Here is a 144,179-nt window from a genome sequence, read left to right as displayed (position 1 = left end):
GTTTCTCAAGCTTTAGCACTCCTTGGTAGCAGTTCTTCCTCTACCCACTGTTCATTCTGTTAACTGTGCCAACATCTCCCAGGATGCTCCTCAGTGAAGTTACTCTGCTGCCTCGACTAGATTGGCAAATAGTAGGAAACACATCCAAACACAAACACACTCACGTAAGAACACTCAAAACTTCTGAAACTCCCCCTGAAACTATGCACACTCATAATTCCCACTCGCACACAGGCACACTGACACAGACAATACAGACACACAAATTCACTCGCTCACACGCAACACTTTGGTAGAGTCAATATGTATCTACACAATCTTTCTCAAACACAGATAGTGACAGTACAGTCACACACAATCTCCCTGATAAACACACACTGACAAAGGCAATACACACAGAATCTCACAAACACACATCTTACAGACAATATAAACACATTCTCAATCTCTCTCTCTCACACACACACATTGATAGAGACAATACACACACAATCTCACAAACACACATTTTACAGACAATATAAATACATTCTCAATCTCTCTCACATTGATAGAGACAATACACACACAATCTCACAAACACACATCTTACAGACAATATAAATACATTCTCAATCTCTCTCTCTCACACACACACATTGATAGAGACAATACACACACAATCTTACAAACACACATCTTACAGACAATATAAATACACTCTCAATCTCTCTCTCTCACATTGATAGAGACAAGGTAGGCTCTCACAGATTGACAGAAACAATTTAGACACAAACATAATCTCTCCCGTAGACACACACATGGTTTGATGAAACAGACGATATATTTGTTTTTTTTTTGCTTAAGGATGACATCAAGACTGTATTAAGAAATGACAATGGCACTAAGGAGCATGGGATTAAACAATGTGAGTGGAAATAGAAACAAAAAGAAAATCCAAGGTCGGACTTATTTGCAGACGCCAGAGCAATGCCTCCAAAGTTGAATAGAGTTTCAGTAAATAAATAATGAGGGTTTTAGAGCACAGCAAAGGTAGTCATGGGTGATTTTAAATGCATATTGACTGGATTAATGAAATGGGAAATGTTGTGTCGAGGGAGATTTCATACAGCGTATGAGGGATTATTTCTTAAAGTAATATGTGATGGAACATATGGGGGAGCGGGTTATGTTACATTTAGTGTTATTTACTGTGGAAGGGTTGATAAACAGTCTGGTCATGAAAGACCCTCTCGGCAGGAGTGATCACCACATGCGGGATTTCTGATTCAGATCGACCGAGAGAAATCAGAGCGGCAGAATAGTGTTTTAGAGCTATACAGGCCTGAGGAAAGAGTGAGTGCAGGAGAGTTACCAATCAATGGAGGGTGTCCAGCGAGATAATGAATATCTTTAAATGAAAGGATAGTCCTGAGAGAAACAGGAATTATAAAAGGAAGGAAAACGATTAATGGTTAAACAAGAGGGTCATAGAGGACACAAAAGCAAATAAGGTGATACCAAACGGCAAAAACTGCTGGTAAGATGGAGGATTGGGAGAACTTTATGATTCTGCAAAAGGCTATGAAAAAGAAATCAAAAGAACTAGATAAACGATGAATGGAAAGGAGCAGAACGCATAAATACTGCTACCAAGAGCTTATATCAGTGCTTAAAGAGGAAGGGAATAGCTAAAATAAACTTTAGCACTTTAGATAAAAATACTGGTGAGGTGATAATGGGGAACATGGAGATGGCGGAAGCATTAAACAAATATTTTCTCTCTGTCTTCAAGGTAGAGAATAACGGATAATTTCCAAAAACTATAATTAATATTCTTAAACTTGGAACAATAAGCAATCTCGGGACAAGGTATTGAATAATGTTATGGGATTAAAGATAGATAACTTACAAAGAGGGTGGTGGGTGTCTGCAGCCTGTTGCTCGGGTAGGCAGTGGAAACAGATATGATAGTGACTTTTAAGGGACGTCATGACAAATACATGCAGAGGAGTGGAATAGAGAGATATGGACCCCAGAAGAGCAGGGGGGGATTTAGTTTAGTCGGGTAGCTTGGTCGGTGCAGGCTTGGAGGACAGAAGGACCTTCTTGTTTACTGTAATCTTCTTTGTTTTTTTAATTCTAAATCTCCAGGATCTGATGGCCTGCAGTGAGCGGGTATTAATGGAATTGGCAGCAGAGATAATAGATTGTGTTAATGTCCCCCTGGATTGGAAATAAGCCCCGATTCAAACAGGGAGGGGGACAAAATGTAAGAAATGATAGGCTGGTTAGCTCGATTTCTGTGGTAGGGAACCGCTGGAATCAATCTTTTAGGAGGAGACAACTGAGCATTTGGAGGGACGATATTGTCAGCGTGGATTTAAGAAGGTGAAGTCATGCTTGACAAATTTGCTGGAGTTCTTTGAGGACATAAGAAGCGAGGTGTATCGTGGGGAACCTAAGGCCGTTCTATAGCTGGAACTCCAAAGGGCGTTGGACAAGTTGCTGCATGAAAGACTGATCCAGAAGGTGAGATCGCAGGGCATTGGGGTAGAGGGTTGGATTGGATTGCAGGTTCGCTGACTGACAGAAAGCAGAGAGTCGGGATAAATAAGTCCGTCCCTGGCAGGTCAAATGCATTTATTGGAGTGCTGCATTGGTGAGTCCACAGATCTCAACTGTTTACAATGTATATCAATGATCTTCACACAGCGAAGTGTGTAACGTAGCAAAAACTCTGGATGAAATAGTTTGAAGATCAGGCACTGAAGAGAAAATGAAGGCTTTGCAGCTGATAATAGATATCCCAGGAGACTGGACTAAAATCTACCAGATGGAGTTTAATGTGGATAGGTGAGATGTTATCTAGTTTGTCAGAGAAGGTGTAAAGGCAAAGTATTATCTAAACAGAAAGCAGATTCGAAACATGGCTGGGTGTCTTTATTCATGTATCTCAAAAAGTCTGAATGCAGGCACAGATTTAGTTTAAAAAAAGGCAAATGGAGTGTTGGCATTTTTTTGCAAAAGGCCCAGAGAATTAAAGTAGAGAAATGTTGCAATTGTTAGTCTGTTGTTGGGACCACATCTGAAGTATTGTTCCTCGTTTTGTCCTCCTAATTTGAGGGAGGAGGTGGTGAGATTGGAGTTTGTTTAGAGGAGATTGACCAGATTGATTCTGGGGTTGACACGTTTAATGTATGAGGAGAGATATAACCGCTTGGGCTTATATCCACTAGAATTTAGAAAGATGTAAGTGGATCTTATTGTGCGACGTGAAATACTAAAATGATTTGTGAAGTAAATGCAGACCAAATGTCTCCCCTTGTGGTGAAATCTAGAGTTAGAGATCGCAGGCCTAGTTCGAAAGGAGGCAGAATGAAAACTGAGTGAGGAAAAGCTGGTTCTTCCAGAAGGTGATGAATTTGTGAAACTTGCTGCCTCAGAGCGCGGTCTGAATCATTAAATGGTTTCAAGAAGGAGAGAGGTATACGCGTCATTATAAGAAAAAGTGTAAAACGGATATGGTGAAAAGATAGTGGATTTGAGTCCAGGGAGAGATCAGCAGCAGTTTAATTGAATGGTAGAGCAGACTGGAAGAAGTGAATTTGCCTACTGCCGCTCCCAATCCATGTGTCCCTATGTTCCCAATCAGCTCGTATGTTACAGGAAGATAGAGATGGTCTGATCAAATGGACAGAGCAGAGGAAGACGATTTTTATCCCTGAGAAAGTTGGGATAACACACTTTGGAAGAAGGAACAACTCAAAGGACTATTTAATGAAGGACAGGACACAGGGACACTCAGAGGAAGAGATGAACTTTGGGTTAGTTATACACAGGACCCTTAAGATTTTCATGAATGAGCTGGTTAGGAACGAGTTTTTATCAGTCACTGTGTAGAGTATAAGAGTTAGGACGTTATACTGAAGATGTACAGAACATTAGTTAGGCCACAGCTGGAGGATTGCGTTCTTTTCTGGTCTCCTCACTAAAGCGTGGATGCAATTACACGAGAAAGTGTATAGAGGAGATTCAGCGGGATGTTCTCTGGGATGAAGCACTTGAGCTGTAAGGAGAGACTAGATCTGTTTGGATTGTTTTATCAAGGGCAGAGGGGGCCAAGGCAGGATAAGATTATAAAATTATGAGGCACATCCAGGGGAATAGGAAGCAGTTGTTCCACTTGGCTGAGGGGGCACCATTTTAGGAAAAAGTGGCAGAAGATTGTAAACAAAGTTTTGAACGGTTATGGGGCAGGAAAGTGGAGTTGAGACCGAGACGCCATCAGCCAAGGCCGTATAGAATGGGGGAGGAGACTCGAGGAGCTGAATGGCCCACTGCTGCATTTTGTTTCTTTGACTATTATGATTGGACATTGAATTCCAAATTGTGTTTCTCACAGAAATCAAATTTCACCAGCTGCTGCAGTGAGGTTCGAACCTGTGAATCCTGAGAAATATCCTCTGACACTGGATTAAAAAACTGGGGGATGCAATATGGGAATGAATAAGACAAACAGAATGAAAATGTGGTGCAGTGGGATTGCTATTGGGCTAGTTATCCAGTTACCCAGAGCAATGCCCGTGGTACCCAGGTTAGAATTCCAACATAGCAGATGTAGTTGTCACTTAAAGGCCCTCTGGGAGACTCCAGCAGGGCGATTAAGGATGCAAAGGAAATTGTTGCCCATAGCACATATTCGAACAAAATAAATGCTAGTGATAATTCCACCGTTTTTGGGAACCCCTGGCTGTGCATGACAGAACCCCCCTTCTAACCTTTTACAGAGCGTTCCCTCTCTGCAGCCTGTACTCCATTTGGTGGTCATGTCACACAGCCAGACGCAGTGTAAATACAGTCCCCGTACGTCACTCAGAGTTGGGACACAAGTCCCTCCCAAATGTATGCAGCAGCTCGCAACAGAAACCCATGAACAAAACCTCCACTAACGTTCCAATTACAGGAGGCAAAAGCCCTCAGTTGCAAGGGTGATGCCTGGAGCATTTTAAGTAACACTGGAATGGGTTCCTTGTATTGCCGAACACACTTTGAGCGGGGAGAGACTAACACGGGTTTCAGTGGACAGGCACAGTCCAAGTTTCAGAGGCATGTTCCAGATCTGCTGAAATCCCTTGTGCAACATGGAGCTCCAAATGGGACAGGAGGAACATAACCCACAGGAATTCCTGTATTCAGAACTCTGTCACACTCCCAGCAATGGATCTACAGAGCACAAAGTACAAGCCCCCCTCACTTTGGTCAGGGAACTTGACAAATTCTTAAAGGGAGCGGCCTCTACAGATCCAGGAAAAGAGAATGTGACACCATTGAAGGGAACAGTCAAGCTCGAGAATGAGAACATGGTCATCATGTACTGTTAGACTGACTGAACCAGCTTGTTAATGTCACATTCAGGGCCCGCCTCACATTCCCGTCCTAAACTGGACACCGACCAGACGCGATGTCTGCCAGGCACGAGGCGATCTACTGGACAAACAGGAACTGACCAGCAGTGTGGCTACACCATGTTTGGGTCTCGAATTCTATGGCAGGTTAACAGAGGGGCTACACCATGGAATATTGTTATCAGGGTGAGATATGTTTCCGGGACTGTGGATGGGGAATTCTATGGGGTGGGTTTATTAGGCTCTGAATAAATCTGAACAGGGACATTTTGGAAAACGGATAGGGTGGGACAATCAGATAGGAAAATCATGGAGGGATTTGATCAGTTGAGTGAAAAAATTAAAGGTTTACCTGCTCAGGTTGTGACCTTGTGGTGCCAGCAACAAGGATGTTGAGCAAACGGGATTTGCTGAGAATTGGGGAGGGGACAGCACAGGTTCGGATGAGCTTGTTCTCTTTCAGCAAGGTTTATGGGAAGCATGTCAACAAAGAATTGGAATAGTGTCTGGAATCCGCAATGACAGCTGAGTGGATTGTATTCCGGAGGTGACAGTAGATAGGATTAATAGTGGAATGAATACGGAGTCATTAAACAGCTCGGAACCAAAGCACAAACAGAAGTTGCAATCAGTCTGAGCTAGACTCAGGTACAGTGTCAGTGGATCGGAAAGAAAGATTAGGAGTGGAACGGAAGTCAATCTCAAAGTCCCTAGCACTGAAATAACAAACAGAGTAATACTATGAAACATGTTTTAAAAAATATATTCCCTAATACAGAGACATACCAGGCACCACAATGGGAGAAATTCAGATGATCTGACCCATCAAAACACTGAAACATTTGTCCATGTTGTGTATGGTTCATTGATGAATATGGAGACGCAACGGCATTAATAACAAAAGTAGCAGCGCAGAGTAAGACCATGAACAGACTTCATAGGCTTCACATAATTAATTACTGCACAGGGAGACTTACCAGGGACACCAATCATAGCCAGGATGGGATAGTAAATTCCTTGAATAAACAAGAGTATATGAAGAATCTGTAATGATAATGGCTGCCTGGAAAATCTATCACCTGACAGGTAGAAGAGACCCACTGCAAAATTGCTACTGATACTGATGTCAAACGGCGGCAAGGGTGGTGGGGGTGGAAGGTTCCGATGTATTGTTCCCAGATTCTGACCCATTGTTGGAACATTCCAGTCCATTGTTCCCAGATTCTGATCCATTGTTGTAACATTCCGGTCCATTGTTCCCAGATTCTGATCCATTGTTGTAACATTCCGGTCCATTGTTCCCAGATTCTGATCCATTGTTGGAACATTCCAGCCCATTGTTCCCAGGTTCTGATCCATTGTTGTAACATTCCGGTCCATTGTTCTCAGGTTCTGATCTCTCTTCCCTGTAGCACGGCTGCCGCTTATCCCTGTTAGTGCCAGAGTTGACGCTCAAGCTGGCCACATGAGATAACACACTGAACAAAATCCTGTATAAATATAAGAAGGAAAACCTCCAGTGACACCACCCTGCTCCATGTAGACCGACATTATTCAGTCACTGAACAAACAAGATCAGTTAACCCTGTTCAGTCCAACATTTTTAATATCAAAAAGTGCCATATTTAGCAAGGCTGCATGGGATGGTGGGAGTGAGAGAGGGATGGAAAGGAGGAAATGATGGAAAGTCTGACCACAATCTTTCAGCCCTCCTTGAATATGAGGGTGGTCCTGTGTTATCATGGTTGTGGGCGTTTGATGATGTTACCATTTGTTAGGATTGTTAGAGACTGCTGAAATCTAGGCATTTCGTTTAACACCCTGTTATGTACAGAACAACCTTAATAGATGCTTTACAGAGGGGGTGATTTTACCAAATTCATTCTAAGTCACGAAACGGAAAATTTCAGATCCGTTGTTTTGCCGAGTTCACAAGTCTAATTTTATGGTACTCTGTGCAAAAAAAGGATCCTCGCTGTGTTTTCCCCAGTAAGCGGAGGGAATGAGGCCCTGTTCTTGCTCAAATACCGGGTGCTCAGTTTGGAGGTTTCAAGTGAACATAAACATGGAAGCAACATAACGGCTGCCCACACACAACTCCACCCACCATGAACATAGGACCACCTCCAGACCACGGGAATCGCCTTCCCAGGTCTGTGATCCTGAGGAATATGACATCAGCATCAGCCAATGGGACACTCTGTGCAGTATCGAACTGACAACATCCCCCGGAAGGGCTGCAGGAGTGGCCACTTTCCACCACACGGAGGGACAGCTCTGTCACACTGCTTTTCGAGTGCGAAGGGGTGCCGTCAGAGACCCATTAACCTTAGTGACACATTCAGCAATAGCCTGGGATGGGTAGGGGACAGGTCAGCGTGGAGTATTTAGTTCTTCATGGTGCCAAGAGTAACAAATGTCCGCTGAGAACACCAAAGAACAAAGAACAAAAACAGCCCGGGAAACAGGCCCTTCGGCCCAACGAGCCCGCGCCGCCATCTCAACACCACCAGTCCCCCCCGTCCCCCCCCCCCCCCCCCCGTCCACCCATGACCCTTATCTATGTTTATGGCCATCCACATTGTGGGAAACTGATTTAGGGACAATTTATTACCTCCAGTCAGCCTAATAGCACATCTTTGGGGTGTGGGAGGAAACCGGAGCACCCGGAGAAAACCCACGCAAGCACGGGGAGAACGCGCAAACTCCCACAGACACCGGCCCAAATCCATGTGTCTGCACAGCAATCAGCGATAGTCACTGAGCTGTCGTCTTGCCCAGTATCTGGTCCAGTTTAGGCACACACTAACGACATGAAGCACTAGGCCAATCTCGAACAACCAAGAGCAGCCCCAGTACGACCCATCGCGTGTATGCCCCTCGTTGGACACGAGGTGGACCGACTTAAAACCTGTGAATGAAAAGAGAAAAACATTATTATCATCCCATATCCTTATACATTACCAGGGACGTCCCAATGCTAATGACCCTTATTTAAAACAATCTCCTATATCCTCCCATCTCCAACCCACTCATGTGCCTGTCTAAGTTACTCTTAAAGGACTCTAGCGTGCCTGCCTCCACCACCTTACTTGGCAGAGCATTCCATACCCCCACTACCCTCTCTGTGAAAAACCTCCCTCTAACATCCGTGTTATACCTCTCCCACCTCACCCTAAGCCCGTGGCCCCTCGTACTGTGTGTCTCTAACATAGGAAATAGCTTACCTCTGTTTACTCTATCTATACCCTTCATAATCTTATATACCTCTATTAGATCCCCCCTCAGTCGCCGTCTTTCAAGGGAAAAGAGCCCCAATTTGCTCAATCTTTCCTCATACCCCAGTCCTTCCATACCAGGCAACATCCTGGTAAACCTCCTCTGCACTCTCTCCAGAGTCTCCACGTCCTTCCGGTAGTAAGGTGACCAGAACTGGACGCAGTACTCCAAATGCAGCCTAACCAACGTTCTATACGACTGCAACATTAGACTCCAGCTCTTATATTCTATACCCCTTCCTATAAAGGCTAACATACCATAGGCTTTCTTCACAACCTTCTCCACTTGCACTGCCACCTTCAAAGACTTGTGCACTTGCACCCCCAGATCTCGCTGCGATTCTATACTCCTTCTGGGCTTACCCTTTATCATATAACTACCCCCGACATTATTCTGGCCAAAATGCATCACCTCACATTTATCTGGATTAAACTCCATTTGCCACGTATCTGCCCAATCAACCAGCCTATCAATATCCCGCTGTATTGCCAGACACTGCTCCTCACTGCCCGCCAATCCAGCCATCTTGGTGTCATCAGCAAATTTGCTGATCACACCACCTACTCCCTCTTCCAAGTCATTTATATATACTACAAAGAGAAGAGGTCCCAGTACTGAGCCCTGCGGCACACCACTAGCGACAGACCTCCAGCTAGAAAAGGACCCCTCCACTACTACTCTGTCTCCTCTTAGCAAGTCAGTTCTCAACCCATCTAGATACCTGACCACATATCCCATGAGCCTTAATCTTTTCTACCAACCTACCATGAGGGACTTTGTCAAATGCCTTACTGAAATCCATATGGACGACATCAACGGCTCGTCCTTTGTTGACCGTTTTTGTGACCTCCTCAAAAAATTCTACCAGATTCGTAAGGCAAGACTTCCCCTTGACAAAGCCATGCTGCGTATCCTTAATCAGATCGCAATGCTGTAAGTGCTCATACATCCTATCCCTAAGAATCCTTTCCATCAGATGTGGGAACTTTGATGAATTCAGTTCATATGGATTTCCACGCTGAATTTGTCTGATATAACACTGCTTTCCAAATACCGGTTTATGAAATCCTTGATAATAGATTCTTGAACCTTCTCCAGTATCAATGGTAGGCTACTGGTCTACATTCCCAGCTTTTCCCGACTTAGTGGGCTTACATTCGCCACTCTCCAATCTGTAGGAACTATTCCAGACTCCAAAGCATTTAAAAAATAAGGACCAATAGATCCGATATTTTTCTAATCCCAGGGCCATTTCCTTAAGTACTCTGTGATGCATATTATAAGGACCGAGAGAGTTATCTACCTGTAAACCTATCAACTTCCCCAAAACCATTTATCCACTAATACAGATTTCCTTCAGCTCATCACTACAACATGTTTCTCTCAGAACTTCTGATACATTATTCATGTCTTCCTTTGTGAAAACTGAAACAAAGTACGAATTTAATTAATAGAACCATAGGAAATTGCATCTCAGAAACAGGTCTTTTGGTCCTTCTTGTCTGTGCCGAACCATTTTTCTGCCTAGTCCCACTGACCTGCACTTGAACCATATCCCTCCACACCCCTCTCATCCATGAACCTGTCCAAGTTTTTCTTAAATGTTAAAAGTGACCCCACATTTACCGCTTTATCCGGCAGCTCATTCCACACTCCCAGCACTCTCTACGTGAAGAAGACTCCACTAATATTCCCTTTAAACTTTTCTCCTTTCACCCTTAACCCATGCCCTCGGGGTTTTTTTCTCCCCTAGCCTCAGTGGAAAAAAGCCTGCTTGTATTCACTCTATCTATACCCATTAAAATCTTATACACCTCAGCCATTTCTTTATTTCCCGTTATAAATTTCCCCTTTCTGACTGTAAACATTTTTTGTCAATTTTCTCGCTATTGCATACCTATAGAAATTTTTACAGTGAGCTTTTTATGTTCTCTGCCAATTTACTTCCATGCACTATTTTTCCCTTCTTCATCAATCCATTGGTCCTCTGTTGCTGAATTTGAACTGCTCCCAATCCTCAGGTTTATTGCTTTTCCTTGTCAATTTGTATCCACCTTCTTTAAGTCTGATTTTATCTCTAATTTCCCTTGTGTTCCATGTTTGGCCCTAATTACCATCTCACTCTTGCGCCAAACATGAATAAACAACTTTTGGAGTTCTCTAATCCATTATTTAAATGTCTGCCATTGCCTGCCTGCCCTCTTTTATTTCAGCGATGTTTCTCAGTCCATTATGGCCAATTCCTGTCTCCTGCAATCATAGTTACTGTTATTGACACACAGGACTCTGATCTCAGAACCAATTACATCACTGTTCACCCTGAAAATGAATTCTACCATATTATGATCACTCGTCCCCAAGGATTCTCTGACTGAACCAAACTGTCAAGTAATCCTTCCTCACTGCACAACACACAGTCCAATGTGGTCTGATCCCTTTTGGGGGCAAATATAAATGGAATGGGGTTTGCAGATGATGGAAACATTCTGCAAAAGTGGAGGAGAAAGTTTTGCATTGACTAAAGATGTGGGTTGGGCATATGGGCAGATGAGTTGCAGATGGAATGTAAAATTGAAAATTATGGTGTGATCACTTTGGAAGGAACAAAATGACACATTTTTACCCAATGAATTACTGTGCGCTTGACACCGAGAACAGAGGGTTGTCTGGAGTCCTTGACTACGGATACCTGACTGTGGCAGGACAGATTGTTTGGTTCGTTAGCAAGGCATACGGGACATCTGCATCTGTCAGTCGTATTTAATTTGATCTAATTTACTATTGTAACATGTATTCTTATCCAGTGAAACATATTCTTTCTTGCATACGAAACAGACAAAACACAGCTTGCGCAGAGAAGGAAAGGAGATTGTGCAGATCATAACATTCAAGGCTGCAGAGAAAGATAACCTTAATATAGCGTAAGTCCATTCAAAAGTCTGATGGCAGCAGACAATAAGTTGTTATTGAATTGGTTGGTTCATGGCCTTAGACGTTTGTATCTTTATTTCTGATGGAAGATGTTGGACAAGCAAATGTCCAGGAGCAAGAGACTCTTAATTACTGTGGCTCTTTCCAAGGCAGCAGGGAGTGTAGTCATTTTCAATGGATGGGAGACTGGTTTATGTTATGCACTGGGCAACAGTTTATAGATTCTTGTAGCCTTGCTCGGAGCAGGAGGCATATCAAGCTGTGATACAACCATAAAACATGCTTTCTATGATCTATCTGGACATTTTGGTAAGAGGCATAGCAGGCGCAGTAAATTTCCTTCATCTTCTGTAGAGGTGTTGGTGTGCTTTCCTCACTGTGGTGGAGGTGTGGAGGGACCAGGACAGGTTGTTGGTGATGTGGACACTGAGAAACCTGGCGTTCTCGATCATTTCTGCTTCATCCTGATTGATGTAGACAGGGGCATGTCTTCCACTATACTTCATGAAGTTGGTGACTATCTCTTTCGTTGTGTTGATAGTGAGAGAGAGAGAGGCCATTGCCATCGCACCATTTCACCAGATTCTCTATCTCTTTAAGGTATTCAGCCTGATATTGTTTGTGATAAGACTCACAGACATGGTGTTACCAGCAAACTGGAGGGGAAATTGATCAGACCGTTGTTAGTTTCTAATGAGTTTAGTAAGGAGCTGAGGGCACAACCTTGAAGGACACCGATATTGAGGGGAATCGTTGCAGACATGTTCTTGCCTGTCCCAACTATTGTGGTCTCTTTGTTAGTGCCATTACGATCCAGTCACAGAGGGAGGGATTGAACCTCAGTCCCCATAGTTTGGAGATGGATAATGTTGGAATAATGGTGTTGAAGGATGAACTGCAGTTAATCAGTAGGATCTGCCGTAAGTGTCCTTGATGTCCAGGTGGTCCAGTGTGGAGAGTAGGGCCAGGGTGATGGCACCTACTGTGAACCTTTTGTTGTGAGAGACGACCTGCAGTGGAATGTGTCATAGATTATAGGAGCAGAAAGTTTTATACTGGAGCTGTCCATATATTCGTTAAGCCAGAACTGGAGTACTATGTGCAGTTCGGATCGTCTCACTACCAGGGAGATTTCACCGCACTGGAGAGGGTATAGACGATATTGACATTCACGTTTTCGGATGGAAGATTTAGGCTGTGAAGAAAGGTTGATTCCGCTCATTTTGTGTTCTTTAGATTGAGGTGAACCTTGTTGGAGTGCATACGATGATGAGAGTGATAGATAGGGTGGATATGAATCTGCTTTCTCCTTAGCTGGAATGTCAGTAACGAGAGGGCATCATTTTGAAGTATGAAGCAGGATGTTTAGAGGTGATTTGAGGTTAAATGTTTTAACCCAGAGGATATCAATTGCTGTCCCTGGGAGAGGCAACACCACCACTGGTCACAGTGGGTTAGATATTAATTTCAGCTTCGACTGTTACTTCTCAATCTGAGGGCAACAACGACTTCCTGGAACATCCCTTCTTTGTTTCTTGAACAGAAAGAAACATTAACGACTCACCTCTCCTCCCCGACCTTTCCAGTGGATAACACAGAAACAACGATACTTAATGGTCCCAGCCAACTTCTCTCTTTCCTCCTTCGATAAACCCGAGTACATCCTATCTACCCCTGGAGACTTATTCAAATTAACACACCTCAGGTGACCCAACACCGTTTCTGTCTTGATCCCAAAATGTGCTAGCATACCGGAATGTTCTACCTTCAACTCACTCTCCTCCATGTCCTTCTCCTTGGTAAATGCCAAGGCAAAGGACTCATTCGAGATCTCACCCACACCGTCTGCCTCAAGAACAAAATTCCTCCTTTACCATTGAGGGGTTCTACCATTGCCCTGTCCATTCTCCTGTTTTTAGCGCGTGTTCGGATTCTCCTTAACTCCAATTCTCAAGGCAATTTTGCTCTCCAATCGATTGATCAGTATTTCGATACGTCTTAGACCTAAATTTAGCGGAGGAATGCACCCTATGTTCAGGATTAAGGATGAAAGAAAAATAAAATATTGGATGTAATATTTCCTCACAGATAGATCCAGAAAAAAAGATGACAAGAAAGAGAGACAGACTGCAACGATGGAAACAAAATCATATTATTGTTAAATAACAAATCGGCAAGTGTCAGATATCAGGACATGTTCACAATTGTTTTGTCAAATTGATCATCTCAGATTGTTAAAAGCAGAAAAAAGGATTCAGTGAAGTTTGGGTGCAGTGAGTTGAAATTGCGGATGGCCAGCACGATGAAGCTGATGGCACTTCTGCCAGTGTCAGAGTAAATAATGATGTCGATGCCACTAATGAGGGGATTGATTTCTGGGTGCCTATGCTGTGATGAGAATCCTATGATGAGAGGTGGAGGGAATTTGGCCGTCTTTTTGTTTTGGACAGGAGGTAGTTCCTGACTATTCTCCACCGGCCCCTCTTGTCTGCCCCATGAGCACTAACGTGATTTTCTCCCACACTGGGCATGACCAGGCTCATCGTTCGGAAACACTTGGACATGAATTAATCTGACATTTTACTGCACTTTTGAACGGCGCTCTGAATTTCGGCTGAGTGATTACATGAAGAACCATTTAAATTCAGCAACATCAATCTGACTTTGCCGTAACTATATAATGCATTGCTATAACTTCCAAGATTATTTCCAGTAATTCTATAGGAAAAGTAAAATGGAATTTCTGTCATCCACAGGAGTATGCATGTGCTGGATATGGTGAAGTGTAAATTCATTGATATTCTTCCACTCTCCATTTCTGGGTTTATGATTTTATCCCCCTTTCTCTCAGTCCTTAGTGCCTTACAAACTCGGCTAAAATGTGTCTGACTGTCAGCGCACTGAGTAACAAAATTGAAGCAAATGGGAGTAATGGTGTTAAAATTCAATCACAACAGTCAAATGCTAACCATGTCAACTCAGAGTCAAAGTTTGGTTTTGGGTAACAGTTCCAGGACAATATATAAAGAAGAAATGAGCATTTTTTTTGAAAAGGTCAAAACAGAAATTGTAGCTCAGACCATAGCTGTAGTTTTCACAGTGCAATATACACTTTTCAGCTTCTGGCAGCAAATGGCCACAAACTGATCAAAAGAGAGAGTGACAGTGAACCAGATAGAGGCATCTACCGCACAAGAGCCAATAAATAGATGGCATTAACACGGGGTCATGTCGAGAACAAACAGGGAGAGTGTTTTTTATCTCAGCATGGCCTCTGTGATAATAACCAACAGATCCCCCATAGCCGTGGCCACACAGTGGCGAGTGGAGCAGGTCCAGAGGTCACACTTTCCCCGGGACAGGATCAGAATTGCTGTCAAGTTCATTGTAAAAGATGAAACTATAAACTGTCTCTGAATTAGTCATCAAACTGCTAATTGCTTGATAAGGGACAGTGAGTGTTATTCAATTTAAAACTAAGAATGGTTGAGTTTGCCTCGTGTTAGAGGCTGAATCATCTCAAAACACAAATTAACCTGCCGACAAGCCACTCACTTCCATGTCCAAAAGGGATGGGAAATGTGGTGAGCAGCGGACAATATCTGGGCAACGTCACATTATTCTATATGTTAACGACACATACAGCATTCCAATTAATATGAATTTCAGGTTTAAATTGATCTGATCAATGTTTCCTGCTCTTGGAAAACACAGCAGCTGAATGAACAGTGTGAGAAAGAGGAATTATTGTCCTTGTTTGTGGACTGGGAGAATCATGTATTTTCCCCCTGACACCACACCACTCTGCTCTTCAGTCTTCTACAGGCAAACACTTTACTGTGGGGGTTTGATTACCATGAGCTGGGGTATATTCTGTGACGTTAGGAATTGGATCTAACTGCACATTGCCATTGAAAATAAAACAGGCTTCCGAATGGAGAGGAAAACAAGAACCAGTAAATTCAAATTCGAAACATTTTCTCCATCGAATACACAGAAAACTTTGCATCTCCAACTTATTCCCACCCTGAGACTGAACACTAGCTCATTGAAGCTCACGGTCCATGTCCAGGATCATGGATTTGTCCAAATGTTCAAATCTGACACTGTTGTATTTTTTGTTAAACAGAAACAGAAAAATGGACATGTTGGGCTGAACAGTCTGTTTCCATACTGTTAACCCCTGGGACTCGATGCCTTTAGAAATCTTTAGATTTTTACTCACCTCCTAAAAGTCACAAGACTATTGGCCAAATAGAAGGAACAAGTGATGATTGGGATGGGTGAGGGCAATTCCAATAGAACTCTTGGAATTTATCACCATCCAAGGAAAGGAGCTTCAGTTTCTGGGTATCCCAACACCCCAACACTAGTATCCAGCCTCCAGCTGAGAACACATTGGAGGTAGTGAGCATCAGTAAAAGGACAACAGCTCAAACATTTTATTTTTCACAAGAAACCCGCGATCTCCACCACCTAGAAGGTCAAATATACCAGACACAAGGAACACAAGCACCCGCAAGTCCCCCTCCAAGCAAAACATTGCCATGAATTAAAAACGATATTGACAGTGAGAGAAAAAAATAACAGAATGAATTCTCCCAAGCATTTTTGAGGTTTGATAACTTTGGAAACAGAGAGAGATTGAAACATATATAATCTACTAACGAGAAGATGTTTCAATGATCCTGACTGTGACTGAAAACCCTGGGTGCACCAGCCCATCTACTGTGTCACACCAGCTCGGCTTTACATAACTCTTCCCATAACCGGCTTATCCACTACCCACTAATTGGAACTTATAACATATGAGTAACAGACAGCTTTGGTTAACATGGGAAATATATTCTCCAGTAATACAAGGAATTATTCCAAAATTAGAGTGTTGTTACTCATTCACCTTCTCATTAAAGAAGAGCAAGCGGCCAATTGATAGACAAATCAGAGTTTTAGCAGAGTGTAGGTTGAATTGACAAGCGGTTGGAAGCTGGCAGCAGACAAGCTGAATTAAAGTGTTCAGAAGGAAGGAAAAAAACATCTGCACAGAGGCATTTCTGAACCAAACGGACATTCCTTCGTAGGGAGCAATTTGAGAAATTAAATAGGAGTGGGTTTGACTCCGATGAAGAAATTTGTGCTAAGGAGGAAGGAGTGGAGGATGTGAAAGGGCAGATATTGCTTCAGACGGGACTGTGCTAGGCAGTTCCGAAGAATGGAGAGTTCGATTTCTGCTAGAAAGGAAGATTATGAATTACAAAGAAAAATATGTGCTCTGGAGAGGCGACATTGAGTTGTTGATGGCTTAATTTGCACGTAAGAACATAAGGCTCAGAGCAGGAGTGGGACATCTGGCCCTCAAACCTGATCCACCGTTCAATAGGTTATTGGCTGATCTGTTTGTGGATTCAGCTCCACTTACCCGCCCGCTCACCATAACCCTTAATTCCTTTACTGCTCAAAAATGTATCTACGCTTGCATTAAAATAATTCCACGAGTTATCCTCAACTGCTTCACTGAGCAGGGAATTTCATATATTGACAGAGGAAATTCCTCATCAACTCAATCCTAAATCTGCCCCCCCTCATTTTCAGGCCATGCCCCCTAGTGCCAGTGGAAACAACTTCCACTTCCCTGTTTCTATCTGATCTATTTCCTTCATAATCTTCTATGTTTCTATAAGATCTTCCCTCATTCTTCTGACTTCCAAACAGTATAGCCCCAATCTAGTCAGTCTGTCCTCATAAGCCAACCCCCTCAACTCGGGAATCAGCCTAGTGAATCTCCTGTGTAAGGAGACGAGAACTGTACAGAGTACTCCAGATCTATCCTCGCGAGCACCTTACACAGCTGTAAGATAACCTCTCTGTTTTAAACCATATCCCTCTCCAATGAAGGACACAAATCCATTTGCCTTCTGAATTACCTGTTGCACCTGCAAACCAACGTTTTGTGTTTCATGCACAAGTACAACCTGGTCCGTCTGCACAGCAGCGTGCTACATCTTTTTTAACCATTTATGTATTACTACCAAAATGGATAACCTCAGATTTACCACCTGTCAGATCATTGACCACTCACTTAGACTGGCGACATCCCTTTGCAGGATTTTAGCGCATGCAGACCATGTAGTTGGATAATGACTCCAAATTGCAACAGGCGGATGAAAGGTGAAAGGAACACTACACTCAATCTCGGAATATCTGGATAACAAAGGCACTTCCAGCAGACTCTTATTTATTTACTATGGCTCAGTCCTCAAAATACATTATTCCCACAGAACATATCTCCAAACTCTGTAGCCTGGAGCATGGCTCCTTCCTCTACCAATGGATCCTAGACCTCCTAGCCAACAGAATGTCATTGAAAGACAGTTAACTAAACCTCTTCCAAGATTATTCTCAACACTGGTGGCCAGCAAGGCTGTATCCTCAGCAATTACTACCATCCGTGTAAACTTATTACAGTGTGGCTAAATTCCACTCAACTTCCACTTTTAAGTGTGTTGATGACATCTCCGTACTTGGTCAAATCTCAAACGATGTTGAGGCAGAGCAGGAAAGTGATAGAAATTCTGGTGAATTGGCGTCACGAAAATAAAATCCTCCCTTAATGTAAAAAAAAGGAAAGAGATAGTTTCGGAATACAAGAAGCGTAGTGGAAGATATGTCCTTGTCCACATTAAGGCGGGCAAAGTGGAAATGGTCAAGTGTTTTATGTTCACAGATGCCCAGAAGATCAACAACTTGTGATGGTCCTTCCACACTGACTCTATAGTTAAGAAAGCACAATAAAACCAGTAATTGCTCAGGAAGCTGAGGAAATTCAGCGTGCCCGTGACGATTCACATTTCTCTTTTACAGATTCACCACAGAAAACATCCTTTCAGATGTACCAAGTTTGATATTGCAACAGCTCTGACCAAGACAACACAAAACTGTGAACACTTGTGAACTGAGCTCAGTCCATCAGGCAAACCAGCCTCTCATCTATTGACTCTGTCTAAACTTCCCGCTGTCTCAGAAAGGAAGCCAAAATAACCAAGGACCCCACACACCCCGGACATGTTCTCTTTCACCTTCACTCATCGAGGAAAATATACAAAAATCAGAGAGCTCATGTCAACCAATTCAAGAACAGCTTTACCCACGGGTACATTTGCGTGGACTTACCTTATGTTAAGTCGATGTTTTTTCTGCACCCGAGCTATTACAGGAACACTACATTCTGAACCCTCTCCTTTCCTTTCATTCTCCCCTATGCACACTTAAAATGGTAGGTCTTTTTTCTGTATAGTGCACAACAACAAAAAACATCTTTGTATCCCAATACAAATCAAATTAAATTAACTCAAACCAAACCAAACCAATGGGGTCAGATGTCAGCGCAGGAAACCAAGCAACGTAAAAGAGACAAAAGAGCCTATTTGAACCATATTGGATCGGATAACTTGTACCATAATCGTGAAAGAACCCAGCAGAACGGAGTGGAGGAAGATCTCATCAGCAACGATCAAAAACAATGGTGAATCTTCCAGTGGAGTTGGGAGGAAGTGAAACCAGGATTGATGTGCTGAGCTAACAAGAGGCACTCTGACCTGGAAATTCCCTGGAATGGAGATGTACAAATTCAGGGAAATTAGGTTGTGGGGCAGTGAATGAAATATCTGATTGTGCTAAAGACTTTTAAATAGCAAAGAAAGTTCTTTAAATTTATTGATTGACTGCAAGAGGCGAAAGCGACAACAACACATTGAAAAATGGAAAGGGAAAGCAAATTAACTGGAAGACATCGGGAGAGTGAGCTGTTTCAGGGAAGGAGGAAACAGACAATGGGAACAAGCCGGTAAATTACCAATGTGAACTGATAAATATGTCCATTGGACGGGTTGAGGATATTTGTCTGGGGAAACACTGACAATCCTCACGAGGAAGAAGAAAAAGCTGCATGTTTCACTGAACATTGTCATAGGGAGTGGAAGTGTTCCCATGCACAGCGATGTGACTGGGAGTAGAGCGCCAGACTCAACAGGAAGCACAGAGTCAGTGCTGTGGGGCAGAATAAAGTCATTCTCCGGACGATGGAGGCTAAGAGGATGATTCACTGAACGATTCCCGATACAATTCATCAGCTGGCGAATTGCATGTGAAGTTTTACTTAAAGGTGAGACGATGGGAACACATTTTGAAGCCCATTTCACACATTTGAATGAACCAAATGAAGTCTATTAGTATCCATACACCGGCATCACAAAATCTTAATGTGACAATTGGAATCCAGACTAAACAAAGAAAACATAGAAAGACAGATATACAGTTTTACCGTTCCTTGTTACTTGCCTGGAATGTCTGTGACTCCAAGGATTGGTTGTCAAATAGGAGGCAGAGAGTGGGGGTCAATGGGTGCTATTCGGATTGGTGGATGGTGACTAGTGGGGTGCCCCAGGGGTCGGTGCTGGGGCCTCAGCTATTTACCATTTATATAGATGATCTGGAGGAGGGAACCGAGTGTAGGGTGTCGAAATTTGCTGATGACACCAAGATTGGGGGAAAGGCAAATTGTGCGGAGGGTGTGGAGAGTCTGCAGAAGGATCTAGATAGGCTGGGCGAATGGGCCAGGAAATGGCAAATGGAATTTAATGTTGGCAAGTGTGAGGTGGTCCACTTTGGTAGGAAGAATGGTAGGAAGGACTATTACTTACGTGGCGAAAAACTGCAGCAGGCGACGGTGCAGAGGGACCTCGGGGTCCTTGTGCATGAGTCGCAAAAACCCAGCCTGCAGGTGCAGCAGGTGGTCAGGAAGGCGAATGGGATGCTGGCCTTCATAGCGAGGGGGATTGAATATAAAAGTAGGGAGGTCTTGCTGCAGCTGTATAGGGCATTGGTGAGGCCGCAGCTGGAGTACTGTGTGCAGTTTTGGGCGCCGCACCTGCGCAAGGATATTTTGGCCTTGGAGGGAGTGCAGAGGAGGTTTACTAGGCTGATACCGGAGTTGAGGGGGTTGAGCTATGAGGAGAGGCTGAATAGACTGGGCTTGTACTCGTTGGAGTTTAGAAGAATGAGGGGAGATCTCATTGAGACGTATAAGATGATGAATGGGATGGATAGGATAGAGGTGGAGAGACTCTTCCCGCTCAAAAAAGACAGTAGGACTAGGGGGCACAGCCTCAAGATAAAGGGGGGGCGGTTTAGAACGGAGTTGAGGAGGAACTTCTTCACTCAAAGGGTGGTGAATATCTGGAATTCTCTGCCCGTTGAAGTGGTGGAGGCTACCTCGCTAAATATTTTTAAGAAGCGGGTTGATGGGTTTTTGATAAGCGAGGGGATTAAGGGTTATGGGGAGAGGGCGGGAAAGTGGAACTGAGCCACGACAGATCAGCCATGATCTTATTGAATGGCGGGGCAGGCTCGAAGGGCCAGATGGCCTACTCCTGCTCCTATTTCTTATGTTCTTATGTTCTTATGTATAATTTTTGTCTGATGCTGCCAATGCATTTTCTCTATGAGATAGCCTGACACTTAGTTCTCCACGATGTCTCTCCGACGTTGATACTCCAGCATCTCATTCCCAGGGCGATAAGTAATAACCTGACATGTCCATGAAGCATCAGGTATATCAGAACATTCAGCTTCTATTCCTCTTATATTTGTTGTTGCCTGTTTGTACATTTGGAGTAAAATAGAGAACAGCAGCTGACATGTCACGCAGTCACCGTCATACAGCAAACTGAAGACTGAAACCTGGGATACGAATTAATTAAAGTCATTGAGAAATCCTGAAAGCTGCATTTTCCAAACAGCGATGACACATTTTATTCAATTATTTCATAAAATTATGCAGGAATTATTATGTACATAAACGTGTCCACCTATGTTTAAGCTGTGTTGCAGTGGGCTCTGGATGACATATTTCCCATTAAATGCCCCAACATAAATCAAATATAACATAGTAATGAATGCTCAAACACACACAATCATCTAATAAACTGGGACAACTACACACACACACACACACACACACACACAGATATAATCAATGCAGAACCTTAAACTCATACAGATCCTAACAGATCCGTTAATGAATAAGGGCAAATAAAACCAATTTGGAATCTGCAATTTATATCGATTATGGAACTGATAAAGATCGATCATTAACACAGACCCTGGGACTGACACAGGTACAGAAATTAATAGTGATGCTAAAACTCATGCACTTGCTGAAACTAACCTTTAAATTAATAGAGATCTAGAAACTATTACAGACCCCAACACTAATACTAACTGTGCAACTACTACAGTCCATGAAACTAATACAGTCCCTGAAACTAACACAAACCTCGATAATAAAACAAACCCCCAAAATAAAACAAAGGCCAAAACTAAGAAAGGTTCAGGATCTTTTACAGACCCTGTAACTGTAACAAACACAGAAAATAATTCATTCCCGGAATGTATTACAGACATTGAATCGGACATAGAGCCAGAAAGAATATTGGCCCTGGAACTAATACAGAACCTGAGACTGGTACAAAACTCCCAAACTGTGTCCGACCCAGAACTCAATACCGCCAGTGACAGTAATAGACATCCTGAAACGAATACAGATGGTGAAACTAATGAGGATCCTGACACTAATACAGGCTTGCAAACTAATGGTGGTGTGTATGTGAAACAAGCACATTGAATTTTAGTTGGGGAAAGCACAGTGACCTGGATTGACAACGATTCCTACAGCAAGGAGTGAGATTCCAATGGGCTGTGCTGTTTGTGACTGTCAGCTTTCTTCATATCTACTGAAGGCTGCAAAAGTGTGAGATCAACCTGATCTTATTCAATGGTGGGGCTGTCAATGACCTGAATGGTCTATTCCTGTTCCTAGTTCTTATGGTCGTATCTTCAAGAAGAAAGAGTCGAACCACCTTCCTAAGATAGTCAATATCAATGCCATTAGTGAAGTGAACCATCAGCCATTAACATACCGAGGGATTAGCATTAATCAGAAACGTGACCCAATCTTCTGATTCCTGCAGCTAAAGGAGGAATCAGAGTCTGGTCAGATCGAGTTTGATTAATCACCCTTATCTCCCCAATGCCTGTCCGTCATCTACAAATCACAATTCAATGAAATATACTTTCCTTCCCAGGATGAGTGCAGTTTCAGCAATACTAAAAGAAACTCAGTACCAAGGAGAATAAAACAAGCCCATCTGCTCCTCCATCAGCTTGAACCTTCGGTCACTCTCACACCAGTGGTCTATGACAGCAGTGTGTAGCATTGCAGCAATTCTTCAACCCACTTTCATTGGAGCTTTTTAAACCTGAGACCTCCTAGAATGACAAGAAGTATTTGATGCATGGGAACAGCGCTCCTGCACACTGCCTCTACGTGACACACAGTCCTGTCCAGAAAAGATTTTGCTATTCCTTTATCGTCACTGGATCAAAACCCTGGAACTCCCTCACAGCATTGGGCATATCAAGAGTGTCAGGCAGTGGTTGGCAACCTACATCCTGGAACCAAATGTGACCTGTCCGTATTCTGAGTGTGGTCCACAAGGTGTTTTATTTTTAACTGTTGTCACCGCAGGGTCACCAGATTCCACTCATTTCCATCTGCGTCGATTTTATTTCCACCAGACTGTTTTTTTTTCCATTTGTGCGACATGGGCGTCACTGACTGACGAGCATTTATTGCATCTCCCTAGTTGCCCTTGGTGGTGTGCTGTGTTCTTGAATCGGTGCAGTACATGTTCTGTTGTTGGACCCACAGTGCGCTTACAGAGGGAATCCCAGGATTTTGACCCAGCGATAATAAAGGAACTCCGATATATTTCCAAGTCAGGTTGGTGAGTGGCTTGGAGGGAAACTGGAAAATGGCAGTGTTCCTATGTATCTGCTGCTCTGGTCCTTCCAGATGGAACTGGGTGTGGTTTTGGATGTTGTTGTCTAAGGATCTTTGGTGAATTGCTGCAGTGCACTCTGTAGCCAGGACATACTGGTGCTACTGAGCATCAGGGGTGGAGAGATTGAATGTTTGTAGATGTGGTGGCAGTCAAACGGACTGTTTCCCCTGGATTTTGTCAAGCTTCTTGGGTGTTGTTGGACCTGCACCCATCCAGGCCAGTGGGGGGTGGGGTGGGGGGAGCTGGGGTAGTCCATCAAACTTCTGACTTGTGCCTTGTAAATGGTGGACATGCTTTGAGGATTCAGAGGGTGAATTACTCCCCACAGTATTCCTCGCCTCTGACCTGTAGCCACTGTGTTTATGTAGTGAGTCCAGTTGAGTTTCTGCTCAATGCTAACCCCAAAGATGTTGCCAGTGGGGGATTCAGTGCTGGTTCCACCATAGGATGACAAGGGGCAGTGGTTAGAGTGTCTCTTATTGGTGATGGCCATTGCCTAGCATTTGTGTAGCACAAACGTCAGCCCAAATCTGGATATTGTCCAAATCTTGTTCCATTTAAACATGGACTGCTTCAGTGTGTGAGGAGTTGCGAACGGTGCTGAACGTTGTACAATCCTCGGCGAACATCCCACTTCTGACAGTGTAATGGGAAGAAGATCATTGATGGAGCAGCTGAAGATTGCTGGGCCGAGGACACTTTCCTGAGGGACTCCTGCAGAAATGTCCTTGATCTGGGATGGCTGACCCTCCATAACCACAACCTATTACCAGGTATGACTCGAAGCAGCAAAGTGTGTGCTCCCTGATACACATCGATTCCAGTTTGGCTCGGGCTCCGTGGTGCCACACTCGGCTGACTCGATGTCCAGGGCTGCACTGTCACCTCTCCTCTGGAATTCAGCTCTTTCACCCATATTTGAACCAAGGCTGAAATGGGGTCAGCAGCTGAGTGACCCCTGGGGAAATACAAACTGGGTGTCACTGAGTAGGTTATTTCTGAGCAGGTGATGCTCGATGGTGCTGTCAATAACCTCCATCCATCACTGTCCCGATGATGGAGAGTAGACCGATTGGGTGGGAATCGGCTGGGTTGGATTTGTCCTACTTTTTGATTACTGGACATACGTGGGCAATTTCCCACATTGTTGGGTAGGTGCTAGTGTTATAACTGTACTGGAAGAACTCGGCCAGGAGAATGACCATTTCTGTAGCACAAAGTCTCCAGTACCATTACCAGAATGTTATCGGGACCCGTTGCCTTTGCTTTCTCGAGCGTCTTCAACCATTTCTTGATATCACGTGGAGTGAATCGAATTTGCTGGAGGCTGGCACCGGAGATGCTGGGGACCACTGGAGGAGACTGAGATGGATCATTCACTCAGCACTTCTGGCTGAAGGTCGCTGTGAATATTTCAGCCTTATCTTTTGTACTGATGTGCTGGGCTCCTCCATCATTGAGGGTGGAGATATTGGTGGAGTCTCCTCCTCCAGTGTGTTTCTAATTCAGGATTGGATGTGGAAGGATTGCAGAACTTAGATCTGATCCCTTAGTTGTGGGATCGCTGACCTCTGTCTATCACTTGTTGTTTTTGCCATTTGGAATGGAAGTCGTTCTGTTTGGTAGCTTCACCAGGTTGGCACCTCATTTTTCAATGTACCTGATACTACTCCTGGCACACCCTCCTGCACTCTCAGTTCAACCAGAGTTGATCCCCTGGCTCAGCTGAAGTGGCTGAATGGGGGGGTTTGCTGTGCCATGAGGTGGAAATTTTGCTGGAGTACTTTCCCCATTGCTCAACACTCACTTCTTCCTTTTTATTTGCTGGAGGACAGTTCTGTTGTTGTTGATGGTGCCTCATGTGTTCAGACCTGGTCACCGACCATCACTGAGACTGACCTGAACATGTCAGTAAATGTCCCACTGTTTTATAAATAAACATTGGGACATTTGCAGCGTCTCTGCCTCTGGTTTGTGTCTCTGTTGGTTTGTTCACATTTGGCGATGGGTCAATGTTAAATGGACAGTTTAATGGGATTGGATAAACATTTGGAGTTACAAAAGTGTTGCCAGGGGAGACGGCCCGCCGCCATCTTGCCGTTGCCAGGGGAGACGGCCCTCCGCCATCTTGCCGTTGCCAGGGGAGACGGCCCTCCGCCATCTTGCCGTTGCCAGGGGAGATGGCCCTCCGCCATCTTGCCGTTGCCAGGGGAGACGGCCCTCCGCCATCTTGCCGTTGCCAGGGGAGACGGCCCTCCGCCAACTTGCCGTTGCCAGGGGAGACGGCCCTCCGCCATCTTGCCGTTGCCAGGGGAGACGGTCCTCCGCCATCTTGCCGTTGCCAGGGGAGACGGCCCTCCGCCATCTTGCCGTTGCCAGGGGAGACGGCCCTCCGCCATCTTGCCGTTGCCAGGGGAGACGGCCCTCCGCCATCTTGCCGTTGCCAGGGGAGACGGCCCTCTGCCATCTTGCCATTGTCAGGGGAGACGGCCTGCCGCCGTCTTGCCGTTGCCAGGGGAGACGGCCTGCCGCCATCTTGCCGTTGCCAGGGGAGACGGCCCTCCGCCATCTTGCCGTTGCCAGGGGTTTCAATGCGGCGGCGGCCCGCGCGTGGCCCTCTGGGAGAATCCCCCTCCCGCACATGCGAACCAGCAGGAAGCTGTTAATCTTTTTTAAAATGTTGATGATTTCTATTCCTAATCCGCCCCCGGCAGAATTTCTGATCCTGCTCGATTCGGGAAGGTCGCTTCTTGTTTTTTAATTTTTTTTTAATCCTGATCCGCGCGGTGCAGTCTGGGAGAACACAGCGCGCAGGCGCGGTCCCACCCCGGCCTCTGGATATAAATATGGATTTGATTTAATTTTGATTCGGTTCCTGGCGGGGTTTCCGGCTCGGAATTTCTCTCACTTTCCCCATTGCTCAACACTCACTTCTTCCTTTTCATTTAAAAACAAACGGAGGGGGAGGGGGAGGGGCCTCACCGTGACGTCACGGCAACATGGCGGAGGCCCCGCCCCTCCACAGGCCCCGGATGTTCCGCCAACGAGCAGCGGTTGGGCCGGAGGCGGCAGGAGGCGACACTGGGAGGGGCAGCACCAGCCGGGAGCGTTACAGCGGCCCCTGGTGGCTGGGAGGGGAAACAGCAGCAGCACCATCTCTGTCCCACGGCTTCCCCAGTTCAGCTGCTCAGAGACACTGGGAACCTCTTCAAATGTAAACTGCAGCTTCTCAAATTGTCCATCTGTCCATCTCACCCTCCATCTGTCCATCTCATCCACCCTCTATCCACCTCACTCTCCTTCCCTCTCTCCATCCATCCCTCTCCTACAACAAGAACCATTCACTTTTCTCCAGTCTGTATTCCAGCCTTTATCAAATCCACTCTGCTCCCAGATACTTTACACCATTAGATATGACAATTCAAACATTATCATCTCTCCAATTTAATATTTGTCCAAGGCAATCTTGGAGAAGGATCTAGATAGGCTGGGCGAATGGGCCAAGAACTCGCAAATGGAATTTAATGTTGGCAAATGTGAGGTTGTCCACTTTGGTAGGAATAATGGTAGGAAGGATTATTACTTACGTGGCGAAAAACTGCAGCAGGCGACGGTGCAGAGGGACCTCGGGGTCCTTGTGCATGAGTTGCAAAAACCCAGCTTGCAGGTGCAGCAGGTGGTCAGGAAGGTGAATGGGATGCTGGCCTTCATAGCGAGGGGGATTGAATATAAAAGTAGGGAGGTCTTGCTGCGGCTGTATAGGGCATTGGTGAGGCCGCAGCTGGAGTACTGTGTGCAGTTTTGGGCGCCACACTTACGCAAGGATATTTTGGCCTTGGAGGGAGTGCAGAGGAGGTTTACTAGGCTGATACCGGAGTTGAGGGGGTTGAGCTATGAGGAGAGGCTGAATAAACTAGGCTTATACTCGTTAGAGTTTAGAAGAATGAGGGGAGATCTCATTGAGACGTATAAGATGATGAATGGGATGGATAGGATAGAGGTGGAGAGACTCTTCCCGCTCAGAAAGGATAGTAGGACTAGGGGGCACAGCCTCAAGATAAAGGGGGGGGCGGTTTAGAACAGAGTTGAGGAGGAACTTCTTCACTCAAAGGGTGGTGAATCTCTGTAATTCTCTGCCCGTTGAAGTGGTGGAGGCTGCCTCACTAAATATTTTTAAGACGCGGGTTGATGGGTTTTTGATAAGAGAGGGGATTAAGGGTTATGGGGAGAGGGCGGGAATGTGGAACTGAGACACGACAGATCAGCCATGATCTTATTGAATGGCGGGGCAGGCTCGAGGGGCTAGATGGCCTACTCCTGCTCCTATTTCTTATGTTCAATCACAGACTAAGGAAATTTGACACACCCACTACGACTCGCAGTGACTTTGACAGGTGCACCACAGAAAGCATTCTTTCTGGTTGTTTCACAGTTTGGTATGGCTCCGACTCTCCGTCTGAAGTCGTGTTCCAACCGACTCAAGAACAGCTTCTTCCCACCTGCCGTCAGAGATTTGAATGGACCTAACTTGCTTTAGTTCACCGTAGTGCATTGCTACACCCGAGCTGTGACTGTAAAACTCATTTTGTACTCTCTCCTTTCCTTCTCTATGAACGTTATGCTCTGTCTAGCGCGCAAGAAACAATACTTTACACTGTATGTTAATACATGTGACAATAATAAATCAAATCAAAAGATAAATCATCAATTAAAACCCCAGTAGATGAGAAAGTGACTGGAAGCTGCATCTGAATCTCCTGTTGTTAGATTAACCATGACAGACCAATCTGGGACATTGACATGGAATAAATGACTTTATCAGCTGAGTTTTATTTGTTAACCTCAAGGTCTTTGCCACATTTAGAAATTAAAATATTTTGTGCCACCAAAACCAGGGTTGTACTGCTGAAGGTTTATAAGGCTCTGGTCAGACTACCTTTGGATTATTGTGAGCAAATTTGGGCCTGTATTAAAGAAAGAATGTGCTGTCCCTGGAGAAGATCCAGAAGAGGTTCACAAGAATGATCCCGGGAATGAAAAGCTGGACATTGGAGGAGTGTTTCAGGACTCTGGGTCTGTACTCGGAGTTTAGAAAGATGAGGGGGTCCTCATTGAAACCTACAGAATACTGAAAGACCTGGATAGAATGGAATTGAGGAAGATGCTTCCATTTGTAGGAGAGACTATGATCCGAGGGCACAGCCTCAGAATAAAAGGATGACCGTTTTGCACCGAGATGAGGAGGACTTTCTTCAGCCAGAGGGTGGTGAATGCCAGTTCATTGAGTGTATTTAAGACAGTGATAGGTAGGTTCCTGATTGGTAAGGGGATCAAATGTTACAGAGAAACGATGGGAGAATGGGTTTGGAAACTTATCAGCCATGATTAAATGGTGGAGTGGACTTGAGCAGTTTTTTTTATTTCAAAAACATACTTTATTCATAAAAATCTCAAACTATTGCAAACCTACATGTCTAAAAATTGCAAACAGTGCAGAATAAAAGCATTTTTACAGTAGTATACAAATTACAGCCATTAAATTTCAAAACTATATACTTACCTAAAAATTTACTGTGTGCAGAATGAGCAGCATTCCTTAAATTCTGCTCCTGTATCTTATAACTTTTTAGTTTCATTCTCACTGTTACCTACAGTATTTACACTGGACCCCTGCTCTTCATTAGCTTGTGTACGTAATAGTTTCAGCATTCCAATGGTTCCCAATGAGGGAACAGAGTTCATATACAGTGTCTGGTGATAAAAGGGTGAATTCACCAACCGAGGTTCCTGCTGTAAACTCCAATCCCTGTCAATATTGTTCAATATTCACACTGCAGTAACCGGTTCCCAGATGCAGACATGGGACTGACTGAACTTGTCTGAGGCTCACAAAGAGCAGCGCCTGCAGTAGGTGTGAGCCACCAGCAGATGGTGGCATTGTGTGACTTTAATCCCCAGACAGTGAAAGAGGTTTTGAGGAGAGGCTGGTGGAGCCTTTAATTCATTCACAGAGACAGAGAGGAAACTCTGACAAGATTGACCAATCTGTCCTCTGCTGGGTACTGTCAGAATCACACACACTGTTCCCTCTCTCTGGAGAATGATCTCTGCTGCTCCATTTTGAAAGGAGGGTGAAGACTCTGTTGCTGAGAACACTGACAACACATTGCTGCTTAAACAATGGTTTGCAGCAATCTTTCCTTCAATGTGGAGACTAAAACTACAACAGTTTTCCAACTGGGAAACCAGGTAAGCAGGGAAATCACTGCCAGGCCAGAGGGGCTGATGGAATAGGGAGGGAGAGGGGCAGGAATGAAGGGTTTGGAAGGAGCTGTCGAAGATCTTCACAATTCAGGATTTCACTGTAACCGGTGGAGCAGCAATGTTCATAGATTGAAATGTTCACACTGTCACTTTCAGTCCCGATCTGGATCCCCGCAGCGGCTCCAGCTGTATCTCTCCATTTTGACTGAACTGATTCCTCTCCAGCCTGAAACAGATTAAAGATGAAACAGGAAATAAACAGATTGAACAACAGGGTAAATAACAGGAGACTGGAGTTAATGGGACAAATCTTCTGGTTTCTGGATCACCAGAGACCCAGACACACAACTGAAGATGAGCATCGGGACCCTGTGGATGTCCTGACACACTGATCTACCTGGGAATTGTCCCAGAGATAGTAACTACTACTGAGGAATTCCCCTGCTGCAGTTAGAGTCAGAGACTTGGGACAGATCCACAAAATTTACCTGGATAGTTACTCAGGTAATGTTAGACAGCTCACCACCTGGGCTAATACCTGAATAGCACAACCGAGTCCCCCAGTCACTTACCACTGATCCCCCATACTACACCTCCCACAATCTCACTAGACCCACTCATCCCTACCTCCCCTCCAGCCTGGCCACCTCCCATGAGCCCTTAAACTAATCGGACTAACCCTCCCAACTTGGCCTCATCCTGAGCCAACCTCTCCTCACCTGACGTAGAAACATAGAAGATCGGAGCTGGAGGAGGCCATTTGGCCCTTCGAACCTGCTCCACCATCCATCATCATCATGTCTGATCGTCCAACTCAATAGCCTCATCCTGCTTTCTCCCCATAACCTTTGATCCCGTTCACCCCCAAGTGCTCTATCCAGCTGCCTCTTCAATACATTCTTGACTAAACCTCTGACTTAAACTCATTCCCCCAGAATCAACCCCACCCCACTACCCTCTTCAAAGCTATTAACCAATCCCAACTCCCCATCACACAACCACATCTGTTTAGACCCCAACAACATGACCAACTCCCAGACACCATCCAAACTCCCGATTAACCCTCCAACCCAACACAATACAACTCATCCACTCCCCCGACACCCAGAACTAATCCTCCAACCTCTCCCCAGCTCCCTGACTAACCATTCATCCAGCGACACACCAACCCATTCACTCCCCCAATCAACTAACACGGAGCTCCCCGGGGACACTGTGTGTAAATAGGGTGTGTGCTCTCTCTTCCCCGACTCTGCTCTGACGGAGCTCCCCGGGGTTACTGTACTGTAAATAGGGTGTGTGCTCTCTCTTCCCCGACTCTGCTCTGACGGAGCTCCCCGGGGTCACTGTGCTGTAAATAGGGTGTGTGCTCTCTCTTCCCCGACTCTGCTCTGACGGAGCTCCCCCGGGGTCACTGTGCTGTAAATAGGGTGTGTGCTCTCTCTTCCCCGACTCTGCTCTGACGGAGCTCCCCCGGGGTCACTGTGCTGTAAATAGGGTGTGTGCTCTCTCTTCCCCGACTCTGCACTGATGGAGCTCCCCGGGGTCACTGTGCTGTAAATAGGGTGTGTGCTCTCTCTTCCCCGACTCTGCTCTGATGGAGCTCCCCGGGGTCACTGTGCTGTAAATAGGGTGTGTGCTCTCTCTTCCCCGACTCTGCTCTGACGGAGCTCCCCGGGGTCACTGTGCTGTAAATAGGGTGTGTGCTCTCTCTTCCCCGACTCTGCTCTGACGGAGCTCCCCAGGGTCACTGTGCTGTAAATAGGGTGTGTTCTCTCTCTTCCCCGACTCTGCTGTGATGGAGGTCCCCGGGGTCACTGTGCTGAAGATTCTGGGAGAAATATGCAGCAGTTTCAGGTTGGGGGGAATTTTCACACATACCGGCAATCTGCTTACCATTGCTGCTGCTTGGAAGATTCAGGCCCATTTATATTTTAAACCCATTTATATTTTAATTATTACACTAAAAATTAACACAAACACTCACTTTATCTGCTCCAGACTCCAGCAGGTCAGTATGAGGTGGCGGAGAGCAGGGACAGATTGATCTGTGAAGGAATTTGATGTCATGTTCAGAAACCTCAGTGTCTGGTTTGTACAGAGAGCAGAGGCGAGATCCTCAGCACAAGAATCTGTGAGATGGTTATCATACAGACTGGAGACCAGAGAGAGAAATAACAGGAATCAGGCTCAATCCCCAGTGTTTTATATAATACTGTTAATAACAATAATAATGTATTGTAGGAGACATTCCAAAAACACAACTTGCATTTCTGTAGAATGAGGAAATACTCAATGCTGAAAATGAAATATAAATAAACTGGAAATGTTCAGCAGGTTAGGGAAATATTTGTGAAGAGAGAAACAGGGGTAAAGTTTGAGCTTCCATTGGAACTGGGAACTGGCAATGAATTGACAGGTTTGAAGGGACAGCGGTGGGTGGCTGGGGATGAAACAAAGAAAGGACAAACTGGAATTACAGGAGTGATTAAATGGTAAAAGTGATGATGGGACAGGACCATAATCACAGGATCCCCATGTCCTTACTCGGAGTGGCTCGGGAGGGACATGGGATGGTCAGTGGTTTGGGAATGCAGTTTGTGGTGAGGGTGAAGATAATGGCTGTGATTTTCCCAGAAGCTGTGAATTCCCAACATGGGGATTGGAAATGGGTGGTGTGTCTGTGTGGGCAGGATAGGCAGAGTTATGAAGGTGATATTGTCAGAGGTGGACAATTAACGGCTGGCAGGCAGGGGGAGCTGCCCACTGAGGCAGCCTGGGCAGGGGACAGTCCCAGTTCAGGCAATGCTGGCACCATCTCCAAAGGCAGCCAGCAGGACTTTCAAACACAGCAGCTCTGGAGGGAGCAGTGAGGGAGCTCTGCTTACTGAATGAGGGGCTGAAATGTCAGAAAGCAGAGCAAGGGTTACCCCCCAATCACTAATTCCTCCCTGGAGGGGCTCCTCCTGGCTGCTCAGGCTCGGAGGGAGGTCCTGTTCCCTCAGGATGGGAGGAGGTTATCCCATCATTACAAGCCAGTCTGGATGGAGATTGCTGGGAGGTGAGCAGGTTTCAGACACGTGGTTCCAGTGTGGAAAAGGATCAATGCCCTGATGTGTTCTGACACGGTGAGTGCAGCACAGCCTGATATGTGAATAAGGATGAGAGGGAAATTGTAGAAAGAACATCTCCACCCAGACACTGGCAATGCAAAGGCAGCAGCATTGACTGTCAGAGACATGTCCGTTAGGCTGGCACCACCATAGGCTAGAGCAGGGTTCACCAACATATTCACTGGGCAAACACATGGCAATGTTTTTCTCACTCAAGGGGCCGATGAGTAAATTTCAGAATGATCAAGTTTGGCACAGCAGAAATTTCAATTAAAAACTAAACTGAGATATGAAAAGAAACAACTTGCTGAGCACAATAATGAGGAATAAATAAAGATGATGATTAGAGTTTAATCCTCATCAATCACAAATTGTTTCTCTCCCACATTTGCTGCAGATTGGCTCAAAAACCCATCAGCAGCAAACATGGGAAAGAAACGGCATGTGATTGGAAGAGCAGCTCCATACAGATTCTTCCATTCAAACTGAACTGTGTGACTGAGATTCTGGAAACTCGCTCCGGGGGCCGCATTGAGGGGCTTCGAGGGTCACATTCACCCCTTGGTCTACACGTTGGACAACCCTGGGCTAGTGCATGTGTTTGATGAGTGAGGAACAATGTGTGTGTTTGGAAAGAGAGCAAACACCATCAGGGAATGAGTGAAGAAGAGTGGAGACATCCAGATCTTACCATCCTTACACCAATGGAAGATGAAATGCTGGATCAGGAAGGCCTGGGGGCAGAGTGGGTAATTACTGCTGGTGAGATGGGTTGAGTGGGTGGCCTAATGAATGGGCACAGGAGAGTGTCTGGTGAGGACAAAACATAGAGCTTGTGTATCCATCACTGGTCACAGACAGCATGTTGGACGTTGGGAACGTACCTGCTTCCATCACCTCCATTGGCAGTGCATTCAAGGCACCCACCACCCTTTGACTGAGGGTCACCCCTCAGTCTCCCTTTTTGTCGTGAAAACAATCCGTGTTTATCCAACCTCTTCTCATAACATAACCCTCCTTGACCAGGCAACATTCTGGTGAACCTTCTTTACACCCTCTCCAAAGCATCCCCATCCTTCTGGAAGTGCGGCAAACAGAACTGCAAGCAATATTCAAATGTGGCCAACCAAAGTTTCATTCAGCTGTAACATAACTTGCAAACTTTTATACTCGATGCCCCAGTTGATGAAGACAAGCATGCTGTCTGCCTTCTTGACCACCTCATCCAACTGTGTTACCGTTTCAGACATCTTTTTCCTCAACTCAAGGGCCCGTTACTGTGTTGTATGATTCTTTGTTCTTTGTCTCTGAAGATTAAAATCACCCGTGATTATTGCAGTATGTTTTTACAAGACTCCATTATTTTTCCTGTGTACTTGGTCAGAGATTCTCAATATTGTTAGGGACGATTAAATGATTCCCACAAGTGACCTTTTAACTTTGTTAATTCTTATCTCTACCCAAACTGATACTGCATCTTGATCATTGGAACTAAGTTCACCTCTCGCTGCTGTGCTGTCATCTGTTACTAACAGTGAGACTCCACCACCGTGCCCTGTCCTCCATTTACTGTCATCTATTCACTCTCCCCCCTTTCACAAATCAATGGATGCTGTGTCCGGGGAGAGCTGTGCACATCTGAGGAGGAGGAGAGATCCTCAGAGGGTGAACCATAACATTATTCCCCCACACCCTCAACATAAGGATCTGTGGGACTGACATCCCATTGCTCAGGGATCAGAGAGAGAAGCAACAGGAGTCAGAGGAAAAGCAATTTTCCTTATTCATAACTGACACCAATAGTAATGGGCAGTGTTTTTATACAAATACCAGTGGTGAAATTATATTGTTGAATATTCAGTTATTATAAACACAATCTCAAACAGTCTGCTACTTACTGTAGTTTCTCCATTTTACAGTCCGGATTCCTCAGAGCCACAGACAGCCGTTTCACTCCTGAATCTCCCAGTTTATTCTCACCCAGATTCAGATCTATCAGTGAGCGGTTTGTACTGAGAGCAGAGGCCAGGTCCTCGGCACAAGAATCGGTGAGATCATTACCAGACAGACTGGAGATCAGAGAGAGAAAAATAACAGTATTCAGGGTAAATCCCCAGTGTTTTTAAGAATAAGATCATTAACAATAATAATGTACAGCGTGGGACATTCAAGAAACACAACTTCAGTTCATACAGAAGGCAAAATTATATTAATGCTGTAAATCTGAAATATGAATAAATATGTTGAAAACTCTCATCAGGTCAGGCAATATCTGTGAAGAGAGAAACAGATTTAGTTTCAGTTCAATTAGCTAAAATTAGAACTTGGAAGTGGCAGTGAATTAAATTGTTTGAAGTGACAGGGAGCTGGGGATGGGCGGGTGACAAGGAAAGAACAAAATGGAAGTGCCGGAGTGATTAAATGACAAAAAGGATGATGGTGAAAGGGAAGAGCTCAGGATTCCCATGTCCTTACCCTGAGTCACAGGGAGGGACATGGGATGGTCAGTGGCTCAGGAATGGAGTGTGTGGTGGGGTTGAAGATGATGAGAGAGAAACCTTTTTCACACTGCCAGTGGTTTGGGTCTGGAATTACAGCCGGGAAGTGTGGTGGAGGGAGGCTGAATCGAAACAGTCAGAAAGGAATTAGATGATTATTTGAATATAAACATTGAGCGAGGATACGAGAAAAAGGCTGGAGAATGACACAAATTCCTAATGCTAATTTGGTGAGCTAGTACAGACACGATGGGCCAAATGGCCTCATTGTGAACCGTAACAATTCTGTGAAGATAATGGTTGGAAATGTATTGATATTTCAGCTGGGAGTTGGTGATGTTTCCGTGTGGACAGTGTTAGTAGCCATAGTTCCCAGTGAAATATTAATATTTCTCTCCAATAGAGAGAGAGACAATTTGTTACATGTAGCTTCAGGGACAAAACTTAATAAACGTGGGGCAATGGGAGGAGGTGGGACTCTATGAACCCCCACAGCCGGTACGAGGACCAAACCCTCAACATTAGCATCATTCCACATCACACTCCAGACACCAAACCAACTGAACTAACCAACTCCACACAGAACCAGAACGGGCACATTAATATCTGACAGGTTAGGGGAATCCGTCCACTCAGGCAGCACAGGCAGAATCACAGAATTATTACAGAGCAGAAGGAGGCCACTCGGCCCATTGTGTCTGCACTGACTCTCCGAATGAGCAACTCACTAAGAGTCATTCCCTCACCTTCCCCCAAAACCCTGTGAATTCCAGAGTTTAACCACTGGCTGCAGGGGAAGATCCCATTCAGGTAAAGCTGGCACCAGATTTAAAGGCAGCCAGCAGCACTTTTAAAGGCTCTGAAGGGAGCAGTGAGGGAGCCCTGGTTAATGAACAAGGGACTGAAATGGCAGAAGGCAGATTAAACCCAATTCACTGACACTTCCCTGGAAATTCTCAAGGCTATATCGGTTTGGAGGGAGGTTCTGTTCCCTCAGGACTGGAGGAGGAGACCTGTCACATCAACACAAGCAAGTCTGGATAGAAACTGCCGAGGGCCAGAGCAGGCAGCACGTGGCTGCAGTGAGGCAAAAGGATCAATAACCTGATATGTTCTGACAAGGTGAGTGTTAAACTTACAGGCTGATATGTGAATAAGGATGGAAGAGAAATTGTGGAAAGAACATCTCCACCCAGACATTGGCAATGTCCAAACAGCAGCATCAATCTTCAGGAACATGTCAGCCTCTCTGTGAAGGGTTCCGGTCAGTCAGAGATGACTGCTGTACTGCCCACACTGAGTGACCATCCTGGTGGGCCCATGATGGGCAGTCTGGCAGCACCATAGGCTTGTGTGTGTCTTTGATGGGTGAGTAACAATGGAAATTTATGTGCTTGTAGAAGAGGACACAGAGCGTCAGAGAAGGAGCCAAGAGTGACAGTGTCTGGATTGTGTTATCCTTATGCCAATGGAAGATGAAGTGCTGGAGCTGGGAGACCTGAAGGCTGGGTGGGCAATCACTGATGGTGAGATGGGTTGTGGATCCAGAGAGAGTGAGTGAGTGAGTGATGGGCACAGGAGAGGCTCTGCTGCTGAGTCCAAAACCTGGTGCTTGTGTGTTCACCATTGGTCAGATGGAGCTCTGGGTTAGGAACAGTCTCCAGGACATGTTGGAATGTGCATTACCCTCTAACAATCTTCACTCTCTTACACAAAACAATTGCTGCGGTGAGTGAAAGATGGGTGTGCACCTCTTAAGATGAGGAGGGGTCCTCAGGTTATTCTCCATAATGTCAGCCAGAACAGATACTGTCTCACACGAGTAGCAAAGGGGTTACAATCTGGCAGCACAGGACAGCACATACAAACCCGAGCAGCTGATGGAGGCAGTAATAGCTGAGTTCACTCACACTCTTGAGGGGAGAGGACAGAGCCAGCTTGTGGAAGGTGAAATGTGACTGGAGTCTTTAACAATGCAGCAGATACTGGAGCTGCAGTGTAAGGTATTTTAACATCCGGTGGAGTTTCCAAAGGCTGTGTGTATCCATACACAAAGGATGGAGGAGTCAATCCAGGCCAGCAGTGTTACCATGTCTCAGGTATGAGCACAAATAACATCCTCCACAGAGAGATTGGTGACCTTCATGGAGAGTCACATCCAGCCTATCACCCACAGCAAATACACATGAGCTGCATGTTCTCACCACCTCCAGGAGCTCTGTGGAACACGGGCTGTGGGAGGGATGGGAAAATGTGCCTGGAGTCACTGTCGGGACTTCCCAGCTGAACAGGGAGGGTCCAGTTTGCCCTGAATGGATAGAGGAGCGGCTGCCTGCAGCATTTGGGGGCTCCTCTCAGGATGCCCCTGGTGTGGGCAGTGGGTCCTCTTCTGCTCCGACTGTGACACCAGCACCTCATGAAGCTATGATGCCAGAGACAACTCCAGTATCTGTGCAGAGGATTCACAGTTGGCCGGATCCTTCCAGGACTCAGGAAATCTGAGGACAAAGGCCACAGTCATCGAAATTCCCAGACAGAGTAAAAGATCCTGCCTGTCGCTCAACGGAAAGTGCGGGGGGGTGGGGGGGCGGTTGCCATGGTGGGGTTGCTTCCTTGAGTTTCACAGGGCTATACTTTGTTGTCACCGGTCAGTTTGTTATGTTTGTGTTTTCAGAAAGTTCAGAGATGAAACACCACTAAATAAATCCTTCACCATATTACTGGGTCTTTAACAGTTCACTGGGAATGTGAGATGGGAAATACAGCACTGAATGAGCTCAATACAATTCCAATGCCTTTGTTTCATGTAGTGACGGCTCCAGGGAAATTATAAAACATTCACAGGAACAGTAACAGTGCTGGAGATGGTGGAAGATTTATTACACTGAATGGCTGTGTGAGTTAATATCCATGGAAAACATGTCTGTATTACTGAATCTCCATCCTCCCTGACACATATCCCATGTCCCTGGCCTGTGGTCCATGGGGTTCCTCATCATGAAGCATCTGGTCAACATTGTATTGCATCACACTTTGTTCAAAGCTTCTCCACTCTAACTCCAGGTTGTATGGAACACAGAACAACACCAGGACATTGAGACTCTTGCTGGGTATATTGAAGGGTTCCATCAGATCTTTAGAAACCCTTTGGCCTGTGCAATGGTCACTCTAGTTGTCCTGTCACAGCTGTGTGTCTCTCGTCTGTAACTGTGTCTGGGCACAATTACCCATCCCTTCAGTGGGTAGCTCTTGTCTTTATTAATTCTTTCAAAGGATGATGGTATGACTGGCAATGCAAACACTTGCAGCCCATCCACATTGTCCTTGACAGAGGAATGGTGAACCATCTTGTTAAATTCTGAAGACCCTCTGGTACAATGCGGGAGGAAGGGACATTCAGGATTATGATCCCACAATTGTGATGGAGAAGGAATACATTCTCAGTCAGGTTGGTGTCTGGCTTGGGAGGGAATCTGAAAGTGGTTGGTGTTCCATTCTTCTGATATTCTCGCCCACCGAGGTGATAGAAAAGTCTTCTTATTTTCTATCACCGAACTAGCACAGGCTTGTGTCTTTGATGGGAGAGTAACAATGGAACTTTATATGCCTGTAGAAGAGAGCATGAAAGGTCAGGAAATGAGCTAAAAATGGTGACAATATCCAGATCTTGCCATCCTTACACCTAGAATTCGCAGCGCTGGAGCTGGGAGAACAGCAAACAGGGTGGGAAATCACTGATTGTGATATTTGTTGTGAAGCTGAGAGCGAGCGGTTGAATGGATGGGCACAGGAGATTCTCTGGCACCTACAACACAGAGCTTGTTTACCCACCACTGGTCACATGGAACCAGCTGAAGGATGTGTTGGAATGTACATTTTGTTACAAACTATACCCTTAAGAAATATACTGAATATTGAAGGATATTGAATTCGATGACCAGCCATGAACAAAATGAATGGTGGAGCAGGCTCGAAGGGCCAAATGGCCGACTCCTGCTTCTAGTTTAATCATGTTTCTATGCAGGTTATACTGTCCGCACCGTGCTATCTATAACCGGTTTCCTTTATGTTACTGAAGCAGTATAATTGACATCATGTTGATTTTAATCTGAACTAATGCAGTGTTCTGTTGTTTCAGTGTTCCCCTGAGATGGCAGAGTAGAGCTTGATTGTGGGTGATTGACAGGTTATGTCATGTGACTGAGGGACAGCTATTTTTCACAGAACATTCTAGTTTTTATTCTGCTTTCAGAAGCTGCTTGAAGTTGAGACAAACAGCAGTGCTGTTTCCCTCTCTGAAGTTGGAGTTTTTGCTGTTGAAGTGTTGCTGTGTTGGAAGCTGTCAGAGACTGGGGTTACCTCTCTGCGATTGGGCTGTTCGGAGGCTAAATCCTTCTCTGAAAACAATTGTCGGTTGGCTGTCTGGAAGTGTTAAAAAGCTGGAAATCGGCAACACGTGAGCGTACTTGTTTTTGTGCTAACTAATGTTGGAGAAGGGTGTGTGTCTGTGGGTATTGCTTTATATTGGAACAACAGAGATAGCTAGCTGTGAAGAGTTACACTGTGTCATGTTTACGTCTTGCAATTGGTAAAGGTTATGCTAATTCTTGTTGTTATATTCTAACTGCATTCTTAAATAAACTGTGTTTGATAAAAGTATCCCAGTGGGTCACTTGATTCATACCTGGAGTGAAACACCTCATGCTCATCAATACCAAAATCAAATGTAAAACCAAAGGTCCAGGCTAACTTCACAAAACACCTTGGAGTTTCTGGCCTGCGTCTTAACAATTGCCTCCATTCACTCTTAAGTCTTCCTCACAAATCAATGGATGTGTGACTGGGGAACATCTGTCCCCATCTGAGCTTGTGAACGGGCCCTCAGAGTCACTGTCACATTATTCCCCTACACCCAGGGCACAAAAAATCAATGTGACTGAACCCAAAGCAATGGAATGTCAAAGACAGAAATCACAGGGATTAGTGAAAATTCAGGTTCTGGTTCATAACTTCCAATCCCTGGGCCTTTATAGAGGTTTTCAGCACAGAAAGAGGCCCTTCGGCCCACCATGTCTGTGTCAGCCATCAAGCACCAATCTATTCTAATCCATTACCAGCACTTGCTCCATAGCCTTGTACACTGCAGCATTTCAAGTGCTTGTCTGAATGCTTCTTAAATGTTGAGAGTGTTCCTGACTCCACCACCCTTTCAGACAGTGAGATCCAGATTCCCGCTACCCTCTGGGTGAAAAAACATTTCCACAGAACCAGAGAATCCCCACTGTGCAGAAGGCTCCCAATCGCCCCATCCACTCTACACTGACTCTCCGAAGATGCATCTTAACCAGACCCACACAACTGCTTATCACTGGACATTTACCATGGCAAATCCACCAAAACTACACATCTTAGGACACTAAGGGATAATTTAGCATGGTCGATCCACCTAACCTACACTAGTTTGGACTGTGGGAGAAACCAGAGTACCTGACAGAAACCCGCACACACGGGGAGATCGTTCAAACTCCACAGACAGTCACCAGAGGCTGGAATTAAACAAAGGTCCCTGATGTTGTGAGGCAGCAATGCTAACCACTGAGCCATCTTCAATTCTCCTCTGGAACTCCTGTTCAATGCCTTAAATCAATACAACTGGTTACTGCCCCCTAAAACGAAAGAGGAAGGTTTCTTTCTATAATTTAAGAACATAATAGAAGCAGGAGTAGGCCGTATGGCCCTTCGAGCCTGCCCCGCCATTCAATAAGATCATGGCTGATCTGTCGTGTCTCAGTTCCACTTTCCCGCCCTCTCCCCATAACCCTTAATCCCCTCTCCTATCAAAAACCCATCAACCCGCGTCTTAAAAATATTTAGCGAGGCAGCCTCCACCACTTCAACGGGCAGAGAATTCCAGAGATTCACCACCCTTTGAGTGAAGAAGTTCCTCCTCAACTCTGTTCTAAACTGCCCCCCCTTTATCTTGAGGCTGTGCCCCCTAGTCCTACTGTCTTTTTTGAGCGGGAAGAGTCTCTCCACCTCTATCCTATCCATCCCATTCATCATCTTATACATCTCAATGAGATCTCCCCTCATTCTTCTAAACTCCAACGAGTACAAGCCTAGTTTATTCAGCCTCTCCTCATAGCTCAACCCCCTCAACTCCGGTATCAGCCTAGTAAACCTCCTCTGTACTCCCTCCAAGGCCAAAATATCTTTGCGCAGGTGCGGCGCCCAAAACTGCACACAGTACTCCAGCTGCGGCCTCACCAATGCCCTATACAGCTGCAGCAAGACCTCCCTACTTTTATATTCAATCCCCCTCGCTATGAAGGCCAGCATCCCATTCGCCTTCCTGACCACCTGCTGCACCTGCAAGCTGGGTTTTTGCGACTCATGCACAAGGACCCCGAGGTCCCTCTGCACCGTCGCCTGCTGCAGTTTTTCGCCACGTAAGTAATAGTCCTTCCTACCATTCTTCCTACCAAAGTGGACCACCTCACACTTGCCAATATTAAATTCCATTTGCCATTTCCTGGCCCATTCGCCCAGCCTATCTAGATCCTTCTGCAGACTCTCCACACCCTCCGCACAATTTGCCGTTCCCCCAATCTTGGTGTGATCCGCAAATTTCGACACCCTACACTCGGTTCCCTCCTCCAGATCATCTATATAAATGGTAAAAAGCTGAGGCCCCAGCACCGACCCTTGGGGCACTCCACTAGTCACCATCCGCCAATCCGAATAGCACCCGTTGACCCCCACTCTCTGCCTCCTATTTGACAACCAATCCTCTATCCACGCTAACACCCTACTCCCAACTCCAAGTCCCCTGACCTTCTGCAATAACTTCTTATGAGGTACTTTGATAGAACTCCACATGGTTGTCCTCCAGCCTTCCCTGTCTGAGTAAAACACCAGGAGCATTGACATACAGAGGGATCTGTGCGTACTTGTCCACTGATCCCTGAAAGTGGCAACACAGGTGGATAACTTGGTCAACAAGGCATGCAGCATGCTCACTTCATTGGCCAGGGCATTGAGTATAGAAGTTGGCAAGTTATGTTACAGCTGTATTAAACTTTAGTTAGGCCCAATATGGAATATTGCTGATCGCCAGACAACCAGAAGGATGTGGAGGCTTTGGAGAAGGTGCAAATAAGGTTTACAAGGACATTGCCTGGTCTGGTTAAGGTATGAAGAGAAGTTGAATAAACTCGGATTGTTTTCACTGGAAAGACAGAGGCTGAGGGGTGACCTGATCGAGGCAGATATATGGTTGATAGTTGGAGTCTTTTCCCCAGGGTGGAAAGGTCAACTACAGGACGGGACAGTTTGAAGGCAAGGGGGGGAAAGTTTAGAGGAGATGTGCGGGGAAAGTTTTCACAGAGGGTGGTGGGTGCCTCGAATGCACAGCCAGTGAAGTTGACAGAAGCAGGCACGTTCCCAATATTCAAGGTTTATCTCGATAGAAACATGAACGGGAGATGAACAGAGGAATAGAAACTGCAAATGAGCAACAAGTACTGGGTCTGAATAAGAATGAGTCGCTGCCACAGGGTTGATGGGCCGAAGGGCCTGTTACTGTGCTGTATGACTCTTGGTTCTTCTTTGTACATGAATGTTAAAAATCACCCGTGATTACTGCAGTTTGTTTTTACAAGACCCCATTATTTTTCCTGTGTACTGTGTCAGAGATTCTGAATATTGTTCGGGACGATTAAATGATTCCACAAGTGACCTTTTAACTTTGTTAATTCTTATCTTTACACAAACTGATTCTGCATCTTGATCATTGGAACTAAGTTCACCTCTCGCTACTGTACTGTCATCTGTTACCAACAGCGAGACTCCACCACCATGTTCTGTCCTCCATTTACTGTCATCTATTCACTCTCCCCACTTTCACAAATCAATGGATGCTGTGTCCGGGGAGAGCTGTGCACATCTGAGGAGGAGGAGAGAACCTCAGAGGGTGCACCATAACATTATTCACCCACACTCTCAACATAAAGATCTGTGGGACTGACATCCCATTGCTCAGGGATCAGAGAGAGAAGCAACAGGAGTCAGAGGAAAAACAATTTTCCTCATTCATAACTGACACCAATAGTAATGGGCAGTGTTTTTATACACATACCAGTGGTGAAATTATATTGTTGAACATTCAGTTATTATAAACACAATCTCACACAGTCTGCTACTTACTTCAGTTTCTGTATTTTACAGTCCGGATTCCTCAGAGCCACAGACAGCCGTTTCACTCCTGAATCTCCCAGTTTATTGGTACCCAGATTCAGATCTATCAGTGAGCGGTTTGTACTGAGAGCAGAGACCAGGTCCTCGGCACAAGAATCGGTGAGAGCATTACGATTCAGACTGGAGATCAGAGAGAGAAATAACAGGAATCAGGGTAAATCCACGTTGTTTTTAATAATAAGATCATTAACAATAATAATGTACAGCGCGGGACATTCAAGAAACACAACTTCAGTTCATATAGAAGGCAAAATACTATTGATGCTGTAAAAGTGAAATGGGAATGGGAATCAAATATCCCTCATCTCAGCTGAAATAACTGTGAGAGCATTATATTTCAGACTGGAGATGAGAGAGTGAAAAATAACAGGAATCATATGATTTCCCAGTGTTTTAAGAATAAGATCATTAACAATAATAATGTACAGCGCGGGACATTGAAGAAACACAACTTCAGTTGATACAGAAGGCAAAATTATATTAATGCTGTAAATCTGAAATATGAATATGTTGGAAACTCTCAGCAGGTCAGGCAGCATCTGTGAAGAGAGAAACAGATTTAGTTTCAGTTTAATTAGTTACAATTAGAACTTGGAAATCACAGTGAGTATTTTTTTAAGTGACAGGGAGCTGGGAATGCACGTGTGAGAAGGAAAGAATAAAAGGGAAGTGCCGGAGTGATCAAATGTCAAAAGGAATGATGGTGATAGAGAAAAGTGCAGGGAGGGATGTGGAATGGTCAGTGGCTCAGGAATAGATTTTGTGGTTTTGTTGAAAATAATGTGAGGGAAACCTTTTTCACACTGCCAGTGGTTCGGGTCTGGAATGTACAGGCGGGAAGTGTGGTGGAGGCAGGCTGATTCGAGGCATCACAGAGGGCAGTCGATGAACATTCGAATGAAACAATGTGTAAAGATATGAGGAGAAGGCAGGAGAATGAGACAAATTCCTAATACTAGTTTGGTGAGCCGGGGCAGACACATTTCACCTCGTGGAGCTCGGTAATAATTCTGTGAAGATAATGGTTGGAAATGTATCGATATTTTAACTGGAAGCTGGTGATGTTGCTGTGTTAACAGGGTTAGGTAATTTAACCAGTGTCCACTAAGGGCCATTGGTATCTCTCTCAGGTAGAATCACAGAATTGTTACAGAGGAGAAGGAGACCATTCGGCCCACACTGTCTGCACTGACTCTCTGAATCAGCAATTTACTAAGTGTCATTCCCCCAAATACTCCCCTTAGCCTCACATTCTTCCTTTTCAGATAATAATCCAATTCCCTTTGGAAATTTTCAACTGAACATGTCTCCACCACACTCTCGGACAGTGAATTCCAGCTATTAACCACTCACTGCAGGGGATGTCCCGGTTCAGGCAATGCTGGCACCAGCAGCAATTTCATAGGCAGCAGCTCTGGAGAGAGCAGTGAGGAAGACCTGGTTACTGAACACAGGGCTGAAATAGGAGGAGGAAGATTAAACTCAATTCAATGATGCACTTAGCAACACTTGGTCGTGTTCCCCAAGGCTACGTGAGTTTGGAGCAAATTTCTGTTCTCTCAGGACTGGAGAGTATCTGCCACATCAATCCAAGTATAACGGGATGGAGATTGCCGGAGACCTGAGCAGGCGTGGGTTATATGGTTGCAGTGAGGCAAAAGGATGAAGAACTTGCTATGTTCTGACAAGGGGGTGAAGCATCTTATAGCATGTAATCTGAGGGATATGAGGTCAAATGAGGATGAAAGTGAAATGTAGAAAGGTCATCCCCACACAGACACAGGAAATGCCCAGACAGCAGCATCGGCTGTCAGAGACATGTCAGCCTCTCTCTGCAGCGTTCTGGTTAGTCAGATAACTCTCACACTGTGAGAATGGGATGGTCACAGGCTTTCCCTGTGTAGACATGATGGTCAGTCAGGTTGTCACCAGCATAGGCTTGTGTCTTTGATGGGAGAGTAGCTTTATGTGTCTGTAGAAGAGAGCATGAAATGTCAGGAAATGAGTTAAAAATGGTGACAGCGAACACATTCTGTAATCCTTACACCTAAAATTAGCAGTGCTGCAGCTGGGAGAATAGTGTGGGAAATCACTGATTAGCAATGCTAACCACTGAGCCATCTTCAATTCTCCTCAAACTCCTTCTCCTTGCCTTAAATCAATACAACTGGTTATTGACCCTTAAAATGAAGGAGAAAGGTTTCTTTCTATAATTTGATAGAACTCCACATGGTTGTCCCCCAGCTTTCCCTGTCTGAGTAAAACACCAGGAGCATTGACATACAGAGGGATCTGTGCGTACTTGTCCACTGATCCCTGAAAGTGGTAACACAGGTGGATAACTTGGTCAACAAGGCATGCAGCATGCTCGCTTCAATGGCCAGGGCATCGAGTACAAAAGTTAGCAAGCTATGTTAGAGCTGTATTAAACTTTAGTTCGGCCCAATATAGAATATTGAGTGCAGTGCTGGTCACCAGATAACCAGAAGGATGTGGCTGCTTTGGAGAAGATGCAAAGAAGGTTTACAAGGATGTTGCCTGGTCTGGTTAAGGTATGAAGAGAAGTTGAATAAACTCGGATTGTTTTCACTGGAAAGACAGAGGCTGAGGGGTGACCTGATCGAGGCAGATATATGGTTGATAGTTGGAGTCTTTTCCCCAGGGTGGAAAGGTCAACTACAGGACGGGACAGTTTGAAGGCAAGAGGGGGAAAGTTTCGAGGAGATGTGCGGGGAAAGTTTTCACAGAGGGTGGTGGGTCCCTCGAATGCACAGCCAGTGAAGTTGACAGAAGCAGGCACGCTCCCAATGTTCAAGGTTTATCTCGATAGAAACATGAACGGGAGACGAACAGAGGAACAGAAACTGCGAATGAGCAACAAGTACTGGGTCTGAATAAGAATGAGTCGCTTGTTGAGTTTTGAGGAGCTGACAAAAATGATTGACGGGGGAAGGGCCGTGGGTGTTGTCTACATGGATTTTAGTAAACTGTTTGACAAGTTGACCGGTTCCTAGCCCCCTCTTCATCCACTCCAACAAACAGAGAGAGCTGGGAATTGAACCCGTATCAACTGCTCGGAAAGTAGCCACCTTCATGGCAGGCTGGTGCAAAAGGTTAAATCTCACGGGATAAAAGGTGAGCTAGCGAAATGGGTGGAGAACTGGCTTGGCCATAGAAGACAGAGGATAGCACTGGAGGGGTCTTTTTCCTGTTGGAGGCCTGTGACTAGTGGTGTTCCGCAGGGCTCTGTGCTGGGACCTCTGCTGTTTGTGATATATATAAATGATTTAGAAGAAGGTGTAACTGGTGTAATCATAAGTTTGCGGACGACACAAAGATTGCTGGAGTTGCGGATAGTGATGAACATTGGCAGAGAATACAGCAGGATATAGATAAACTGGAAAATTGGGCAGAGAAATGGCAGGTGGAATTTAATAGTAAAATGTCTGACAACACCAGGTTTAAGTCTAATCGGTTGGACTTAAACCTGGTGTTGTCAGACTTTTTACTGTGTTTACCCCCGTCCAATGCCGGCATATCCACATCATGACTAGGTGGAATTTAATCCAGATAAATGAGAAGTGATGTATTTCGGTAGATCTAATGTAGGGAGGAGCTGTACAATAAATGGCAGAACCATCAAGAGTATAGACACACAGAGGGACCTGAGTGTGCAAGTCCACAGATTCCTAAATGTGACAGCACAGGTGGAGAGGGTGGTGAAAAAGACATATGGCACGTTTGTCTTTATTGGACGGGGCATAGAGTATAAAAGTTGGCATGTTATATTACAGCTATATAGAACATTGGTTAGGCCACATTTGGAATACTGTGTCCAGTTCTGGTCGCCGCACTACCAGAAGGACGTGGAGGCTTTGGAGAGACTACAGAAAAAGGTTTACCAGGATGTTGCCTGGTATGGAGGGTCTTAGCTACGAGGAGAGATTGGGTAAACTGGGGTTGTTCTCCCTGGAAAGGAGGAGGATGAGGGGTGACCTATTAGAGGTGTATAAAATTAAGAAGAACACAGATAGGGTGAACAGTGGGAAGCTTTCTCGCAGGTCGGAGGTGACGAATACAAGGGGTCACAAGTTCAAGGTGAGGGGGCCAAGATTCAACACAGATGTCGGGGGATATATTTTACACAGAGGGTGGTGGGGGCCTGGAATGCACTGCCAAGCAAGGTGGTTGAGGCAGACACGCTGGCATCGTTTAAGACATATCTAGACAGCCACATGAACAGACTGGGAATAGACAGATACAAACGAATGGTCTAGTTGGGCTCATGAGCGGTGCAGGCTTGGAGGGCCGAAGGGCTTGTTCCTGTGTTGTGTTGCTCTTTGTTCTTTGCTGCAGGCTTAGTGGGCCAAAGTGCCTGTTGCTGTGCTGCATGGTTCTTTGTTCATCTTTGTACATGAATGTTAAAAATCACCCGTGATTGTTGCAGTTTTGTGAATGCACCTACACCACAGGAGTCCCTAAATGCAATGATGGTGATATAATAGTGAGCGTAGCTACTTTCCAAGCAGTTGATACGGGTTCAATTCCCAGCTCTCTCAGTTTGTTGGAGTGGATGAAGGGAGGGCCAGGAGCCAGTAACCACAACCTAAAAGAGTGGGTCTATCTAACGTAGTCAGGTCTGTGGCTCCAGCCTGGAGCAGTGCTGTTAAACTTAGCTGATTGTCGGAGGGTCAGTTAATCATTTAACTACTCTGAGGCAACCCACACTGAGTTCAAAAGGGAAATGGTGAATCTAATGGTGAGACAGAGGAAAACTAAATTAATTGGTTGGTAAACAAAACATGCTGTTTGCTACTGGCTTTATATTGCTGTGAATTGGAGGAAGCAACTTAAAGGGTCAATGATGGTTCTGCTGTTGATGTGGTGTACACAGATATTCAAAAATCATCTGATGCAGTGACACAACAGACTTGTGGCATAAACTCATTAAATAAATGGGAAAGTATTAATGTGGATACAAAATTGGATGAACAATGAGTAATGGATATTTTCCAGGCTGGAGGATGTCTGTAGTGGAGAACCCTAGCGGTCAGTATTGGGATTCCTGCTTTTCCCTGATATATATGAACGATTTCAGTGTTTACAGTAAAGAGGAAAATTTCAAAATTTGTTGATCACAGAAATGTTTGCAGCATCGGAAACTGTGAGGAGGGGGGCTTGGGACTGAAAAACAGACCATGGTGGAGTGTACAGATAGGTGGCAGATTAAGTTCAATGCAGAAACGTGTGAGGTGAGACTTTCAGGAAACATGGACATGAGGAAGCAATATAAAATAATCGGTAGATTTGTTAACGGATTGCAGGAACAGAGGGACTGGACGTATATGTACATCGATCATTGCTGTTAGCAGGGTAAGTGTCGGTAGCAGCTAATAAAGAATATAGTATCTTGGGCTTTACTGTTATGAATTAGTTTTATGTTTGTGGGCATCAGATAATAATCCCTGAGTTTAAGTTTAATTTGTGTTTCTGTACTTGTGAGCTCAGAAAGGGCCAAAACTTTAATTTCCCTTCATGTTAAACAAAGCTGTCTGTCTGGTTTCACTTTAAACTGTCCCTGCATTTTAATTTAAGGGTTACGATACTGTAAGAGTTATAGAGATTAAAAAAAAGGTTGCTTATATTCAGAGGCCCACAATGAATGATAGAAACACTGAGTTTCAGTTGTAATCAGTTAATCCAAGAAGTAAGAGGGTGTTCACAGAGGCTGCCAGTAGAGGCAGGACAATGCAGGGATTCAGAAAGCAGAACCCAAAAGATAAATCACCGTCAGAAACCAAGGAGGAAAAGAGGCGTGTTAGGAAGATAGAAGTCAAAGTGACAATAAAACCTGAACCTGAACAAGCTACTGCTCCCAAAGTTAAAGAGAGGAGCAGAGAGAGGCTCCCAGTTACAGACAGAGCTGCTCAAGGCTCACGAGAATCCAGATATCTGATATAATCCAAAAGTTGGTGACACCTTCATACAGTCTATGAGGCACTGGTGTCTGTTGGCCTGACTGAATATGAAGGAATAATGAAAGGAAGCATTGAAATATTGGAGGGGGATCCTTGGTGAAGGCATCTGAGAGAAAAGATTCCAAAATCTGTTTTGATTTCCAGAGTGGACTCAGAGATACTCGTGTGGAAGCAAGAGTCCCAGTGAGACTAGTTTTTTCACAATGTGACAATCATTTGGGGGGGATTTGAAGAAGAATCAACTGCAGTTACTTTGGGCGGCATCTGTCACTTAGTTTCAGAGAGTGATGTATCTGACCACAGGTGGCTTGTTGGTTTACACTGACTGTGTACTTACTGAAAACACTAGAGCATAAGATCTATTTTCAAACTCGTGTCATCCTTACAGATCTGTAGATATCTGTGAAGTTAGATGGGGTGCAGTAGTGGGGCACTGTAGTTATTTTTAACAAAGATTTTAGTGTATTGTTAAAAATTAATTGACTACCTTGTTATTCTGTTCATCTACATTTCTAAATATTAAAACAAAAGTTCTGATCTACTGAGCAGAGTTCTGCTCTCAGACTTAACTGTCTGAATGGACAACAACAAGGTTTAAAGTAATTTGTAAAAGAAGCAAATCTAATGTGAGGAAAGCCTATTTGTTTTACACAGTGTCTGGTTCAGGTCTGGAATTGAGGTGGAGGTGATTTTACGAGGCTGTAGTCAGAACCATGATGAATAAAAACTCATGGGTTGCTGTAACATAACAGGGGGGTTTATTTTCACAAAGCTTACACACACCAAAAGGTTTAGTACTTACCTGGCAGGGAGAGTCAATGATCAGGCAGGCTGATCTCCCAGGACAAGGCTATCACATTACACTCTGGGTGTGCTGACCCCCTGTGATGTCCCAATGCCAGATATTCGACTGCAGGTTTTGTGGTAGTGGGAGACTGTGTTAACACTCTGCCCATTTATTTCAGCAATGCTGGCACCATCTCCAAAGGCAGCCGGCAGGACTTTCAAACACAGCAGCTCTGGAGGGAGCAGCGAGGGAGCTCTGCTTACTGAATGAGGGGCTGAAATGTCAGAAAGCAGAACAAGGGTTACCCCCCCAATCACTAATTCCTCCCTGGAGGGACTCCTCCCGGCTGCTCAGGCTCAGAGGGAGGTCCTGTTCCCTCAGGATGGGAGGAGGTTATCCCATCATTACAAGCCAGTCTGGATGGAGATTGCTGGGAGGTGAGCAGGTTTCAGACACATGGTTACAGTGTGGAAAAGGATCAATGTCCTGATGTGTTCTGACACGGTGAGTGCAGCACAGCCTGATATGTGAATAAGGATGAGAGGGATATTGTAGAAAGAACATCTCCACCCAGACACTGGCAATGCAAAGGCAGCAGCATTGACTGTCAGAGACATGTCCGTTAGGCTGGCACCAACATAGGCTAGAGCAGGGTTCACCAACATATTCACTGGGCAAACACATGGCAATGTTTTTCTCACTCAAGGGGCCGATGAGTAAATTTCAGAATGATCAAGTTTGGCACAGCAGAAATTTCAATTAAAAACTAAACTGAGATATGAAAAGAAACAACTTGCTGAGCACAATAATGAGGAATAAATAAAGATGATAATTAGAGTTTAATCCTCATCTATCACAAATTGTTTCTCTCCCACATTTTCTGCAGTTTGGCTCAAAAACCCATCAGCAGCAAACATGGGAAAGAAACGGCATGTGATTGGAGCAGCTCCATACAGATTCTTCCGTTCAAACTGAACTGTGTGACTGAGATTCTGGAAACTCGCTCCGGGGGCCGCATTGAGGGGCTTCGAGGGTCACATTCACCCCTTGGTCCACACATTGGACAACCCTGGGCTACAGCATGCGTTTGATGAGTGAGGAACAATTGGAAAGAGAACAAACATCATCAGGGAATGAGTGAAGAAGAGTGGAGACATCCAGATCTTGCCATCCTCACACCAATGGAAGATGAAGTGCTGGATCAGGAAGGCCTGGGGGCAGAGTGGGTAATTACTGCTGGTGAGATGGGTTGAGTTGGTGGCCTAATGAATGGGCACAGGAGAGTGTCTGGTGAGGACAAAACATAGAGCTTGTGTATCCATCACTGGTCACAGAGAGCAGTCTGAAGGACGTATTGGGATAAGAACAAAATAACTAGGGGCAGCAGAAGGCCATTCAGCCCCTCGAGCAGACTCCATCACGGCTGATCTCATTGTAGTCACAATTATTTTCCTGCTCACTCCTCTGCAACCCTTGATTCACTGCTCAATCCAAAATCATTCTTGGCTCAGCCTTGAATATATCATAGAATCATAGAACGCTACAGTGAAGAAAGAGGCCCTTCGGCCCATCGAGTCTGCACCGAACACAATCCCACCCAGTCCCTACCCCCATATCCCTACATATTATACCCACTAATCCCTCTAACCTATGCATCCTTGGACTCTTAGGAGCAATTTCTTAGCATGGCCAATCAACCTAACCTGCACATCTTTGGACTGTGGGAGGAAACTGGAGCACCCGGAGGAAACCCATGCAGACATGAGGAGAACAAGCAAACTCCACACAGACAGTGACCTGAACAGGAATCGAACCCAGAACCCTGGAGCTGTGAAGCAGCAGTGCTAACCACTGTGCTACTGTGCCGCTCTATTTAATATTTAATGATTCTGCTGCCACTAGTCTCCAGGGAAGAGAATTCCACTGACCAGCGACCATCTAAAAAATAAATTTCTCCTCCTCTCAGTCTTAAGGGACTGACAATTACATTTTAAAATCTGTCCCCTTGTTCTGGTCTCTCTCACAAGAAACAGGCTCTCAGAACCACCTTCTCTCATCCCCTTAATACCATCACCTTTTAATCTTCTGACCTTTCATAGATATTCTTCCAATCTGCTCAATTTTTCCTCATAAAATAAACCTCTCCATCCCAGGAATCAGCCGTGTGGACTTTCTCTGAACTGGTTCTAATACAATTCTATCCTTTAGGTAAAGAGCTCAACACTATACACAATACTCCAGTTGTGTTCTAATGAAGGTCGTGTAAAGCTGCAGCAAAACCTTCTTACTCTTACCTTCCATTCCTATTGCAATAAGAACGTTAAGAAACAGGAGCAGGAATCATCCATTCTGTCCTTCAAATCCACTCCATCATTCAATGTGACCATGGCTGATCCTCTGCTTCAACACCATTTCCAACATTATCCCTGCATTCCTTGATTCACCAGCATTCTAATGGGAAACAAATACCCCTCATCTCAGCTAAATAACTGCCCCTTTTTCTCAGACTGTGTCCCAGGTTTCAGACCCTCCAACAAGGGGAAACATCCTTTCTACATCAGGTCTATTGAACCCCGTAAAATAGTATAGGTTTGAATAAGTTCAGCTATCATTCTTCTAAAGGCCTGAGAATAAAGTGTTTTTGTTCTTCATCGGACAACTGGGTTAAGTTATGAGGAGAGATTGTAGAAACACGGATTGTTTTCACTACAAAAAGGGAGTCTGAGGGGTGACCTGATAGAGGTTACACAATTATGACAGGCATCGGCATAGTGGATAGTCAGAGACTTTTCTCCAGTGTGGAATGGTAAAGTACAAGAGGGCACAGGATGAAGAGGAGTGGAACAAAGTTTGGGGAGGTGTGTGGGGAAAATTTTCAGAGGGTGTTGGGTGCCTGAAAGGCACTGCCAATGGAGGTGGTGGAAGCAGGCATGTTACCAATGTCCGAGGTGTATCTTGATAGACACATGGACAAGAGACAAACTGAGGAATACCATCCACGTATGGGTAGTAAGTAGTGGGTCTGAATAAGGGTTAGGAGTCACCACAGGCTTGCTGGGTCAAAGGGCCTGTTACAGTGCTGTATGGTTCTTTGTTCTTTTTCATATATGGAGATTAAAATCACCCGTGATTATTGCAGTTTGTTTTTACAAGACCCCATTATTTTTCCTGTGCACTGTGTCAGAGATTGTGAATATTGTTAGGGGTCTATAAATGATTCTTAGAAGTGATCTTTTAACTTTGTTAATTCCTGTCTCTACCCAAACTGATTCTGTATCTTGAGCATTGGAACTAAGTTCATCTCTCGCTACTGTACTGTCATCTGTTACTAACAGTGAGACTCCACCACCATGTCCTGTCCTCCATTTACTGTCATCTATTCACTCTCCCCACTTTCACAAATCAATGGATGCTGTGTCCGGGGAGAGCTGTGCACATCTGAGGAGGAGGAGAGAACCTCAGAGGGTGCACCATAACATTATTCCCCCACACCCTCAACATAAGGATCTGTGGGACTGACATCCCATTGCTCAGGGATCAGAGAGAGAAGCAACAGGAGTCAGAGGAAAAGCAATTTTCCTTATTCATAACTGACACCAATAGTAATGGGCAGTGTTTTTATACAAATACCAGTGGTGAAATTATATTGTTGAATATTCAGTTATTATAAACACAATCTCACACAGTCTGCTACTTACTGCAGTTTCTGTATTTTACAGTCCGGATTCCTCAGAGCCACAGACAGCCGTTTCACTCCTGAATCTCCCAGTTTATTGTGACCCAGATTCAGATCTATCAGTGAGCGGTTTGTACTGAGAGCAGAGGCCAGGTCCTCGGCACAAGAATCGATGAGATCATTATATTTCAGGCTAGAGATCAGAGAGAGAAAAATAACAGGAATCAGGGTAAATCCACAGTGTTTTTAAGAATAAGATCATTAACAATAATAATGTACAGCGTGGGACATTCAAGAAACACAATTTCAGTTCAAGGCAAAATTATATTAATGCTGTAAATCTGAAATATGAATAAATATGTTGGAAACTCTCATCAGGTCAGGCAATATCTGTGAAGAGAGAAACAGATTTAGTTTCAGTTCAATTAGCTAAAATTAGAAATTGGAAGTAGCAGTGAATTAAATTGTTTGAAGTGACAGGGAGCTGGGGATGGGCGGGTGACAAGGAAAGAACAAAATGGAAGTGCCGGAGTGATTAAATGTCAAAAAGGATGATGGTGAAAGGGAAGAACACAGGATACGGACTACTTCACCTGAGGAATTGTGAACAGTACTGAGCATTGTACAATCATTAGTGAGCATCCTCACTCTGACCTTATAATGGAAGGAAGGACATTGATAAAGCAATTGAAGGTAGTTGGGCTTCGCACATCACCGTGAGGAACTCCTGCAGTGATGATCATGAGGCACTGGAAGGATTCCACATTTTCTGATGATCAAGAGCAGACTGATGGAATAGTAATTCACCAGATTGGATTTGTTCTGCTTTGTTCCACATTGTCTGGTAGATCCAGTGTTGTAGCTGTACTGGAATAGCTTGGCTCGGGGAATGGCTAGTTATGGAACACAATTCTTCAGTACCATTGCTGGGGTACTGCCAGGCTGACAGATTTTGCAGTACGCAGTGCCTTCAGTCATTTCTTTACCTCACATGCAGTGAATCAAACTGACATCAGTAATGCGGAGCCTCATGAGGTGGCCAAGATTAATCATTCTACTTGTCACTTCCGGCTGAAGGTGGCTGCTAAAGTTTCAGCCTCGTTGTTTGTACTGATGCTCTGGGTTCCCTCATCAGTAACGATGGGATTCTTGTGGCTTGTTTATAGAATCATAGAATTCCCAGAGTGCAGAAGGAGGCCAATGGGCCCATCGAGTCTGCACCAATTTTTTGAAAGAATATCTTATCCAAGCCCTATTTCTGTAACTCCACATATATGGCCCACTGATGCCCCTAACCTACACATCTTAAGACTGCTAGAGACAACTTAGCATAGCCAATCAACCAAACCTGCACATCTTTGGACTGTGGAAGGAAATCAGAGCACACGGAGGAAACCCACACAGACACGGGGAGAATGTGCAAACTCCACACGTACAGTCACCCAAATCCGGAATTGAACTGTGGTCCCTGGCGCTGTGAGGCAGCAGTGCTGACCACTGTGCCACCGTGTCACCTAATGTTAGCGGTATGTCCAACATTTCTTCCATGTCTAACACTATTTATGAGTGGATATGGCAGGACTGCAGATCTCTGATCTGATCCAGAGCTCGGTCTATCATATGCTGCTTCCACTCTCTGGTCTGCAAGTGGCCGTGTGCTGGAGCTTCACCAGGTTCACATCTCATTTTTAGATACACCCAAGTCTAATTTGTTAATATCTGTAAAGACAATTAGCCACAGTAACACTGTACTGATTGCTGGGAAAAGCCACTGTAAGCTTCCTCTAACTGAAAGAGTACAGTTCACCCACTCCTGTCTGTCTCACAGATAACTTCATATCCATGCTGCCATTGTCTGTTTTATTTCATGGTCTTTAATTTTGCTGCCAAGCTGGTTATGTGTCTATTAACAGTGGACAGTGTTTCTAACACGAATATTGATAGCTAGGGTACTTGTAGTATCGTTATTTGTGTTATTAAAAACACTGCCCATTATTAATAGGGATATAATTCTGACTATTCTGTACTGAGATTTTTACCATTGACAGCTGAGCTGAGCCTTGAGCTCATTAATTCATCAGTACATAAGATACAGGAACAGAATTAGGCCATTCGGCCCATCAGGTCCGCTCCGCCATTCGATCATGGCTGATATCCTCCTAATCCCCATTTTCCTGCCATCTCCCCACAACCCTTAAACCCATTACCAACTACAAATCTGTCTAAATCCTTTGTAAATTTACTCACTGTCCCAGCATCCACCGCACTTTGGGACAGTGAATTCCACAGATTCAGAACCCTTTGGGAGAAGTAGTTTCTCCTCAACTCTGTTTTAAATTTGCTGCCCCTTATCCTAAGACGAGGATTTCTCATCCTAGAATGCCCCACCAACGGAAGCTACTTTATCCATACCTTTTATCAGCTTCTATATTTCAATTTGATCTCCCCTCATTCTTCTAAATTCCAGAGAGTCTGAGCCTAAACTGTTCGATCTCTCTTCATACGACAAACCCCTCACCTCTGGAATCAATCTAATGAACCTCCTCTGAACTGTCTCCAATTCCACTACATCTTTCCTCAAATAAGGGGACCAAAACTGTGCACAATACTCCAGGTGCAGCCTCACCTTGTATCGCTGCAACAATACTTCCTTACTTTAATATTCTATTCCTTTAGCAATAAATGTCAACATTCCATTCACTTTCTTTACTATCTGCTGTAGTTACATGTTAGTTTACTGGGACTCATGAATGAGGACATCCATATTCCTCTGCACCGGAGCACCCTGAAGTCTCTCCCCATTTAGATAATGAGTCGCCTCGCCATTTCTCCAACCGAAATGCACGACCTCACACTTATCCACGTTAAAGTCCATCTGCCACATTTTGGCCCACTCTCCTAACCTATCTATATCCATTCTTATTTCCTCATTGCAACTTACTGTCCCGCCCCCCCTGGGGTGTAAGAGCTCCTGGGCTGCAAACTCTGGAAATCCCTTCCTAATCCTCTCCACCTCGATCTCTGCCTTAACTTTTAAAATGATCCTTCAGCTCCGTTTAACACACGTGAGAGTGGATCCCTCGGGATAGAACTCATCTGATTTCAATGTCATTTGTTAACTGCCTGACCAATATACAGCAGTTTTATATTTTTAATCAAACTGAGAAGCTTACAGACTTAAACATCTATAATCTGAATGACAAATTAACTAGTCTGAACATGTGACCTCCCATCTATGGAATTTCTATCAGCATTTAATTGTTTTATTCTTTTTTATTCTGATGAATGATTTGAGAATAATTATAAATGAATATTTAAAGCTTTCACCCCTGAATCTCGCTGTTTATTGTAATTCAGGTTCAGACACATCACTGACTGGTTTGTACTGAGTGTGGAGGTGAGAATATCTGTGGCTGTTACACTCCGACCTGGAGATCAGAGAGGGAAAGATTACAGGAATCAGAGTAAATCCGTGGTGTTTAACAATAACACTAATACAGACAGGAATGATGTGTAGTGATTGGTAATGACACTATTACTGACACTGATAATAATTTACACTGTCAGATATCCAATTATTATAAACAATCTCACAAAGTCTGGGACTTACCTCAGTGCCTGTACTTTGCAGTCTGGATTCCTCAGAGCCTCAGACAGAACCTTCACTCCTGAATCTCCCAATTTATTGCAATCCAGGCTAAACGGATAGAGTGAGAAACACATTAAAATCAGTTTAATTTTTCACCAGGGAAAGAAACTGGGCCTATTTTTTGTGTCTGAAACTTAGCACCTGTGGGGAACTGATTCAAGTTACGATACTACACCTTAACCAATTGTCATTTCAGCTGAATGGAAAAGAAAATAGTCAGCAATGGAAAAAGAAGAAAAAAAATCGCTATCACTGGTTTGCCTCCTGGTGAAAATCAGTTTTACATCTCTCAAAGCATATATTTTTGTTGAATTGCTCATGGATATGGGCGTCGCTGGCTAAACCAGGATTTGTTGCCCACTGTTAATGTCTCCTAGAGGATGCGAGGGTAATCAGGGACCGACAATGAATGCTAGTCTAGCCAGCAATGTCCACATCCTGTGAACAAGCAAGTAATTTTTAAACATATCCCTCATTCTGGTCTCATTTCCTGATCATCAGAATTACCCTCATGAATCTGACTGACCTGCCAAGTTTCCGGAAATTCAAATTATTTCTGCTGTTACATAAATCCAGGATTTTATGGAAATTGTACAATTTACTGAGAGTTAAATGGTAAAGCTGTGATTCCTTGTACTTCTTAACTCTTGACATTAGATTAATCTGTATAATATCTCAGGGTGAGTTAAGTTGTGAAGTTGTGCTAACTCTTGGTGGAAGATCTATCCCGTGGATTTTATACAATAAGATTACTCTCCCATTGGAAAGCTAAATATTCCTGTTTGATTAGTTTATAGGGGAGGGGTGTCTCCAACATTATTCCATATTAAACAGGCTCTACATTTTCTGCAGGTATGGCTTGTGTTCGATCTCTGGGTATTCCCGGGAATTCCCTCTTCCCAGGAGATCTTCACATAGGAAAAAGGATTATCCGAAAATCCTGTTTCATTTCACTGACAGTTTGACTGGAAATTTTCCAGCAGCAGGTTTCCTCATTCAGGAAATGCTGGTTTCTTCGGCTCAGATCTAAGCTCTGCAGTCCTGCCACATCTAGTTAGTGTATCATGAAACAGCAGAAGGAGGCAGCTTCACAAATATCCCATCCTCATGACGGAGACGACTAACACATCAGTGCAAAAAATATAGCTCAAATATTAGTAACTAACTTCAGTGGCTGAACCATCCAGAGGTCCTCAGCATCACAGATATGTCCTCAGCTAATTCGATTCACTCCACATGGTGTCAAGAAATAGCTGAGGGCACAGGATCCTGCAAAGATCATCGGTCTTGACAATATTCTAATAATTGTCCTGAAGATTTCTTTCCAGGAGTTGCTCTGTTTCTATCCAAGCTGTTCCTGTACAGTTACAACACTGAACTTTACCCAAAGTGGGAAATTTCCCAGATATGACCGTACACCAAAACAGAACAAATCCAATCTGTCCATTTACTGTCCCCTCAGTCTACTGTCGATCATCAGCACAGTAATGGAAGGCATCATCGAGACTAACAAGTGATACTTTAGTCAAGTCTGCGGCTCTAGCCTGGAGCAGTAGTGTTAAACTTAGTTGGGGATCGGAGGGGAGTTGGATCATTTAACTACTCTGAGCCTGCCCACACTGAGTTCAAAATCCTTGCTTTTCCCTGAGATATATGAATGATCTCGGTGTTTACAGTAAAGAGGAAAATTTCAAAGTTTGTTGATCACAGAAATCTTTGCAGCATCAGAAACTGTGAGGAGGGGGGCTTGGGACTGAAAAACAGACCATGGTGGAGTGTACAGATAGGTGGCAGATTAAATTCAATGCAGAGACGTGTGAGGTGATACTTTCAGGAAACATGTACATGAGGAAGCAAAATAAAATAATCGGTAGAATTGTTAACGGATTGCAGGATCAGAGGGACGGGACATATATGTACATCGATCATTGCTGATCGCAGGGTAAGTGTAGGGAGCAGTTAATAAAGAGTACAGAATCTTCGGCTTTACTGTTATGAAATAGTTTATATTTGAGGACATTAGACAATAATCCCCGAGTTTAAGTTTAATTTGTGTTTCCGTGTTTGTGAGCTCAGAAAGGGCCAAAACTTTAATTTCACTTCATGTTAAACAAAGCTGTCTGTCTGGTTTCACTTTAAACTGTCCCTGCATTTTAATTTAAGGTTTACAACATTGTAAGGGTTATAGAGGGTAAAAAAAAAGTCGCTTACATTCAGAGGCCCACAATGAATGATCAAAGCACCGAGTTTCAGACGGTGTTCACAGAGGCTGCCAGTAGAGGCAGGGCAATGCAGGGATTCAGAAAGCAACCCTAACTGAGGATGTCACCAGTGATCACGTGGCTTATAAAGGGACATTGTCCCAATATAACACACACCTACTGTAATACATAACAGAGGGAGAGCTCAGTAAAATAATCCTGATAATAATTAAACACAAACTGTAAGCTGTACCGAACAAGAGAAACTAATTTCTGTACAGCATCGTACATAATCAGATGGTTTCTGTTGGGAGAGGGAAAGATCCTTTTTCAGATTTTGGAGGGAGGCCTTTACAGTTCTAATTATTTAAAATTCATCCCAATAATGTTTTTATTCATTCAAGGAACGTGGGCATCACTGGTTTTGCCAACATTTATTGCCCATGCCTATTTACCCACGAGAATCTGCCTTCTTGAAACGATGTTGTTTTATCAGAGAATCATAGATTTATTACAGGTTCAGAATGAGGCCAATCGGCCCATCATGTCAGCAGCTGCTCTGAAATGAACATTATTACTCTGCACCATTCTCCCACACTTTCTCTGTGACCATTGGACATTGTTTCTCTCTTGACTTCCTTGAATGAACATGTCTCTGTTTTATTAGAGCAAAGGAAATGGCTTCTCAACAATGAAAATATTTGCTATGAGACCAAACAAACAGTTACCTCAACTCCTGACACTTGTGCAGAACGGGTCCCAGCCGCTGGAGCCCTTCACACCGAATGTAGCATTGCTGTAGATCGAGGTGTTTTATTGTATCACAGAGTCCAATGACATGAGACAGGACTGCACAGTCAATTGGGGTCAGTCGCAATCTGCTAAATATAAGTCTTTCTATAGCTCCCATTGTGTTCTGAGCCAGTGCTTTATTCTGAGACTCAAACAGGTAGTGGAATGTGTTCAGGAGCTTCCTTTTCCCAGTTTCAGTCTGTGTGTCTCCAATCTGCCCTTCAACCTTCTCCTTCACCCAGTCAATCACTCGGCAGGTTGTTTGATGAAGAAATTTACCCAGAAATTCCTCCAGGGGTCGAGCTGACTGTGGGGAGGAGAGACCAGCAACAAAACGGAGATATATCTCAAATCGCCCATCTTTCTCGCTGTGAGCTTCACTGAGGAGTTTCCCAATCTCCCCGGGATCTGGAGTCAGGAATTGTGTGAGTGCAGCGACAAACTCTTGGATGGTGAGATGTGGGAATGTATAAACCACATTCTGGGCAGAATCATCTCTCTCTAAAAGTTCCATCAGGAACCCAGACAGGAACTGGGAAGGTTGTAGATTGTACACAATCAAATCTGCATTTCTAAACACAATCTTCTTCTTGGAGACTCCTGAGTAGGCCATCTCACCAAGCTTCAGTAACACATCACGGGGGTTTTCAATCTCTCGGCTATGGTTTTTCAGAATGTTGTAAATATAGTAGGAATATAGTTGGGTGATGGTCTTGGGAACTTGCTGCCGTTTCCTGTCTCTTTGTGTAAAGAAGGGACCCAGTGACAGAGCGAGGATCCAGCAGTAGGAAGGGTTGTAACACATGGTGTACAGGATCTCGTTCTCCTCCACGTGTTTGAAAACAGCTGCTGCCACCACCTGATCTTCAAAAAACTTGTTGAAATATTTCTTCCGTTCATCACCAACAAATCCCAGGATTTCAGCCCAGACACTGATCTCAGCCTTTTCTAATAAATGTAATGCAGTGGGGCGGCTGGTCACTAGCACTGAACATCCTGGGAGCAGCTTGTGCTGTATTAAACTGTACACAATGTCAGACACTTCACACCAGAATTCAGGATCGGTGCACATGAACTGAGGTTCTGTATTTCTCCGATTGTCGGCAAAATCAATCGTGTCCTTGAATTCATCCAAACCATCGAATATAAACAGCAATCCCTCTGGGTTCTTCCAGAGCTCTCCCAGAATATTCCCAAGGTAAGGATAGAAAAACAGTATCAGATTCCTCAGGTTTATTCTACAGTTAATAGTGTTCAAATCCCGGAATTTAAAACTGAAGACAAATTGAAAATGTGGGTATATTTTCCCAGTGGCCCAGTCATAAACAATCTTTTGTACCATTGTTGTTTTTCCAATTCCCGGGACTCCGCTCACTGCTGCTGAATTCCCAGATTTGGATTTTCTCTGGGAAAAGCTGCTCTGGAACAACTGATCAGTTCGGATTTTTTCCAGTTCTTTCCGGAGATGTTTCTCTCTCCATTCTTCATGATCTCGGCCTCTTGCCAGCAGTTCATGTTCGACAAGTGTCCGATCTCGAACACTGGAAATAACCGTTAGCTCAGCGTATCGATCAACCAGCTGGAAAATCTTAACCTTCTCCTTTATGAGGATAGTGTTCACTCTCAGTGTTTCAGTTTGTACCCGGAGTGTCTCCTTGTGTATCTGTTGGAGATCTTCAATCAGAAGAGAGAGAAAATGTTAGTTACATTTCGACACTGTCTTTGCTGATTTGAGGGATTTATTTTACACTGTCAGTCAAGGTTTGAGTAGGATATAAAATTGAGTTATTGGAAACCTCATTTGACAATGATTAATTTCCACTTAAAGTTTCAGTTCGTCACTTAATTCCAATATTTCTATAACATGCTGGGGGTGATTCTCCCAGGAAGGAATCTAAATGTCGAATGTGTGTAAAAACCGGAGTAAATCATGCTGGACTTTTCAGCGGGAGTTTCAAAATGAATCTCCCACAATCTGTGCACAGCACAGTGGACGGACCCTATTCCGGCTGGAGAGACCGGCAGCAGTGCGCTGAGTGGCCACTGTGTGTGCGATGATCTGTCAGCGCAGAGATCAGCGCATGGGTAGTGGCCCCACCATGGCGGCGGCCAGCATTTCTCCCCCTCCGACATGTCCTGACACTCTCTCCCCCCACCCCCAGCAGACTTACCCCGCTGTAAACTTGACACCCCCCAGCAGGCTGATCCCCCCTCCCCACCCTGATGGCCAGCCCCAATCGCTGTCCTCCCTCCCTCCATCACTCGGCCTGAATGCAGAGTGAAAACGGGACTCCCCACTCTCACTCCCACAGGCCCGATCCTCATTAGGCCCCGAACCCTTGGCATTGCTCAATGCCCAGTCAGCAGTGCCAAGGTGTCCTGGACATTAGCATTTTGCCCCTTTGGCAGTGCCGGGGGCCCAGGCTGGCAATGCCCAGGGTACTCCAGCTACCGCCAAACTCCTGGGGGCCTCAATGTCATCCCCTTCACTCTAGCGGGGTCTGGTCTCCAGCTCCCTGCAAATGGGAAGTTCTACAAAACCCCTTCTGATGTGAGGGGGTGGCAGGGTGAGAGGCTCGAGGGCCTGGAAATTTCAGTCCTGAGCCCTCTGATGACTTTTAAGCAGATTCAAATGCGTATTTTAATAATTTATACAGCTCCACGGCGATCTCTCTGGCACAGAGCTGACGGTGCCCGAAATCCAGCTGCTGGAGACGCATGCAGGCTATTCCCCCCAGCGGGGAGCCTGTGAAACGGCTCTGCACCGGTCTCCTGCGCTATAAAAACAGCACAGCGAGCTGGGAGAATCACCCCCATTGATTTTACAAAGGTGATGTTTTAACTCTGATGGTTAATACTTTCCTCCCTGCCCTTATTATAGGCATCTCATTGGTAGATCTTGATTATATAGCAGTTATATAGTTTGTGAACTGGTCAGAGCTCCCAACCTGCTGCAGAAATGGTAAGTGGGATATTAGAGACTGTGTGGGAGCGGGAGAGACTGTAATTGTTCAGGAGTCTCACTGTTACTGTACTGAAACTTCAACTTTCACTGCCATTTATAAACAACTGCTAGTTTTGCATCAAGCCCAGATATTCTTTTTTCCTCAGATTTCTGCTTCAGATCAATGTTCAATTGTGTGAACATCAGCAGTTAGTCTTAGAAAAGGTGACAAAAGTGATTGAGGAAGGAAGGGCCGTGGATGTCGTTTAAATGCACTTTAGTCAAGCATTTGATAAGGTCCCTCATGGCAGGCTAGTGCAAAAGATTAAATCTCACGGGATCAAAGGTGAACTAGCTAGATGGATACAGAACTGACTTGGCCATAGAAGACAGAGGGTAGCAGTGGAAGGGTCTTTTACTGATTGGAGGTCGGTGACTAGTGGTGTTCCGCAGGGCTCTGTACTGGGACCATATAAATGATGTGGAAGATGATGTAGCTGGTCTGATTAGTAAGTTTGTGACAACACAAAGATTGCTGGAGTTGTGGATAGTGATGAACATTCGAACATAAACAGTACAGCACAGTACAGGCCCTTCGGCCCTCGATGTTGTGCCGAGCTATGTCCGAACCCAACATCAAGCTATCCCACTCCCTACCATTCTGGTCAGAGAATACAGCAGGATATAGATAGGCTGGAAAATTGGGCAGAGATGGAATTTAATCCAGATAAATGTGAAGTGATGCATTTTGGTAGATCGAGTGCAGGAGGGGGCTACACAATAAATGGCAGAACCATCAGGAGTATAGATACACAGAGGGATCTGGGTGTGCAAGTTCACAGATCCTTAAAGGCGACAACACAGGTGGAAAAATGGCAAAGAAGGCATAAAGCACGCTTGCCTTTATTGGACGGGGCATAGAGTAAAAAAAATGATGTTGCAGCTATATAGAATATTGGTTAGGCCACATTTGGAATACTGACAATTCTGGTCGCCACACCAGCAGAAGGACGTGGAGTCTGTGGAGAGAGTGCAGAAAAGGTTTACCAGGAGGTTGCCTGCTATGGAGGGTCACAGCTATGAGGTGATATTGAGTAAACTATGGTTGGAAAGATGGAGGTTAAGGGGTGATCTAATAGAAGTTTATAAAATTATGAAGGGCAAACATAGGGTGAACAGTTGGAAACTTTTACCCAGGTTGGAAATGACAAACACAAGAGGTCACAAGTTCAAGGTAAGGGGGGTGGGGGGTGAGGTTCAATACCGATATGGGTGGGATGTATTTTACACAGAGGATGGTGGGGGTCTGGAATACACTACTAAGCAAGGTGGGTGAGGCAGACATGCTGGGATCATTTAAGACTTATCTAGACAGCCACATAAACAGACTGGGAATAGGGGGATGCAAACAAATGGTCTAGTTAGGAACACATGATCTGTGCAGACTTGGAGGGCCAAAGGGCCTGTTCCTGTGCTGTATTGTTCTTTATTCGTTATTTATCAAATATTTTCTGACGTTAAATTCTGTTCCATGAAATGGTAAAGTTCAGTATTCCTTCCCAGCCCACCCAAGCGTTTAGCCCAATGTGGGGTAAATCAGAGCCAGCAACCCACACACTTATCAGTCTGATGTATATTGTCTGGTGGATGATGCAAGGGAAAATATAAGATATTCTTTATGGTCACGGTGAAAAGGGAGATATTCACAATACACATTCTACAATAAATAGATTGTGCTGGAGTTTACTGTGAAATTGAGTCTACCAGTGGATTGGGGAATCCGGTGGACATTGTCATTCTAGACTGATAAGATTCCTCACACAAGGTCACTGTGAGACAGTGTTATTGTTTCAGTGGAAATGAGAAAGTCTGGATTTGGAATGGCCTTCCCTGAGAATCAGTCCGACACACATTACTCTTACCAGTCCCGTTCATGAGGTGAACAAGATTGAACAAGCTCGAAGCAGCAGTATGAGGTTTACAGTAAATTTGCCAATGAAAATATTATTAGGATGATTAACATTGTAGAAAACAATCATATGAAAAAATATGCATCTGACTGAGTGCAGCGAGAAAACACATGGACAAACAGGTTTAAGATAAAGATTAAGATAAATGTGCCTCAAATGTAGTTGTTGATGCAGTGTTGAATAGGGGCATCATTTATCAGGAATAATAGAGACAGAGTGAGAGGAGGGGGGGACGAGCTTGGTGTTACAGGGGGCAGCAAAGTGCCAGGGACCCGGGCTCAATTCCAGTGTTCGGGTGACTCTTTGTGGAGACTGCACATTCTCCCCGTATCTACGTGGGTTTCCTCTGGATACTTTGGTTTCCTCCCACAGTCCAAAGATGTGCAGGTTAGGTTGATTGGCCATGGACTAACGTTTGCATACATCGGGCAGTTGTTTTGCTTTGCATTCTGTAATAAAGTAAGTTCCTTTCCAATCTGGTTTCCCGAGTCATTCCATTCAGCCAGCATTTATTGTCCATCCCTAATTCCCGTGAAAAGGTGCTCGTCAGCTGCTTTCTGGACCCGCTGCAGTTCATGTAGTGTAGTTAAACCCACAATACTGATACAGAGAGAGTTCCAGGATTTTGATCTAGAGACAGTGATAGGTTTAAGGTACGGGGTCAGAGGAGAGCTGGCTAAACGGATAGAGAACTGGCTTGACCACAGAAACAGTAAAAAGTCTGACAACACCAGGTTTTAGTCCAACCGATTTATTTGATAATAGACTCACAAGCTTTCGAGGTTTCCCTCTTCGTCAGGTGAATGGAGAGTTCTGGCCTCAGACAGAGCTACTGTGTTTACGCCAGTCCAACGCCGGCATACCCACATCTTGGCCATAGAAGACAGGGGATAGCAGTAGAGGGGTGCTTTTCTGAGTGGGAGTCTGGAACTAGAGATATTCCACAGATTCACAATCCTTTGTGTGAAGAGGTTCCTCCTCAACTCAGTTCTAAATCTGTTCCCTCTTATTTTGAGGCCATGTCCCCTAGTTCTAGTCTCACCTGCCAGTGAAAACAACTTCCCTGCTTCTATCTTATCTATTCCCTTCATAATCTTATATGTTTCTAAAAGTCTCCCCTCATTCTTCTGAATTCCAAGGAGTATCTTCACGGTCTACTCAGTCTCTCCTCTAAAGCCAACCCTCTCAACTCCGGAATCAACCTAGTGAATCTCCTCTGCACCCCCTCCAGTGCCAGTATATCCTTTCTCAAGTAAGGAGAACAAAACTGTACACAGTACTCCAGGTGTGGCCTCACCAGCATCCCATACAGTTGCAACATAACCTCACTGTTTTTAAACTCCATCCGTCTATCTTTCATTTGCCTTCTTAATTCCCTGCTGCACCTGCAAACAAACAAACTTGTAATTCTTGCACAAGGACACCCAGGTCCCTCTGCACAGCAGCAAGCTGCAATTGTTTACCATTTAAATAATAGTCCACTTTGCTGTTAATCCTACCAAAATGGATAACCTCACATTTACTGACATTGTACTCCACCTGCCAGACCCTCGCCCAGTCACTTACATTATCTGTATCTCTTTGTAGACTTTCAGTGTCCTCTGCACACTTTGCCACTCATCTTAGTGTCATCTGTGAGTTTTGACACACTGCACTTGGTCCCCAGCTCCAAATCATCCATTTAAATCGTAAGCAATTGCAGTCCCAACACTGATCCCTGAGGCACACCACTAGTCACTGATCGCCAATAAGAAAAACACCCATTTACCGCAACCCCCCCCCCAACCCACCCCTACCCTCCTTTGTTTTCTGTTAGTCAGAACACCCAGGCACACAGGAACTCTGTACTGAGATTCACACAGTACTGGGTTTCAGCCGGGTGTGTACAAGACTTCAGAATTAATAGCAATTAACAGCTGGGTTCAGTCAAAAGATGCAATGGTCACACATGTTTGAAAAAAGACACAACAGGTCAAACAAATTGTAATTTGAAGCTGTGCATGGTTGAGTATTAATGACAAAACCGAATCATGCTCCACCCAATTTCCAGTCTTTAATTTTCACTATCCCAGATTTTCACAATCTCTTACAAAAAGGCTCCAATCATTCAGATTCTCAGAAGTGAAATAGTTTATAATCTCCATTTCCTCTCTTACCTTTCAGCTGACTGGATAATTCAGATAAACCATGTGCGATGTCCATATAATCAAACGGATCAGCACCTGTTTAAATAAATGAACTTCCATGAAAACAGCTCTGTGTAATATTACAGTGATATCAGCAGTATTTAAATGTGAAATTGAATTCACTGTGATTTTACCGTACCAAGCTCCTGTATTTCTTTCAGTATTTTATCCAGCTTTGGGACTCCATGACGCATTCTCACAAAGGATTCCCACATCACCCTTTGAGCCCGAGATCCTTTTTCCATCACCAGACTGAGGAGAAGTTTGGAACTGTCCGCCCGGTTTCCCTTATCCACAAGCTCAGTGACTTTCTATGAAGAATAATAATGAAGAATAATGAGACACAGAGTGAAAGATAAACACTGAGAATGAGAACATAGAACATAGAACATAGAACATTACAGCGCAGAACAGGCCCTTTGGCCCACGATGTTGCGCCGACCAGTTAAAAAATAAAACAACAAGTGACCCACTAACCTAAACCAATCCCTTTTCGTCCATAAACCTATCCACAGACCTCTTAAACGCCCCCAAACTAGGCGCATTTACAACTGCAGCAGGCAGGGCATTCCAATCCCTCACCACCCTCTGGGTAAAGAACCTACCCCTGACATCTGTCCTATAACTACCCCCCCCTTAGTTTAAAGCCATTCCCCCTCGTGCTAGCTTTCTCCATCCGAGGAAAAAGGCTATCACTATCCACCCTATCTAAACCTCTAATCATCTTATATGTTTCAATAAGATCCCCTCTTAGCCGCCTTCTTTCCAGCGAAAACAACCCCAAATCCCTCAGCCTCTCCTCATAGGATCTCCCCTCCATACCAGGCAACATCCTGGTAAACCTCCTCTGCACCCTCTCCAAAGCCTCCACATCCTTCCTGTAATGTGGGGACCAGAACTGCACACAATACTCCAAGTGCGGCCGCACCAGAGTTGTGTACAGTTGCAACATGACGCTACGACTCCTAAATTCAATCCCCCTACCAATAAACGCCAAGACACCGTATGCCTTCTTAACAACCTTATCTACTTGATTCCCAACTTTCAGGGATCTATGTACACATACACATATATATATATACATATATATGTATATATACATAGAAAGGATCTGCTCAGTGATGGGATTTCCCAGTTGTTTTCAGCTCAGAAATCAGTCACTGGGCCGAGTCCTGATCCATAATAAACACGGACTGAAAATTCTCCTGAAATCTCATTCCAATCATTAACAATAAACAAATGTGAATCAATTGAACTAGAAATCAAAAACACATTTCAACTAGTGTGGAATCACTGAGAATCTGTAATATGATCATGTGATAGTCATTTGTCCCTCAGTGTCCAACATGATGGGGTGGCACGGTAGCACAGTAGTTAGCGCTGCTGCTTCACAGCTCCAGGGACCTGGGTTCAATTCCCGGCTTGGGTCACTGTCAGTGTGGAGTTTGCACATTCTCCTCTGTCTGTGTGGGTTTGCTCGAGGTGCTCCAGTTTCCTCCCACAGTCCAAAGATGTCAGGGTTAGATTGATTGGCCATGCTAAAATTGCCCCTTAGTGTACTGAGATGCGCAGGTTAGAGGGATTAGCAGGTACATACGTAGCGATAAGGAGATAGGGCCTGGGTGGGATTGTGGTCAGTGCGGAATTGATAGGCCAGATGGCCTCTTACTGCACTGTCGGGTTTCTATGACATTCGATTACTGATTGACAACATGATCCAAGTTTTTCACACACTTAAATCACACTCTGATTTTCCAGGAAATCCTGATGAGATGTGGCTATGTTTTTTTCCTCTCTGAAAGGGTGGTGTGTCTTTGAAACGCTCTTCCTGAAACGGTGGTAGGAACGGAGAGGGGGATGGTTTCTTGGTAAGTCTGGGTTTCCTGCAGCTGCTCCTGTTTCCATTGTCTAAAGCTGGGCCTGGGTAAGCTGCTCTTTCAAAGAGTTGGTGCAGAATGATGGGCCTCCTTATGGACTGTAGGGATTCCTGTTCCCCATGTGTAAGTAAACTAAACAGCAGCGAATCAGAACTCAGACGGAGGGAAATAATGAGTCTGATCCTTCAGTTATTGAAATGGAAGCAATGTTAAAATGAAATTTGACTGACAAATTGGCACTGACTAATTCAAATACCGACTGCTAATTTAGGTTTTGAATGAGCCATTGACAATGGTGAAAAATCTAATGTAATCTTTACCACTCAGTAAGTCAAATTACAGAAACAAAACATTTTTCATTTACAAATTACTGGTATGAAATCTCTGTAAAGAGGAGAGGGGAGTTAGATAGGATTTGAGAGATAGTAACACAGTTACAAGTGGGGTGTGAAGGAGGGGCTGGGCAAGATGTCAGAGACATTTAATGGACAATTTCAGACTGGAGTTTACAGGAATGGTTCAAACTCATTGACTCGTAAACTAGAAGAATGGGAATTTTAAATCAAAGACATCTGAGGACTGGGGGCCATCGTGAGCACAAAGTGATATCTGCAGTCGGACGGGGAACACAGTAAAGGCAGCAGAATCTGAGGAGCTGAAGATAAAGGACAATGTGGGAGGTCCAACAGGAGAACACTAGAACAGACGAATCTGGGGGTAACAAAAATATAGATTCGGGTTCAGCAGGAGCTGTGCTGAGGTGGGAGTAGAAATGTGTAGTGTTACATTCAGGGAATAAGGATATTTCTGCATTGATAGTTATACAGGAAATGGGAGTTCAGCTTGATTCTAAATACTGAAGTCACAAATAATCTGTCCAGGTCTCAGTCAGCCGCTTTGGATCACGTGGAGGGAATTGAATTGTTTTTTTTCTGTGATGATGGGGATCCCATGAAGAGGGTGAAATTAATAACTCAGTAACATATCTGACTGAATATTATTGTGAATGTTTCAGCCTGGTCTTTTGCACTCATGAGCTGGATGTGAAACTTTGAGAAATCCCCTCCACACGTTTGCTGTTTAATTGTCCAACATCATATGCCTTGGTATGGCAGGATAGAAAAGCTTAATGCTGTGTCAGTTGTGGCTCAACTTGCCTGTCTATCTATAGCAGGGTGAGGGGTTGTAGATTCACCAGATTGGCACATTGTTTTTATCTATCCCTGCTGCTGTTCCTGCAATGGTCTCTGTAGTAATTCAGAAAGAGACAAATTCCTCTCTCCTGAAACCCTTTAGTGGAACTAACAAGATGAGTTGCATCCATTACAGTAAACACGTCTGTAAACTTGGGACCTACAACAATAGCGTGGCTTAAAGGAAAAGGTTTTAAACTCCCATCGCTATCTTCCCATTGGGCAAGTCTCCTTTTGCTTAATACGTGACTTTGTACTCCACAAAGCCCATGGACAGATCTATCAACAATCCCCCGTGTCCTCCATAACACTCGCCCCACTCCTCCCCCCCCCCCCAACCTCGAGTCCGTTTCTCCCCCAACACTCCCACCGTGAGGAGTTACTGTCAATCACTTAGCGTTTGGTCTGTGGTGCATTGAAGGTGGGCCTGGGTCAGGCAGTGAAGTGAATAGGGTCCTCTGCTTCGAGGGAGCAACGTAGGTTCACTGATGCAGTCTCCTCCTTTGGTTTTGTTGTAGCCTGGACACCTACTTCCTCAGCTTTCATCTGCGAGTCTGCGCCTTCTTTACCTGGAGAGGTTAATGTGGACTCAGCTTCGAGTTGAGGGTCAACATTGGAAGTGGCTTCTCCATGGGGAATGAGACCTGTTCAGAAGTGGACAACCTGCGTCTGAGATGTTTCTTTTAGGCTTTAAGCTTAAGATGCAGGCCCCGTTTTCTCCATAACAGTCACAGAGTCCCAGCTGGGACCAGCGTTGAAGTTGACTGTGTGAATCAGGTGACCTGCTTCAAACGTTCTTTCTGTCCCTGTAGAATCTTTATTTCTCTTCTGATTTTCTCGTTGAGTCTCCATCCTCCCTGCCAGGTTTGGAAACAATAGTCTCTGTCTGATATGAAGCTGCCATCTCATTGACAGATCCACAGAGGCAACTCCATTCGTTATATGTGGTGTGATCCTGCAGTCAAACAAATATCATGCCAGTTTGCTATCCATGGTTGCCATTAGTTGATTTTTTCCTGCCATTTCTGAAGTTTTGCACTGCCTCTTCCACCAATCTGTTTGATACCCCAAGGTGGCCATTATGTAGTTCCATTAATATTGGGTGTCACCCTGGGGACGGAACAACCCTCGAGACTCTCAATGATCCCATCCCACTGCTAGTCTTTCTTAGCTCGGTAAGGTTGCATTTCTTCACAGGGTCACCACTGGAATCCTCCATGTAGAATCAAATACTGTGGATTGATCTTTCTATGTCCAGCCTCTAATCTGCCTTGTGGAGACTGGAAAACTCTGCAAATGATTTAGTGTCATCACAACCTGATGCAATGCTGGTAAAGGAGACAGGCTCGTGGGTTTTGTGAAGCAGAGGTCGTATCTCACTAACTTGATGGAGTTTTTCGAGGAAGTGACGAAGATGATTGGTGAGGGTAGGGCAGTGGATGTTGTTTACATGGACTTCAGTAAGGCCTTTGGCAAGGTTTCCCATGGCAGACTGGTGCAGAAGGTGAAGTCGCATGGGATCAGAGGTGAACTGGTAAGGTGGATACAAAACTGGCTCGGTCAAAGACTCGGTCACCTGACGAAGAGGCTGTCCCCTCGAAAGCTTGTGAGAATATTATCAAACAAATAGGTTGGACTAAAACCTGGTGTTGTCAGACTTTTTACTCGGTCAAAGAAGACAGAGAGTAGCAGTAGTGCATTTCTGAGGGCTGTGACAAGTGGTGTTCCTCCGGGATCAGTGCTGGGACATTGCTAAATGATTTGGTTTGATTTGTAAATATGTGGATGACATAAAGGTTGTTGGATTTGCTGATAGCGATGAGAACAATTAAAGGATACAGCAGGATATAGATTGGTTGGAGACTTGGGTGGAGAGGTGGCAGAGTTTAATCGGGACAAGTGTGAGGTAATTCATTTTGGAGGTCTAATACAGAAAGGAAATATACAGTAAATGACAGAACCGTTAGCAGTATTAATATGCAAAGAGATCTGGGTGTACAGATACACAGGTCACTGAAAGTGCAATGCAGGTGGAGAAGGTAGTCAAGAAGGCAAGCTTGCCTTCGTTGGCTGGGCCACTGAGTTTTAAAATTGACAAGTCATGTTGCAGCTTCATAGAACCTTAGTTAGGCCGCACTTGGAATATAGTGTTCAATTCTGGTCGCCACACTACCAAAAGGATGTGGAGGCTTTGGAGAGGCTACAGAGAAAAAAAAACAGGATGTTGCCTAGTATGGAGGGTAATAGCTATGAGGAGAGGTTGGAGAAACTTGGTTTGTTCTCACTGGAATGACAGGCGTTGAGGGGAGACCTGATAGAAGTCTACAAGATTATGAAAGGCATGGACAGACTGGATAGTCAGAAGCTGTTTTCTCAGAGTGGAAGAGTCAATTACTAGGGGGAGCACCTGTTTAAGGGGCGAGGGGCAAAGTTTAAAGGAGATGTATGTGGCTGATTTTTTTTACACAGAGAGTGGTGGGTGCCTGGAACTCACTGTCGGGGGAGGTAGTGGAATCAGATAAGATAGTCACTTTAAGTGACATCTTGACAAATACATGAATTGGATGGGAATGGGGGGATATGGTCCCCGGAAGGGTAGGGGGTTTTAGTTCAGTCGGACAGCATAATTGGCAGGCTTGGAGGGTCGAAAGGCCTGTTCCTGTTTTTGTTCTTTGGGGTTAGCCATTTCCCAGTAATTCTATAATGATGAGGGCAGCCTTTGTTGTGGTGATGTGATTCCCTTGTATATCCCTGACTCTGGAAGAAGGAATAGCAGCATGGTACGGTCAGGTATTGGCCATGGTTTCTTCACTAGGCAGCACACGTTTTACCGACTCCTGTAATTTCACCTTGGCTGTGACCTTTGACAGTACTTGTAATAATTTATTGTCTGGCATCCGCAACTCTCTGGCACATGTTCCCCAACACTCTTAGGGTCATCACTGCCTTTCGTTGATGGTCTTTTAAAGTTCCGATCTCACAAAGGGTCCTTTAACACCTGGTTTACACAAACCCTCTCTATTAAAGACTGTTTACACAATGACACTCTCCCCAGTTGGATGACTTTGCTGCCTGATGGCCTTTGTAGCTCCTGAGCACCTCGTCTGCTTTATTCTAACATTAGGTTATTGGAATTATTTGTTGTAAATCCAGACTGAGTTATACCAACAGCTTCTTTTGGTCTAGTTAGATTATTGATGCTGCAGACCAATCTATATCACCACAATTCATCTTGACGCAGCAAGATTTCACAAATGTTCTGCTAATTTTCATCATCCAGACAAGAATTGGGTGACAGGTTCCCTACAGGTTTCTCAGCCACGTTGAAGTGGTACCCCTGGAGTATAACAGAGGGATTCGGGTCATGGAGGTTTTTCCCTCGGTCTACTAGTTCATCAATAGTTTAAGTCAGGGACATGCAGCAAGGTCAAACGTTTTAAATCATACTGAATGTCAGGGCCTCGCATGCTCTCAACAATATTACATTTGTTTCTCATCTCCTTCAATGTTGCTAACATGAAATTAGTAATGCACGCTCTCTGTATACTCATCATAGGGCTCAGGTTTCCCAAAAACAAACATATTTCCTTTTCATTACTGAAGCTACTTGATGAATGGCGGTTGTCCGCAGAGGCGAGTCCTCATCTCCAATGCGGTAAGCCTCCAAATCCACTTTCCCATCGCCAGAAACCGTTATTGAAAATCAAAAGGAAGAGCAGCAATCACGATTTACAGCAAGTCTGTATCCCAGAACCAGCAGTCTGGTTAAAGCCTCCGCTCAAACAGAAAATTTGTACTTCAAAAAGCCAGCAGGAGATCTAATGACCATCTCCCATGTCCTTTATGGCCATCATAACACTCATCTACACAACTCATTGAACCAGGACTAGGCCTCTGGTTTGATTATAATGGTGGAGTGATGGATGTGTCATGTTATTATTGAATAGATTGAGGTGATCAGCAATGCTGTACCTGATAATCTGTCACATTTCACAAGGACATAACATCGCACAACACCACACCCACTCCTCAGTGTAAAGAAGGTACTTCATCTCTTACACAGACTGTGCACTGAGTCTTACCAACACTGTCATAAACAAGTGAATCTGTCACAAGTTCAGCCTGGATAGTTCAGTCAGTAATCGTGCTGCCAAGACATCCTTTATTGGAGAAATTAAGCTGCTTTGCCTCTTTTTCTAGACCATTTCAGAGGACAATGTCCATTTCAGAGTAGTCAAACACATTTGTATGTGTCTGGATCCACAAACAGGCCAGCTTGAGTCAGGGCAGCAGGTTTCCTCAGCTAAACTCACAGGTAAGATGCCTGAAGATTGAAGGGTGGCAAATGTTGTGCCTTTGTTTAAGAAGATCTCATAGAGATCTTATCGAGACATACAAGATAAAGAAGCTGGACAGGGTAGAAGCAGAGAGATTATTTCTACTTAGAATGGAAACAAGAACTAGAGGGCACAGCCTCAAAATAAGGGGGAGTCAATTTAGAATAGAATTGAGGAGGAACTTCTTCTCCCAGAGGGTAGTGAATCTTTGGAATTCTCTGCCCATTGAAGCAGTGGAGGCTACCTCATTAAATGTGTTTTAGTCACAGGTAGATTGATTTCTGACCAATAAGGGAATTAAGGGTTATGGGGAGCAGGTGGGTAAGTGGAACTGAACCACTATCAGACCAGCCATGACCTTACTGAAGGGCAGGGCAGGCTCGAGGGGCTAGATGGCCTACTCCTGCTCCTATTTCTTATGTTCTTAAGGGCTGCAGGGAAAAGTCTGGGAACTACAGGCCAGCGACCCTCAATTTGTAGTGGGTAAGTTGTTATAAGGTATTTTGAGAGACAGGATCTACAGATATTTAGAGACGCAATGACCGATAGGGGACAGTCAGCATGGTTTTGTGTGAGTGGAAAATCATGTCTCTCAAATTTGATTGAGTTTTTTTGAAGGGGTAACCAAGGAGGTTGTAGCCAAATGGGCCAGCTAAAATGGAGTTTTATAAAGCATTCTGGGACAATTGGGCAAGAAACTAAACCGTCAGGCTGCAGTTTAAAGACAGAGACAAACAGGCTGCAACCCTGATGAGTGAATAAACAGGATAGAGGTCATCTCCAGGATGAAAGGGAATTTACAATCACACTGGCTTGTTTCATCTCCAGGATGAAAGAGACTTTCTGGTCACACTGAGTTGCGTGGCAGACATAGGGGCTTCGTGAACCCTTATTTAGGAGGGAGGTATGTGATCTATGTGCCTCCAACACCTACAGACATGGCCGCTGGGGATACACCCAGAGATCAGTGTGGTAGCACCTGATTGGACTCTTATCAATCAGGGGAATTAAGTCCTGATCAATTGATTGGCAATGGCCAAAAAGGGGTGTGAAACCAAATGGGATATAAAGGGTGCTGCACAACCAGGAATCTCTCTCTGACCCCACAAATGAGCTACAACAACGGTGAACATCGCCAGTGACAACCAGCACATGGAGAGCCCCCACACCCGAGAAAGAAGGAAGAAAGACCAGAGCCAGAGTGCCAGACTACGCAGATGATGACTGAGACCAGTGCACAGATAAAGGCCAATATCTGCTTGGGTATTTGCCAGTCATGCAAAGTTAAGTCAAGGTCTAGTATTGGACTTGAATTCTAGTATTTTCATTAAGATAACATAAGAACATAAGAAATAGGAGCAGGAGTAGACCATCTAGCCCTTCGAGCCTGCCCCGCCATTCAATAAGATCATGGCTGATCTGTCATGGCTCAGTTCCACATTCCCACCCTCTCCCCGTAACCCTTAATCCCCTCTCTTATCAAAAACCCATCAACCCGCGTCTTAAAAATATTTAGCGAGGCAGCCTCCACCACTTCCACGGGCAGAGAATTCCAGAGATTCACCACCCTTTGAGTGAAGAAGTTCTTCCTCAACTCCGTTCTAAACTGCCCCCCCTTTATCTTGAGGCTGTGCCCTCTAGTCCTACTGTCCTTTCTGAGCGGGAAGAGTCTCTCCACCTCTACTCTATCCATCCCATTCATCATCTTATATGTCTCAATGAGATCTCCCCTCATTCTTCTAAACTCTAACGAGTACAAGCCTAGTTTATTCAGCCTCTCCTCATAGCTCAGCCCCCTCAACTCTGGCATCAGCCTAGTAAACCTCCTCTGCACTCCCTCCAAGGCCAAAATATCCTTGCGTAAGTGTGGCGCCCAAAACTGCACACAGTACTCCAGCTGCGGCCTCACCAATGCCCTAACTTATTGTTGATTGGGTGGGTTTAAATAGATACTGGTTGTACTAATAAGATGTCTACTCATAGTTATTTGCCCACTGTATAAGGGTTAAAACAGACTGAGCAGCAGGCAACGAGGTAGATAAGGGGAGTGCAGTTGATGTTGTTGATATGGACTTTAGCAAGGTCTTTGACAAGGTACTACATGGTAGGTTGTTGCATAAGGTTAAATCTCACGGGATCCAGGGTGAGGTATCTAAATGCACACAAAATTGACTTGATGACAGAAGACAGTAGTTGTATAGGGTTGGTTTTCAAACTGGAAGTTTGATTTTTTTTCCCCTCGGTCCATTAGTTCATCAGAAGTTTAATTCAGGGACATGCAGCAAGGTCACACTTTTAAATCATACTGAATGTCAGGGCCTCGCATGCTGCAACAATATTACATTCGCTTTTCATCTCCTTCAACGTTGCTAACATGAAATTAGTAATGCATGCTCTCTGTACATTTATCATAGGGCTCAGGGTTCCCAAGAAGAAACATATTTGCTTTTCATTACTGAAGCTACTTGATGAATGGCAGTCATCTGCAGAGGGGACTCCTCACCGCCAATTCAGTAAGCCTCCAAATCCACTTTCCCATCACCAGAAACCATTTATTGAAAATCAAAAGGAAGAGCAGCAATCACGATTTACAGTCCAGTTAAAGCCTGTGCTCAAGCAGGAAGTTTGTACTTCAAAAAAAACCGCCAGAGAGATCTAATGACCATCTCCCGTGTCCTTTATGGCCGTCATAACTCGTCCACACAACATTGAACCAGGGCTAAGCCTCCGGTTTGATTATAATGGTGGCGTGATAGATGTGTCATGCTATCAAATAGATTGAGGTGATGTGCCTCAGGGATCGGTGCTGGGTCTACTGTTATTTGTCATTCATATTAATGATTTGGATGAGAATTTAGTAGGCACGGTTAGTAAGTTTGCAGACAACACCAAGATCGGTGGCATGGCGGACAGCGAAGACAGTTATCTAGCATTACAACAGGATCTTGATCAATTGGGCCAGTGGGCTGACAAATGGCAGATGGAATTTAATTTAGATAAATGCAAGGTGATGCATTTTGGTAGATCGAATCAGTTAATGGTAGGACGTTGGTGAGAGTTACAGAATAAAGAGATCTAGGGGCACAAGCTCATAGCTCCTTGAAAGTGGACAGTGGTGAAGAAAGCATTGGCATGCTTGGTTTCATCGGTCAGAACATTGAATACAGGAGTTGGGACATCTTCATAAAGTTGTACAAGACATTGGTAAGGCCACACTTACTGTGTCCAGTTCTAGTCACCTGATTATAGAAGGTATATTATTAAACTAGAAAGAGTGCAGAAAAGATTTACTAGGATGCTACTGGGTCTTAATGGTTTGAGTTGCAAGGAGAAGCTGGATAGACTGGGACTTCTATCTTTGGAGCATAGAAGGCTGAGGGGTGATCTTAGAGGTCTATAAAAGAGAGGTGCACAGATCAGCGAGACAGTCAACATCTTTTCCCAAAGGTAGGGGAGACTAAACTAGAGCTAATAGGATTAAGGTGAGAGGGGAGAGATACAAAAGGGTCAAGAGGGCATTTTTTCCACATAGGATGGTGAGTATCTGGAACAAGTTGCCAGATGTAGTGGTAGAGGCAGGTACAACTTAGTCTTTTTAAAAGCATTGAGAGAGTTATGAGACGGGAATAGAGGGATATGGGACAAACAGGGGTAATTGGGACTAGCTTTAGCGTTTAAAAATGACTCTATAAAAAGGACCTTAGCAAAACAAATTGATGTTAACAAAAATGGAATATTAATGTACAAACTGCCACAGTGAAATCAAAGTATGTTTCATGGTGTTTTAAAGCTCCGATCTCACAAGGGCTCCTTTAACACTGGTTTACATGAGTACCCGAATGGATTTCTGGATTTTGAGAGCAGATCTCCAGTTTGTATATCCAGTAATATCCCAATGAGCTTTGGGGCGAGTGCAGCCGAGCTGCTGCCCCCGGGCGAGCGCAGCTGAGCTGCCGCCAGCCCAAAAGGATCTCCAGATCCCCAAATTCTCAGCCTCTGAGGCTTCCCTCTCCTCATACCTGGGTCTGGTGTCGATTTAAAGACAGGAATATTATTAGTCAATAACTCCATTATCAGTGCAGCATGTGATTCCTTGTATACGAGAAGATTATCTGGACAGAACCTGTTCTCTTACCATCATTTGTCAATATATCCTGAAAGTTTTGCACTGATTGAAATAATGCATTCTGTGTTCCCCTCACTTACCCGATGTTCTTGTCCAGTGAAAATCCACTCGTTTTTTAACGATAAGCTGACTCCATCCACTCCTCCTTCCATCGCCTGCTCTAGTCTGTCCCGGTAGAATTTTGTCAATTTGAACAGTTGGTAATCATCACAGTTTGTCAGGAACTCGGGGATTGTGGGGTTTGGATCTGTGAACACAAATGGAGAAAAATAAACTTGTCAATGAGTTTCTATCCATGTTGTTACACTTCACTTTACAAGAAGCAACTGAAGCCCCCTGTGAACCGTATTATCAAACACATTCTGGGAACACAGAAACATTCAGTGAAAGTATATCTGACCTTATCCCTGTAACAAACTTAGCCCCAAATCCATGAAGATCCATTGTTAAGAGGCTATCAATTCCAAATATAAAATCAACATTTTTTAATTGTTCACTGGATGTGGGAGTTGCTGGTAAGGTCTGAATTTGTTTTCTTTCCTAAATTGCCATTGGAGGGAAACTTGCAGATAGTGAACTTCCCATATATCTGCTGCCCTTGTCCCTCAAGGGTGACAGAGATCATGGATTGTGAAATGTTGAAGGAACTTTGGTGGGTTGCCGCAGTTCCTCCTGTAAATGACACATATTACTATCACTGTGCATATATTGTATATATTGCACTGGAAGGGAATGGTTTGATCAAGCAGACGCACCAAGGATTCATGAAGGGGAAGTCTTGTGTGACGAATTTACTGGATTTTTATGAACATGTGACTAGTGCAGTTGACGGAGGGGAACTGGTGGATGTGGTGTTTTTAGATTTCCAGAAGGCGTGTGATAAGGTGCCTCACAAAAGGTTGCTGCAGAAGATTAGGGTACACCGAGTTGGGGGTAAAGTGTTAGCATGGATTGAGGATTGGCTGTCTAATAGGAAGTAAAGAGTTGGAATAAATGGGTGCTTTTCTGGTAGGCAGTTGGTGACTAGTGGCATGCTGCAGGGATCGGTGCTGGGGCCTCAACTGTTTACCATGTACATAGACGATCTGGAGGAGGGGGCTGAGTGTAGGGTAACAAAGCTTGCTGATGACACGAAGATGAGTAGGAAAGTGAATTGCGTGGAGGACGCGGAAAGTCTGCAGAGAGATTTGGATAGGCTAAGTGAGTGGACGAGGACCTGGCAGATGGAGTGTAACGTTGGCAAATGTGAGGTTTCCACTTTGGAAGAAATAATAGTAAAATGGAATATTACTTAAATCGTGAAAAATTACAACATGCTACAGTGCAGAGGGACCTGGGGGTCCTTGTGCACAAATCGCAAAAACCCAGTCTGCAGGTGCAGCAGGTGATCAGGAAGGCGAATGGGATGCTGGCCTTCATAGCGAGGGGGATAGAATATAAAAGTAGGGAGGTCTTGCTACAACTGTACAGGGCACTGGTGAGGCCACAACTGGAGAACTGTGTGCAATTTTGGTCCCCTTATTTCCAAAAGGATATCCTGGCCTTGGAGGGAATACAGAGAAGGTTCACCAGGCTGATGCCAGAGATGAGGGGGTTAGCTTATGAGGAGATTGTTTAGATTGGGCCTGTACTCGTTTGATCTTAGAGACATATAAGATAATGAAGGGGATAGACAGGATAGAGATAGAGAAATTCTTTCCACTTAGAAAGGAAACCAGAACTAGACGGCACAGCCTCAAAATAAGTGGGGGGGTGGGGGGGGGGGAGAGGTGGCGGGGGGAGTCAGTTTAGAACAGAGTTGAGGAGGAACTTCTCTCAGAAGGTAGTGAATCTCTAGAATTCTCTGCCCATTGAAGTGGTGGAGGCTACCTCGCTAAATATATTTAAGTCACAGGTGGATAGGTTTCTGATAGACAGGGGAATTAAGGGTTATGGGGAGAAAGCGAGAAAGTGGAACTGATCCACTTCAGATCAGCCATGATCTTATTGAATGGCGGGGCAGGGTCGAAGGGCTAGATGGCCTACTCCTGCTCCTATTTCTTATGTTCTTATGCATTGGTGGCTAAGGGAGTGAGGTGCTGTTCAATTGGACTATCTGTCCCTACACAACAGGAACAAGAACTGTATCCAGGCATGGACAGATAAGTGGCAGGTAACATTAACACCAGACAACTGCCACACAATGAGCATTGCCAACAGCAGAGAATCTAATCATCTCCCCATGGCATTCAACAAAATTACCATCACTGAATCTTTCACTGACCATATTCCCTGGGTTACCATTGAGACAAAACTGAACTTGACAAACAATATAAATTCTGTGGCTATAAGGGCAGGTAAGAGGCTGGGAATTCTACAGCAGATATTTCTCATTTCCCAATTCCCCAAAGCCTGTTCACAAATGCACAATCAGTGAAGTGATGGAATATTCATCTCTTGCCCAGAAGAAACCAGCTCCATTCACATGCAGTAAGCTCAACACTATTAACGACAAAGCCCATGACCTCTATCCACCAGCAGGGTGGCATATGTATGGGAACATGACCACATCAAAGTTCTCCACCTCCCTATCCTGACTTGGAATTATGTCCCACTTTTTTCATCAAAATCCCGGACTCCCTTCCTAATATACTGTGGGTGTACCTGCACCACATGGACTGCAGAGGTTCAAGTCAGCAGCAGCTCATCACCACCTTTCAAGGAAAGATAAGATGGGTAATAAATACTGGCTTCACCAACAAGGCTCAAACCTCTATAATGAATCTGAGAAAAATGCCTCACTGACTTTAAAATGCTGGAATGAACCTTATCTCTGATTCAACATTAGATTCCTGGAAATGTCTGGCATGTTGTTCTCTGATTTACTGTAAATTCTAATGCAAATTTGACATTTTATATATCCTCATTTCCATATTTTCACTGACAATATCACTATTATCAGTTTTCACAGGGTCTACATTATTACTGACCACCATCTCTTCCCAAATGTAACCAAAAAAATGTGTGTTGATTTAATATTGCTTACAAGTTCATTTCACGCGCTTGAAATATGTTTGTTTCACTCGTTGTTCTTTCCAGGTAATAGTATCTATATTAATTTTGTATTGTGTAAAAGGGGTGTAAGGGATACATAACTACACCAGAGTAAGACGGTGACCGAGAGCAGCAAATTAGCTTCAAGTGGGACTTCAGTGCATGGGAGAGAGGCGTGAGCCGCCTCGTGGGAATGTCCTCCGTGCCCTTTTCCAGCGCGTGGAGGCGTTTCCTGTACGGGCTGCTGCTGCACACCTTCCACTACCGCGGCCTCGCCCGTCGCCCGGACACACCTTGGCGGGCCTTGTTGCTGCCGGGCGGTGGAGGTCCCTCTACGGAGGGATCTCCCCCAATTACCTCGAGGGCCTGGGGTGGAGGTTGCTGCACGCGGCGGTGCTGTACAACCGTAGGTTTTTCCGGTACACGCTTTCCCGAGACTGCTCTTTCTGCGGCCTTGTGGAGTCCGTGGACCACATCTACGTTTTGTGTTATAGATTGCACTCCCTTTTTGATTTTCTGAAGAACCTTTTATTGATGTTCTGTTTGCATTTCAGTCCCACGCCCCTGATCTACGGACACCCGGTGCGGAGAGGGGAGGGTCGGGACGCCGACCTCCTCATGAACCTGCTCCTGGGCCTGGCGAAACGTGCCATCAACAGGGCGGGCCGTCCGTCCCGACTGCCTGCCCCTCTACCGCGGCTACGTTCGCGGCCGGGTGTCCCTGGAGAGGGAGCACGCGGTGTCCGCGGGCACTGTCGAGGCCTTCCGTGCCCGTTGGGCACCGCAGGGGCTGAGGTGCCTTATAGACCCCGATAATCACATTTTGATTTGACGTGTCTTAAGTTTCCTTTGTACCTTTTGTTTCTGTTCAGGTCGTTCCCCCTCCTTTTGGGGAGCTGCCCCCTTTTTCTTTGTCCGAACGTAATTTAAGTTTGTTTACTTGGTTTGACCCAAAAGATCGAGAGAGGTGTGGTATATATAGGAATTATTCTAAGTTAATTAAATGAGCAATCAATTTGAGTAAATAACATAAGTAGCAAAGGCACCACTGGTGCTATGTTGCAGCTGTGGAAATGTGGGAGCTTTTGGATTACAAGGCGATTTGCTGATGTGTTTGTCAGGAAAAGTATAAGCAGCTGGAGGAAATTCGTATCAGGATCTGGAAGCTGAACTGAAGACACTGTGTAATATCAGGCAGACAGAGAAATAGCTGGACACTTTGTTCCAAAAGAATATAGTGAGGGGGAATGACACTGTTCACTGCAGTGAAGAGCAAGAGTGTAAAAAATGTTGCCTGACAAGAACCAGGTTGAGGCTGAGGAATGGGTCTAAGACTTGTGTTCTCCACTGAAATAAACAGGTAGCCGGTAAAAACGGTGAAAGTTGATAGTAGGAGTTTTTACAAATATTCAAACAGGAAGAGAGTCAGTACAGTTGGTGCTGGCCCTGTGGAGAGTGACAATGGGGACAGACTAGTAGATACTAATGAACTAGTGGATGAAGTGAACACAATTTGCTGCTGTCTACATTCTAGAGGATACAGAAGCATTCAGTAATAGCTGTAGGACAGTGATTAGGAGAGGAACTTGATGAAGGAGGATTGGTACTGAGCAAACTGCTAGAGCTGAGGCTGACAGATCTCCAGATTGAGATGGCATTCATCCTTGGATCACAAAGAGGTGGGTAATGGGGTTAATGCATTGGTGTTAATTTTCTAAAATTCACTAGTTTGTGAAACGGTTCCATCAGGCTGAAAACCTGATAAATTTAACCTATGTATTCAATAAGGGATGGAGGTTTTAAAAAAGAGGGTGAACGTTGGACCTTTAGAGGATGAGAGGGGGGACTTAGTGGTAGGGAATGGGGAAATGGCTGAGGCCTTGAATAGCTTTTTTGTTTTGGTCTTCACGGAGGAGGACGTGAATAATTTGCCGGGTGTTAGCGATGGAAAGATGGTAGGAGTGGAGGGCCTGAATGACATTATTGTTACTAGAGAGGCGGTGCTCGACAGACTGGAGGGACTGATTGTGGACAAGTTCCCAGGACCGGATGGAATGCATCCAAGGGTTCTGAAAGAAATGGCGGAGGTGATAGTGGATGCCTTGATAATCATTTTCCAAACATCGCTGGATTCCGGGGAAGTGCCGGATGATTGGAAAACGGCTAATATTACGCCGTTGTTTAAGAAGGGTGGCAGGCAAAAGGCAGGGAATTATCGGCCGGTTAGTTTAACGTCTGTTGTACGTAAAATGTTAGAATCTGTGATCAAGGAGAAAATAGTGAGGCATCTTGAGGAGAATTGTTTGGTAGAGCAGACGCAGCACGGTTTCGTTAAGGGGAAGTCGTGTCTGACGAATTTATTGGAGTTCTATGAGGATGTGTCTAGGGCGGTGCATAGAGGAGAGCCGGTGGATGTGGTGTTTCTTGATTTTCAGAAGGCGTTTGATAAGGTGCTGCACAAGAGGTTATTACAGAAGGTCAGGGGGCATGGAGTTGGGGGTAGGGTGTTAGCGTGGATAGAGGATTGGCTGTCAAATAGGAGGCAGAGAGTGGGGGTCAATGGGTGCTATTTGGATTGGCGGTTGGTGACTAGTGGAGTGCCCCAGGGGTCGGTGCTGGGGCCTCAGCTATTTACCATTTATATAGATGATCTGGAGGAGAGAACCGAGTGTATGGTGTCGAAATTTGCTGATGACACCAAGATTGGTGGAACGGCAAATCGTGTGGAGGGTGTGGAAAGTCTGCAGAAGGATCTAGATAGGCTGGGCGAATGGGCCAGGAACTGGCAAATGGAATTTAATGTTGGCAAGTGCGAGGTGGTCCACTTTGGTAGGAATAATGGTAGGAAGGACTATTACTTACATGGCGAAAAACTGCAGCGTGCAACAGTGCAGAGGGACCTCGGGGTCCTTGTGCATGAGTCGCAAAAACGCAGCCTGCAGGTGCAGCAGGTGGTCAGGAAGGCAAATGGGATGCTGGCCTTCATAGCGAGGGGGGTTGAATATAAAAGTAGGGAGGTCTTGCTGCAACTGTACAGGGCACTGGTGAGGCTGCAGCTGGAGTACTGTGTGCAGTTTTGGTCGCCGCACTTACACAAGGATATTTTGGCCTTGGAGGGAGTGCAGAGGAGGTTTACTAGGCTGATACCAGAGTTGAGGGGGTTGGACTATGAGGAGAGGCTGAATAAACTAGGCTTGTACTTGTTAGAGTTTAGTAGAATGAGGGGAGATCTCATTGAGACGTATAAGATGATGAATGGGATGGATAGGATACAAGTGGAGAGGCTCTTCCCGCTCAAAAGACAGTAGGACTAGAGGGCACAGCCTCAAGAAAAAGGGGGGGCGGTTTAGAACGAAGTTGAGGAGGAACTTCTTCACTCAAAGGGTGGTGAATCTCTGGAATTCTCTGCCCGTTGAACTGGTGGAGGCTGCCGCACAAAATATATTTAAGACGCGGGTTGATAGGTTTTTAATAGGCAAGAGGATTAAGGGTTATGGGGAGAGGGCGGGAAGGTGGAACTGAGCCACGATAGATCAGCCATGATCTTATTGAATGGTGGGGCAGGCTCAAGGGGCTAGATGGCCTACTCCTGCTCCTATTTCTTATGTTCTTAGACTAGGTCAGTTACTTTGACTTCTGTCACAGATAAAGCACTCAAATCGATCATTAAGTAGGGTTAGGGTTCATTATCCACCAGGTACACGGTACATACACTTGCAACTCCACCAACATTGTCTACCTGATAAGCTGCAGGAAAGGATGTCCCGAGGCATAGTACTTTGGGAAGACCATGCAGACAACGGATGAATGAACACCACTCGACAATCACCAGGTAAGACTGTTCTCTTCCTGTTGAGGAGCACTTCAGCGGTCACAGGTATTCGGCCTCTGATCTTCGGGTAAGCGTTCTCCAAGGCGGCCTTCACGACACATGACAACGCAGAGCCATTAAGCAGAGACTGATAGCCAAGTTCCACACCCGAGGATGGCCTCAACCGGGATCTTGGGTTCATGTCACACCATCTGTAATCCCCATGACTTGCCTGTGCTTGCAAAATCTCACTACCTGTCCTGGCTGGAGACAATACACATTTCTTTAATCCGTGCTTAACCCTCTCTCCACTCACATTATCTGTACCTTTGAGACTTGATTGCCTGTGGGGACTCGCATTCCAGCCATTATTTTGTAAATTGAGTTTGTGTCTTTATATGCCCTGTTTGTGAACTGAAATCCCAGTTGCCTGATGAAGGAACGGTGCTCCGAAAGCTAGTGGCTTTTGCTACCAAATAAATCTTTTGGACTTTAACCTGGTGTTGTGAGACTTCTTACTGTTCTATGAAGGATCAGTGACACTGGATAAAGAGGAGCCTGTAGACATGCTGCAATTGGATTCCACAGGCCATTAGATGGGGTGTCACATTAAAGCTTGGTGGAAAATGAAAGATCATGATATAGGGAGTAACATAATAGTACTGATAGAAGATTGGCTGACTGGTAGAAAACAGTATTTACAAATTGGTGCTTTATCCGCTCTTCAGGCTGGGACGAGCAGAATGCTGCAAGCGTCCATGTTGCGGCATCAATTTGTTACAACTTTTATGAATGAAATAGTGGAGAGAAGCGAAGACATCGAGGTTAAATTTACAGCTGATACAAACATCGGTAAAAAAGGTTCTTGTGAAGACAATACCAGGAGGTTGTGCATGGGTGAGTAAGTAAAACTGACAGATGGAGTATTCTGTGGGAGAATGTGAATCTGTTTGCTTCGGCAGGGAGAATAAAATAAGCAGAATTCTGATGCATTTGGGTGTTCTAGTGCATGAGTCAGAAAAAAATAATTTGCAGGTACAGCAAGTAATTAAGAAGGTTAATGGAATATCATCCTTTATTTTGAGGGGACTTGAAGATAAAAGGATATTATGCTTCAGTTTTACAGGGAATTGGGAAGACCACATCTCAAACGTCTGAACAGCAGATGGAGTTTAATTTAGATAAATGCGAGTTGATGCATTTTGGTAGATTTGAACCAGGGCAGGACTTACTCAGTTAATGGTAGGGTGTTGCTGAGTTACAGAACAAAGAAATCTGGGGTTACAGGTTCATAGCTCCTTTAAAGTCACAGGTGGACAGGATGGTGAAGAAGGCATTTAGCATAGACATAGGTATACAACAGTACAGCATAGTACAGGCCCTTCGGCCCTCAATGTTGCGCTGAGCTTTGTCCAAAACAAAGATCAAGCTATTCCACTCCCTATCATTCTGGTGTGCTCCATGTGCCTATCCAATAACTGCTTGAAAGTTCCTAAAGTGTCCGACTCCACTATCACAGCAGGCAGTGCATTCCACACCCCAACCACTCCCTGAGTAATGAATCTACCTCGGACATCCCTCTTATATCTCCCACTATGAACCTTATAGTTATGCCCCTAGTAACTGCTACATCCACCCAAGGAAATAGAATGGACGTTCAGAGACTATCTGTCCCCCTCATCATCTTATAAACCTCTAAGTGGCCTCTCATCCTCCTCCATTCTAAAGAGAAAAGCCCCAGCTCCCTCAACCTTTCCTCATAAGACTTGCCCTCCAAGCCAGGCAGCATCCTGGTAAATCTCCTCTGCACTGTCCAATGCTTCCAGATCCTCCTTATAGTGAGGTGACCAGGACTGCACACAATGTTCCAAATGTGGTCTCACCAACATGCAGTACAATTGCAGCATAACCCCACAGCTCTTAAACTCAAACCCCCTGTTAATAAATGCTAACACACTATAGGCCTTCTTCACAGCTCTAGCCACTTGAGTGACAACCTTCAGAGATCTGCAGCTATGAACCCCAAGATATCTCTCTTCCTCCACATTCCTCAGAACTCAACCTTTGACCCTGTAAATCTGCATTCAAGTTTGTCCTACCAAAATGAATCACCTCACTCATATCAGGGTTAAACTCCATCTGCCATTTTTCAGCCCAGCTCTGCATCCTACCAATGTCTCTTTGCAGCCTACAACAGGCCTTCCACCTCATCCACTGCTCCACCAATCTTGCAGTCAACAGCAAATTTACTAACCCACCCTTCAGCCCCCTCCTCCAAGTCACTGATAAAAATCACAAATAGCAGAGGACCCAGCACTGATCCCTGTGGGACACCGCTGGTAACTGGTCTCCAGTCTGAAAATTTTTCATCCACCAACGCCCTTTGTTTCTATGAGATAGCCTGTTACTTATTCAATTGGCCAAATTTTCCTCTATCCCACACCTCCTTACTTTCTTCATGGGGAACCTTATCAAACACCTTACTAAAATCCATGTGTACAACATCAGCTGCTCTATCTTCATCTACACACTTAGTTACCACCTCAAAGAATTCAATCAAATTTGTGAGGCAAGACTTATCCCTCACGAATCCGTGTTGACTATCTCGGTTTAAGCTGCATCTTTCCAAATGGTCATAAATTCTATTCCTCAGGACCTTTTCCATTAACTTACTGACCACTGAAGTAAGACTGACCAGCCTATAATTACCACAGCCATTCCTATTTCCTTTCTTGAACAGAGAAACAACATTCGCCATTCTCCAGTCTTCTGACACTATCCCCGTCCACAATGAGGACCCAAAGATCAAAGCCAAGACTCTGCAATCTCCTCCCTTGCCTCTCAAAGAATCCTAGGATATATCCCATCTGCCTAGGGGACTGAAGAAGGCCTATAGTGTGTTAGCATTTAGTAACAGGGGGTTTGAATTTAAGAGCCATGGGGTTATGCTGCAACTGTACAGGACTTTGGTGAGACCACATTTGGAACAGTGTGCAGTTCTGGTCACCTCACTATAAGAAGGATGTGGAAGCATTGGAAAGAGTGCAAAGAAGATTTACCAGGATGCTGCCTGGTTTGGAGGGCAGGTTTTCCAAAATTGCTAATACATCTTCCCTCAGAACATAAGAACATAAGAAATAGGAGCAGGAGTAGGCCATCTAGCCCTTCGAGCCTGCCCCGCCATTCAATAAGATCATGGCTGATCTGTCGTGGCTCAGTTCCACATTCCCACCCTCTCCCCATAACCCTTAATCCCCTCTCTTATCAAAAACCCATCAACCCGCGTCTTAAAAATATTTAGCGAGGCAGCCTCCACCACTTCAACGGGCAGAGAATTCCAGAGATTCACCACCCTTTGAGTGAAGAAGTACCTCCTCAACTCCGTTCTGAACCACCCCCCCCCCCCTTATCTTGAGGCTGTGTCCCCTAGTCCTACTGTCCTTTCTGAGCAGGAAGAGTCTCTCCACCTCTATCCTATCCACCCCATTCATCATCTTATGTCTCAATGAGATCTCCCCTCATTCTTCTAAACTCTAACGAGTACAAGCCTAGTTTATTCAGCCTCTCCTCATAGCTCAACCCCCTCAACTTCGGTATCAGCCTAGTAAACCTCCTCTGCACTCCCTCCAAGGCCAAAATATCCTTGCACAGGTGCAGCGCCCAAAACTGCACACAGTACTCCAGCTGCGGCCTCACCAATGCCCTATACAGCTGCAGCAAGACCTCCCTACTTTTATATTCAATCCCCCTCGCTATGAAGGCCAGCATCCCATTTGCCTTCCTGACCACCTGCTGCACCTGCAAGCTGGGTTTTTGCGACTCATGCACAAGGACCCTGAGGTCCCTCTGCACCGTTGCCTGCTGCAGTTTTTTGCCACGTAAGTAATAATCCTTCCTACCATTATTCCTACCAAAGTGACCTCCTCATTGACCTCCTCCAGCCTATCAGCCTGCATCACAATCTCATCCTTAAAAACATGGCCCCTCTCCTTGGTGAAGACTGAAGAAAAGATTCATTCATCACCCCTCCTATCCCTTCTGACTCCATGCACAAGTTCCCAACACTGTCCTTGACCGGTCCTAACCTAACCCTGGTCATTCTTTTATTTCTCATACGAGTAAAAAACCTTGAGGTTTTCCTTGATCCGACCCACCAAGGGGGACTTCTCATGCCCCCTCCTAGCTCTCCTAAGCCCTTATTTTAGTTCATTCCTTGCTACCTTGGTCATACTGGGGCTGCTCTTGGTTGTTTGAGATTGGCCTAGTGCTTCATGTCGTTAGTGTGTGCCTAAACCGGACAAGATACTGGGCAAGCCGACAGCTCAGTGACTATCGCTGATTGCTGTGCAGACACATGGATTTGAGCCGGTGTCTGTGGGAGTTTGCGCATTCTCCCCGTGCTTGCGTGGGTTTTCCTCCGGGTGCTCTGGTTTCCTCCCACACAGTAAAAAGTCTGACAACACCAGGTTTTAGTCCAACCTATTTATTTGATAATATACTCACAAGCTTTCGGGTTAGCCCCTTCGTCAGGTGAATGGAGAGTTCTGGCCTCAGACAGAGCATATAAAGCACAGACAGTTTAGAGATTACTGATTAGAATGCGAATCCTTACACCTAACCTGCTGTTCAAGACCTGAAGTGGCTGATAATGTGAGTGGAAGGAGCACTGATCACAGTTTAAAGAGATGTGTATTGTCTCCAGACAGTACAGTAAGTGAGGTTTTGCAAACCCAGGCAAGTCACGGGGGTTACAGATAGTGCGACATGAACCCAAGATCCCTGTTGAGACCGTCCTCATGTGTGCGGAACTTGGCTATCAGTCCCTGTTCAGCGACTCCTGGTGTTGTCAGACTTTTTACTGTGTTTACGCCAGTCCAACGCCGGCATACCCACATCATTCCTCCCACACCCCAAAGATGTGCTCTTAGGCTGATTGGCAGGAATAAATTGTCCCTAAATCAGTTTCCCTCAATCTGAATGACCATAAAACATTAGATAGGGGCCGTGGGTGGAGAGGGGGACTGGTGGTGTTGAGATGGCACTGTGGGCTTGTTGGACCGAAGGGCCTGTTTCTCAGGCTGATTTTTGTTCTTTGACCCATCTAAACCTTGTTGTCTCATCCTTACCTATGTTTCCTTTCTCCTCTTGACAAAACATTCAACCTCCTTTGTGAACCATGGTTCCCTTGCTTGGCCATTTCCTCCCTGTCTGACAGGGACACACCTATCAAGGACACACAGTACTTGTTCCTTGGACAAGCTCCACTTTTCATTTGTGCCTTTCCCTGGCAGTTTCTATTCCCATTTTATGCTCCCTAATTCTTGCCTAATTGCATCATAATTACCTCTCCCCCAATTATAAACCTTGCCCTGCCGTGTGACCCTATCCCCCTCCATTGCAATAGTGAAAGACACTATCTCCAACGTGCGCTCTCACAAACAAATCTAACACTTGGCCCGGTTCATTACCCAGTACCAAATTCAAAGTAGCCCCACCTCTTGTCGGCTGATCCACATATTGTCAGGAAACCCTCCTGAACACACACAAGCTGTGCCATCCGAACTATTTGACCTATAAAGATTCCAATCAATTTTCAGAAAGTTAAAGTCACCCATGACAACTATCCTGTGACCTTCACATCTATCCATAATCTACTTTGCAATTTCTTCCTCCACATCTTTATTACTATTTGGGGGCCTATAGAAAACTTCTAACAACGTGACTGCTCCTTTCCTATTTCTAACTTCAGCCCATATTACGTCAGTGGGCAGATCCCCTTTGAACTGCCTTTCTTCAGCTGTTAAAATATCCTTGATTAACAATGCCACTCCACCACCTCTTTCACCACCTGTTTGGTTTCATTGGTCAGAACATTGAATAGGAGTTTACAAGACATTTGTGAGGCCACACTTGGAATACTGTGTACAGTTCTGGTCACCCTATTATAGAGTGATGTAATGGATATTATTAAACCAGAAAGAGTCCAGAAAATATTTACTAGAATGCTACTGGGACTTGATAGTTTGAATGAAAAAGTGAGACTGGATGGACTGGGACTTTTTTCCCCTAGAGTGCTGGATGCTTAGGGGTCATCTTATAGAGGTCTGTAAATTAATGAGGGGAATAAGTAAGATAGACAGTCAACAACTTTTCCCAAATGTAGGGGGATCTCAAACTAGAGAGCACAGGTTTAAGGGGAGAGGGGAGGTACACAAAATGGACCAGAGGGGCAGGTTTTTCCACAGGGGGTGGTGAGTGTCTGGAACAAGCTGCCAGAGGTGTTAATAGAGTCAGATACAATTTTGTCTTTTAAAAAGCATTTAGAAGTTACATGGGTAAGACGGGTATTGGGATATGAACCAAACACAGACAATTGGGACCAGCTGACTGGTTTTAAAAAAAAAGGCTGGCAAGGACAAGCTGGGCCAAAGGGCCTGTTTCCATGCTGTAAACCTCTGACTCAATGACTTTATGAATATTGTGCCTAGTTAATGAGCTCATTGTTTAACAATTTGTGCATTAGATGCTATTGAAAGGAAGTTAACTGGATTGATATCCAGAAGAAGCGGGTTATCTTATGAGGAAACACGAGAAAGACTGGGCTTGTTTCCTTCAGAGTCCAGAAAAGTGAGCAGTGACTTGATTGAAGGCTATAAAATCCAGTATAGAAACCCAGGACATGGAAAGGATGTTTCCCCTTGTGGGTACGTCCAGAGATCGGGACACTATTTTAAACTGAAGCTGTCTTTTTAGGTTAGAGACGATGAGTTTCTTTTCAGAGGCTGTTGATTTTGAAACACAAATAGATCAGTGATGATCCCATTGAACGGCAGAAGTGATGAAGGGGCCAAATGGCCGCCTTCTGCTCCTATTTCAGACGTTTGTATGAATTGTTTGTTCTCCCTTTTCCACTTATCTTTCCATTGTCCTTGATGGGTTCATGGTCCAGACGCTGGGGCCCTTCCTTCTGAAGCTGAGAATGAGAAACCCCACTCCTGTTCCAGCCTTGCAGTTTCACATTGACCCAGCCTCTTATTTCCCTCCTGACCTGACCCAGCACAGAATAATCCCGATATCACTAACTCATGCTTTGTTTTTCATTCCAGTGCTTCAGTTTTAACAGCTTCTCTACGAACATCTTTCCATCTGTGTCACTACTTCAAAACATGGATCTTTTTGGTCTTTCCTCCTTCTCAAAGACGATCCCACCAGTTCCAGGTTCCTCTGGTACGAGGGGGTAACTTACCATTTGTGATGTGCCAGAGCTGTCGAAGAATCTGTCTATTCCCCTGACAACAGAATCTCCAACCACTATCACTCCTATTTCTGTGGCCCACGTCTCACACTGTTACTCAGGAACACTCTGCTTGAGTCACCCTTTGTCAACCTTACAAATTTGAATTTGAACTCAGCTGTTTGACAACAATTTGAAAACTGCCTCCGGGGACACATAGAGGAGGTTCAGAAACCACACCCGGCCCCTGGGCTGAACTTTGGATAAACCCGCTCTAGATGGTGCCTCACTCCCACTTTCTACTCAGTCCCTGTCCTGTTCCCTCTTCCTGTGTGAGCTGCAGACAAGACAGAAATTATATCTGTATTTTTATGATCCTACCTGTGTCCAATCTCATTCTTGTTGGAGATGTTGAACATTCTCCCCTGTTTGAACCTTCAGCCATGATACTGACAGACATTCCCTGATTCTGAGACTCTGTAATAAGGATAATATCAATGTCAGGTGTAAATATGAAAATCAGAAGCAGAGCATTAAGATCTTCACTGTGATGTAAGATATATTTCAGAATATTACAATTACACATGTTCCCGCGATATTAGTGGCAGCTGTTTCACAAAATACCAGTCACCCTCATCAGGTCCCTTGAAAAATCCACCCTTCACCCTTGTGATCCTCTGCCCCATTCCCAGTTTCCACTTCCCTCTCCAAAGTCACTGAACATGTTGTTACCTCCCAAATCCGGGGCCATTTTTCCAGGAGCTCCATACAGTCAAGTTTGTACCCTGTCACTGCTGTTAAAAATCACAAATACTATCCTATCCAACTCTGACAAAAGTCAGTGAAGTATCTTCATTCACCCGTCTGTAACCTTTAACGTGCTGACCATGTCATCCTTCTCCAACTCCTGCCTCTTGTGCAGCTGAGTGGAAATGCAAAGGCACTTGGTTCAATTCTTATCTATTACTTTACATCCAGAGAATCAGTGACATTGCTTTCTCTTTCCACCCTCACACCATTATCTCTATCATTGTCCCTCTTCTATTTCTCATTGACATGCTGCCCCTCGGTAACCTGGCAGCAGGTTCAACATGCAAACTGCTGGTATCCAGCTCCATGTTCCCACTGCTCTGAAATTCTGCTCGCAAAATCTAAACTAACTCACAGCACGTCGCAGTCCATTCAGCTGTGTTCACCAACTCACACTGTCTCACAGCCTGACAACACCTCAATTTTAAAATGCTCAAACTAGCTTTTCAATCTCTCCATGGCCCCTCTCTTCCTATTCATGTAGCAAACAGCAGCCCCAGAAACCAGCGACATCTTTACCTTGCCCAATCTGACAAGTTGTGTATCTTTAAGATAATTTGTCCATAATTCAGGCCAACTCCTGAGCTCTGGAATTCCCTCCGGAAGAGACTCGGCTGCTTTACTTTCCCCTCTTCTCAGATTCACCTTAAAAAGATTAACAATCTAAAATTAATCACCTGCCCAGCTGCTCCTTCCAATGTTTTATGTCTTTGTTTTCCCACTGAATTTTTCTCTTGTTGAGTGTCTTAGGATGTTTTGCTATGTTAAAGATGCTTTACAAATGCTCCATATTCTCCACTCGTGTGGATGTGTCAGTGTCTGTGTCCCTATACCTGTACCCCCTAATCAAACTCAGCTGATGTCCTCTCCTTTCTCCAATACGGAAATGGAAAAGTGATTCAGACATTTAATTCCTTCAATTGAGAACTCAAAGTTATTCAACAGCAATAATTTACAACCAAGGTTTAAAACCAGCAATGTAAAATGCAGCTACCCATTTCATTCTTTATCTCATACAACAACTCATACTTCCAGTGTGTCTGATGTTGTGAAAAAAAAATCCCAAAGCACAAATTCATTCTCCCTTATGGGTCTCTTCAATTTAACACTAAATTTACAATATCATTCCAGCGAGACTCTAGTCATCTGAATGGATCCGGATTTATTCCTCATTAACCCCAATGACCCGTCCTCACCCACACCGAGTCGGCATCAGTTCTGGGGTGAAGCCACAGTGACTTTCAATGCATGGAAATGGCTGCAATGTAAAAGACATCCAGAAGACCAATTGGGGTGAGCAGGAGGCGGCACTGCATCAATGAAAGAGGCAGCAAGGAGAAAGGTGAAAGCAATGCAATGTGTCAGGTGTTGAGGGACATACTATGTGAATCATTGCAAATGTTTTGATGCTGTTTGTCATCACTGCAAAAAAAAAGTGGGCATTTATCGAAGAACTGCAAAGATGCTAAGAGCAAGTCGAAGGTGGAGCAAGGGAATTCAAACTTGAAAAAAGCATCAGTCAGCTGCATGTCACCTGGAAAGCTCAAAGAAGATACCAGAGCAAAGGATTCCATATAATTCCAAAAGACTTCGGATAGTAATAGATAAGGACAAGAGAGACCCTCGGTTCAATTGGACAAGGGCCAAATACATCCAAATTAGACAGGAACAGGGGAATGTGGATTGGGAGCAGCTCTTTGAAGACAAATCCACCTCTCTCATGTGGGAAACTTTTAAAGGCCAATTGATTGAAATGCAGGGCATGCCTGAACTGGAAAAATGAAGGAAAGAAATGCCAGAATTCAAACTATGGATGACCAGGAAAATTGTAAGCTTAGTCAAAAAGAAAACATACAATAGGTCTCAGCAACTAAAAAACTGACAAAGCCCCTGAGGAGTATAGAGAAAATAGGAAGGAACTTTAAGGCCGAATTAGGGGGGAGCTAAAAAGGGCCATAAAACGTTTTCAGCAAACAGGGTGAAGGAGAATCCCAGGTCTTTTATGCCTGTATTCGGAGCAAGAGGGTAGCCCAAGAAAGAATAGGCCCACTCATGAGCAATGGAGAGAAGTTGTGTGGACCAAAGGAAGGTGGTGAGATCCTTAATGAGTACTTTGTATCCGTATTCATCAAGGAGTTGTGCATGAAGAATGGTGAGGCCACTCGAAGGAATGTCAATATATCAAAGGAGGAAGAGGTAGCTCTCCTAAATTGCACTAAGGTAGACAAGTCCCCAGGGCCAGATGGGATTGACCCCAGTTTACTGTGGGAGGAAAGAAATAGGGGAATAAAAAAAATCTTCACATCCTCTCTAACCACAGGCAAGATTCCAGAGGACCGGAGAATAGCCATTGTTGATCCCTTGTTTCAGAAAGAAAGGCATATTCCAGGAAGTCAAAGATTTGTGAGCCTAATCTCTGTGGTGGTGAAACATTTGCTGAAAATACTTAAAGACGGGATACATGCACATTTGGAAGCAGTTGACAAGCTTGTGTCAGGCAGCGCGGTTTGTAAGGGGAAAGTCATGTCTCACCAAATTGATCGAGGTTTTCGAAGAAGTGACAAAGATAATTGATGAGGGAAGGGCTGTGGATGTCGTTTATATGGACTGTAAAATCCAACCCAAGGTCAATGGACCTTTCCATGATCCACCCCTCCTCGGCTTTGATTCCCATGGTGAGCGGAACGGGAAAATTTGTCCCAGAGAGCAGCAGGGCAAGGGTATTTTTTCTTCAATGTTGATCTGTAGGTGATAGTGTTCTGCAGAGGCCAGTGACAGGACCTATTTTGTTTGTAGCAAAACGTGGATGTCTTGATGAGTAAGTTTGCAGGTGACATGAAGATTGGTGGAGAGGGTGATAGTGCTGAGCTTATAACAGGATATAGATAAACTTGGGCACAGAAATGGCAAATTAAAATTAATCTGGACAAATGCGAGGTGGTGCATTTTAGAGGATCAAGTTTGTGTGAATTGTACTGTAAATGGCAGAACCCTTTGGAACATGAAGACACAGAAGGATCTGGGTGTGCAGGTCCACAGTTCCCTAAAAGGTGGCAACACAGGTGGCCATTGTGATTAAGCCATATGCCCAGGGCATTGAGCACAAGCATTGGCAAATAAAACCTTGGTTTGGCTGCATCTGAAATATGGTGCGCAGTTCTGGTTGTCACAAGACCAGAAGAATGTGGAAGCTTTGGAAAGCAGAAATAAGGTTCACCAGGATGTTGCCTGGTCTCAAGGGTGTTGGCTATGGTGAGAGGTTGAATAAACGAGAATTCTTTTCACTGGCAGGCAGAGGCTGAGTGGAGACCTGATAGAGATTTAGAAAATTATGAGATGTATAGAAATGGTGCATATTTAGAAACTGTTTTCCAATATGCAAGTGTCAATAAAAGGGTTCAATGTGAGAGGGGGTAATTTTCAGAGAAATGTGCAGGGGAAGTTTTTCCACACAGAATGATTGGTGCCTGGAACATGCTGCCTAAGGAGATGGATGATGCAGGCACATTCGTAACACTTAAGGGGCATCTGGATGGGTACATGAATAGGGAATAAATAGAGGGATACAGACCGAGTAAGGCAGAAGGGCTTTTTAGTTCAGTTAGCGCATCATAATCAGCACAGGCTTGGAGGACCAAAGGGCTTGATTTTTCTTTGCTCTAGGAGCACTCTTACAACATGTTTAATGTGAGCGAGGGGCATGTGAAAACTATCTATGGATGATATTGGAATAGGGTAGGTTAATTGGGCTTTAGATTGGTTTCACAGGTTGGTGCAATATGGAGGGCTGAAGGGCCTGTACTGCACTGTAACGTTCTACATTCTATGCAATAGTGGAGATTGGTGGAAAACAAACCAAAATTGTGGTGGACACAGGAGCGTCTGACTCTGTAATCAGTGAAACGACCAGCAAGATAACTTGGGATTCTGACAAGGTGCCGGCCCTTACTCAGTCAGCGATCAAACTTCAGATGTACACCAGAGAGCCCATATCATTGTTTCAGGTATTAGAAATATGCTATTACATACAATACAAAAGAAGAACAAATGTCCTTGTGGTAAAAGGGAAGGAGCCTTATCTATAGGACATGGCTGGCTCAGTAAAATTCTAGAACTGGGTTGAATGGTAAAGTGGAGGAGGAGGAGTTTGATTCTGGTGGGGAGCATCAAATATCCCTGTTATTAAAAATGATACTATGCGTACACATGATTGCCTGGAGTTTCTATTTTCAAACCGTGCTGGGGACAATGGATAATCTGTGACAAGGTTTTCCTCATGTGGTAGTTCATTTTTATGACATCTAATTACAGGGAAAACTGAGGAGGAGCACCTCAGAAACCCTGAATCAAGTGTTAGGGTCAGAAACAGCACTGCATCTACAGCACAACACGGGAATTAATGGTGTTGGGAAAAAAAAAGTTCAAGAATGTTTCCGAGCTCAGGTCATTTTTGGGTTTGGTTCACTATTACGGGAAGTTTCTGCCAGACCTTACAGCAGTGTTGGGACCACTATATACTACTACACAAAGAAACCAAATGAACGTGGCAGGGTCAGCATAAAATAAAGTTTTCAAGGATGTGAAGGCTCTGCTGCAATTAGTTAATCTGGTCAATCGCTGAACAAGTCAGGAACTCACATGACCATGCAATGTCTCATCCTATGGTGTTGGGGTAGTACTCCCTCATCTGATGGGGGACATTGGTTTTACATCTTATATACTGACAGAAGCTGAGAAGGTATAGTCTCAGTTAGACAGGGAAGGTGTAGCCATTGATTTCACTGTGAAACATTTCCATCAGTATTTCTATTGTCTTTCATTCAACATATGCACAGACCATAAGCCACTGATGAGTCTTTTCACTGAATCCAAGTGCATTCCTGCCATAGCCTCAGTGAGAATACAGCACTGGGCTCTCACACTGTCGCCAAACTAGTATAAAATCATGCACAAGGCTGGCAGGGAAGGACAATGCAAACACAGACACATGTAGTCTTCCTGTACCGACATGGCAGAATGATAGGGAGCGGCATAGCTTGATCTTGGGTTTCGACATAACATCGAGGGCTGAAGGGCCTCTACTGTGCTGTACTGTTCTACGTTTCTATGCCAACCAAAAGAAGAAAATACTGCTGAGGCGAAGAATGCCAGTGGACTCTACTTTTGGAGTGGATGAAAGACATTCCTGTTTGGATACTCAATCTACTGCACGGAGTGTCACCAGGCAAGACTGTTCCCTTCCTGTTAGCGAACACTTCAGTGGTCACGGGCATTCAGCCTCTGACCTTCGGGTAAGCATTCTCCAAGGCGGCCTTCACGACACACGACAGCGCAGAGTCGCTGAACAGAGACTGATAGCCAAGTTCCGCACACATGAGGACGGTCTCAACAGGGATCTTGGGTTCATGTCGCACTATCTGTAACCCCCGTGACTTGCCTGGGTTTGCAAAACCTCACTTACTGTACTGTCTGGAGACAATACACATCTCTTTAAACTGATCAGTGCTCCTTCCACTCACATTATCAGCCACTTCAGGTCTTGAACAGCAGGTTAGGTGTAAGGATTCGCATTCTAATCAGTAATCTCTAAACTGTCTGTGCTTTATATGCTCTGTCTGAGGCCAGAACTCTCCATTCACCTGACGAAGGGGCTAACCCGAAAGCTTGTGAGTATATTATCAAATAAATAGGTTGGACTAAAACCTGGTGTTGTCAGACTTTTTACTGTGTACACGACTAATGCCCTCTTTAATTGTGAAGCTGGGCTAGCGCTTAATATAAAAAAGGATAACAAGAGTTTTTATAAATATATAAAAAGGAAGAGGCTGGCTAGGGTGAACGTTGGTCCTTTAGAGGATGAGAAAGGGGACCTAGTGGTAGGGGATGGGGATATGGCTAAGGTATTGAATAACTTTTTTGTTTCTGTCTTCACGGAGGAGGATGTGAATAATTTGCCGGGTGTTAGCGATGGAAAGGTGGTAGGACTGGAGGGTCTTAATGACATTACTGTTACTAGAGAGGCGGTGCTCGACAGATTGGAGGGGGCTGATTGTGGACAAGTCCCCAGGACCGGATGGAATGCATCCGAGGGTTCTGAAAGAAATGGCGGAGGTTATAGTGGATGCCTTGGTGGTTATTTTCCAGACGTCGCTGGATTCCGGGGAAGTGCCGGAAGATTGGAAAACGGCTAATGTTACGCCGTTGTTTAAGAAGGGTGCCAGGCAAAAGGCGGGGAATTATAGGCCGGTTAGTTTAACGTCTGTGGTAGGTAAAATGTTAGAATCCGTCATTAAGGAGGAAATTGCGAGGCATCTTGAAGGCAATTGCTTGATAGAGCAGACGCAGCACGGTTTCATTAAAGGGAAGTCGTGTCTGACAAATTTACTGGAGTTCTATGAGGATGTGTCTAGGGTGGTGGATAGAGGAGAGCCGGTGGATGTGGTCTTTCTGGATTTTCAGAAGGCGTTTGACAAAGTACCTCATAAGAGGTTATTGCAGAAGGTAAGGGGACATGGAGTTAGAGGTAGGGTGTTAGCGTGGATAGAGGATTGGTTGTCAAATAGGAGGCAGAGAGTGGGGGTCAACGGGTGCTATTCGGATTGGCGGATGGTGACTAGTGGAGTGCCCCAGGGGTCGGTGCTGGGGCCTCAGCTTTTTACCATTTATATAGATGATCTGGAGGAGGGAACCGAGTGTAGGGTGTCAAAATTTGCTGATGACACCAAGACTGGGGGAACGGCAAATTGTGCGGAGGGTGTGGAGAGTCTGCAGAAGGATCTAGATAGGCTGGGCGAATGGGCCAGGAAATGGCAAATGGAATTTAATGTTGGCAAATGTGAGGTGGTCCACTTTGGTAGGAAGAATGGTAGGAAGGACTATTACTTACGTGGCGAAAAACTGCAGCAGGCGACGGTGCAGAGGGACCTGGGGTCCTTGTGCATGAGTCGCAAAAACCCAGCTTGCAAGTGCAGCAGGTGGTCAGGAAGGCAAATGGGATGCTGGCCTTCATAGCGAGGGGGATTGAATATAAAAGTAGGGAGGTCTTGCTGCAGCTGTATAGGGCATTGGTGAGGCCGCAGCTGGAGTACTGTGTGCAGTTTTGGGCGCTGCACCTGCGCAAAGATATTTTGGCCTTGGAGGGAGTGCAGAGGAGGTTTACTAGGCTGATACCGGAGTTGAGGGGGTTGAGCTATGAGGAGAGGCTGAATAAACTAGGCTTGTACTCGTTAGAGTTCAGAAGAATGAGGGAAGATCTCATTGAGACGTATAAGATGATGAATGGGATGGATAGGATAGAGGTGGAGAGACTCTTCCCGCTCAAAAAAGACAGTAGGACTAGGGGGCACAACCTCAAGATAAAGGGGGGGCGGTTTAGAACGGAGTTGAGGAGGAACTTCTTCACTCAAAGGGTGGTGAATCTATGGAATTCTCTGCCCGTGGAAGTGGTGGAGGCTGCCTCGCTAAATATTTTTAAGAAGCAGGTCGATGGGTTTTTGATAAGAGAGGGGATTAAGGGTTATGGGGAGAGGGCGGGAAAGTGGAACTGAGCCACGACAGATCAGCCATGATCTTATTGAATGGCGGGGCAGGCTCGAAGGGCCAGATGGCCTACTCCTGCTCCTATTTCTTATGTTCTTATGTAATTAAGATTATTGCCTCATGTTTAACCTTGCTGCTTTGTCACTTGCCATCTCAGTTTCGAACTTCCCTGCCTGTCTGCATTAGTCTCTCTTTCCAGCTCTCTGCTTTTCCTTTTTCTCCTTCACTCCTGTCTGTTTGCCCTGGTCTACCTCTCCTGCTGCCTTGCATATCTGATTGCTTTTGTCTATCTCCAAAATCCCGCCTCTCACATGGTGATTCCCTTGCCTGGCCCCCACCCATCCAATTCCTCTCTACGTATCTGCTCGTACCTCTGCCTCTCACACTGAGATCAGTCAGATTGTTACCCTGGCAACAGAGGAAATCCATCAGCAAATATAACTGAAAACGGAAATAACAAGACCACCATCACACTCTCTCAGTTAAGACAAAGATTAACCCAAAACAGTCAGTTTGTTTCAAATTAACTCTGAAGCTGCGATTTCAAAATGGTGCAACTGATATAACAAGACCAAACACTGTGGTTTTATTAAAGTTTAAGGTGACAAAAACTAATCCGCTTGACAGTAAATAACACTTTACCCTAGATAATTGGACTCAGTGCTCAGCACCTCCTTTTCTCTCACTCAGCATTTCTGATCTCACCTGATTATCTTTGTGTACTGTCTACAGGACCAGAATAAATGCAACTTTCTCTCACCTTCCTCTCCAGAGGATATATGGAAGTTCTTTCAATCTCAAGGTCTCTCTCTGGTTGGCACTCTCACAATCTTGTACTGGTTCACCTCTTACAGTTCCGCAGTCCACACCCCTTGCTTACTTCCAGCTGTGGATCTTCTCAACTAATCCAGTATTCATCGGAGATCTGATTAAAGCAGGAGAGGAAAAAAAGTGAGAAATAGTGCCTGGTGATCGAGAACGACAATTCTCTCGCTCCCAGGTCAGCCCATAAACCAGACCCGAAAGACTGTTGGAAGTGTTTCAATTCGAATGACAATTTCCTCAATCCTGGGACAGTCCATCCAGTGAAGCAAACAGGGAATTTCAATAGGAGTGTTGGAAATATTTGAAGTACTGTATTTTCATTGGACACATTAATGAAGGTTACAAAATGTCTCAGCAGCCTATCCTAATTTTCAATCTGGGGTTTCACAGAATCCTGAGAGTGAAGAAGAGGCTCATTTGGCCCATCGAGTCTACACTGACAATCCTGCCCAGACCCTATTCTGGTAATCCCACATATTCACTCTGCTAATCAATTTAGCGTGACCAATCAATCTAACCCGCACACCTTTGGACTGTAGGAGGAAACCCACACAGACATAAGAACTAGGAGCAGGAGCAGGCCATCTGGCCTTTCAAGTCTACTCCGCCTTCAATAATATCATGGGTGATCTTTTCATGGACTTGTCTCCACTTACCCACCTGCTCACCATAACCCTTAATTCCTTTACAGGTACGGAGAGAATGTGCAAACCTCACACAGACAGTGACCCGAGGACAGAATTGAACCCGGGTCCCTGGCGTGTGAGATATCGATAGCAGTCATGATGTAAACACAGTAAAAGTCTGACACGCCAGGTTAAAGTCCAACAGGTTTATTTGGTAGCAAAAACCAATAGCTTTCAGAGCGCTGCTCCTTTGTCAGGTAAGTGGGAGTTCTGTTCACAAACAGGGTATATAAAGACACAAACTCAATTTACAAAATTATGATTGGAATGCAATACTTTACAGGTAATCAAGTCTTAAAGGTACAGGCAATGTGAGTGGAGAGAGTGTTGACCGTCTGGTTAATTCTCTCTCTTCAGCCTAGAATCACCCAGATACACTCTGTTATAATGCTATCTCTGTATTCAGGCTTGATTACCCAGATCTATGGGCGGCATGGTGGCACAATGGGTAGCACTGCTGCCTCTCAGCGCCAGGGACTTGGGTTCAATTTACCGGCCTTGGGTCACTATCTGTTTCGAGTTTGTACATTCTCCCCGTGTCTGGGAGATATCCTCGCACAGTCCAAAGATGTGCGGGTTAGGTTAGTTAGCCATCCTAAATTGACCCTAATGTTAGGGAGATTAGCAAGGTAAATATGAGGGGTTACGGGTAATAGGGCCTAGATGGAATTGTGCTCAGTGCAGACTCAATGGGCCGAATGGCCTCCTTCTGCAATGCAGGAATTCGATGATTCAACGATATGTTCTGTATTCAGACTAGAATCACCCAGATATACTCTGTGTTATAATGTTGTGTCTACTCAGTGTACAATCCCAGATATACCCAGTGTTATAATGCTGCGTTTATTCAGTGTAGAATCACCCTGGTTTACAGAGCGTTATAAGGCTGTGTTTATTCAGTGTAGAATCACCCAGATATACTCAGTGTTGATGCTGTTTCTATTCTAACACTGTTCTCTCACACACAGTGAACAGGCTGGTGCATGCACATTGCCGGCTGTGACATTCTGCGTCACTAAGACCGGAGCTTCGATGCTTTCCATCTCCTCATTGGTGGATCCAGATGTCAATCATTCTCCCTTATCCAATGAGGCTCAGATCTAATAATTCTCATTGGTGGACACTGAATTAAATCCAGGAAATATTGGAGAGAAAAACAGAGCAAAAGAAACAGAGCATGGAAACAGAGGGAGAGAGGATTAAAACCATAAAGAGGCTGAATAAACTAGGCTTGTACTCGTTAAGAGTTCAGAAGAATGAGGGGAGATCTCATTGAGACGTATATGATGATGAATGGGATGGATAGGATAGAGGTGGAGAGACTCTTCCCGCTCAAAAAAGACAGTAGGACTAGGGGGCACAGCCTCAAGATAAAGGGGGGGCGGTTTAGAACGGAGTTGAGGAGGAACTTCTTCACTCAAAGGGTGGCGAATCTCTGGAATTCTCTGCCCGTTGAAGTGGTGGAGGCTGCCTCGCTAAATATTTTTAAGAAGCGGGTTGATGGGTTCTTGATAAGAGAGGGGATTAAGGGTTATGGGGAGAGGGCGGGAATGTGGAACTGAGACACGACAGATCAGCCATGATCTTATTGAATGGCGGGGCAGGCTCGAGGGGCTAGATGGCCTACTCCTGCTCCTATTTCTTATGTTCTTATGTTCTTAAGAAAACTGTTCAGGGAGACAGAGTTCTTCCCTTTCTTCCAAACACCTTGTGACTCACTCTCTCCCTATCACTTCAATCTTCCCCAGTCACTTTTCCTACTCTCCACCGTTTTGATCCACGTGTGGGACAAGATTACTTTTCATTGATCAGACTCTGTTCCAACATCAACAGGAGTTAATTGAGGAACCTCATCCCATCAAGGAATCACATCAGGTATTTACAAACTTACAGGAACAGGAGTTAACTGAACACTCCCGAATGTTTGTACTTTCATTCAATGAGATTATTGTTCATCTGTTACTGAACACAATCTACCAGACTGACAATTCACTGAACATCCACAGCTTAGTTTGCTCAAAATTACTACAAATTTCAAAAACTGTAAATTTGTACAAATGTTTTTGTCTAACCACTGCAAACTACAATTCATTCTCCCTCCACCTCCTCACTCCATCTCGACCTCCCCCTTGTTCTCCCCCCAACCCCAAACCCGTCCCTTCTCCCTCCATCACTCACCCTTCCCAGGGGAGCAGCAACAGGAAAGCCCTCTGCTCTTTGCTAAAATGGTCGAGGGGCAACTCTGCAATGTGACTGACTGTTGGCATCAGAGGGAAAGGTTCAGAGATTGAGATGCCAGTGACATTTTACATCTTACAGTCAACATCTTAACCAAATAAACCAAATCAACAAGTTGAAGCATCAATTAAAATGTCGCATCATAAAAATGAACAGAATCTCAAAGTAAACTTAAAAAAAAACTGATGAAAGGAGTTAAAAACATAGTCCAATTCCTGCAATGCCCCCATGTAAGGAAAATCTCTATGTTGCCAGCAGAGATCGCACGCTCCCTTTCACCTGGCAGTAGATGGGTAAACAGTCGGGACGGACGGCCCACTCAGCTCGGACCGATTAATGGCCAGCTTGGCCAAGCCCAGGAGCAGGCACGTGAGGAGATTCTCCTCCATAACGGGTGCCCAAACATCAGCACTTGGAGTGGAATTCCCATCAGGAAACTAAAAATGAAGTTAGCCTTTGACAACTCACAGATTTGTCTATCGACTCCACGAGGTTGCAAAAGTTACAGATGTATTTTTGGTCTATGAACCAACTCAACCTGTGATTGTATGATGTTGCTGCATGTAAAACCCTCCACCCTAGGTCCTGATGATAAAGGGGGAGGACTCACAAACGAATGGCCATCTACTGGGGACCATAGCCGACAAACAGCAACAAGACATGTCAGGGTGTGTCCAGACTGCAGACAAAAGCAAGGAGAAATTTACACAATTGAAGCCCAGAAAGGGCAAAAGGATGGGGAGGGGATTTCCATGAGGCACAGACATTGTGGGTGTCAGTCCGTCTCTCTTTCTCTGTCTTTAGAGATAGAGTTTGGGATTTGGGCTGCTGTGACAATACACGTGTTGCACAATGAAAGTGCACATATCCTCGTATTTAATCAAGCTCTCAGTCAGTTTCCTTCCATTTGCTGAACGTGCAGCTGTAAAAGTAATTTAGTTTCCTGTTCTGCAAATGTTCATACTGGGCCCAGACTGATATAACTGAGGTTGCTGTCTTTACGCATACAATTTAGATGGTGTTCACACATACAAGGCCTGGGTTGTAATAACTGGGATCTTTCTATGAAACAGAGAATCATCCAATTGTTGCAATGCAGGAGGAGGCCATTTGGTCCATCCAGTCTGTACCGACCACAATCCCAGCCAGACCCTATCCCAGTGTTTACCCTGCTAATCCCCCTGACACTGAGCAGTAACTGATCCTGCCCAGTCTCCCTATGCTGCTGATGTTTGGAGAGTGTGAGGAAAGGCTCCCCCCCGCAGACACGGGGACAATGTACAGACTCCACACAGACACTGAGCCCAAGGCCGCCAATTGAAGCCGGGGCCTCCCTGACGCTGTGAGAGCGCAGCACCAACCACTGAGCCCCCACCGTGCCGCCTCACAGTGTAACTGACCATCCCCCCGGCTCTGTTAATATTATACAGAGACACGCTGTATTTACACAGTAAATCACCATTTTAATCCTGAAGCTGAATGTTGAACCTTTTTCTGGGCCGTTAATTCCTTACCGTTATTCACAAATCCCCGCACTGACAAACGGCACTGTGCCTGCGCGCACCCTCCCAGAGTGAAGTCCGCGCTCTCGGGGCGACAGCCGCTGGTTTCAGACCCGCCCATTGTTCAAATCCCAGTCACGTGACATCAGACAGCTGACACCCTCCCCCCCACCGCGCACAGAAACAGTTTAACGGCCCCTTTACACCATGTCACCGAGTGGGCCGGGACCTCACTCTGTGAACATTCCTCATTGGTGGTTTCTGTGAGGAGGCGCGACTGTGTGATGGGAGCCCGTCTCAGAGTACCTGCTCTTTACATTGAGGTACGCCTTGTTACCGTATGGCGGTGGAGGTTCCCAGTGGAGATCCCCCTCCAAAAGGATCCTCTTCCAATACATTGGGAACCTGGGGTGGAAGCTAGTGCACACAGCAGTACCATGCAACAGTAAATTGTACTGATTCACCGGCTCACAAGAAACCTGCCCTTCTTGTGACCTTCATTCAATGTCTACATTCAATGTCTTAGGCTGCACTCCCTTTTGGTTACCCCAAATAACTTTGATGCTCAGTTTGCACTTCAGTCCCACGTTCCTGATTTACAGACACCTGGTTCAGGGGGGTGGGAGTGATGGAGGCAGAGGGACCTCCTTGTGAAGCTGCTCCTGGGCCTGGATAGATTTACCATAAGCAGATCCAGGCAGAGGACAACCAAGAGGATAATCCCACCCGACTCTGTCTCTCTACTGCAGCTACATACACGGCAGGGTGTCCCTGGAGAGGGAGCAGGGGCTGGCATCCATTATCAATCCCTTTAATCACATTTTGATTTGTTGTTTTAAGTTTTCTTTACACTTTACTTTATTTTGTTTGGGGTGACTCCCGTCTTTTTAAGGGGTCTCTGCTTTTATTTTGTCCCTCAGTTTAGCTGATTTATTTGGTTTGCCAATAGGATGTCTTCACCTGTGCGTTTGTTGGAAGGAAATTGGGAGCACAAATAATTCACTCCAATGGTTTCTGTCCCTGGCTGTTACTCAGGGTCACCCAACTGATTTTACACTTCCATCTTCAAGAACTAAGGCTCATCTCTCACCACACTACTAATGCCCTCTCTAATATACACAAATTGCCCCCACCACTAGCTGCCTGTTTTTTTTATCATTGCTGCTTCCTCACTTCACATCTCCATTTCTATTTCCCCGTGTCTGCAGTAATGTGTCTCTCTCCAGCTCACTGTTTTTCCTCTTCTCCCTTACCACTGTCTGTCTCAGTGTCGGTTCGCCCTGGCCCCTCTCTCCTTTCTGATTAACATATCTGATTGCCTCTGTCTATCTCCAGAATCTGCCTCACACGTACTAATCCCCTTCGCCTGGCCCCCACCCAGCTGGTTTCTCTCCACTGGTTGGTGTTCACAGCTCTGCCTCTGGTACTGAGATCGGTCAGATTGTTACCCTGGCAACAGAGGAAATCACTCAGCAAAAATAACTGAAAACGGAAATATCAAAACCACCATCTCACACCCTCAGTTCAGTTAAGAGGAAGATTAACCCAGAACAGTCAAACCAGTTCTGTTTAACAACGAAATTGCAATTCCAATATTGCATGTTTTACATATCAAAACCTGACACCATAGGGGGTTTGTGAAATTCAGGCCCGGTGTTTCCTGAGACACAAACTGCTCCAACTTCATCATACATCACACAGCCTTACACTGGATAATTGTGCTTGGTGCTCAGACTCTCCATATCTCACTCAGCATTTCCCACCTCACATTATAATCGTTTTGTACTTGCTACAGGACCAGAGTAAATGGAACTTCCTCTTACCTTCCTCTCCAGAAAATATATGGAAGCTCTTTGAAAGTGAAGGGTTCTCTCTGGCTGTAGCTCTCACAATACTGTGCTGGATCACCTCTTGCAGGCCACAATCTCTGCTTAAATGCAACTGTGGATTTTCACAATTAATCCAGCGTTTCCCCGGAGATCTGATTTTGCCAAGAGAGAAAGTGAGTCAAATACTGCCATTGTCAATCAAAATGACAATTTAGCCCACAAACTGGACATCAAAAGATGCTGAAGGGGAAGCAGGACTGTTGGAAATGGTTCAATTACAGTATTACCATTCAACATATTAACAAAGTTTACACACTGATCTCACTGACTCCATCCTCCCCGGGTTACACAGTTTTAATACTTTCCCCATTTTTCTGTCCCGAGACTGTTAACATTTTGTGTGAAAAGCGGAAATTGGCTATTTGCTCTCCGGGCTGAGGATATATATACAGAAACAGCGTGGTTTTGAAAAGTGTAACAGGAGGTATACTAAGTGTTATAATGCTGTGCTTATTCAGACTCGAATCACCCTGATATAGTCTGTAATAATGCTGTCCATATTCAGACCAGAATCTGCACGGTGACACGGTGGTTAGCAGAGTTCGATTCACGGCTTGGGTCACTGTCAGTGTGGAGTTTGCACATTCTCCCCATGTCCATGTGGGTTTACTCTGTGCGCTCCGGTTTCCTCCCACAGTCCAAAGGTACACAGGTGAGCTGCATTGGCCATGCTAAATTGCCCCGTAGTGTCAGATGGACTGGCTACGATAAATGAATGGGGTTGTGGGGTAGGGCCCGGGTGGGATAGTGGTCAGTGCAGACTCGATGGGCCAAATGGCCTCCTCCTGCACTAATGGTCTCTATGATTATAGAATCACCCAAATAGTCTCAGTGTTATAATGCTCTCTGTACTCAGACCACAATCATCCAGATATACTCAGTGTTGATGCTACATCGAAAGCTTTTCCCCAGGGTGAAAGAGTCAATTACTAGGGACTATAGGTTTTCGGTGCAAGGGGCAGGGTTTAAAAGAAACATACGAGACAAGTTTTTTTGCACAGGTGGTGGGTGCCTGGAACTCGTTGCCAGGGGAGATAGTTGAAGCGGATACAACAGTGACTTTCAAGGGGCGTCTTGACAAATACATGACTAGGATGGGGATAGAGGAATATGGTCCACGGAAAAGTTATTTTTAGTTCAGGCAGCACGGTCAGTGCAGGTTTGGAGGGCCAAAGGGCCTATGTCTTTGCTATAATTTTCTTTGTTTTTTTTTCCTGTGTCTATTTTCTAACTGTTTCCTCTTGCACTCAGGCGGCAGGCTGATGCACGCAGAGACTGGAGCCACACTATGGTCATGCACATGCCTAGTGCTGGTCATGATGGTCTGTGCACATCTGTTAACACCAAGACCGGGACATCGATGCTTCCCCTTCTCTGATTGATGGATCTAAGTGTCAATCACTCTCCCTTAAACAGCGAGGAAGCTCAATCTCATTATGGTCACTGATTGGCACAAAAGAAAATCAAGAAAATGAGAGACAAAAACAGAAAAAAAAGTAAACAAAAAGGGGAAAGAAACAAGTAACACTTCCAGCATAGAGAGAGATAGACAGAGAACAGTTCAAAGAGGTAAGTTTTAAACAGAAATTGATAAAGCCTCACCTTGTGCAAAGATCCATTGGTGTCCATGGCACCAAGGAGTTCCTCCCTCTTTTCCTTCCAAACACCTTGTGACTGACTCCCTCCCTATCTCTTCAATCTTCCCCATTCACTTTTCCTAATCTCCACTGCTCTGACCAATTGTGTGGGACAAAATTACCTCTCATTGATCAGACCCTGTTCCAACATCAGCAGGAGTTAATTGACGAACCTCACCGCATCAAGGAACCACACCAGGTATTTACAAACTTACAGGAACAGGAGTAAGTGAACGTTCATTTTCATTCAATGAGGTTATTGTGTTCAGTATCGGGTGAACAATCTACCAGGTTGATAATTCACCAAACATCCACTGCTCAGTTTGCTGAAAATTGTTACAAATTTCACAAGCATAATTTTGCACAATTTGTTTTTCTCACCACTCAAAACCACAACTGGTTCCCACCTCCACCTCTCACTCCCTTTCCCTTCTTCTCCCACCTTTTCCTTCTCCCTATTCTCCCTCCCAGGGGCGTAGCAGCTGCTGACACAGGAAAACCTTCTGCTCTTTGCTAAAACGAGAGGGACATTTCTGCAAGGTGAGTTAGACTGTGGAGCACGAGCATGTGAGGGAAAAGCTCAGATTGAAATGCCAGTGAAATTCTGCATCTTGCAAGATGCATCTTAACAAAATAGACGTGAACAACAAAGGGGTAACTTAAAATGTGGCTTCTTAAAAATGAACAGAATCTCAGAGAAAACTTAAACAGAGCAAAGTATGATGAAATGAGTTCAAACACACTCAGGTGCCCACTGTCCCCACCAGGTAATGAAAACTTTTATGTTTCAGGGAGATGGCACATTTTCCCATTCTAGGGACACCTGGCTGGGAACATAGCTGTCAGATCACTGATGACAAGGCAGCTCTGGCAGGTGAAGACTTAGAAACTACCATTATTATAAGAGAGGTATGTTGGGCAAGCTAATGGGTTAAAGGCAGACAAGTCTCCTGGCCCTGATGGAATGCATCCCAGGGTACTAAAACAGATGGTGGGGAAAATAGCAAGTGCATTATATGGTAGGGAAAATGCTTGAATCTATCAAGGAAGAAATAGCAAGACACCTGGATAGAAATTGTCCCATTGGGAAAAACGCAGTATGGGTTCATGAAAGGCAGGTCACATTTGACTAATTTGGTGGTATTCTTTGAGAACATTACGTGCTCAGTGGGCAATGGAGAACCAGTGTATGTGGTTTATCTGGATTTCCAGAAGAAATCTGACAAGGTACCGCACCAAAGGCATAAAGGTGTGCAGTGTTACGGGTAATATAATTGACAGAGGATTGGTTAACTAACAAAGAGCGTGGGTAAATGGGTGTTTTTCTGATTGGTGATCAGTGACTAGTGGTGTGCCTCAGAGATCAGTGCTGGGACTGCAATTGTTTACAATTTACATTTGGAGTTGGGACCGTGTAGGATATCAAAACTCGTAGGTGACACTATGATGAGTGGCAGAACAAAGTGAGCAGAGAGTGCTGAAAGTCTGCAAAGGCATATAGATAGTCTGAGTGAGTGGGTGAGGGTCTGGCAGATGGAGTACAGTGTTGGTAAATGGGAGGTCATCCATTTGGATAGGAATAAACTCAAAATGGACTATTATTTAAATGGTAAAAGATTGCAACATGCTGCTGTGCAGAGACCTGGGTGTTCTTATGCAAGAATCACAAGTAATTTGTTTTCACGTGCAGCAGGTAATTTAGGCAAATGGAATTTTGTCTTTCTTTGCTGAAGGAATAATGTTTAAAAACAATGAGATGACATTGCAGCTGTATACGGTGCTGGTGAGGCCACACCTAGAACACTGTGTACAGTTTTGGTCCCCTTCCTCGAGAAAGGACATATTGACCAGGTGCAGAGGAGATTCACTAGGTTGATTCCAGAGTTGAGAGGGTTGGCTTATGAGGATAGACTGAGTAGACTGGGGCTGTACTCATTGGAATTCTGAAGAATGATCTTACGGAAACATAAAAGATTATGAAGAGAATAGACAAGAGCAAGGAAGTTGGTTCCACTGGCAGATGAAACTAGAACTAGGGGGCATGGCCCAAAAAATAAAGGGAGCAGATTTAGGACTGAGTTGAGGAGAAACTCCTTCACACAAAGTATTGTGAATCTGTAGAATGCCCTGCCTGGTGAAGCAGTTGAGGCTACCTAATTGAATATTTTTAAGGCAGGGATAGATAAATTTTGGAATAAAAGGAATTAAGGGCTATGGTGAGCGGATGAGTAAATTCAGCTGAGACCACGAAAAGATCAGCCATGATCTTACTGAGTGGCAGAGCAGGCTCAAGGGGCCACATGGCCTATTCCTGATCCTAGTTCTCATGTTCTTATGTTGTGTTCTTATAGTTGCAGTAGATGGGTGACTGGACAACCCACTCAAACTCCCATTGCCTGGACCTAGATCAGTCCACCCTACCAGACATCAAAAGAAGATTCAACAGGAGTGTTAGAAATGTTTTCAATTACTGTATTCTCAGACACATTAATGAAGTTCACAAACTATCTAATCTCACTGGCTCCACCCTCCCCGGGTTACACACTGTCTGATCTCCCTGACCCCATCCTCCCCACGTTACACACTGTCTGATCTCACTGACTCCATCCTCCCCGGGTGACACACTGCCTGACCTCACTGGCTCCATCTTAGCCAGAATGAAAGTGGAAATTCATTTCCACTTTCATTCTGGAAAGACCATTTGTCCTGGTTCCCTTCTGTTGACACTATTGTTAAGAAACCAACGCCTCATCAGAAGACAAAGGAAATTTGGCATGACTCTTGCCAACTTTTACAACTGCATCACAGAAAGCATTCTTTCAGGTTGTATCAAAGCTTGGTTTGAATCCTGCTCTGCCTAAGACCACAAGAAACTTCAAAAGGTTGTGGATATAGTCAAATCCATCACACAAACCAGCCTCCTATCCATTGACTCTGCCTACACTCCCTGTGCCTCGGCAAAGCAACCAGCATAATTCAAGGACACCACTGAACCCCAGACATTCTCTCTTCCACCTTCTTCCCTCGGGAAAAAGATATAAAAGACTGAGGCCGTGTACCAACCAACACAAGAACAGCTTCTTCCCTGCTGTCATCAGACTTTTGAATGAACCTACACTGTATTAAATTGATCTTTCTCTGCACCCAAGCTGTGCCTGTAACACAACATTCTGTACTCTTTCATTTCCTTCTCTATAAACAGTATGCTTTGTCTGTATAGTGCACAAGAAACAATACTTTTCACTGTATGCTAATAAATGGGACAATAATAAATCAAAATCAAAACAAAACGGTGTTGCCCCTTGTTAGACATGCCAGCTAACTTCTAGTGATCCATGCAATGAAACACCTGGATCTCCCTGTACTGAACTCACCTGCAGTCTGTCTCCTTTTACAGAACAATCTGCCTTTTGATTCCACCTATTTGAAGTACATGACCTCACACCTGTCCACATTAAATTCCCCTTGCCAAGTTTTCACCTAGTCACCCAGTCTATCTGTATCCCTTTGCAGCATCACAATATCCTCATCACAACAGACTCTTCCAATAAACTTGGTATCATCGGCAAATTTGGAAACCTTCTGTTCCTTCTGCCAGGTCACAAAACAATTATCAGCCAAGAACTGATCCCTTCGGTGCTGCACTAGTTATACCTTTCCTGTCTGAAAAGGAGACATTTATTCTAACTCTGATTTCTGTCTGACAGTTTTCAATCCGTGCTAACACACTTCCTCCAATTCCATGAGCTTTACCGTGATGTACCATCCTGTTATGCATCAACTTGTTAAATACTCACACAGGGCCCAGACTCAAATAATGGAGAGAGATCTGGTGCTGTGTTCACTCAAACAAGCGCTTGATTGTAGTCGCTTAGATGGTGTAGCACAGTGTTTACACACACAAGGTCTGGATTGTAATAACGGGGATCTTTCTATGAAACATAGAATCATACAATTCCAGCAGTGCTGAAGGAGGCTATTTGGTCCTGCACTGACCACAATCCCATCTAGACCCTATCCCCATGTTTACCCTGCTAATCCCCCTGACACTGAGGAGCAACTTAGCATGGCCAACGCACCTATCCTGCTCATCTTTGGAGAATGGGACAAAAGCCCTGCAGACACAGGGAGAATGTGCAGACTCCACACAGACAATGAGCTAAGACCGGCAAAGTCAGGGAGGTGAAAGTTACACAGTAGAAGCCCAGACGGGCACAAGAGTGGGGAGGGGATTGCCATGAGGCATAAACATTGTGGGTTCTCTCTCTCTCTCTACAGATAGAGTTTGGGATTTGGGGCTGTTGTGACAATACATGTGTTGCACTGTAATTGTGCACATAACCTTGTTTTCAATCAAGCTCTGTCAGTTTTCTTATATTTGCAGAATGTGCGGCAACTTAAAAGCAATTTAGTTTTGTTAATTCTGCAAATGGTCATACAGGGCCCAGGCTGAAACAGAGAGATCCGTTACTGTGTTCACTCATACAAACACTAAATTGTAATAATTTAGATGGTGCTGTACAGTGTTTAAACATACAAGGCCTACCTTGTAATCACTGAGATCTTTCTATGAAATATAGAATCATACAATCACCACAGTGCAGAAGGAGGCCATTTGGTCCACCAAGTCTGTACTGAACACAATCCCATCCAGGCCATATCCACATAATCATCCAACCTAAGGAGCAATTTAGTACAGCCAATCACTTTTCTTATTTTACTCTGCCCTACCTATTCCCTCCCCGCTCTGCTCCCACATCTTCATCTGTCACGGCTTATCCTCTGCTTTCAGCTTCTCTGCCGTTTGGCCATTCACACCCTTTACTCTCTCTGTGGATGGCCATCGGCAGCCCTTTCCTCTTGGTTTTGTAACTATGATCTTTCATTCCCTTCCCCTGCAGTATAGACATCTCCCACTTTCTATGTCTTTTAGCTTTGATGTGGAGATGTCGGCGTTGGACTGGGGTGGACACAGTAAGAAGTCTCACAACACCAGGTTTATTCTGAAGGAGAAGGAGCCACACTCCGAACGCTCGTGCTGCCAAATAAACCTGTTGGACTGTAACCTGGTGTTGTGAGACATCTTACTGTTTTAGCTTTGACACAGAGTCATCTCAGCTCGACCGTTAAGCCATTCTCCCACCTTTTTCAGATTTTCCAGCATTTTCTGTTCTGGTTTCAGATTCCAGCCTCCGCAGTAATTTGCTTTTATTGTGGCCAGTGTCCTTACGCTGCTGCTCCTACAAGGCCTGGATTGTAATAACTGGGATATTTCTATGAAATATAGAATCATCCAATTGTTGCAATGCAGGAGGAGGCCATTCAGTCCATCCAGACAGATCCTATCCCAGTGTTTACCCTCCCCCTGACCCTGAGCAGTAACTGATCCTGCCCAGTATCCCTATGCCGCTGATGTTTGGATAGTGTGAGGAAAGGCTACCCCCGCAGACACGGGGACAACGTGTGTGTGTGTATATATATATATTGTTTTAAACTTTATTCCAATCCAATCAAGTCAAATTAAACCCAATTCAGAGTCCCAACAAGTTGGGACATTCCCGATCCAAGCTGACAAGACAGGGCTCTCACCTCCTGTCTTGGGCTTGATCTACATGATCCCAGCTGATTGGAGTAGGTGTAACTCCTCCTCCAGGGCTTGATCTTATTTGCATCTTAGCCAAAAGGCCAAGATGCCACTTTAAAAAATTGCTTCAAATGAAGCTGAAATGTAACCTGATGACTTCAACCAAGTGCAGCATATCAATACTACACTTGATCTTAGCCAAAAGGCTATATACGCTCACCAACCACTGAGCCCCCACCGTGCCGCCTCACAGTGTAACTGACCATCCCCCCGGCTCTGTTAATATTATACAGAGACACGCTGTATTTACACAGTAAATCACCATTTTAATCCTGAAGCTGAATGTTGAAACTTTTTCTCGGCCGTTAATTCCTTACCGTTATTCACAAACACGCAAATCCCCGCACTGAGAAAACGACACTGCGCCTGCGCGCACCCTCCCGGGGTGGGGCGGCGGCCGCGGGCATCCCGCTCGCCGATTGGTCAGAGTCCGGTCACGTGACGTCAGACCGCCCCGCCCCACGCGGAAACCGTTTAACGGCCGCGTCTCGCCACGTCACTGAGTGAGCGGGACCAAATGCTTCTGTATTCTTCATTGGGTCTTAGCGCTGTCCATCAGATGGACACAGCCAGTAGGAGCCCGCTCCAGCAGAATGATTGACAGCTGGTCTGGGTGGACTCAGGCAGATTGTGATGAGTCAGTGTCCTGGCTGGAGATAACAGCACAGCCTCTGTAAGCTGCTGCTCAAACCCTCTCTCCACTCACACTGTCTGCACCTTTAACACTTGGAAAGACCCACATTCCAACCATTATCCTGGAAATGGAGTCTGTGCCTATATATGTGTGAACACATCTCCCGCTCACCTGAAGAAGGAGCCACACTCCGAAAGCTCGTGCTGCCAAATAAACCTGTTGGGCTGTAACCTGGTGTTGTGAGACATCTTACTGTGTCCACCCCAGTCCAACACCGGCATCTCCACATCAAGATTGTGATGAAGCAGCGACTCGCCGTGGATTCGCTGCCATTGGGGACAATCCCAGCCAGCAAGAGGCAGCACCTTCCGTCCCCAAGAGCAGCATTCGCACCGTCCCACTTTCTCCTCCATTTGGGCAGCACCACAAACAGCTTCTTGTTATTTCTTCCATTGGCAGCACCCACGGGTGCTCTTGGTGCTCCCGTTCCAGCACCTTTCCTCTTAATGATGGGGGAATGAGGCTCCCATCGCCCAGAATAAACATCCAGCAACACCGACAACTCCCAGCCTCCACACACTTATCGCCGTAACTCCGGGTGCTTTCTACTCATCCTCCCTCTCTGGACAAGTTCCACTCCCTGCCTCATAACCGGATCATTCCGGGTGACTTTCCGTACCTGGTTAGCGGTTACCAGAACTTTATCTTCTTGTGTGAAATACATTATCTTCACATTCCAGCAGGAACATCTTTATCTCCAGGCAAAGGCAGCTTGGACAGAGCATCCACATTGCTGTGTTTCTCTGACTGACAGCACCAACACCCAACTCTACAATCAAACTGCTGCCATGGACGCTATCCCAGTGTATGGTCCAAGGATGGAAGATAAAACATAGGAATTATGAGTGGGAGATGGCAATTCAGCCCTTTGAGCTCGCTCCGTCATACAACATCATCATGGCAGAGCTTTTAATTTCTTGACATAAAGATGATGCCTAAGCCGCTTTCTTCCACCCGAGCAGACTTTTCCTCAGCTTTCGTCAACAATCTAGAAGTGAATACTATGGATCTTCCTCTCCGTTTGACATAACGTGAGACAGGATGACACCAATCCCATTGGGTGAGGAGTAACATGTAAGCTGCAGCAGTAACTTTTTTAAGTTGAACTAGTATTTCCAATCTCTTCAAAGCCTGCTTTACCGCTAAGGAAGCCTCCTTTTGGTTTGTTCACTTCCACGCTGTCCTTTCACCAGCAGCTGGAGCATCAGTTTCAACGCTGTCACCAGATCCAGAATGATCTTGCCATATTAATTGATTAGACCCAAAAACAACCTTAATTGGGAAGCATTGTCTGGTCTTGGGGCCTTCATGATGATGCCTTGTGTAATCCATTGCCGTCAATTTCATGACCCAGGCATTCAATGGGGTCCTTGAAGAACCCATATTACTCTCTTGACTTGCTGGCACTGCTCCTGCAACCTCCTTAAGAGATTCTCCAAGTACTTAGAAAATAGTCGAATCCATGACCAAGATATCATCCAGGTAAGGCTGGACTCCTGTCATTCCACTCAGGATTTGGTCCATGGCCCTCTAATCGAGATAAGGGCACACATAATCAAGATGGGGGCTCTCCAACTCGAAATGGGGGCCATTCCAACTCAAAATAGGGGGCACTCCAACTCGAAATAGGGGGCATTCCTAATTGACGGGGCACTTGTAATTAACAGGGGGCACTCCTAATTCACCTGGGCACTCCTAATTGACAGGAGCACTGCTGGCAGAAGTGCAGGCACTCATAATTGAAACTGTCGTTGCCCTAAATCTGGATGGAAGCACATCTAATCCAGATAGAAGTCTCTTATTCAAGACAGGGGGTGCTCCCAGTCAAGACAGGGAGAGCTCCCAATCGAATTTGGGGTGCTCCTAATGGCGACAGGGGGACACTCCTAATTGAATTAGTTGCTGCTCCAAATCTAAATACCCCAAACTGATATAGAAGGCTTCATTATTCGAGATGCAGGGCACTCCTAATCCAGGGAGATGCAGACCAAATCGAGGTAGGCAGCGTTCCTAATTGACCGGGGACACTCAGAAGTGATTGGGGGGGGGGCACCCTAACTGAAATAGCCACTGGTCCAAATCTAAACAGGGGGGCATTCCTAATTGAGATAGAAGGCTCTCTTATTGCAGATAGGGACACTCCAAAATCGAGATGGGGCACTCCTAATCGTTAGTGGGGCATTCACAATCAAGATAGGGGGCTCTCCAAATTGAGATAGTTGGGACTTCAAGTCGAGATAGAGGGCACTACTATGAACCTGTCAGTGAACCCAGCCAGGCCTGTGACACTGAATCCCAAAGGACAGAGTGAACCCAGCCAGGCCTGTGACACTGAATCCCAAAGGACAGAGTGAACCCAGCCAGGCCTGTGACACTGAATCTCAAAGGACAGAGTGAGCCCAGCTAGGCCTGTGACACTGAATCTCAAAGGACAGAGTGAACCCAGCCAGGCCTGTGACACTGAATCTCAAAGGACAGAATGAACCCAGCCAGGCCTGTGACACTGAATCTCAAAGGACAGAGACTTGTTTCTATGAGACAGCCAGCTACTTATTCAATCGGCCAAATTTCCTTCTATCCCCCACCTCCTTACTTTCTTCATGAGCCTACCATGGGGGATCCTTATCAAACACCTTACTAAAATCCATGTATACGACACCAACTGCTCTACCTTTGTCTACACACTTAGTTACTTCCTCAAAGAATTCAATTAAACTTGTGAGGTAGGACTTACCCCTCACGAAACCTCCCTGATTAAACTGCATCTTTCCAAATGATCATAAATCCTATCCCTCAGGACCCTTTCCATTAAATTACCGACCACCGAAGTAAGACTAACTGGCCTATAATTACCAGGGTCATTCCCATTTCCTTTCTTGAAGAGAGGAACAACATTCACCACTCTCCAGTCCCCTGACACAATCCACGTGGACAGTGAGGACCCAAAGATCAAAGCTAAAGGTTGCACAACCTCATCCCTTGCCTCCCAAAGTATCCTAGGAGTATCCCATCTTGCCCAGGGGACTTATTGACCCTCAGGTTTTTCAAAATTGCTAATACATCTTCCATCAGAACATCTACCTCCTCCATTCTATCAGCCTGTGTCACACACTCATCCTTACAAACATGGCCTGCTCCTTAGTGAACACTGAAGAAAAGTATTCATTCAACGCCTCTCCTATCTCTTTGGACTCCATGCGTAAGTTCCCACTACTATCCTTGACTGGCCCTAATCTCACCCTGGTCATTCTTTTATTTCTCACATAAGAGTAAAAAGCCTTGGGTTTTTTTTTTATCCGACTCGCCAAGGACTTCTCATGCCTCCTCCTAGCTCTCCTAAGCCCTTTTTTTAACTCATTCCTAGCTTCCTTGTAACTCTCAAGTGACCCAACTGAACCCATTGTCCACTGCACATGTAATGTTCTCAAAGAATTCCACCAAATTATTCAAACATGACCTGCCCTTCATGAATCCATGCTGCGTCTTACCAATGGGACAACTTATATCCAGATGTCTCACTATTTCTTCCTTGATGATAGATTCAAGCATTTTCCCTACTACAGAAGTTAAGCTAACTGGCCTATAGTTACCCATCTTTTGTCTAACTCCTTTTTTAAACATTTAGTTTTCCAATCTGCGGGAACCACACCAAAGCCCAGTGAATTTTGGTAAATTACCACTAGTGCATTTGCTATTTCCCCCACCATCTCTTTTAGTACCCTGGGATGCATTCCATCAGGACCAGGAGACTTTAGCCCCATTAGCTTGCTCAACACTACCTCTTTCATAATAATGATAGTTTCTAGGTTCTCACCTGCCATAGGCTTCCTGTCGTCAATTATTGGCATGTTATTTGTGTCTTCCACTGTGCAGACTGACGCAAAATACCTGTTCAATGCATCAGCCATTTTCTCATTTCCAGTTATTACACTCCCCTTCTCCTTAACCAGGTTAAGGAGCTGCAAATGCAGCTCGAGGACCTTCGGCTAGTTAGGGAGAGTGAGGAGGTTATAGAAAGGAGCTACCAGCAGGTAGTCACACCAGGGCAACGGGATGAGGGCACTTGGGTTACCATAAGGAAGGGGAAAACACGGGTGATGGGGAGCACTCCGGTGGATGTCCCCCTTCAAAATAAGTACTCCGGCCTGAGTACTACTGGGGGGGACAGCTCATCTGAGGGAGGAAGCGATGGCCAGCTCTCTGGAGCTGAGCCAGTGAGCCAAAAAATCAAAAAGGGAAGCAGAAAGGTAGTATTAATAGGGGACTCCACAGTGAGGGGGGCGGACAGGCGTTTTTGTGGACGTAGAAGGGAGTCGCGGATGGTGGTTTGTCTCCCTGGGGCTGGGATTCGGGATGTCTCTGGGCGGGTCCCAGACATCCTGAAAGGGGAGGGTGAGGAACCGGAGGTAGTAGTACATATACGTACTACTGATGTAGGTAAGAAGAGGGAGGCACTCGTGAAAAAGGACTATAGGGAACTGGGTAGGCAGCTGAGGAAGAGAAAAGCAAAGGTAGTAATCTCAGGATTGCTGCCTGTGCCAAGGGAGAATGAGGGAAGAAATGAAATGAGGTGGAGGGTGAATGCGTGGCTGAGGGACTGGTGTAGAGGGCAGGGATTTCGGTTCCTAGATCACTGGGACCTCTTTAGGGGTAGGTGGGACCTGTACAGTAAAGACGGGTGGCACTTAAATCCCAGGGGGACTAATATCTTGGTGGGAAGACTGGCTAAGGCTACTGGGGGGACTTTAAACTAGAAAGGATGGGGGGAGGGAACTGTGTTGGGGAAACTGGGACGGAGGAGGTTCGCTCCCAGGTAGGGGAGGACCGCAGGCAGTATGGGAGGGAGGTTAGACAGGTGGTGGAGATGGGAAATGCCCAGACTGAGGGGCTGAAGTGTATATATTTTAATGCAAGGAGTATAGTGAATAAGGTAGATGAGCTTAGGGCGTGGATAGCTGTTTGGGATTGTGATGTGGTGGCCATTACGGAGACTTGGATGTCTCAGGGACAGGACTGGGTACTTCAGGTGCCAGGCTTCAGGTGCTTCAGGAAGGACAGGGAGGGTGGCAGAAGGGGTGGTGGCGTGGCACTGTTGATCAGGGATAGTGTCATGGCTACAGAGAAAGAGGATGTCGTGGAGGGATTGTCTACAGAATCTCTGTGGGTGGAAGTTAGGAACAGCAAAGGGTCGAAAACTTTGCTGGGTGTAATCTATAGGCCGCCCAATAGTGACAGGGAAGTTGAAGTGCAAATAGGGAAACAGATTCTGGAGAGATGTTTTAATAACAGAGTTGTCGTGATGGGAGACTTCAATTTCCCAAACATCGACTGGAATATCCCTAGGGTAAGGGGTATAGATGGGGAGGAGTTTGTTAGGTGTGTTCAGGAGGGTTTCCTGACGCAGTATGTGGACAAGCCTACGAGGGGAGAGGCTGTACTTGACCTGGTACTGGCGAATGAACCAGGGCAGGTGATGGATCTTTCGGTAGGAGAGCATCTTGGATATGGTGACCATAATTCTATCTCCTTCACAATTGCGTTGGAACGAGATAGGATCAGGCAGGCTAGGAAGGTGTTTGTCTGGGGTAAGGGGAGATACGAAGAAGTCAGGAAGTTACTTGGACAAATAAACTGGAAGGAGGCGTTCTTAGGGAAAGGTACCGAAGGAAGGTGGCAGATATTCAAGGAATGTGTGTCTGGAGCTCTGAATGACAATGTTCTGATGAGACGAGGGGGTTTTGGTGGGTCGAGGGAACCGTGGTGCACAAAGGATGTGTTGAACCTAGTCAGGAAGAAAAGGAAGGTGTACAAGAGGTTCAGGGAATTAGGAGATGTTAAAGATTTTGAGGAGTATAAGGACTGTAGGAGGGAACTTAAAAGGGAAATTAGGAGAGCCAGAAGGGGTCATGAGAAGACCTTGGCGGGTAAGATTAAGGAGAATCCCAAGGCCTTCTATAAATATGTGAAAGGTAAAAGGATAAGAAGAGAAGGGATAGGACCTATAAAAGGTGAGGGGGGAAAGGTTTGTGTGGAACCAGAAGAAATGGCGGAGGTGCTTAACGAGTACTTCGCCTCAGTATTCACGGTAGAAGCCGATCTGGGAGATTTTGTTATGGATTTGCAGCAGATGGAAAGGATTGAGTACGTGAATATTAAGGAGGAGGATGTGTTGGAACTTTTGAATTCTATCAAGGTAGATAAGTCGCCGGGACCAGATGGGATGTACCCCAGGATACTGTGGGAGGCGAGGGAAGAGATTGCAGAGCCCCTGGCGATGATCTTTGCGTCGTCAATGGAGACGGGAGAGGTTCCAGAGGATTGGAGGATTGCGGATGTAGTTCCTATTTTTAAGAAAGGGAACAGAGATAGCCCGGGAAATTACCGACCGGTGAGTCTGACCTCAGTGGTTGGTAAGCTGATGGAGAGGCTTCTGAGGGACAAGATTTACGAACATTTGGAGAGGTTTGACATGATCAGGAATAGTCAGCATGGATTTGTCAAGGGCAGGTCGTGCCTTACAAGCCTAGTTGAGTTCTTCGATAATGTGACTGAACACATTGACGAAGGAAGTGCCGTGGACGTAGTGTACATGGACTTCAGCAAGGCGTTTGATAAGGTCCCCCATGCAAGACTTCTTGAGAAGGTGAGAGGGCATGGGATCCAAGGGCCTTTGGCCTTGTGGATCCAGAACTGGCTTGCCTGCAGAAGGCAGAGAGTGGTTGTGGATGGGGCTTTTTCTGAATGGAGGTCAGTCACCAGCGGAGTGCCTCAAGGATCTGTTCTGGGACCCTTGTTGTTTGTCATTTTCATAAATGACCTGGATGAGGAAGTGGAGGGATGGGTAAGTAAGTTCGCTGATGACACGAAGGTCGGTGGTGTTGTGGATGATCTGGAAGGATGGCAAAAGTTGCAGCAGGACATAGATAGGATGCAGGACTGGGCGGAGAAGTGGCAGATGGACTTCAACGCGGATAAATGTGTAGTCGTCCATTTTGGCAGAACCAACGGGATGAACGAGTACACTATCAAGGGCAGAAGTCTGAGTAGTGTTGAGGAGCAGAAGGATCTTGGGGTCCGGGTCCACAGGACTCTTAAATCGGCCTCGCAGGTGGAGGAGGTGGTCAAGAAGGCGTATGGTGTACTGGCCTTCATTAATCGAGGGATTGAGTTTAGGAGTCGGGAGGTAATGCTGGAACTTTATAAGACCCTTGTCAGGCCTCATTTGGAGTATTGTGCGCAGTTCTGGTCGCCTCACTATAGGAAAGATGTAGAAGCTATTGAGAGGGTGCAGAGGAGATTTACAAGGATGTTGCCTGGACTGGGAGGCATGCCTTATGAAGTTAGGTTGAGGGAGCTGGGACTCTTTTCCCTGGAGAGACGAAGGTTGAGAGGCGACCTGATAGAAGTTTACAAAATGTTGAGAGGAATAGATAGGGTGGACTCTCAGAGGCTATTTCCCCGGTTTGAAATGGTCGCTACGAGAGGACACAGATTTAAGGTGCGGGGAGGGAGGTTCAGAAGTGATGTTAGGGGTAAGTTTTTCACTCAGAGGGTGGTGAGTGAATGGAATCGGCTGCCGTCAGTGGTGGTGGAGGCGAACTCGCTGGGGTCTTTTAAAAGACTTCTGGATGAGTATATGGGGTTTAATGAGATTGAGGGTTATAGATAGGTCTGTAGGTAGGTAGGTGATGTGATCGGCGCAACTTGTGGGCCGAAGGGCCTGTTTGTGCTGTAGTGTTCTATGTTCTATCATCTAAACAACCAATGTTTACTTTAGCCATTCTTTTTCATTTTATATGCTTGTAGAAACTTTTGCTATTTTTTTTATTCTCAGCTGGTTTACTTTCATAATCCATCTTACCTTTCTTTATAGCTTTTTCGTGGCTTTCTGTTGACCTTTAAAGATTTCCCAAACCTCTAGGTTCCCACTAATCTTTGCCACTTTGTATGCATTTTCTTTCAATTTGATACCCTCCTTTATTTTCTTAGATATCCATGGCTGATTATCTTTTTCTACAGTCCTTCCTTATCACTGGTATATACTTTTGCTGAGCACTGTGAAAGATCACTTTGAAAGTCCACCACTGTTCCTCAATTGTCCCACCATAAAGTTTTTGCTCCCTGAGCCAACTCCTCCCTCATCCCGTTATAGTCACCTTTGTTTAATCACAAGACACTGGGATTGGATTTTACCTTCTCATACTCCATCTGTATTTTAAATTCAAACATACTGTGATTGCTTCTTCCAAGAGGATCCCTAACTGTAAGATCATTAATTATTCCTGTCTCATTACACAGGAACCCATCTAGGATAGCTTGCTCCCTTGCAGGGTTCCACTACATATTGTTCAAGGAAGATATCGCAGATACATTCTATGATCTCCTCCTCATGGCTGATCATCAAATTCAATATCCTGATCCCCCTTTCCCTCCATAATCCCTCGACCCCTTTAGCCCCAGAAGTTATACAAACAAACAAGAACAAAGAACTACCCAGCACGTTGGCCCTTTGGCCCAACGAGCCCGCCCCGCCGCATCCTCCTACACCTACCCTGCCCTGCGTGTATGCGAGTGGAACCCCTAACTTAGCCAGATTCAGGGAGAATAGTGTCAATTTGGTAAACCAATCAGCCTAAGAGCTATCTAATTTCTTCTTGAAATCACATGTGAACATGTGCGAATTCCTAGCCTGTATGTGTGAGTACATGTGTTTGTAAGTCTGCACCAACCACAACCCCACCAAGGCCTTATCCCAATAACACCCACATATTTACCCTGCTAATCCCCTGACACTAGAGTCAACTGATCCACCTAACCTGCACATAACAAAGAACAACACAGCACGGCAAACAGGCCCTTCGGCCCAACGAGCCTGCGCCGCCATCTTAACAATGTGCTTTTCCTCCTCCACTCTTGACCCATGTCTATGCTTATGGTACCCCCATTGGAAACCAGATTAAGGGGAGAATAATTTAGGGACAATTTGTTACACCAATCAGCCTAAGAGCACATCTTTGGACTGTTGGAGGAAACCGGAGCACCCGGAGGAAATCCACGCAGACAGGGGGAGAATATTCAACAGCATGTATCTGCAGCTAGATGTGGGAGAGAGTTCCACACTTCCACCATCCTTCGTGTGAGCAAGTGTTTCCTAAATTTATCTCCTGAATCTGATAATGAGATATTTGTCCCCTTGTCCGGGGCTCTCACACCAGTGAGTAAAATTTCTGTCAACTGATAATTCCATTCAAAACCCTAAAATCCTCAGAGCAGACAGTTGGAGGGGGATGTTATTTGTGGACTCACTTTTTCAGATAGTTCTTTCCAGATCAGAACTTGCTGTTTAAAAACAGCTCATTTCTCTTCTGACTTCTTTGCCAATTACAGATCACAATAAATCTGTCCTTATCTGGTTCTGACCCTTCTGCCAGTGGAAACACTTCTCATTATCAAAACCTCCTCATTTTGAACCCCCCCTGTTCAGACTCTCTTTATTCTTTGCCCTTGGAGGATAGTGCCAGTTTCTCCATGGTCTAAAAACAACTGAAATTTTTATTCTCTGTCAATGGAATCGGGACATCACTGGCATTTGTTGCTGATCCCTAATTGTCGATAAGGTGGCGATGAGTCACCTTCATGAACCTTTTCATTCATTTGGTAAAGATCCTGATTCTTGCTCCTGTGCTGGTAATGCTGCTTTACATTCTTTCCAGAGACCTCAAATTGGATGTATTGCTGTAGCTGAGGCTGAACTGGTGAATGATAAACAAAACCTCTCACCTTTTGTAGTCCAGGGGGGGCGATTCCCCCAGTCCACTAGCAGTGCAGTGAGCCAAGAGACGCAAGCAAAGGCTGTGTGACAGGCTTCCCACTGGGTGCCATGGCCTCCCTGTATCCCTGGCCAGATTTTTGGCACAGTCAACTTTATGCCAGAAATCAGTGCGGAGCTGTATAAATTATACTGATGACCATCTGCATAGCCGACCTGGGACTGAAACTTTGGGCCTGCAAGCATCTCCCCCTCAACCTCTCCCTAGTCCCCCTTCGGGCTGGTGAAGTGGGGTTGGGGGGGTGGGTAGAAAGAGGTCATGGCTGACCCAGACGTGTCTGTGAGACCAGAGATTACAGCGCACGGGGGGAGGGCTGGGAGGTGGCACGGTCAGCAATGTGTGCGTGGGATCATGGGGCTGGACAGCAATCGGGAGGCTGGCAGTGTGGACTATTGCGCCAGTGCCAGTCTCTGCTCTGACAAATCAGTGCCTGCACAGGGGCCCTCTCAGTGCTGTGCCACCGGCCTCTCCAGCTGGGTTAGGGTCCACCCTGGATTTTTAAGGAGATTCACGCGAGTGCATCCTGCAGTGCGCAGAGTATGGGAGGTTTGAAAATCCCACTAAAATAAGCCCCAGCGAGAATTCCTCCAGTTTTTACGCAAATTCAGCACTTGGAATTATTCCCAGCTTTTTAAAAATCTGCTCGTTTTCCCAAGTCTCTCTGTTTTTGGGCTCCCTTTCAAATTGCACCACAAATTATCATGAAGGATTTCAATTGAAAGTGAAGCTGGGAGCTGCAATTGAATAAGTGGAGAGTAACAGGCAGATACTTTCTTCATTTTTATTTTGGGAAATGGAGAAGCTGGTGATTACAGACTCAGAGAAGCTGATGGTTTTTAAGACTGTCCATGCTCCTTTGTAAGATCTGTCTCTTTTCTATTCCAGCCATTCCTAATTGGCTAAATGTGTGAAGTTGACTGTCACTTTGACCCTGACTACTTCTCCATGGACAGTAATATCTTATTTTTCCTGTCTGCCAGGCAGTGAACTTTAAGTGGTAATTTGTAACAGTTGGAAAATGTCTGGCTTTTAATTGAAAAGCATCAGGAATAGTTCCAGTTGTAGACTCCATGGCCCCTTGCCCCTGCTCAGTATTGAACACAATCGTGGTTGTAAGAGAGATAAGAGATTCTTCCCGCTTAGAAAGGATAGCAGGACTAGAGGGCACAGCCTCAAGATAACAGGTGGGGGGTGGGGGGGGCAGTTTAGATCGGAGTTGAGGAGGAACTTCTTCACTCAAAGGGTGATGAATCTCTGGAATTCTCTGCCCGTTGAAGTGGTGGAGGCTACCTCGCTGAATATATTTAAGTCACGGGTAGATAGGTTTCTGATAGACAAGGGAATTAAGGGTTACTGGGAGACAGCGGGAAAGTGGAACTGATCCACTTCAGATCAGCCATGATCTTATTGAATGGCGGGGCAGGCTCGAAGGGCTAGATGGCCTACTCCTGCTCCTATTTCTTATGTTCTTATTGCTCTCCTGTGTCTAATCCACTTTCCCAGCTGCTCCTCATATCCCTTCACTCTATAAGAGATCAGAAATCTCAGTCCTGGGGTTTGTCAGATTGTTGTTTTTCATCCATCTGCAGTTGCAGATGTCAGCGCTGAAAAGTGGAGAGATATTCTATACCATTAAAAACATCACATTAATTCATAGTCTTTGAAGAATTTCCCTGATTCAATCACTTTCAAATTAGTATCATTTCTTCAGAACAAACTATTCATATCATCTATTATTTCAATTTAAACTAACTTTATTGTGTTGTCTGGTCTGTGCTAGTTTGAACTGAACACAGCTCAGTATGTGACATGATCTATGTTATTAAGTTTTGAAAGAGAAAGGGTTAATGTTGCTGCTCTATAATTGTAATGGATATTCCTAATTTTATCATCTGTATCACTGTAGGTATTTGAAATCAAATGCTAGTTAGTTAATTCGTTAAATTCTAATTGGGAACCATTGGAATGCTGAAACTAATATGTACACAAGCTAATAAAGAGTGGGGGACTAGTATAAATACTGTAACTAACAGTGAGCATGAAACTGAAAAGACCATAAGATACAGGAGCAGAATTCAGCTATTCTGCTCATCGAGTCCATTCCGCCATTTAATCATGGCTGATAAGTTTCTCAATCCCATTCTCCTGTCTTTCTCCCATACCATTTGATCCCCTTACCAATCAGGAACGTATCTATCCCTGTCTTAAATACACTCAATGAACTGGCCATGCACAGCCTTCTATGGCAATGAATTCCACAGATTCACCACCCTCTGGCTGAAGAAAGTCCTCCTCATCTCGGTGCAAAACGGTCGTCCTTTTATTCTGAGGCTGTGCCCTCGGATCATAGTCTCTCCTACAAATGGAAGCACCTTCCTCAATTCCATTCTATCCAGGTCTTTCAGTATTCTGTAGGTTTCAATGAGGATCCCCTCATCTTTCTAAACTCCGAGTACAGACCCAGAGTCCTCAAACGCTCCTCCAATCTCCAGGTTTTCATTCCCGGGATCATTCTTGTGAACCTCTTCTGGATCTTCTCCAGGGACAGCACATTCTTTCTTTAATACAGGCCCAAATTTGCTCACAATAATCCAAAGGTAGTCTGACCAGAGCCTTATAAAGCTTCAGCAGTACAACCCTGGTTTTGGTGGCACAAAATATTTTAATTTCTAAATGTGGCAAAGACCTTGAGGTTAACAATAAAACTCAGCTGATAAAGTCATTTATTCCATGTCAATGTCCCAGATTGGTCTGTCATGGTTGACCTAACAACAGGAGATTCAGATGCAACTTCCAGTTGCTTTCTCATCTGCTGGGGTTTTAACTGATTTATCTTTTGATTCGATTTATTATTGTCACATATATTAACATTCATTGTAAAGTATTGTTTCTTACGCACTAGACAAGCAGAGCATGACATTCATAGAGAAGGAGAGAGTGCAAAATGTAGTGTTACAGTCACAGTTTGGGTGTAGCAATGCACTACAGAGTACTATTGCAAGACAGATCCATTCAAAAAGTTGACTTCAGCTGGGAACAAACTGTTCCTGAATCGGTTGTAACGGAACCTCAGACGTAGAGGCTGAGCCGCGCCAAACTGTGAGACAATCAGAAAGAATGCTTTCCATGGTGCACTTGTAAAAGTTGCTGAGAGTCACAGGGAGCATGTCAAATTTCCTGAGTCTGTCTGTGATGGCCTTGGACAAATATTAAATTGGAGAGATGACAATGTTTGAATTGTAATATCTGATGGTGTAAAGTATCTGGGAGCAGAGTGGATTTGATAAAGGCTGGAATACAGACTGGGGGAATGAGTGGGAAGATGTCGTGCTGAATGAATGGTTCTTGTTGTAGGAGAGGGATGGATGGAGAGAGGGAAGGAGGGTGAGGTGGATAGAGGGAGGGTGAGGTGGATAGAGGGAGGGTGAGGTGGATAGAGGGAGGGTGAGGTGGGCGCAGGGAGGGTGAGGTGGGCGCAGGGAGGGTGAGGTGGGCGCAGGGAGGGTGAGGTGGATGGATGGAGAATTTGAGAAGCTGCAGTTTACAGTTGAAGAGGTTCTCAGTGCCTCTGAGCAGCTGAACTGGGTAAAAAGCCTGACAACACCAGGTTTCAGTCCAACCAATTTATTTGATAGTAAACTCACTAGCTTTCGAGGAGTTTCCCTCTTCTTCAAGAAGACTTTTTACTGTGTTTACTCCAGTCCAACGCTGGCATATCCACATCATCAGCTGAACTACAGAAGACTTTGGGCAGAGACTGTGCTGCTGCTGTTTCCCCTCCCGGCCACCAGGAACCACTGTAACCCTCCTGGCTGGCGCTGCTCCTCCCAGTGTCGCCTCCTGCCGCCTCTGGCCCAGATGCTTGTCGTTGGCGGAACATCCGGGGCCTGAGGAGGGGCGGGGCCTCCGCCATGTTGCCGTGACGTCACGGTGAGGCCCCTCCCCCTCCCCCGCCGTTTGTTTTTAAATAAAAAGGAAGATGTGAGTGTTGAGCAATGGGGAAAGTGAGAGAAATTCCGAGCCGGAAACCCCGCCAGGATCCGAATCAAAATTAAATCAAATCCATATTTATATCCAGAGGCCGGGGAGGGACCGCGCCTGCGCGCTGTGTTCTCCCAGACTGCGCCGCACAGATCAGGATTAAAAAAATTAAAAAACAAGAAGCGACCTTCCTGAATCGAGCAGGAACAGAAATTCTGCCGGGAGCGGATAAGGAATAAAAATCATCAACATTTAAAAAAAATTAACATCTACCTGCCATTCAAGCCCCTGGCAACGGCAAGATGGCGGAGGGCCATCTCCCCTGGCAACGGCAAGATGGCGGAGGGCCGTCTCCCCTGGCAATGGCAAGATGGCGGAGGGCTGTCTCCCCTGGCAATGGCAAGATGGCGGCGGGCCGTCTCCCCTGGCAACACTTTTGTAACTCCAAATGTTTATCCAATCCCATTAAACTGTCCATTTAACACTCTTCACATTTGGTGATGGGCCGAACCAACAGAGGCACAAACCAGAGGCAGAGACGCTGCAAATGTCCCAATGTTTATTTGTAAAACAGTGGGACATTTACTGACATGTTCAGGTCAATCTCAGTGATGGTCAGTGACCAGGTCTACATTAAAACAACGGGTGCAGTCCAAGGTTAAACATCATTGGAACAAAGTTCTCCTGAAATTGGACATTGCCGGTGAGTCCCAATGTGATGGAGAGATCCAAACTCAGCCCCCACACCCTGATGTGGTGAAGGGGACACCAGGCCCAGCTACAGAGTTGGATGTAAAGAACAGCGGCGTGTGTTTGATTCTGGTGATGTACACACTCCGAGCCGAGTATTGAATCATTCTGAGGCAGAGGGACATCAGATTGAGACCATATGACACATTGGGGCCTTTTCATCTCCCATAACAATCCCTCCCCCTCCAATATCAGAGAATCATCGAAACCCTACAGCACAGAAAGAGGCCATTCGGCCCATCGAGTCTGCACCGACCGCAATCCCACCCAGGCCCTACCCCCTTATCCCTACACATTTACCCACTAATCCCTCTATCCTGCACATCTCAGGACACTAAGGGGTGATTTTTAACATGGCCAATGAACCTAACCCACACATCTTTGGACTGCGGGAAGAAACCGGAGCAGGGCCCAGACTGAAATAATGGGGAAAAATCTGGTGCTGTGTTTATTCATACAAGTGCTTGATTGTAGTGACTGAGATGGTGCAGCACAGTGTTTACACAAACAAGGACTAGATTGTAATAACAGATCTTTCTATGAAATATCCAGTTCCTGCAGGGCAGGAGGAGGCCATTCAGTCCATCCAGACAGATCCTATCCCCCTGATCCTGCCCAGTCTCCCTATGCTGCTGATGTTTGGAGAGTGTGAGGAAAGGCTCCCCCCGCAGACACGGGGACAATGTACAGACTCCACACAGACTTTTTTTTTTCCAAAAATATACTTTATTCATAAAAATCTCAAGTAATCTATTACATTGTACAGGGCTTTGAGTAGCAAGACAATGCGAAATCAAAACATGTTTGCAGATCTGTCCAAATTACAGTGTCTACATTTCAATACTTAAAAAAAAAACTATATGCATGTCTCAAATATTTACATATTCGTACTAATTACAACAATTACATTTCAGTTCTTAAAAATATATACATGCCTCAATAGATTTCTGTGTGCCGTTAGTGCTCAGATTGGCACACAGATACGCAGGTCGAGGGTATTCTGCAGTTCCTGGGCCCTCGGTCTGCCTCCGTTAAAAGGCCTTAGAGTGTGGCCTTTCCCCATTGTGCCTTTGCGGCGGCTGCCCCACGCTTCAGCCCGTCCCTCAGCACGTAGTCCTGGACCTTGGAATGTGCCAGTCTGCAACACTCGGTCGAGGACAGTTCTTTCAGCTGGAAGATCAGCAAGTTTCGGGCGGACCAAAGTGCGTCCTTCACCGAGTTGATGACCTTCCAGCAGCAGTTGATATTTGTCTCGGTGTGCGTTCCCGGAAACAGCCCGTAGAGCACAGAGTCCTGCGTCACCGAGCTGCTCGGGACGAACCTCGACAAATACCACTGCATCTCGCTCCAGACCTTCTTTGCAAAGGCACATTCCACAAGGAGGTGTGCGACCGTCTCGTCAGCCCCGCAGCCGCTTCGAGGGCAGCGTGCGGTGATGTTGAGACCTCGAGCATGCATAACAGACACTGAGCCCAAGGCCGCCAATTGAAGCCGGGGCCTCCCTGACGCTGTGAGAGCGCAGCACCAACCACTGAGCCCCCACCGTGCCGCCTCACAGTGTAACTGACCATCCCCCCGGCTCTGTTAATATTATACAGAGACACGCTGTATTTACACAGTAAATCACCATTTTAATCCTGAAGCTGAATGTTGAACCTTTTTCTGGGCCGTTAATTCCTTACCGTTATTCACAAATCCCCGCACCGACCAACGACACCGCGCCTGCGCACACCGTCCCGGAGTGATGTCTGCGCAGGCGCACTCGGGCCGGCGTCTGATTTCCGCCTCGCTGATTGGTCAGCTCCCGGTCACGTGCTGCCAGCGGGCCGCCCTGGACGTCAGACGCTCTTCTCCAGCCCGCGCGCAGAAACCGTTTAACGGCCGCGCCACCTGACCGCGAGCCGGGGACGGAGTGGGCGGGACCTCACCGCAGTCTCAGTCTCCATTGGTCCATTCTGCTGTCTGTCAAATGAAGACAGCCAACAGGAAGCGGCTCCAGCAGAGTGATTGACAGGCAGTGTGGGTGGAGCCGGGCAGATTGTGATGAAGCAGCGACTCGCTGTGGATTCACTGCCATTGGGGACAATCCCAGACAGCGAGAGGCAGCTCCGGTAAAGTTCAGATGTTTTTTCCTCTTATTTAATTTATTACCGTTATTCAAAAATTCCGTCTCCCCACCACTGGGAAATTGAGGGGATTGAGCTGCTTGTTCAATATTTTCGGGTGTTTTCCATTCACAGGGTGATATAATTTCACAGGCAGATGATGGTTTTCAGGGCAGTGAGAATGGTAAACCGGCAAGAAAATTCAATATTAATGATTTGAATCACTTTGTCAGTCAGTTCTCATCGCAGACAAACTCTTCAGGGAAAGTTCCCCTCCTGTCCAGTAAAACATTTCCTGACAGATTCCAAAAGGGATTCCACAATCATTCTTTCGGGAGCCTTTAACCTGAGGCTGGGGAGTGAAGGAGTGTCCAGGGTGAATGTTTCCTGCTGGGATCATCACTTGACTGGTTTAAGGGGGTGGTGGAGGTGAAATGAAGCTTCCTGATTCACTGAGCCGCTGTCATTCAGTAACACAAACTCCGGGATGACCTGAGTCTCGCTGCAATTGATGTGATTGGATTTTTCAATGCAAACTTGATTTGTTCTCTGAACTTGGGTTGAGTGACCATGTAAATAAAAGTGTTGGTGCAGCAATTTAAATTGAGCAGCATATTTCCAACACCTTCTAATACATATACAACATTGCTAAGGGAAAATATTCCTATAACTTTAACATATACAAATTGTATGACATTGATTGACCACAACAGTATGAAGGCGCCATATATGGCGAAGAGTAAAATTATAGACTTCCTTCTGTTTTCAATCTCTGGGTCTTTGTTATTTTCTCTGTTAAATTGAGTCCTCAGTCCCTTACGGACTTGACTGCTTCGTAATATGTATCTGACTGTCAGAGTGTTGATCAGCAGAATTAAAACAAATGGCAGCAATGGATTCATGACGTGATCAAACCATTGAAACCCAACCCATCGAGGGTCATAAAACGTGCGTACCATTGGTTGGCAGCCCCAGGGCACGTTTTGGAATATAAATACAGGTTTATTTGTAAAGTAGAAGGGAACGTTTTTTAAGAAGAGTAAAATGCTTGTTGTTGTTAAAATGGCAGCTGCAGTTTTCCCAGTGCAATACTTTGTCTTCAGGTTCTGGCAACAAATTGCCACAAACCGATCAAATGAGAGTGCGATCGTGAACCAGACAGAACAGTCCCTCACTGCACCCATTAAAACAGCATGGGAAGAACACACAGGGATGATGTACAGAAAACTCACAGGAAAATAATAATGATTGATGTAGTTCAGTATGATGACAATGATAATGACCAGCAGATCCGCCACTCCCATGGCGATGAGGTAACAAGTAGTGCAGAATGAGAGGCCGCACTGTCTCCGGGACAGGGTCAGAATTCCGATTAAATTCACTGTAAAAAAAGAACAGACGGGAAAATATACCCAATTACGAATTACATGTTCTTATTATTTGACTTATGCATAATGGAAAAGATTTGTCACAGCAAAAGGGTGGGGAATTGGCATCCTCAGAGTTCAAAAATCTACAAACTCTGTACGTGAAACAAATACATTTACAGTTAGTTCAACTGCCAATTTAAGGGATTTGTTTTCAGCATCACACACACAGTCACTCCCGTGTGGCAACTCAACGACTTAATCTTTTTGAAAATATTGGATCTCTGACTAAAGCCAATTGACCGATCTAACGCCGGAAGGTCACATTTTTACCAATGACCTTGTCTTACATGAAGACACCAAGTCACACAATCAGAAACATCATTCATCCGAACACCCGGTTATCCAATCCTATTTGAGTTACTGGGATTAGACGATGGATGGATTTGGAACACACATCACTATTACTGTAATCCACACAGATAACTATTGGGAGGGATTCTGACTGAGAGGCATTCAGTCATAATCCCACAGAGGGTAGTTTCACACCATTGACTCCCCAGCAGGATTACTATTGCAATTAAACTTTGTAATCATCAGTATCAGTGGTCGGATCCTTAACTAGATAGAGGTGGAAACGAAAACAGGATCCTCGGTGATATATTCTCTACTGGGCCAATGACACAGGGAGATTTAAACATTCTGAATAATCTGTGGGATCCGTTTATCAAAAGCTTCACCCACAGCATCAGGCAGATGGTGGGTGCCAACATTCTGTATGATTGATCCCAGTGAGGATCAGAATATACACGGATCTAAACATGCCTGTCGGTTTTGGCTACACGGCTCAAGATTAGTTCCAATGCATTGAAAGGAGTGTTACTCTCCAGCTTTGGATCCAATGAGCTAATAAATCTTGATGAATCCGATTTCTCACAGGATCAGACCTCCACCTGGGATCAGTAACTGCCTTGCACACTCCCTACTGGATTAATGACACACACTCAGAACCCCCTTAGCATCAATCCCACTGAACGGAATTACAAGTCTGTATGGAATCAGAAGCCCTCAGGATCAAGAAAGCCACTGGTGTCAGAGCTCGCTGCATCAACAGATTCCTGATCAGAGACAGATTGGCACTCAGCACCTACTCTCCCGCTCAGCATCTGCACTTTTACAGGAACAAATTCCATAGAACCATAGAAAATTACAGCTCAGAAACAGGCCTTTTGGCCCTTCTTGTCTGTGCTGAACCTTTTTTTGCCTAGTCCCACTGATCTGCACTTGGACCATATCCCTCCACACCCCTCTCATCGATGAACCTGTCCAAGTTTTTTTTCTTAAATGTTAAAGTGACTCCGCCTTTACCACTTTATCCAGCAGCTCATTCCACACTCCCACCACTCTCTGCGAGAAGAAGTTCCCCCCCCCCGCCAATATTCCCTTTCAACTTTTCTCCTTTCACCCTTAACCCATGCCATCTGTTTCTGTTTCTCCCTGAGCCTCAGTGGAAAAAGCCTGCTTGCATTCACTCTATCTATACCCATCAAAATCTTATACACCTCTATCAAACCTCCCCTCATTCTTCTACGCTCCAGGGAATAAAGTCCTAACCTGTTCAATCTCTCTCTGTAACTCAGCTTCTCAAGTCCTGGCAACATCCTTGTGAACCTTCTCTGCACTCTTTCAACCTTATTTCCATCCTTCCTGTAACTAGGTGACCAAAACTGTACACAATACTCTAAATTAGGCCACACCAATGCCTTATATAACTTTACCATAACACTCCATGTGTTTAAATAAGACATAAGAATTGGATTCACTCAGGATCAGTTTGCACAGCTCATCATTCGCTCCCTTCATCATAAATCGCCTCTATTATTGAAACATACGCTGTTAGTAATTCTGGCACCATACAAGCAAAATGCTCAATAATATCAGTAAATCGTTCAGCTTAGACATTACATCACACAAGAAGCAACCCAATAACAGGCCACATTCCTTTCAGGTCAGTTTTTCTTCAAACCAACTCAGCAACTCTTGAGTTACAGATCAATAGTTTGAAATTGGATGAAATCCCCTGCACTTTTAATGAGTGCGATCCCAAACACCAGTTCAGCCAATACGGGAATTGGTCCTCACAACTCGTATCTGAGATGCATTCCAGGACTTAACGTTCAGTCTTAGGTAGGAAACCTCTTCTGCCATGTTCGGAGATAGCTCTCTCTCTCTCTCTCTTTCTCTCTCTCTCTCTCTCTCTCTCTCCAGTGATATTCTCTGTGTTTTCCAGTGATGCAGTTTTCTGAAAGATCTTTGTTAGATCGACGTTGGCTTTTCTCAATAATATGTTTTGAGCTATATTGCTGTTAATTCCAATGAGTCTAGAAACATATCGTTTATGGATGAACAAATTCACAGCGTCACAAGCCAGTCAAATAATCATTGGCAGATTATCCAGTGATTGGCAATACTCTGTTAAAACGGTATTTTTAGGGTAAATATAGGGTGTCAGATCATAGGTAAAATGAAGTCGACCAAATCCTTAACCAAAAGTCAAAGGCATCTGGATAGGTCAAAGTATTCATCAGGCGACTGAGACCCCACATGCCATCAACATGGTTACATTTTGCTTGTCATATCGCTGAATATTAAGAGCAAGAGAGAAAAAAAACATTGCCTGCACTCTGCTTATTGGGTGTCATATTCTATGCTGATATCATCGGCTCAATTTCACAAAGAAAGACACTTTATATTAATTCTTGAAGAGAATTACACGCCTTGATGTTGAAGTTTGTCCATAGGGAAGAAAAAAATATTTTAACTTCTCATCTCCTGAATGTAATAATTTCACCGAAACCAGTTTTCCATCACCAATACCCTCTATTTACACAGTGAATGGGTTTCTGCATTTGCAGCTCCAGTTTACAATTCAAATCTCCGAGCTCTTGCAGAGACTGCAGTTATTAAACTGCTGCTGCTCCATCCCTATTGAGGAGCCCCCGCTTGCTCAGTAGGGGAACCCGTACACCAAGAGTCCACACTGAGAACTATGACCATTCCTCATATCCACACTTGACATCATAACACCACCATATCATCAGCATATCTTTGGAAAGCAGAAAATGCTGCTTCATGTTTATAAAAGCTGGAACAATTGAAAGAACTAAAAGACAGTCAATCAATCTCAGTGGTGGAATAATTTGAACAAACATATAATAAACATTGAGAACATGATAGACAGCATCAGCAGACATTCCAAAAGTATCTGTGTGGTTATCGATAAATAATAATCAGTAATTGTAGATTAGATTTGCAAAAATGATGTCAAGAAGTTTGCTTTTTTTCCCAAAGGCCGATCTAGTCTGTAACATAACAAACCCATTCTAATATCAGTTCAAAACATTTAACTGGCAAACAGCACAATGAATATTATGCTTGTTAGAAAAAAACCAGGAAGCATGGATGAAAAGAGAATTTTATCTGATTATACCGAATATGGGAAATGGTTTTCCACAAGCACCACTGCCACGTTCTCTGCCCTTGATCATGTCCATATGCAAAATGAGAGATCAGTTTGTAAAAAGACAACTTCCAAATTTCAAGTTGAGAGAATAGAGAGGAATTATATCTGCACACAACAGCCACAATGAACAAATGTGTGCAGTTGACAAACCGAGGGTAAGTTAATTTAGGCATCACGAAGAATCAGATGCTGCATCTTAATGGGAGAAATATATTCAGAATAATCTATTAAAAATATGAGTCTGAATGGGGATTATAAATTCAGCTGTACAAATTCACACATCAGGTAAAATAAGAAAAACAAAATAACACGGCTAATGGCAATAAAGATAAAGCACTGTGTGTCTTTTGCAGGGGAATGAAAGTCAAATCAAAACTGTGTTGACATAGAACATAAGAAATAGGAGCAGGAGTAGGCCATCCAGCCCTTCGAGCCTGCCCCGCCATTCAATAAGATCATGGCTGATCTGTCGTGGCTCAGCTCCACTTTCCCGCCCTCTCCCCATAACCCCTAATCCCCTCTCTTATCAAGAACCCATCAACCCGCTTCTTAAAAATATTTAGCGAGGCAGCCTCCACCACTTCAACGGGCAGAGAATTCCAGAGATTCACCACCCTTTGAGTGAAGAAGTTCCTCCTCAACTCCGATCTAAACCGCCTCCCCTTTATCTTGAGGCTGTGCCCCCTAGTCCTACTGTCTTTTTTGAGCGGGAAGAGTCTCTCCACCTCTATCCTATCCATCCCATTCATCATCTTATACGTCTCAATGAGATCTATAAGACAAGCGTGTTGTCAGATGTGAAGAAGACAACATTAGAATTGGAGGTGTAGTGGGCCTCGAGCCTGCTCCACCTTCTAAAGATCATAGCTGATCTTTTCATGGACTCAGCTCCATCACTCAGCACAATAACCCTTATTTCATTTACTGTTCAAATATTTAATATGCACTTGCCTCAAAACTATTCATTGGGGTAGCCTCAACTGTTTCACTGAGCAGGGAATTCCACAGATTCGTAACCCATTGTGTGAAGAAGTTCCTCCTCAGATCAGTCCTAAATGCACCCACCACCCCCCCCCCCCCCCCCCCCCCCCCGCTTATTTTGAGGCCATGGCAGCTATTCCTAGATTCGCCTGCCAAAGGAAACAGCTTCCTTGCTTCTATCTTAACGTTTTCCTTCATAATATTATATGTTTCTGTCAGATCTCCTTCATTCTTCTGAATTCCCATGAGTATAGTCCCAGTCTTCTCAGTCTCTCCTCATAATCCAACACTCACAACTTCGGGTTCAAACTAGTGAATCTCCTCTGCAACCCCTCCAGTGACAGTATATCCTTTATCAAGTAAGAGGGAACTCTGTACATGTTACTCTAGTTGTGGCCTCATAAGCACCTTATACAGCTGCAAAATAACCTTCTTTAAAAAAAGAAATCTCCATCCCTCTAGCAACAAAAGACAAAAATCCATTTGCTGTATTAATTTCCTGCTGCACTTGCAAACAGTTTGTTTTTTGTGATTCATGCACAAGGACACACAGGTTCCTCTGCAGAGCAGCGTGCTGCAATATTTTCTCATTCAAATAATAGTCCTCTTTGCTATTATTCCAACCAATTCTTTTCTGAATGACAGGAATTAGTTTGTCTGTGATTGCGATGGAACAGTTATTTACAATTCAGAACAGTATGCAAACATTTTGCCTTTCATCATAAATAGAGAATTTCTTCAAAAACAAAAAAGCAAAACGCATTCTGTCTCACAATGTTAAAAACACTTAAACAACTCCATGGATCAAAAAATAAATCTCTCACCAAGAAAGAACAAAACAGAAAACAAATTTGCTTTTAATTTCATTTTCTGTCTCACAATCCCAAAAAAAGCTTAAACAATTCTATGAATACAAAAATCCCTCACCAAGAAGGAACAAAACAGAAAACAAACCCGTTTTTAATTCCATTGATTAATAGGCACAGTCTGTTCAATATTTTATGAACACATAACCCCATATATGCATGATCATTATAGTTAGATATTTCACTTGGTTTTGGAAAGGACCCTGCCTGCGATTATACTCAACAATTCACCAGAAATCCTGGTTACTGGAATGTGGTCATCTAATTTGGTTTACAAATCACATTCAGTAGAATTCGGTGCAGCTCCCTGAATACATACTCACTGGAGTCAGAAATACCACTCGAGTTAATGACACACACAATTTGTGACTTTTTTTTCCGACGCATTCATTACTTTTGCTGTTAAAAAAAAACTTCATTCAGTTCCGAGTTACCCTTACTAAATAATGCAGAAATTGAAATAAACCACTAATTTAGAAAAGTGGTGAATTGCAAAACACAGTTTTTAGCCGTTGTGGAATTGGGATAAAACCGCAGAGACCATTTAATACATTCCTATGAACAATAACAAAGTAAATTACAGTGCAGGGACAGGTACTTCAGCCCTCCAAGCCTGCACCAACCATGCTGCCCAACTTACCTAAAACTGCCCACCCTCCTGGAGACCACATCCCTCTATTCCCAACCTATCTGTGTATTTGTCAAGACGCCCCTTAAAAGTCACAACCGTATCCGCTTTCACTACTCCCCTGGCAACGAGTTCCAGGCACTCAATACTCTCTGTGTAAAAAAAATCCACCTCCAACATGTTCTTTAAACGTTTCCACTTGCACCTTAAACCTGTGCACCTGAGTAATTGGCTCTTCCAATCTGGGAAGAAAAACCTTCTGATTATCCACTTTGGCCGTGCCTCTCAGAATCTTGTAGATTTTTATCTGGTCGCCCCTCAACCTTCGTCGTTCCACTGAAAACAAACCAAGTTTCTCCAAGCTGCCTGATAGCTAATGCCCTCCATACTAGGCAATATCCTGGTAAATCTTTTCTGTACCCTCTCCAAAGCCTCCACCTCTTTCTGGTAGTGTGACACCCAGAATTGAACACGATATTCCAAATGTGGCCTAACCAAGGTTCGATAAAGCTGCAGCATGACTTGCCAATTCTTAAACTCAGTGCTCTAGCCGATGAAGGAAAGCATGCTGTATGACTTCTTAACTGCCTTCTCCACCTGTATTGTCACTTTCTGTGATCTGTGTACCTGTACACCCAGATCCCTTTGCCTATCAATACTCTGAAGGGTTCTATCATTTACTGTATATTTCCTATCTTTATTAGCCCTCCCAAAATGCATGACTTCACATGTTTATGAAGCAGATATCAACAGTGATGGTGTAGCTACACAATGTGAGTCACGGTAAAGCTACAAAACACGGTTCATATATAATTGATGGTTGTAACCACTTACCAGGAACACCAAGTACAGCAAGGAAGATATACAATATTCTCTTCATCAATTCAATTGGTTCCATTATTTCCAGCGTGTAGAGATGTGTCCTTCGAGTTCCAGTTAATATGTATGTTTTAAACCCTGTGATGATACATTCCCAAAGCCATTCATTTATAGCCCACAGAATCCCCTCTGGGTATTGCAGTTACCACATTGAGATTTGTTTTCAATTAAACAAACAGATGACGACATGAGGTTCAGATCTACAAGATGTTTGTTTCAGAGAGGGGGCAGCCACTGTACAAACGGTGCATTCTCCTGAAAACCATTTAAATAATTTAATCATAAAAGCTGTATTTACCCAACAACGGATCGGTCCAAGCAAACACCATAAAAGGTCATTTGTCTATATATTTACTTTCAGTAATATCTTTCACTCCACTGCTCTTATTCAGTAATTACTTTCCAAACACAATACTTTCTGTCAGGACAGTGTCGGTGTATTATTAGATTTGATCACTGTAACTCTGGACATCCAGCTAAATGATTGAAGTGAGTCATTAATGGCTTTCATTACAGACTTCAACAAGTCAAGTATCTGACAATAATTGAGCAAAACAACATGATTCCACATTTCCATTTAATAAAGGACTACAAGCGAATAAAACCCTTTTACAGTGAGAATCGGGGACAGATGCTGATGTGACTGACGGCCAACTGGTGTCGGTGTGGTATATTGTCTTCTGGAAAGTTGCATTAACAATCAAGTTGAATAAACAGGTTTATAGTGCAAGTGGTAATCTGCAACGCCTCAACAGAGTGTGAATAGAAAATCAGGAACAAAAGAACATAAGAACTAGGAGCAGGAGTAGGCCATCAGTCCTCTCAAGCCTGCTGCACCATTCTGTAAGATCATGGCGGATCTTTTCATTGGACTCAGCTCCACTTACCCGCCTGCTCAAGGTAACCTTTAATTACTTTACTGTTCAAAAAATTATCTCTTCTTGCCTTAAAAACATTCAAGGCGGTACCCTCACCTTCTTCACTGGGGAGGGAAATCCACAGATTCACAATGTGTTGTGTGAAGAAGTTGTTCGTTAACTCAGCCCTAAATCTGCTCCCTCTTATTTAGAGCCGTGCCTCCCTCATTGTAGTTTTGCCTACTAGTGGAAACAGTTTCCATCTTAAACATAGAACATAGAACACTACAGCACAAACAGGCCCTTCGGCCCACGAGTTGCGCCGATCACATCAACACCTATCTATAACCCCCAATCCCATAAAACCCCATATACTCATCCAGAAGTCTTTTAAAAGACCCCAGCGAGTTCGCCTCCACCACCACTGACGGCAGCCGATTCCATTCACTCACCACCCTCTGAGTGAAAAACTTACCCCTAACATCACTTCTGTACTTTCCTCCCCGCACCTTAAACCTGTGTCCTCTCGTAGCAACTATTTCAACCCGGGGAAATAGCCTCTGAGAATCCACCCTATCTATTCCTCTCAACATTTTATAAACCTCTATCAGGTCGCCTCTCAACCTACGTCTCTCCAGGGAAAAGAGACCCAGTTCCCTCATCTTGTTCATGATCTTCATAATAATATATGTTCCTATACGATTTTCCCTCATTCTTCAGAATTCCAATGAGTATAGCCCCAGTCTACTCAGTCTCTCCTCATAAGCCAATTCCCTCAACTGCAGGATCAATCAAGTGAATCTCCTTTATAGCCCCTAATAAGAAGGTATTCTAAATGAAATGTTAAATTGTGTTTTAAGATGGGCATAGAAAAACTAACGTAAAAGTGGCAATGGGGGTGGGGGGTACCCCAGACGTTATAAAACAAGAAATTCTCCTCAACCTCTCGTGAAAACAAACATATTTATGAGCAATACTTTATAAGGTGGACACACTCATTAGACTGCTGGCACATAGCTGTGATGCAAACCAAGATTAGAACACAGGATAAGAGAACTTTCTGTTCATAAAGGGGAGTTTCCAAGTGCAGAGGCACTAGCCATGATTTCCTCAATCTCAGTTGAGTCAGATGCAGTGTCAGAGTACCGGAGTATTTTAATCATTACATTCTTGAATACATTTACACCGTTCAAAACTGTTCTAAGGATATTCCAGGGCTTATAAATCAGTTCTTTTGCCATCTCAACAATTTATACTTCGCAACGGAGCTGGTATTCATATCTACAAATGTGAGTCTGCTAACCTGGATAGCCTGGATTGTTTCAGGAATAATCATGTTGGAATAACTTGCTCGGTTTCCATTTGGGGGACATTCTATTAATGTTATTAACTGAGTGATTCGGGAGTACAAAATGCATTTGAGATTTAAGCTCAATAAGCTCAATTGGAAAAATAAATGAGCGCTTGTACTGAAATGAACATCATGAATATACATTTGTCTAAGTAACTAAAACAAAGAATCAAAT

At 44.8% G+C, this 144,179-nt stretch overlaps 2 protein-coding genes and 1 non-coding gene across 4 annotated transcripts; 1 reads left to right on the top strand and 2 right to left on the bottom strand.

Annotated features, from left to right (window-relative positions):
* Positions 1 to 28,952: 28,952 nt before the first annotated feature.
* On the bottom strand, positions 28,953 to 116,603 carry LOC145337395 (NACHT, LRR and PYD domains-containing protein 3-like). Of its 2 annotated transcripts, XM_080182173.1 has the most exons (14): positions 116,510 to 116,603; positions 108,846 to 109,003; positions 102,532 to 102,696; positions 93,804 to 93,899; positions 79,425 to 79,591; positions 67,951 to 68,122; positions 67,782 to 67,847; positions 60,648 to 62,385; positions 57,680 to 57,766; positions 54,092 to 54,262; positions 43,578 to 43,748; positions 34,773 to 34,943; positions 31,749 to 31,916; positions 28,953 to 29,987 (listed from the first exon to the last, which is right to left on the bottom strand). In XM_080182173.1, exons 4-14 carry the CDS (start codon positions 93,880 to 93,882, stop codon positions 29,900 to 29,902), a joined length of 3,078 nt encoding a protein of 1,025 aa, XP_080038299.1. In that variant the 5' UTR covers positions 93,883 to 93,899; positions 102,532 to 102,696; positions 108,846 to 109,003; positions 116,510 to 116,603; the 3' UTR covers positions 28,953 to 29,899. The 2 variants fall into 2 exon arrangements, with proteins under 2 accessions (XP_080038299.1, XP_080038298.1); XM_080182172.1 differs by lacking the exons at positions 28,953 to 29,987; positions 31,749 to 31,916; positions 34,773 to 34,943; positions 43,578 to 43,748 and adding an exon at positions 45,099 to 45,600.
* On the top strand, positions 50,401 to 50,562 carry LOC145337440 (U1 spliceosomal RNA). Its single transcript, XR_013885354.1, has one exon. It is a non-coding gene; the product is annotated as a U1 spliceosomal RNA (small nuclear RNA).
* A 17,141-nt stretch (positions 116,604 to 133,744) lies between the features above and the next one.
* On the bottom strand, positions 133,745 to 136,782 carry LOC145337427 (putative G-protein coupled receptor 139). The gene is made up of 2 exons (XM_080182198.1): positions 136,698 to 136,782; positions 133,745 to 134,933 (listed from the first exon to the last, which is right to left on the bottom strand). The coding sequence occupies exons 1-2, from the start codon at positions 136,780 to 136,782 to the stop codon at positions 134,020 to 134,022; spliced, it is 999 nt and encodes a 332-aa protein (XP_080038324.1). The 3' UTR covers positions 133,745 to 134,019.
* Positions 136,783 to 144,179: the final 7,397 nt, after the last annotated feature.

Source organism: Carcharhinus amblyrhynchos, unplaced genomic scaffold (assembly GCF_965287045.1).
Source record: "Carcharhinus amblyrhynchos unplaced genomic scaffold, sCarAmb.v2.hapA scaffold_48, whole genome shotgun sequence".
Taxonomy (NCBI): Eukaryota; Metazoa; Chordata; class Chondrichthyes; order Carcharhiniformes; family Carcharhinidae; genus Carcharhinus; species Carcharhinus amblyrhynchos.
This window is presented reverse-complemented; position numbering and strand designations above follow the sequence as displayed.

Excerpts from the sequence above, each read along its gene's own strand:
- LOC145337395 (XM_080182173.1), bottom strand. The coding sequence starts at position 93,882 with ATGTCTGTCAGTATCATGGCTGAAGGTTCAAACAGGGGAGAATGTTCA. Across the intron at positions 79,592-93,803 it reads AAGAATGAGATTGGACACAG|ATCCAAACCCCACAATCCCC; the intron begins GTAGGATCATAA and ends TTGTGTTCACAG. Across the intron at positions 67,848-67,950 it reads GAAAGAAATACAGGAGCTTG|GTGCTGATCCGTTTGATTAT; the intron begins GTACGGTAAAAT and ends TTATTTAAACAG.
- LOC145337427 (XM_080182198.1), bottom strand. The coding sequence starts at position 136,782 with ATGAAGGGAGCGAATGATGAGCTGTGCAAACTGATCCTGAGTGAATCC. Across the intron at positions 134,934-136,697 it reads TAAACACATGGAGTGTTATG|TGAATTTAATCGGAATTCTG; the intron begins GTAAAGTTATAT and ends CTTTTTTTACAG.